The 129,767-nt window shown below is 44.6% G+C and overlaps 1 pseudogene; it reads left to right on the forward strand.

The window, feature by feature from the left end:
- Window positions 1-21,411: 21,411 nt before the first annotated feature.
- Window positions 21,412-114,018, forward strand: LOC141271412 (uncharacterized; annotated as a pseudogene).
- The last annotated feature ends 15,749 nt before the right edge of the window (window positions 114,019-129,767 follow it).

The raw sequence follows: 129,767 nt of genomic DNA on the forward strand, positions 1-129,767 counted from the left end.
TTCATCTTCGCTTTTCTTCATCCAGCACAGACCGCCATCACTTCTTCCAGCCAGGACTCGTCTTTGCAGAAAATAACACAGTTATCTACAGCACATTCCCCACTTTTTCCCCAACTTCTACACTACGCCAGATGAAGAAAAAAGTGATGTAGTGCACAGTAACAGGACCGGCATCCCCACTAAAAACAGTATTCTCAAAAACAAAATACATCACAGCAGTAATAATATCCGTTAATTAGCAATCCATTTAAAGAGAACCTGTCATCAGGGTTATACATATTAAACTAAAGGCATTGCCATAATAACACTGGTATGCTGATTTAATACATACTTTCAGTGAAGAAGTGAAGTCTATAGCCTGGTTTTTATAAAATCTTCATTATAAGTTTTGATCTCTGTGCAACAGGGCTGGACTGTGGGTAGGGTCTTCGGCTCTGCCATGGTCCATCTGCTGTCTATCTTCTACCTTATTTAAGTTCCGCAGCGGCGCTGTACCAGCCGCAGGCGACACTTGCACAGATTGATCTCTCGATGAGTTCCAATAAAATGGCGCCGGTGACGGCGCATGCGCAAATTGAGATCTCAGTTCGTCATTGATCAGTATACCAGCGCTATTATGGCAATGCCTTTAGTTTAATATTTATAACCCTGATGACAGGCTCTCTTTAATGGTAGCACAGCTACCAGGAGAAAATTGACATGTATCTTCCTAGGAGCCCCTCACTTTCTAGCGTGAATAAAGCAAATTGTCATAGTGCTGGGGAGTAATTACAACCACTGTTCACTGTATAGTGAGAAGTGACTGCAAATGCTCTATGCTCACCCCAATGACTGAAAGCCAGCAGCTACAATAAGGGCATTAGTCCATTTCCTTCCAGTTGATGAGGTTTCAGTACGGTGACCGGCAGCATTATAGCGCTATTTCTGGCAGATTAACCCCATAGCTGCATATAGGTAGCAATTTTTGAACATGACAGGTTCCCTTTAATGATCGTTCTTTGGACAAGAATGTTTGTTAGCCTCTGTAAACATGCCAGCAAACTTCTGCTGATTGGCTTGCAAGTAGCCAATAGGTGGTCTTTTAAAGGGGTATTCTCAAGTCGGAAAGTTATGACCTATCCAAAGGTCTCTATCTGCTGGTACCCATACTGATGCTGAGAAATTGGGCTCTTCACCCATGTGAATGGAGTGGTGGTCGATCATGCTCACTTCTGCTCCATTCATTCTTAATGGACCGCTGGAGTAGAGCTTGGCTAACCTTCAGCACTTCCTTAAGAAAGAATGGAGCAGAAGTGCGCATGATTGACCTCTCCTACATTCACAAGTAGCTTTTTACAGCCCCGGTTCTGGGAATCGGTGGGGGACACAGCGGATGGACCCCAATGATCAGAAAGGTGTGACCTATCCCACATATAAGGTATAACTTTCAAACTTGACAATACCCCTTTAAAGACCTGAATGAGCCTGTGTAAGGAAGTCATTACATGCTATTTGGGTGTCAGTATTTACTGTAGTTCTGTCATTGTACTCATAAACCAGCAAGCCCAGAATTAAAATAAATCCTTCAACATGGGAGTGTGTGTGGCAAAGCAGGGATTACATAGCACAAGAAAATGAATATACAGTATAGTAATTAATCATATGACAATTCCTATACTGCAGCTGGAGTTATAGTCTATGGAAGTCCTGACTATATTCCCTATAAACAAAGCCTTACATGTGCACTTGTGCTGTTCTCCAGCCTCTCTGCTTCCAGGTCACAAGCAACAGGGTGTAAATTAAAGGAGTTGTCCAGTAGTTTTTACTATGGCCCAAATGTCCCCCAATGTATTTACCCTGTTCAGATAAGGGTTTTTGTAAATACCTTTCGTTGTCCTTCTGGCCTGTGAGCGGCGCTATGCCTGGCATCACGTGACCCACGGCTACAGCCGGCTCTTCCTTCCGCTGATGTCACGTCAAGTGAGGCATGACATCAGTTACGCGGTCCCCGCGGTGGATGCTGGGCTGTGGGCGGGGTTACCCCGCGCGTCACACCCAGAATCCACCGCACACTTTCCCAATGAATGAGGAGAGGGAAAGCGAGCGGTGGAAGCTGGGTGTGACGCGCGGGGTAACCCCACCCACAGCCCATCACTCACTGTGGAACGCAGCACTGAGTCATGCCCGGCTGCAGCCGGAACTTGACGTGACATCAGCGGATGTCAGAGCCGGCTGCAGCCGGGGGTCACGTGATACCTGTGAGTAGCCAGCCATAGCGCCGCTCACAGGCCAGAAGGACAACGAAAGGTATTTACAAAAATTTACATTGGGGGACATTTGGACCATAGTAAAAAGTACTGGACATCTTCTTTAACCATCATCTCTGTGTGGGAGAAGCAGTAAGGTCACTGCTAGATGAGGCTAGATCACTCAGGAGGAGGCAGTGTATGCCATGTGGAAACAACAATGAGTCCTCTAGAGCCCGCACCTCGGTCTGCTCTTATCTTCTACACTCCACTCCACTCCAGTGTAAAGCGGCTGCTTCTTCTGCCACGACTTCTTGATCAGAAAGGTTAAGGACCAGCGAGAGGAGAGAAAGATCACAGGACACGGTACATTAACATGCCCCCTGCAGGTGGATGACCACACACCAGAGGAGTGCAGAGAAGGATAACTGCAGTGCGGTGGCAGAGAAAGCTGTACTGGGCCCAGTGAACAGAAGCAAAGGAGAAGGGCAGTGGACTGGGTAAGACATGCTGTGGGGCCCCCCCTGTTTTCTTCTGTTCACTGGGACCCATACAGCAGTAAGGGTAGTAATGCCCTGATGATGCCCTGATTGTAGGTTCGGCCACTCAACACTGTCAACTGCTTTGTGCAGCATCCAATGAGAATATGGCCCCTCTTCTGTAATTATCTGATGGGATCTGAAAGTTTAAGAGATACCTAATATTTGTAGAGGCGGCTTTTTTATTTTTCAGGCATAAATATATTTTTTACTGATGTATGATAGTGAATAATACTATATTTAATCTACTGGCCAGTACTTTTCCCATTATCTAGACATCAAAAGAAAGACAGGCCAGTATGAACCTGGTAAGAAGGCATTTTTCCCAGGCTTTGGCAAGATCACAACCATGGCGTCCTGCCATTGAGGATGGCAGAGAGTTATTAAACACTTCCGCTAGCTTGGGTGGCAAAATATCTTTTTATATTTTCTATATAATTTCCTTGGAAGGCCATCCACCCCATTGTTTTTTTTCAGTGGCTATAGACCCGATCGCAAGCTCAAATTATCGCAAGCTTAGAGGAGCATTAAAAAATCTCTTGAATATGTAGATAGTGTTGCCAGATTGGCCTACTGGAGAAATAAAATAATCTCATTCACTGTTTGCGATATTTTAGAATTATAAAATGTTTCAAGTATTTTCAGTATGAAAGGTGAATCATGTATTAATTGAGCATTATGAAATTTCAGTAGATAATATGTGCAACTCCTTTTTGAGGATTAGTTACATTTTTCTATTCTTCAAAATAATGTTTAAAGAAGAATCACTTTCTCTCTGCCATGACCATCAAGTGTTTGCTCTGTGTAAACTGTCATAGGTTCTCTCTAAAGGGTCTTGTACAAATCTGTCTTAAGCCTCTCTCAGTGCCTGGTGTAATCCATTATCTAAAGGCTCAGATTTAGACTTATTTATATCCTTTATAAGGGATCCCATAAAATCTGCTTTCATTGTTTCACATGCTCCATGCATCGAGGCCACCCCCTCGTTCATCCAAAAGTATTGTAGGGATCGTACTCACTTGGGTGCGAAGGAAGGCAAACAGGAGGCATGTTCCTTTAAATGTCCATAAAGGTTTATTTGCTCTTGCTCTCTATGACCGAATAATTCCTCTCAATGGAGGACAGCTTCCTACTCAGGTAGAGAACAGGGTGCTCCTCTCCATGAATCCCCTGGGAAAGGACTGCTCCCAAACCGACATCTGAGACATCTGTTTAAAGTACAAATTGTTTCTTGAAGTCAGAGGCTACTAGAACGGGTTGCCTACACAGAGCCACTTTCATTTCTTGAAAGGCCGTCTCTGCCTCTGCAGTCCACTTGACCATAGCTGATTTTGTCCCCTTAAGGAGGTCAGTCAGGGGTGCGGCCATCACAGCGAAGTTTGGGATGAACCTCCTGTAGTATCCCACGATCCCCAGGAAGGCTCTAACCTGCTTTTTTGACAGTGGTATCGGCCAGGATTGGATTGCTTCCACTTTACTGATTTGGAGTTTGATCTTGCCCCTACCCACTACATAACCCAGGTATTTGGCTTCTTCTTTCCCCATGGCACATTTCTTTGGGTTTATTGAAAACCCCACCTTCCTTAGAGCATCAAACACCGCCTGGACCTTTTCCAGATGACTCTCCCAGTCTGGGCTGAAGATATCGTCCAGGTACGCTGCGGCGTATTTCTTATGGGAAGCAAGGATTCAATCCATGGCTCTCTGGAGGGTTGCAGGGGTCCCCTTCAGTTCAAAGGAAATCCGGACATACTGGAAGCATCCGTCCGGTGTAGAAAACGCAGTCTTCTCCTTGGCTCCCTGTGCAATGGGGATCTGCCAATATCCCTTCAACAAATCCAAGGTGGTTAGGTACCTTGCTGCCCAAAGTCTCTCTATTAGCTCATCGACGCGTGGTTTGGGATATGCGTCGAATTTGGAGACCTCATTCAACTTACGATAGTCATTGCAGAATTTCCATTCACCATCGGGCTTTGGGACCAAGACAATCGGGCTTGACCAACCGCTCTTGGATTCTTCAATGACTCTGAGTTTCAGCATACGAGCCACCTCTTTGGAGATCAACTCTCGTCGAGCCTCAGGTATCCGATAGGGCTTCAAGTTCACCCGCAAATGTGGCTCCATCAGAACCTCGTGTTCTATGACCCTTGTGCAGCCCAGCAATTCCGAGAACAGATCCCTGTTCTTCTGCAGCAACTACCGACACTGCTGTTATTGGGCCTTTGTTAACGTCTCCACTATTGCGACTCCTCCAACCTCACCTGGTTTGACCACCAGCAAGCATGGAGCTTCAACCGCCTCTCTATCTTGCCACAGCTTGATGAGGTTGACTTGATATAACTGATATGGCTTACGTTGTCCTGGCTGATGAATCTTGTACTTCACTTCACCAACCTTTTCCACCACTTCATAGGGTCCTTGCCACTTGGCCTAAAAAATTTGCTTTCCACTGAAGGAATCAAGACGAGGACTCTGTCACCAGGATTGAACTGCTGCACTCTGGCTGACCGGTTGTAGACCCTGGCCTGCGCCTCCTGTGCCTGATGTTCTTTTACGATGGGCATCACCTTTGCAATCCTCTCCTGCATCAGGGCGAAGTGCTTGATAACAATCCTGGGGGGCGTGACCTCGGCTTATCAGGTTTTCTGCGCTACATCCAGGAGACCCCGCGGATGTCGGCCATACAGGAGTTCAAATGGCAAGAACCCAGTAGAGGCCTGTGGGACCTCTGGGACAGAGAACAATAGATACGGTAGGAGATAGAAAAGGACGGGAGAGACTTGGACTATGGCCTTCCTCAGCATACTCTTTAGGGTTTTGTTGAACCTCTCCACGAGGCCATCTGTCTGAGGATGGTATACTGACATTCTCAGTTGGGAGATTTGCAGGACCTTGCAGAGCTACCTCATCACCTTACTCATAAAAGGTGTTCCCTGGCTGGTCAGGATCTCCTTTGGCAACCCCATCACTTCAGTATAGCGGGTGGCATAGACCAAGATGACCGATATATATTAGTGTGTACGAGCAGATTTAACCAGGGGACCGACCAAGTCCATAGCAATTCTCTCGAATGGCACTTCAATAATGGGCAATGGCACAAGGAGACTTCGAAAGTGAGAGGTGGGGGCCCCAGGCTCCTGTGCGACCCCATTTATGACCGTGACATTATTAAAGGCTTCCCTCTGAGTTAGGTCCCTATGTTGTGAGGACTACAGGCCTGTGTGGTCACACTGGATGGCAGGCATACAGTACACGGCTCAGTCTGTAGACAACCACACACAGGAGGCCTTCTCCCTCCAGACCATGCGCCAAACAATGTTCTCCATTTTACAGGTTGTTAACCACACCCAGAGGTGAGGTATGTTGTTAGCTAGACTCGCCCAACTCTCTCAGCTACCCGTAACCCGGTTTCAGGTGCACCAAACAAATCTCTTAGTGCTTACATGCACTAGAGAAACACTCCAGGTTACATCACAGAGGACAGCCATCTCTGTGACACATACCTCCCATCGACTACACGACCATTAGCCACCTTACAGTATTCAGAAAGTTTTTTTCTCTATTGCTCCCACACTATCAATAAATGGTAACCAAAAAAGGTTAAGTTTACAAAGTTTAGGTTCCATAACCCTTACATCTGGAAAGCTTAGGACCATGAGGTGAAAAGAGTGGACTGACAATGTTTTGGGAAGATAGCCAATACTATGTATGGATATGGAAATTTGCAAAGATCCAGTGTTCTTATAAGTTATTATTTTGCGGCACTTATCAGGACATTAATCTATAGTTCTACAATTACATTGACCCATGATGTTAGAACATAACTCATCGCTACATTGATGACATCCTTGTCCTCTGGTTAGGGAATAAATCTTCCTTTAAAAACTTTGTCAAAGACTTGAATAAAAAAACACTGGGAATATATAAATACTGCCTACTTAGGTATACCAATCTTAAGGAAATTGTTGTGCCGTATTCTATTTTCTTGGCAAATTGTTTTGTTTGACACATGTTGGTGTCAGCTGTATCTATCTGTAAGTCATTAGTGGCAGTGCATGGACAAGGCTAGTCAGGCTCCAAGCATACTTGATAAAGTCCAAATGATAGTATAAATCCAGCACACAATATCTTTAAAAAGCAACAACATTTATTGTAAATTCATTAATAGAAAAGATACATAGAAATTCTCTGACGCCTATCAAGTCGATCCAACTGTTAGGCCTCTGCAGACGGCCATAGATTCTCTCATCTGAGAGATTATGCTAATGATACTCCAATCAAACTCTGATAAGAATGTCAGTATAGTGTGATCCAATTCTCTCGGATAAGAAGATGATTGAGAAAAAAAATGTATCCATTTTCTCCATTGGCTCAGTGCATGGAAATCGGACTGTACTCAGATGTCATGAGAGAGAGAATGAATTTTCCAGCTCAAAAGTTTGGGTCCCCATAGTTTTCAATGGGGTTTGGGTTCTGCTTCAAGTTCGGGTACAGTTCTGGTTTCAGAACCCAAATTTCCATGGAACAACTCTTCCCTATCTATAACCCATTAGGGTGCAATATAAATTGGAATATAAACCCAATAGGCAACAATATAAATTAAATGGTTACCTACCACATGAAAAAACGCAATTAACGTGCATATACTGGATTAATCTGCAGGTTTATAGCACTCTGAACCTGCCCTGCTCAGGCACTTAGACCCCCGTTGCCAGGAGGAAAATGAGCTTCACTCCACCAGGTAGTATTCCAGTTTCATTCATAGGGGTGCCTCTGAGTACAGAGAACGGTGGCTGTATCCCTGCCCCTGGCACTGACTGACAATCGACTCTAATGCTGAGCTGCTGCCAGTCAGTGCCGGGGGCGTTGTTACAGCAGTTGCTCTCTACAGACAGAGCGGTGACTGAAACTGTGTCGGTGCCGTCTCAGTGACTAAAAATGGAACGCTGCCAGGAGGAATAAAGTTCATTCCCTCCCGGCAGCAGGGATCTAAGTGCTGGCGCCAGACAGGTTTAGAACTCTATTAACCTGCAGATTAACCACATATCTGTAGGTTACTAGCATTTTTTTATGTGACAGGTTCCCTTTAAGTAGTATAGAATTGCAAGTAACAATTCACATTGCACAACATTATACAAATATAATTGAAAAACAAGTTGCATGTATTAAATATATATATTTTGTGCAGTTCATGTCAAAATGTTAGAGTACATAAAGAAATATAACTGTGCTCACTCCATATTGGTGAAAAACTCCATATTGGTGAAAAACTAAGTTTACTCGAATAAACCATGTGGTGTAAACAAGTACAAAGCGTATTCTGAATAATCTTTTAGGAAGTGTAAGGTGCACAGAGTGCTAGTCATGGGGCTGCGATGTTCCCACACCCTGGCACCCTACAAATAGATAATGTCCTGTTACCTTCAAGGTGTGTGTGTTCATGATAATGCTCACGGTTTGGCTTGAAGCATTCACTGACTCCTCCATTCTGGTTCCAGGATCAGCCACATGTTGAACAGGGGACACTTGTTTATTTTCCAACAAATGAACTTTACTGACCAGTCCAAACTCAATCTTATTCACAGCCAAGTACAATGTTACAGTCGCTTCTTTTTCAGCCTGAGTTATCCCTTTCTGGTCTGGTGCCCCTGGAAAACTCTATCCGGCTCCACAGCTCCCATGGGTTTCGACCCACTTTTCTGACACGGTTTCCCGTCCGGCTTCCCTTCTGGAAGGTGAATAAGGCACTCTCTTCTGTAACTAATTCGGGCTGTATTCCCTGGACGTCCCAGGAAAGACCGCTAAAGTTAGTTGCGGCCGTCTGCATGCTGCCTCAAAAGCTCGTACTTTCTCATGCTTTTGGGTCCTCTGTCCTTGAACTTATCTAATCGCTCTTTTCTATCTTATATCCTTTCTGCCTAAAGCAGGAAGTGTCCTCTCTTTTAACTAAGCCTGCCCCTTCCAAATTGGGGCAGCTCCCTAAGACTTTAACAGTTCCTATGCTAAACCTACAGTGGGGGAAATAAGTATTTAATCCCTTGCTGTTATTGTAAGTTTGCCCACTGACAAAGACATGAACAGTCTATAATTTTAAGTGTAGGTTAATTTTAACATTGAGAGATAGAATAAAAAAAATCAAGAAAAAGGAGATTTTTGTGTACTCACCGTAAAATCTCTCTTAGCCTCTAATTGGGGGACACAGGACCATGGGTGTTATGCTGCTGTCCACTAGGAGGCGACACTATGCAAAATCTGAAAAAGATTAACCGTGGCTCCTCCCCTACAATTGGGGTACAGCTGCCTGCAGAACACATCTACCCAGCCTCGCGTCTGCTGAGGACTGGGTATGAACCCTGTAGTGTTTGGTAAACGTGTGTAGGCTAGTCCAGGTGGCTGCCTTACACACTTGTTGTGCCGAAGCCTGGTGCCGAATGGCCCAGGAGGCCCCTACTGCCCGTGTAGAGTGTGCCGTAATACCTGCTGGAAGAGAATTTTTGAGGCGGTAGGCCTCTTGTATGGTGGATTTGATCCACCTGGCAAGGGTAGCTTTGGAAGCTGGCAGACCCTTGCGGCCGCCTTCCAAAAGAAGGAAAAGAGAATCAGACTTCCGGAAGGGCGCAGTCCTAGACACATAGATACGCAATGCTCTGACAAGGTCAAGCGTATGCAGAGCCTTCTCCACTCTATGAACCGGGACCGGACAGAGGGATGGAAGTGAAATTTCCTCATTGAGGTGGAAGTTGGACACAACCTTCGGAAGGAAGGATGGGACCGTACGGAGAACTACCTTGTCCTGGTAAAAAGCCAGAAAGGGCCGTCTGCAGGAGAGTGCTGTCAGTTCAGACACCCTGTGTAGCGAGGTGATTGCCACCAGGTAAACCACTTTCTGGGATAGAAGGCGGAGTGGGACTTCCCTAAGGGGTTCAAAGGGTGTTTCCTGCAATACTGTCAGCACCAGGTTGAGGTCCCATGTTTCTAGTGGTCATCTGTAGGGGGGAACCAATCGGGAAACCCCCTGAAGAAATGTCCTTACTTCCGGCTTGTTAGCAATGCACCTCTGAAAAAGCACTGAGAGAGCAGACACCTGGCTCTAAAGGGAGGCCAGGGACAGTCTGGCCTCCAGACCCGATTGGAGAAACCCAAGTACCCAGGGGAGGGAATAAGGGAATGGGGTCTGACCACGAGATTCGCACCAGGTAAAGAAGGCTTTCCAGGTGCAGTAATAAATCTTAGCAGAGGTTGGCTTCCGTGCCCTGATCATGGGTCCAATGACATCCGGCGAGAACCCTGACAGGTCTCAATGGCCACGCCATCAAATTGAGGGCACCTGAGTTCTGGTGGTAGAACGGGCCTTGTGACAGAAGCTGCAGGCGGTCGAGGAGACGCCAGGGGACGTCTGCTGTGACCTGTACAATGTCGGCGTACCATGTACATCTGGGCCAGTCCGGTGCGATTAGGATGGTTGGAACTCCCTCTTGCTTGATCTTCCTCACCACTCTGGATATCAGGGGGAGAGGTGAAAAAATGTACAGGAGCTGGAACTGGGTCCAGTCCTGAACCAGGGCGTCCGCTCCTAGCGCCCGCGGGTCGTGAGTTCTGGCCATGAAGTTGGAGACCTTGGCATTGAAGTGGGATGCCATTAGGTCCACATCCGGAGTCCCCCAGCGATGGCAGATCTGTCGAAAAACTTCGGGATGGAGAGACCACTCTCCCGAGTCCATTCCTTGCCAGCTGAGGAAGTTTGCTTCCCAGTTGTCCACACCTGGAATGTGGACCGCAGAGAGAACCGAACCTGTGTCTTCCGCCCAGTGGAGAATGTGTGTCACTTCTCGCATCGCCTGGGCACTGCGGGCCCCCCCTTGGTGATTCACATATGCCACAGCCGTGGCATTGTCCGACTGTACTCTCATGTGAGCGGCTGCTAGTAAGTGACGGAAGGCTCTCAATGCCAGGAGGATGGCACGAATTTCCAAGATGTTGATGGGCATGGTCGCTTCCGCTGGGGACCACTTGCCCTGTGCTCTGTGGTGTAGGTGCACCGCACCCCAACCCGTCAGGCTCGCGTCGGTGGTCAGAACCTTCCATTGATCCGTGAGAAAGGATTTCCCCTTTGTTAGTGAGGTTGGCTTGAGCCACCAGTGCAGGGAGCTCCTGGTTGACGACTTCAGCTGGAACTCCCTGTCGAGAGAAAAAGGGCTCCTGTCCCATGACTTGAGGATGGCTAGTTAGAGAGGCCTGAGGTGAAGCTGGGCAAATGGGACCGCTTCTATTGCCACCATCCTGCCGAGGACTCTCATGGCAAACCGGAGAGATCGAGGGGGTTTGCTGAGGAAAGTGCGAACTCCTAGACGGAGAGGCAGTGCCTTGTCCTTGGGAAGGAGCACTAGACCCCTGAAGGTGTTGAATAGCATTCCCAGGAAGGTCAGAGACTAAATCGGGGTTGGTGATGACTTTTGTAGGTAGTCAACCCAGGCGACTCAGAGTGTCGATTGTGATTGAGACGCTGAGCTCGCAGTCCTTGAAGGTGGGAGCCTTGATAAGGAGATCGTCCAGGTATGAAACGACTACTATGCCTCTGGAGTGCAGGACGTCCATGGTGGCTGCCATGACTTTGGTAAACACTCTGGGAGCCGTGGCAAGTCCGAACGGGAGAGCCACAAACTGGTAGTGGTCCTGGTCGATTGCGAACCTGAGAAATCTCTGATGGGCGGGTGAAATTGGTATATGCAGGTATGCGTCTTGTATGTCTATGGAGGTGAGAAATTCTCCCTTTTCCATGGACGCAATGATGGACCGAAGGGACTCCATGCGGAAGTGACATACCCGTACATATTTGTTGAGCTGTTTTAGGTCCAGTATGGGCCGTACGAAGCCTCCTTTCTTGGGGACTACGAATAAATTGACTCCTATGACTACTATGACTCCTGCTTGAAGAAGCGAGAAGACCGCTTGGCGGAAGGCACAAGCCTTGGGTGGCGGTTTTGGGGGAACAGAAAGAAAGAGTCTGTTTGGTGGGATGGAAGTGAACTCTATCTTGTATCCCGAAGACACTAGTTCCCTGACCCACCTGTCTTCTGTAAAAGGCAGCCAGACTTGATGAAAGAGCAAAAGTCGGCCGCCTACAGGTGGTGTGTCTCCCGGAGTCCGTGAGTCACGATGAGGAGGAAGTCTGAGATTTTCCTCCCTTGAACTTTGACTGGCCTGCTTTTGACTGCCAGGTCTTGTCCGACTTTTTCGTCGACCGCGAGTTGTCCCTGTAGGGAGCGGTTGCTATTTTGTGCTGGCCGCGAGACGGACCAGCCCGAAGGGTTCCGAAAGATCAGAATCGAGTTTGGTTACGCTTCTTGTAAGTGCGCTTGGGTTTCAGTTGGGGGAGAGAGGTACTCTTACCCCCGGTGGCGTTGGATATCATCGTGTCCAACTGTTCACCAAAAAGTCGACCACTGAGGTACGGGAAGTGCGTGAGGGACTTCTTTGAGGCTGCGCCTGCTTTCCATTTCCGCAGCCAGAGGATACACCGAATCGTGATGGCGTTTGATGTTATCCCCGCTGCACCCCTTGCAGAATCCAGAGCTGCATGAAGCATGTAATCTGCTACAACCGCTTGGTCCGACAGCTCAGGAGCAGATACTTGGAGGCCAGCTTGTAAATTTTGGGCCCAAGCCAGGATGGCCTTGGCAGCCCAAACTGAAGCGAACGCGGGAGCCAGGGAGGCCCCTGCGGCCTCGAAAATTGAACGAGCCATGCGTTCTACCTGCCGGTCTGCTGTGTCCCTGAGGGATGAGCTATCTGGCAGTGAAAGGAGTGACTGTGCTGCTAGCCTAGAGACTGGGAGATCCCCTTCGGGTGGATCTGTCCATTCCTTGGTGGTCTCCTGTGGGAACAGGTACCACGCCTTCAGATATTTGCAATTGGTAAACTTTTTCTCAGGCTGTGAGTACTGCTTTTAAGGATCGACTTAAACTCTGGGTGGTCAAAGAAGACCTTAGGCGGCTTCAGAAGTCCTTCAAAGGAAATCTTGTGTTGTGGTGCCTCCGAGGGGCGGATCAGAAATGTCCAGCGTCCTCAACTAGCGCTGTATTGCTAGGGGGGATTGGGATCAGAGACCCTTCAGTTTCCTTGTCTGAGTCGGAATCACAGATGCCTTCCGAATCCTGTGTATCGCCAAGGCGTCTCCTGCTGGGTGAACCAGGGTGGAGGCCTTCTGTGGTCGGGGATCGCTGCGGAGAACTGCATTGTCTGTCCCTTGTAGGGGACGGTCTAGATGATCTGGAACTACGGTGTCTCTCCCTAGAAGGGGAGACCGTGTGCTATGGGATGACGCAGATGAACGTGACCTGTGGGTCCGCTTGTGTCCTGAGTGACCCATTCCGGCGTGGCATTAGACACTGAAGCATTGGCAGGGGCTTCTTGGGGCTCTGGCACAGTAGTCTGGATGCAATCCTGGCAGTGCGGGTACGTGCTGCCACTTGGGAGAGTATTGCTGCAGGCTGTACAGAGTGCATAATAGCAGTCCTGCCTGGTTCTCTTGGACCTTGAGCCCGGCATAGTGCACTGGGGTGGTTATGTAGAGGGCCCTACAGGGGTGGCTATGCAGAGGAGCCTGGACTCACAGCCGAGGAAGAACTCCAGCTGTGATCTTATCCCACCGGTGAGCCCCTAGGTCCAGCGCCGAAGATCAACGGTCCTGTGCCCCCCGGAGACTGGCTGGTCTTCCCTTATCCTGCAGCAGATGGCCACTGGAGTAAAGTTAAGAAAGAAGGGGGGCGGAGAGCTGAAAAGGGCAGCAGAACTGTGTGAAATCACGCCCTTTCAGTCTCGATCTGCCTCCTCCATGACACTGTAGAGTGTCATATTTGTCAAACGGGGGGTGGAGAGGCGGTGGCGGCTTCGGTTAGGCCGAAGCCACGGTCTACATTAGATGCCTGATGCCCAAAGGAACTGCAGGCCGGCGCGGAAGTCCGGGAGGGGGCCGGATCTGAACCGGACCCCCCCGGATTTAAAGGCAGGATAGCGATGGGGTATAAGCGGAAGGGAGGGCCCTGTGAAGAGTCCCCCTGAGGCACCGTAGGGCTGGTGCTGCCGCAGAAACAGGGCTCAGGGAGGCCTGTGCCTCTGTTGTGTCTGCCTGCGCTCCCCTCGTCCCTGGATTCAGCTGTAGTGTGCAGGGGTCCCTGGATTCAGCTGTAGTGTGCTGGCTGCTGGGAGCTGCTGCCTGTACAGGCCCTACCTGAGGCCTTTCAACCTAATACCCCCAGTGGGATTAGGGAGGTGCTATTGTCACCATCAGGGGGCTATATCCTCGCCTCAACCTCAACCCAGAAACCAAAAAGGAATTGGGGAAGGAGGGGGGTCTCAACTTCGAACCAGCACCCGAGGGGCTGGGGAAGGAGCGACATGGGGAATAGCCATCTCAACTTCAACCGTGCACCCTATAATAAGGGGCCGAGGAAGGAGCCATGCCGGGAGTCTCGCAGTAGACTCACTTTTCTTCATCTGTAATCCCGTCTGTAAAAACGGAGTAAAAGTTTTAGGTGTGCCTCCTATGCGACACTAAGCAAAAACTGGAGAAGGCTGATGCCGTCCAGGGGTGTATACTGCAGAGGAGGTGCCACGGTTAATCTTTTTCAGATTATGCATAGTGTCGCCTCCTAGTGGACAGCAGCATAACACCCATGGTCCTGTGTCCACCAATGAGGCGACAGAGTAATCACATTTTATAAATTAGATACATTTTTTGCATTTTGCAGTGAGAAATAAGTATTTGATTCCTCTGGCAAACAACACTTAATACTTGGTGGCAAAACCCTTGTTGGCAAGCACAGCAGTCAGACGTTTTTTGTAATGATGATGAGGTTTGCGCACATGTCAGGAGGAATTTTGGTCCACTCCTCTTTGCAGATCATCTCTAAATCATTAAGATTTTGAGGCTGTCGCTTAGTAACTCGGAGCTTCAACTCCCTCCATAAGTTTTCTATGTGATTAAGGTCTGTAAACTGGCTAGGCCACTCCATGACCTTACTGTGCTTCTTTTTGAGCCACTCCTTTGTTGCCTTGGCTGTATGTTTTGGGTCATTGTCTTGCTGGAAGAGCCAGCCACGACCCATCTTCAATGCTCGTACTGAGGGAAGGAGGTTGTTGGCCAAAATCTCGCGATACATGACATCCATCTTCTCTTCAGTACATTGAAGTCGTCATGTCCCCTTTGCAGAAAAGCAACCATAAAATATAATGTTTCCCGCATCATGCTTCCCGGTTGGGACAAAGTTCTTAGGGTTGTACTCATCCTTCTTCTTCCTCCAAACACGGCGAGTTGAGTTAATGCCAAAGAGCTCAATTTTTGTCTCATCTGACCACAGCACCTTCTCCCAATAACTCACAGAATCATCCAGGTATTCATTGGCAAACTTCAGACGGGCCTGCACATGTGCCTTCTTGAGCAGGGGGACCTTGCGGGTACTGCAGGATTTTAAATCTTTAAGGCGTAATGTGTTACCAATAGTTTTCTTGGTAACTGTTGTTCAAGCTGCCTTGAGATCATTACCAAGTTCCCCCCGTGTAGTTTTAGGCTGATCTCTCACCTTCCTCATGATCAAGGTATACCCCACGAGGTGAGTTTTTGCATGGTGCCCCAGATCGATGTCGATTGACAGTCATTTTGTATTTCTTCCATTTTCTTACTATTGCACCAACAGTTGACTCCTTCTCACCCAGCGTCTTACTTATGGTTTTGTAGCCCATTCCAGCTTTGTGCAGGTCTATGATCTTGTCCCTGACATCCTTAGAAAGCTTTTTGTCTTGCCCATATTGTAGAGGTTAGAGCCTGACTGATTAATTGAGTCTGTGGACAGGAGTCTTTTATACAGGTGACTATGTAAGACAGCTGTCTTTAATGCAGGTAACGAGTTGATTAGGAGTGTCTAACTGGTCTGTAGGAGCCAGAACTCATAATTGTCACAGTCTCCACACTTTCCTTGTCTGCTATGATTACTATTGTGTGGAGGCTGTCAGTCTGTTTTGGTTTTGCTGGGTCGTTTCTGCAATCAACTGTGTTCACTTCCCTTGATTAGTCTTCTACTTAAGCATGCTAGCTCCTTCACCCAGTGTCAATTGTACACTCGCTGTTGCCTGTGTAGGACTGATCTCTCTCTGCCCTGTGCCTGACCAAGCCTGACTATTTTCCCTTACCTGAATTTTGACCATTTGCCTGTTATCTGACTACTCTTTTGTCTGCTCCCTTTGTACTGCGCCATTTTCCTGGACTTGACTTTGGATTGTTTGACCTCCTTCTATTTATCCAGTAAGTAGCACTTACATAATATTTCTTTCAGTAATATTAGGCTCTTCTCTCCTCTTCTGAGACTGTTATTTCTGCAGTGACTGGCGTCACAATAATGATTTGTAGGGGATCAAATACTTTTAAATAAAGAAAATGTATCTAATTTCTACAATGTGATTTTATTGATTTTTTTTGGATATTCTATTTCTCAATGTTAAAATTAACCTACCCTTAAAATTATAGACTATTCATGTCTTTGTCAGTGGGCAAACTTACAAAAACAGCAAGGGATCAAATACTTATTTCCCCCACTGTATCTATTTCCTAGTTCTATTGTGCCCTTCACTGCACTGTCTATTCCCATCTATATCTAACCCTCTATCCTATTCCTATACCTACGTACTAGTTTCCTATCCTTATACTGTTCCTATACTCAATATAATACACAATACATCATTATCAAAATACACTTGAAACGTCCACATATTAAATACCTATAAAATGGTACATACTATGTTAGTTACAATATAACACATAAACCATTTGCATTGGTGCTCGTAATACTCTATTCACTTGCAGCACCCCTTTTAGTAGAGAGGGAAGAAGAGCATGCTTGTCCCGCATACCCTTACAGAAGTGTTCCATCTAAGCATCGACACGTGTCATGTAAGGGTATGTGCGCACGATCAGGATTTGAAGCAGAAATTTCCTGATCGTTTTTGCATCTCCTGATGCTGTTTTTGATGCTTTTTTTTAAAGCATTTTGTACATCAATGATTGCTTTTTGGAGCTAAATAAAGTTATTTAGTGGGACATTGCTTAAACCCTTGGATTATCATCAGAACTGGGGTGAGTATATTGGTTAATTTGAATGATTAAAGAATGTGTCTGTTGTAATTCAAACACAGTGTTTCCTCTGTGTCTGTGTGTTTATTTAACGCTTTACTTTTCTTCAATTGGGTTTGGTCATGAAAAGGTCTGATTGACCCCTTGACATCACCAAACAAAAGAGCTGAGTTACAGCTGATCTCATTCACCCAATCTTCATTAGCATTTCAATTCACGTAATTTATGCGCCTGCTGTAAGCTGGTATTTTTAGTCTGGGAAAGTGCCATTTGCAAATATTGTCCCTGGACATAAGTAACATCTCACAGCTGTATGGTTAGCCGCTACATCCCCCCTACCAGCACTCAGCAGCGCTTTGGACCCAGCATATTTTTGTTGTGACCAAAACGCTGTGTTCTAATGCCGCACTTTTGTTGCCGGTGCATGTGAATCCACCGCATATAATGACACTTCAATCGGTCAAAATCTGCAGTGGAGACTAGCGTGTCCACTACAGAAATTGACATGCTGCGTGTGAGTTTGGGTACGCAGCGTCCAGATGTTACAGCATAGTGGATGAGATTTCTAGAAATCCCATGTCCGCTATGCGTGCATCAGAGGCTGCGAAACACCAACATGCAGCATGTCTTTCAGGACCACAGCATGTCAATTTCTCTTGCGGAGTCGCTAGTCTCCGCAACAGAAATTTGACCACTAGAAAGTATAGAATGCGATAAATCCGCATGGTTCAGTGAACACATATGGATTTACCTGCGTTCAATAAAATGCAACGTTTTGGACGCAGCAAAAAATATGCTTCCAAAGCGCTGCTATGTCCGGATCGTGGGCACAGAGCCTAAAATTTAAAAAAAAAAAAATGGCGTCATTTTTATAACCAGCAGAGGGAAAGCCGATCGCTGGGGGCTGATATTAGTAGCCGTGGAAGGGGCCATTAACCAACAATGTTCCCTGGCTATTAATATCAACCCACAGCTGTTTGTTTAGCATTTACTGTTTAGATTACAGGGGGACCCCAGAAAAAAATTGATGTGGGGCCACCCTATAAAATCTAACCAGCAAAGGCTAACCTAGACAGCTGTGGGTTGATATTAATAGCCAGGGAAGGGGCCACGGATACTAGCCCCCTCCACGCCTATTAATATTACCCCTCAGCAGTCCCAGAAATGGCGCATCCATAAGATGCGTGTCAAATCTGGCGCTTAGCCTCGCTCTTCCCACTGCCCTGTAGTGGTGGCAGTGGGGTAATGGGGTTGGGGTTCACGTCAGCCTTTCATTGGCGGCTGACGTGAAGCCCAGATTAGTAATGGAGGGCATCTGTAAGACGCCCCAAATTACTAACTGTGTAGTAAAATAGTCACCGCCTTTTCAATATAAGCATGGCCAGAATAAAGTATCCTAATGAAATAAAAAACACACGTGTTTTTTTTTAAAAAGTTATTGTCTCCATGAAGCCCTCGATCTCCTGAAAAAAACGTAAAACAACAAATAACCATATTCCTCATCTGTCCGCTGTCAATGACGCAGTCCACATACCGCCGAGTGTCCCACAATGATCTGGGTCACTTCTACAGCTGTGACATCAGCAATCACTGATGTCACAGCTGAAGAATACAACACTGTAAAATCACCCCTGTCAGTATACATGCTGCAGGAGGTCACTGGGGTTCATCGGCAAGCTCACCAGCATGGGAACCTTCTTTTGAAGGTTCCAACGGTGAGGTCAGGTGAGCATCAGCTGATCGGTCACATGACCATCAGCTGATCGCTGACGTCACCGATCAGCTGATGGTCTCGTGACCATCAGCTAAATGCTGACGTCAGCGCAGGTTCTGGAAGCACAGTATACTGTGCTTCGAGGACCCGCTCCCCGCAGTATACCGCTGGCTGCCGGGCTGAAGACATCGCCGTCGGGGACCAGGAGGACACCGGGGGCCGCCAGACAATTGAGTATAGAGGTTTATTTTTTTATTTTTACTTTTTTTTTCTTTTACAGCGGGCACGTGGGCTGGGAAGAGCAGACTACTGCTCCTCCCATCCACGCCGTTCTCGCTGTTATCAGTCATAGCGACTGTTGGATGAGAGGAATAATAGCCTCCTCTCCCGACCCGGGTACCACCCGCAGTGCGTTTCTGGCGCGAATTTGCGCCCATTGACTTTCATTGAAACGCAGCAAATCTGCAGTTATAGATATTATACCCGTGGGTTTGCTGCGATTCAATGCAAGTCACTGGGTGCGAATTTGCCGCAATGGTAATCCAGAGCGGAAATTTCCGCATCATGTGTACAGCACATCCGGATTACCATTGCTATACATGGCAGACCTATTAACAAGAGGTTTTAATGCGTTTCCGCGGCGGAAAATCAGCCGCGGAAACGCATTAAAACCGCATCGTGTGCACATAGCCTAAGGCTCATTTTGTTACACTATGACAAGTGTAGTTGTCTCAGCAGATGTGTGGGGTTGTACTGTTATTGGAGCCACTCACCTCTGCAGCTGGAGAGACATCTGACAACCCTTTCAACAATCTTCCTCAATGTGATGATGAATACTTCCAGTGGTGAAGCATTTAATACAGGATAATATTTGGGCCCCTCAAAATCTCAACAGAAATGAATTGGTCTCCAAGAAAAGAAAGATCCATTTTGGAAATTTCATGCTAAACTTCTAATCATTCTCACATCCTAAAATAATAACCGGACATTTAAAAATATAATTCCACCATATTGTAATGGGTAATAATTACCTCCTGTGTTGGGTCTATTCGTCTCCAGAGAAAATCACAGGTTACATTCCACACATAAAACTGTGTATAAAAGGGGCGCGGGGTAATTGTGCCCGTAGTGCGGAGCAAATAATGCTGTAAATGTGAACAAGAGACAGTATAAGGCTGTCTCTTGTTCACATTCCCTCGTGTGAGAATCAGATCGATTCTGCTAATGATACTCGGCCCAAACTCCGATCAGTTTACTGTGATCCGATTCTCTCACATGAGAGAATCGGATCACAGGTGAGGAGAAGTCGGAGAACTCAATTTCTCCATTGTCTCTGTATGCGTAAATTGGACTGTACTCGGATGACATCCAAGTACAGTCCAATGTTTTACACGCACCGATAGACTTGAATGGGTGTGCATGCTCCAATTTATAGAGACGCCCGCTGCATGCTGCAATTTTTTCTAATGCCGAATCGTAGATTATCCGTAGTATAAGAGAGCTATTCGATAAAACATTGCATAACACTCGGCCTGTTATACGGCAGTGTGAGCGAACCCTAAGTAGGAGAAGGGGAGAAACTTCTACCAAGATGCAGCAAATCTATACCCACACACTGCTCCGCTCCATCCACATCGTACACACAACAGCTCCGCTCGGTACTCATCATAAAAACATGGCTCCGCTCTGTGCATGTCGCACACATCACACATGCTACTCCGCTCCGTACACCTCATACACGCGCGGCTCCGCTCCGTACACCTCATACACGCGCGGCTCCGCTCCGTACACCTCGTACACGCGCGGCTCCGCTCCGTACACCTCGTACACGCGCGGCTCCGCTCCGTACACCTCGTACACGCGCGGCTCCGCTCCGTACACCTCGTACACGCGCGGCTCCGCTCCGTACACCTCGTACACACGCGGCTCCGCTCCGTACATCTCGTACACACGCAGTTCTGCTCCGTACACCTCGTACACACGGCTCCGCTCCGTACACCTCGTACACACGCGGCTCCGCTCCGTACACCTCGTACACTCGCGGCTCCGCTCCATACCCCTAGTACACGCGGCTCCGCTCCGTACACCTCGTACACGCGCGGCTCCGCTCCGTACACCTCGTACACACGCAGTTCTGCTCCGTACACCTCGTACACACGGCTCCGCTCCGTACACCTCGTACACACGCGGCTCGGCTCCGTACGCCTCGTACACGCGCGGCTCCGCTCCGTACGCCTCGTACACACGTGGCTCCGCTCCGTACACCTCGTACACACGTGGCTCCGCTCCGTACACCTCGTACACACGCGGCTCCGCTCCGTACACCTCGTACACACGCGGCTCCGCTCAGTACGCCTCGTACACACGCGGCTCCGCTCAGTACGCCTCGTACACACGCGGCTCCGCTCAGTACGCCTCGTACACACGCGGCTCCGCTCAGTACGCCTCGTACACACGCGGCTCCGCTCCGTACGCCTCGTACACACACGGCTCCGCTCCGTACACCTCGTACACACGCGGCTCCGCTCCGTACACCTCGTACACGCGCGGCTCCGCTCAGTACGCCTCGTACACACGCGGCTCCGCTCCGTACGCCTCGTACACACACGGCTCCGCTCCGTACACCTCGTACACGCGCGGCTCTGCTCCGTACACCTCGTACACACGCGGCTCTGCTACATCCACACTGTAAACCCCTCCTGACCCCACACATAAACTTCAGCTCATCCAGCACCATGACAACCAGCACAGCAGAGTCCTGCATCCACTGAGGCCCCTGATCATGTGACCCCTGACTCCTCCCCTCCTGTGACCTCATCACAGGTCCTGTGCGCACAGAGCAGCCATATATGTGGTGGCGGCTCTGAAGGTGGAGGTATGTGGAGAGACCCCATTACTGGGCGTGGGGGGCATTAACCCCTTTAGTATGGAGACTTTTTCGGTGCTTTTTGTGTTGTCACTTTCTAGGAATCATACATTTTTTGTTATTTCTCCTCCGATTGATACACAACACCCAGAGGCTGCAGTAACGCCTTAACAAGCGTGAATGGCGCCTGAAAACACCCTTTTACACTTTAAAATTGGTCTCGTGTATATGTGCGCATGAGACTGACTGCTGAGCATAATATGGCAGTCACACAGATGAGTGAGAAGTGGAGTATTAACCATGCTCTTCTCTTCGGGTCTACTATACACTTATAATGTTCTGGTCATTTTTGACCGGATCTATTAAAGTCTTGATTTTTAGCTAATTTAAATGTTTTATTTGAATACTTATTGCATTATTATACTGTATGTGAACATGGTTGTTCATAAACAAATGAAAAAAGAAATCAAAAACTTAATTTTTATTTTTGTATCAAAAAATGTTACATGGCCTTATTGCAATATTCATGTATATTGCACCTTTAAAAAAATGTTTATATATCTGTAAACTATAACTAATAACATCAAACTGTATGTAAATATATTTTTTACAAAAAATAAATAAATAAGTTCATTTTTTTCTATATAAAATGGTAAATAAGGTTCATGGTGCTAAATTTACTATTTGCATTCGTCACAAGTATAATTTACATGTCTCTTGCTTAAGTACTTTGCACAACTGCAACATATCACATTTGTTTTGTGATTACTTGATGTTGGACAGAAGGCGCATCGTTTCCGTTTTAGGCTGGTTGCGATGCTGGTGGAGGCCGTGGGTATCGTAGTAGTGCCGGTGGAAGCCGTTGCTTCACTTTCTTTAGCTGTTGGATCCTGTGGACAATGGCTGCCGCTCAATCATCTCTGGGTGTTACTTTTCTTTCTTCGATATATGGGCTAACCAGTGATTTTCCCAACTCCTCTATAAAAATTCTTCTTTTATATAGTTTATTTTTGTTCTAATTTGGGTGTATTTCACGCCATAACACGAATGCTTTGTATGCCGACACATCAAGAATGTTGTTAAAAACAACCATTGGCCACCGATTTGTTTTGCGTTTACAGGTGTAAAGCCCCCGTCACACTAAGTGAGATCACTGCTGAGTCACAAGTTTTGTGACGCAACAGCGATCTCGGCAGTGATCTCGCTATGTTTGACAGGTAGCAGTGATCAGGCCCCTGCTGTGAGATCGCTGGTTGTGTCGAAATGGCCTGGACCATTTTTTGATCGTTGAGGTCCTGCTGGGTAGCATTCATCGGTGTGTTTGACACCTTACCAACGACCTCGTTGGTGACTCAGAACTGAGACACATAGGATGCATTTGCATTGCATTGCATTGTTATACAGGTCGCTACGGGTTGCCGGATCGTTGCTGCGTCGTTGGGAAGATCTGACCGTTTGACATCTCACCAGCGACCACACAGCGACGCAGCAACGATCCCTGCCAGGTCGTATCGTTGTTGGGATCGCTGTAGCGTCGCTAAGTGTGACGGTACCTTTAGTGCCTATGAGTTGATCTAGAGTATTAACTGCCCCTTTTGTGGCATTGTAATGTATCATGTCCGGCTTTCTGTCATCTCGATTACTGATTGCACTATCATGGTACATTGTGCTCATCAGAATGACCTGTTTGTGTTTTTTGGGAATGTAAGAAACTACTGTTGTATCCTTAGTAAAATAAAACATAGAACTATAAACGCCTCTCTTACTGAGGATACCTTGCAGCAGTTCTGGCTTATTTTTTCTAACAGAACCCAGCATGGTTATTTTTCTTTTCAGCAACATCTGCCCCAGTTGATATGATGTGAAAAAATTGTCGTATATAACATTTTGTCCTTTGAGTCCGTGTGTATCAAATCCAAAACTACTCACATACCTTGATTTTTTTTCAGCTCTTTCGCCAGTGTTTTTTCCTATGTATACCTGAGCATTTACAGTGTATGAACTTTTGCTGTCGCACAGAGCCCATATTTTCCCCTCACCCATGACAGCACACCTTGAGAGAGGGATCCGCCCCAACAAGGACAGGAAACCGTCTGAAATAAAAGGGCGGTACCTCTCCCTCGCTTCAGTTGGTTTTCTGTCCTTGATGGGAACCTGTCTGAAGAAGATGTCCATATTTACCTGGGCCTGTTCCGGTGTGGAAGAGCGGGCACAGCCTGTGCACCGGGTTCTAGGTTCCAGAAGCGCCGTCCGCGGTTCCCTGGAGCCGTGTCCGAGCGTGCGCAGGCGGTGAGGAGGGCTCTGGCTCCCTGCAGACCGCTGCGCTGTCCTCTCCCTGCCGCAGGCTCCTGGCTGGCTGCACCCCGGAAGCGGCGTCTTCCGGGTGTGACGCGCCTGACGTCACGGCGCGGTGCACGCTGGGAGAGGCGTGCCCGATGACGTCAGGGGGCGGCACCCAGATCCATCATGGCGGTGCCCTGTAAGCGCTTGCCGGCCGGCTTTTCAAACCTCGGCCGGCGGGCGTCAGGAGGGGGGAGGACACCTGAACCGGAGGAGGTTCCGGATGTGCCCTATTTAAGGTGGGGGGGTTGTCCTGGTCAAACGCTGCCTATACTCATGCTTGTGGTTTAGCAGCTATGGCAGACCAGGACAGCCAGGAGCAGCAGCAGCTGACCCCTCCATCTCAACAACGCCAACGGAAGAAGCAGTCGGACGCCTCTCACACGGACAGCCGCTCCAGCAACGGTAGTGGCAGCAGGAGAAGTAAGGTGTCGGACGCTTCAGGGCCATCCAGAAGGGATTCATCTTATGTCCCGACTTCATGGGTGAGTGATCTTCGTGAATGTCTCTTAATAGTAATGGAAAGTTATTATGTGCTTCATTCCTTGGGAGGAGAAGGCAGCCAGGTCCCTGGAAGACATTATGTTCGCAGGCCTGGAGGAAAAAAAGAGATGCTCCTTTCCAGTGAAAACCTAAAATCCAGACCCTTATAGACCGTGAATGGAGGAAGCCTGAGAAATCGGGAGTGTTGCCCTCCTCCTCTAAAAGAAGGTACCCCTTCGAGGATAGTGCCTCTGGGTCCGGGTCCTGGGATAAAATTCCTAAAGTTGACGGGTCTGTTGCCCGATCTTCCAAAAAATCATCTCTATCCCTGGAAGATTCGGGCAGTGTAAAGGATGCTCTAGATAACAAGGAAGATTCCTTCCTGCGTCACACCTGGGAAGGGGCAGCAGGGGGCCTGAAACCAGCGGTAGCAAGCACTTGTGTTGCTAGATCACTCATGGTGTGGCTTCAACAATTAGAAGACCAGCTCAAGGATAAAAAGATATCCAGACATAAAATCCTCTCCAATCTACCTTTACTACAAGCAGAGTCCGCTTTCCTTGCCGACTCCTCAGCGGATTCGGTTAAACTCGCTGCCAGGTCTGCTAACTTATCTAACGCTGCCAGACGAGCCCTGTGGCTCCAGGGTTGCCCACGAGACCTGCAGTCTAAACATAAACTATGTTCCCTTCCTTGTGATGGTAAACTCTTGTTTGGCCAAAAACTGGATGAGCTTTTGGAGAAGGCTGGCGACAGGAAGAGAGGTTTCCCAGGGTTCACAGGGGACACAAAAAGGTCCTACTTTCGGAGGGAAAGATTTAACCGGGATCGCCCTCTGGGAGAAAGGAAAAGATGGGAGCCCAGATCTAAAAAAGACTCTGGTTACATGTTTGGGGGGCCATCCTCCAGTACCAAAAAATCTCCCCAATGACGCAAGGCTAGAGGTCGGGGGAAGGCTTTCCCATTTTATCCCAGCTTGGGAAGCCATTACTTCAAATCCCTGGGTGTTGAGTATCATAAAGAATGGCCTAAAGATACGCTTCAGTCAAGTCCCTCACCGAACCTTCATGAATCACCTCCAGGAGGAATTCCAGGGAGGAGCAGATAGCCCTAGAGTCGGAGGTGCTAGATTTAGTCAACAAGCAGGTCCTTCACGATGTTCCGAATTCACAATGGGGAAGGGGATTTTATTCCCCGCTATTTGTGATTAAAAAAAAACAAATGGGTCCTTAAGGACCATTATCAACCTCAAAAGCTTATATAAATCACCAGGGAGGAACAAGATCACGCTCCCTTATCGTAGTGGCAAACAGAATCCTGCAACTAGCATAGCAGCATCTCCCATCCCTCAGTGCTCTTTACATCCAGGGGGTAGAAAATTCAAAGGCAGATTTCCTCAGTCGCCACACTTTAAGACAAGGAGAGTGGGCTCTAAACCCGATAGTCTTCCAACAGATTATCCAACTATGGGGGTCACCGGACATAGATTTGTTCGCCACCAGGGCGAACAGGAAGGTGGAGAGATTCTGTTCACTAGATCCAACAGAGAATCTCTATGCTGTAGACGCTCTCCAGATACCCTGGAAGTTCAGGAGGGCCTACGCTTTTCACAGACAGTAATGGTCCCGGCAGTTGTGAGGAAAATTCGGGAGGAGGGGGCAAGGATAATTCTGATAGTCCCCTTTTGGCCAAAAAGACCCTGGTTCTCCCTGCTTTGCCTAATGTCGGTCTAGGATCCCTGGGTCCTGCCGGACAGGCCGGACCTTCTCATCCAGGGGCCGATGTTCCATGCACAAGACAAAGGTTTCCATAAGGCGGCTTGGAATTTCAGAGGTTGTTACTGAACAATAGGGGGTTTTCGCCAGGCCTAGTTTCCACCCTATTGGGTAGTAGGAAGCCCACAACAACTAATATTTATAGCAGAATCTGGGGAGAATTATTGGATTTTATAGACTCCGCATTGTCGGATAAACCTCCAATTAAAGATGTCCTAGAGTTTTTACAGAAAGGACGTGACCTGGGGTTAGCTACTGGAACACTTAAAGCCAGGTGCATGGATTTATACAGTGTGAACAAGTGTCAAGCACTTTCCAAGTGATGCTAAAATCGCTTGGAAAGCGCTTGATAACCCGCATGCAGAAATGCATGCAAAAACGCTTGACAAACGCTTCTACCTGGCGGGAAAAACGCATGTAAAAACCGCATGTGTTTTTCCTGCCAGGGAGAAGCGGAAAAAATATGCAGCATTTCTGCATCGTGGGCGCATAGCCTCAGAGATGCGTCCAGGCGTCTTCCCCATTACAGTTCCCATTCCATTTGAGCGCTGTTTCCATTCATTTCAGAGATTTTCCTGCCTTCACAGCCCTCCCATTAGGGTTTTCCGTTGACTTCCATTATACTCGGTATTTGAGTCAAGCCCGTCCAAGCATCCGACCTGCTTTATTCGAGTACCAAGCACTTGAGCATTTTAGTGCTCGATCATCACTACTTGTGATCACTGCAATGCAGCTTCTTGTTGCTTTGTTTTCCACAGCTGTGCATCCTGCTGCTTTTCCATGTTGTGCATACCCAGTACATGTCATATATCCAAGGCCTCATTCAGATGCCCAGTTTTCATGTACACGTTCTACTTATGTTTTTCACAGATATATAACACAAGCTATTCACATGTCCATGTTTTTGTATGGACTGTGCATCTGCAAAAAAAAAAAATCTTGGTGTGGTCCATTTTTTTTTTTTATATGTCTCATGGATCAAATTTACCCAAACTAGTCTATGACTCCATGAAGACAGAACACCATGACTAACATTGCAATGAATAGGAGAAGCTTTGCCATTAGTGATGAGTGAGTTTGAAATGTTAACCCTTTCGGTGAGCACGCTCAGATCAGGGCTGTGGAGTCGGTAAGCCAAACATCCTACTCCAACACCAACTCCTCAATTTCCATGACACCAACTCCGATTCCCTCATACATGGCTCATGTTTAAGTGATAAATTTACTGTAGCACAGATTCATCTCCGCTAAAAGTCCAGACCCTTAGATCAAGAATAGGACAGACATTTAGGGTATGTGCACACGATGCAGAAATGCTCAGGATTTTTTCCTGAGCGTTTCTGCATCTCTCTGGCAGAAAAAAACGCATGCGGATTGTACATGCGGTTTCCTGCCAGGGACATGCGGAAATGAAGCGGTCTTCACTTTCATTTCCGCATGCGGGTTGACAAGCGCTTCCCAAGCGATTTTAGCATCACTTGGAAAGTGCTTGTCAACTTCACACTATATAAATCCATGCAACCAGCATGGATTTATATAGTGTGTGATGTCAAAAAATAAAAAATAAATCTATACTTTACCCTCTGATGGCCCCCGGTGTCCTGCTTCATCGGTCCCGGCTGCCGGCAGTGAAGACTGTAGGACCTTCCGACGTCAGCGTCACGTGACCCGTCACATGACTCTGACGTCAGCGAAGGTCCTTCATTCAACCCCGAAGTGCGTGGGAAGCCGGCAGGACGCAGCGCGGGCCGTCAGAAGGTGAGAATATATATATTTTTTATTTTATTCTTTTTTTTTTAATGGTACCTGGGTCTGGATGAGAGTCCTCTCCTCCACACCCGGGTACCATCCGCACATTAGACCGCATGAAAAGCGCATCAACATATACAGTGATGCGGATTCCATGCGGTCTAATGCAAGTCAATGGCGGCAAAAGAGCAGCGTTTCCGCAAAATTAATTGACATGCTGCGGATTTTTGACCGCAGCGTTTACGCTGCGGAAAAATCCGCATCATGGGCACAGCACATGCGGATTTCCATTGGGGAACATTGCTGCCCTTCTACCATGCGTTTTTCATGCGTTTCCGCGGCGTTTCCGCAACTGCAAAAACGCCGCAAAAACGCCGCGAAAACGCATGAAAAACGCATCGTGTGAACTCAGCCTTATAGGACATTTCATAACTTTCCCAAATTCTTATGAAAAAAATATTCCCCACAAACTGCATTGAACTACTGTACCCAATTTATTATATATTTTAGGAGTTGGAGTCGGTCCATTTTATACTGACTTAGATTCCGACTCCGACTCCACCTCCACAGCCCTGGCTCGGATGCTCGCCGAGTATTTGTGGTGTGCTTGGCATCCATGTAAGTGTCGCTGCGGCTGCATGTGTCACATCTGTTAAAAACTTGTGACACATGCAGGGATTGTCTGTTTGTTAGACAATCCCTGCATGTGTCACAGGTGTTTAACAGATGTGACACATGCAGTCGCGGCAACACGTACATCAATGCCGAGCACGCTGCAAATACTCGGCGAGCACCTGAGCATGCTCGCCAAAAGGGTTAACAATACATACTCGCTCATCACTATTTGCCATTTCTTTTTTTCTTATCAGTGAAAATCATTGATGAAACACTGATGATAAAAACTGAGACGCTAAAAAAAACACTGATGAACAACAGTCCGTGTTTTTACCTCTGAATGAATCCTAATGGTCGATTTACATTTTGTTGTAACTAGCACTAATCAATTATTAAATAGGGGATCGGCGCTCATTTACTGGTCATTTTACAAGAGCAAGCGAGAAATTATGAGAAGAGAGCGATGGTAAATATGATGGTTCTGTCCCACTTTTACCATTGTATTGTCAACAGCACATTCCCTGTATATATCAGCAATGTTCTGCCGATAAAGATTATTATTTTCCTGGAATAAACGATCCAATCACCCGATGAACAAGCATTTTTCTCATTCATCGGGTGATCGCAGGCATGTTTTATACAAGCCAATAATTAGGAAAGAGCGCTCCCATGAATGCTTGTTCAACAATTTTTGACTCATTTAAAGGAAATCTGTCACCAGGATTTTGCTGCTCCATCTCAGAGTACCAAGCAATGTGAACTGAGGTCTGAGATGGTAGACATGCAAGAAATAGGAGCATGTTCACACTAGCAAAAAGAAGCAAAACCTACAAAAGACAAAAATATATCTCATACCCTACCATCATTATATATAAATGTAAAGCAAAGTTGCATAATAAATATAGGGTACTTAGTGAACTATTTTTGATCAAAAAAAGTATACAAGCCGTCCCACCAGCGGCAAGGTGACCCTAAATTGGGACGGTACCTATACTGTCTATATTAAAAACCTTACTGTATATCAAAGTTGAAGTAATGCATATAAAAGGGTAGACAAATAGGACCGGGTCCCAACTCCAGACCACCTAGACCCGTGGTAAGCTACATATATACTAATATATGGGGTATCTGTGTACTCAAAAGAAATTGCACAACAAATTTTTGTGTCCATTTTTCTTGCTACCCTTGTGAAAATAAAATAAAAATTGGGGTGAAACAATATTTTTGTGGAAAATGTGTTTTTTTTAATTTTCACAGCTCAACATTATACAATTTTTTGAAGCCCTTGGGGGGTTCACGGTGCTCACTACACATCTACATAAATTCCTTGAGGTGTCTATTTTCCAAAATGGGGTCAATTGGGGGGTGTTTTCACTGTTTGGGCACATCAGGTGCCTTCCAAATGCGACATGACGTCTGCTATCGATTTCAGCCAATTTTGCATTCCAAAAGTCAAATGGTGTTCCTTCCCTTCCAAGCCCTGCCGTGCGCCCCAGCAGTAGTTTTCCATCACATATGGGGTATCAGCGTACTCAGGAAAAATTGCACAACAAATTTGTATGGCGAATTTTCTCCTGTTACCCTTGTGAAAATGAAAAACTTTGGGTTAAAATTTTCATTTTTATTCCTTTCATATTGCTTTAAAGGGAACCTGTCACCAGTTTTGTCATATATGAACTATAATTATGAATTTATTCAGCACCTGTTCTGCATTCCATCAATATTCATACAACCACCTGACTCCCCCTGTATACACCCAAAAAACCTTTTAAAGTTGTCCTACGCTGTATGATAATCAGGTCAGTCTGGTCCATTGGGTGTGGTTTTGAGCCTCTCCATCCCTCCCCCCAGCTGCTGCTCGCCGTCCCCCTTCTTTAATTGACATGGACAACTCCTCACGTGTTCCAAACTGCCGGGCGAAATCTTGCGCATGCTCACAGAAATCGGGACTCGCGCCTGCACACTATGCTTTGCCCTACTGCGGGCACAGCCAAAAAATAAGTGTGCATGCGCCCGCAGTAGGTCAAGGCATAGTGCGCAGGCACGAGTTGCAATTTCTGTGCACCGGCTCAAGAATTCGCCCGGCAATGTGGATGACGCAAGGCGTCTTCCACGTCAACTAAAGAAGGACGGCCAGCAGCAGCCAGGGGGAGGGATGGAGAGGCCCGAAACCACACCCATCAGACTGCACCGACCCAAATACCATACATTGCAGGACAACTTAAAAAGGTTTTTGGGGGGTTTACAGGGGGAGTCAGGGGATTGTATGAGCATTCATGGAAAGCAGCACAGGCGCTGAATAAGATGATAGTTATAGTTCATATATTACAAAACTGGTGACCGGTTCCCTTTAATACCTGTGAAGCACCTGTAGAGTTAATAAACTTCTTGATTGTGGTTTTGAGTAGTTTGAGGGGTGCAGTTTGGGTATTTTCTGTCACCTAGGCCCCTTAAAGTCACTTCAAATGTGATATGGTCACTAAATAAATGGTTTTGTAAATTTTGTTGGAAAAATTAGAAATTGCTGATAAACATTTAGGGTATGTGCCCACGTTGCAGAAATGAAGCAGAAAATTTCTGCTTCATTTCCGCATGTCCTCTACTGGAAATTCCGCAGCATATACGCTTGTAAAACGCTACATGGGCCATAGCCTTAACCCTTCTAACTTCCTAACAAAAAAAGTTATGTTTCAAAAATAATGCTGATGTAAAGTAAACATGTGATAAATGTTATTTATTAACTATTTTATGTGACATAACTCTCTGGTTTTAGGGCATAAAAATTTTAAGTTTGAAAACTGCGAAATTTTCAACATTTTCTCCACATTTCTGATATTTTCATGAACGCAAGTCATATCGAAAAAATGTTACCACTATCATGAAGTACAATATTTCACGAAAAAAGATTCTCAGAATCAGTGGGATCCGTTGAAGTGTTCCAGAGTTATTACCTCGCAAAATGTGCAAATTGAAGTGGTCAGTGGGGCGCTGGAAAAGGATAAAACAAACCTCTTTATTGAAGTTCTAATGCCCACAACGCATTTCTGCAGCGGTCTGCTGCCTTCATCAGATAACTCCACCTGATGAAGGCAGCAGACCGCTGCAGAAACGCGTTGTGGGCATTAGAACTTCAATAAAGAGGTTTGTTTTATCCTTTTCCAGCGCCTTATCCAGTTTCTAGCGCCCCACTGACCACTTCAATTTGCACACTGTTCACTTTTCCCTTGGGAGTTGTGGCTGGAGGCTGCAGAGAACTGGATACAATTTCAGATGCAGGACCTGTAGGACCTGCGATGATGTCATCACCCATGTGACCCCACCCGGAATCACATGATTGGAAGCTCCATCTGCTAATCCAGTGGAGACACTGAAGGCATCGTGGCAGCGCTATCAGCGCCAGTAGCTGTTTAACCTGGGTTGTGCGGTCTGCACAACCCACTCAGGTGAGCAGACCACTGTATCTGCACGTACATTCTACTTCCATACAGGTTCACACAAGCACTGCGCTTTTCCACCCCACCCCCTTTATTACCTCGCAAAGTGACACTGGTCAAAATTTAAAAAATGTTCCTGATCACAACGGTGAAAACAGGCTCTGGCCAAAATTTACCCTCTTTCCAAAATGCCGGGAAAAGTCTTATGCCTGACCACAGCTCCATTTATTCTCTGATGGGCTTTATTATAAGATAAAGGAATATTCCCAGAATAAATAGCTAGGTCTTAGATTATGTATACCTTTGTACTATACATTTGGGTTATTGCAAACTACTCATAATTGCAAATCTGAGTATTTTTACCACTTTATGAAATATATAATTCGACCTCTGCATACTAACTATGAAAGACAACTTTATGGAAACACATATTGCTCACTTAGTACGGTGCCCCTCATGCAGTATGTATGATGCTCCCACACACAGTATAATGTTCCCACAGTACCGCCTTCACCCCACATACAGTATAATGTTCCCACAGTACCGCCACCCCCCCACACAGTATAATGTTCCCACAGTACCGCCACCCCCCCACACAGTATAATGTTCCCACAGTACCGCCACCCCCCACACAGTATAATGTTCCCACAGTACCGCCACCCCCCACACAGTATAATGTTCCCACAGTACCATCACCCCCCACACAGTATAATGTTCCCACAGTACCATCCCTCCACACACAGTATAATGTTCCCACAGTGCTGCCATCCCCCCACACACAGTATAATGTTCCCACAGTACCGCCATCCCCCCACACGCAGTATAATGTTCCCACAGTACCGCCATCCCCACCCGCACTGTATAATGTTCCCACAGTACAGCCTTCCCCCACACACAGTATAATGTTCCCACAGTATCGCCATCCCCCCACACACCGTATAATGTTCCCACAGGCCGCCACCCCCCCCCCCCCACAAAATATAATGTTCCCACAGTGCTCCATTCCCCCCACACAATATAATGTTCCCGCAGTAGCGCCACCCACCATGCACATAGTATAAGGTTCCCATATTACTGTCACGTCCACAATATCATGTTTCCAAAGTATCACCATCTACCCCACACACCTGTGTTTTTTTTTTTTTTACATTGCTTTACCGGCAATATAACACTATTGCTGCAGACTCATGCACTATTAAACAGTAGTAAATAGTAGCTGATGCAATATATACAATGAGCATTATTCCAACGGGCTCGATCTCTTTTTGTAGTCTACCTCAGATAGGCTCTTAGTGTACCTCGGATGAAATGGAGGAGGCTCTATCTCTCTCTTATAGCCTCCTCCATTTCATCCGAGGTACACTATCTCTCTCTTAGAGCCTCCTCCATGTTATCTGTGGTAGACTATCTCTCTCAGTGCTTCTCATAAAATGGATGAGGCTTACTTTATTTATGTACCTCGCATTAAATAAAGGTGATTCCATCTCTCTTGGTGTACCTCTGATAAAATGAAGGCGGCTCGATTTCTCTCGGTATAGATCAGTTCTAATGGAGGAGGTGGTATGTCTCACTGTTTTCTCTCTGTCTTCATCAAGAATGGAGAATGTTCTTTCTCTAACTTCCAAAGAGATAGCAGCAGATATCAGTCAGAATACTATGACATGTCTTCTCTTCTATTATCACCCTGACAGGACTGACGGTCATGCACTTCCACTCTTACCTCACACCTCCTGTTTCATTCCCTGTGGTTAATGAGATACGTAATTTTTCCCCATGCTGATTATTTAACCTCTTACGGAGCTAGACTTTTTTTCATTTTTTGCTTTTTGCGAGAGCCTCAACTTTTGTATTTTTCCATCGCCATTTGAAGGTTTGTTTTTTGGGGGACAAATTGTTGTTTTGAATGCCCAATTCAGTTTACCACATGATGTACAGGAAGATTGGGAAAAAAATCAAAGTTGAGTGACATGGGGGTAAAAAAACAATTCCGCCATTTTTTGATGGAGGGAAATGTGAAGGGGAGGTTATTTTTACGACGTTCATTTTGTGGTAGACGTGACCTGGCAATATCATTCTCCACGTCAGTATAATTATGGTGATACCAAAATGTTGAGTTTTATTTTATAAAGTGTACATATACTAGTAGTTAAAAACAATTCCAAAAACCTGTAAAAAATTAAATAAATTGTGTGTTACCATTTTTTGAGACCTGTCATTTTTTCAATTTTTTAATCCATGGAGCTCTGTGACTACTTGAGGTTTGCTCACTTAGCTGATATCAATAAAAATATCATTTGGGGGCACATATGACATTTTGATTGCATTTTATTGTATTTTTTTCAGATGATGTCAAGCAATTGAAGAATATCAATTTTGTCTTAGAGTTTTTTTCTTTTCAACATATAACATAATTTTATTTTTTGATAAATTGGACTTTTTCAGCCACGATACAAATTACCTTATCTTTTTTTCAATGCATTAATTACTTTATTTTGGAAGGGGTGATTTAAACTTGCATCAATTTTTATTTTTTTATTATTTACTTCTCCTAGGTAATTTGAACCTGCAATATTTTTATCGCTTATGCTATGTACAACAATAACATCATTGTCGCATGTAATGTAATTGAGGTTCTCCTTTGAAGCTCAGAATGAATATGGCAGTTACGGGGGCCTTCACTTTGTGCTAACAAACTACTTTTAATTTCTGGAGTTGAGAAGTAAATATTTAAAGGGGTTGTCACACAGGCAACATTTATCAAAGCCCACTTTCCAGTTGGTTTATATTCTTTGATTATTGTAATTGGAAGGGAGGATTCGCCATTTTCCTTTTTTGCCAAGGGCACCAAAATACCTTTCTCTGACCTTGATGGGATGAGTTGTATTTTGTTACCAGTTTGTGTGCAAACTTTCTGAGCATCAGTTTACATTGGCTCATCTTCTACCCATTCAGGTCCCTACAATATCGGAAACTCTCAGTGGAGATCTTCTATTTGAGAAATTTTTTGATTGACCCCTCAAAGATGGATAGGGACACGATTGAGGAGAGGATATTACACCTCACCCTAGAAATCCTCTTCTGGCTTACTGGAGAGGTGAGAGATTCTGATGATGTCCCATTACATCATTCTTATCTATGGGAATAACAGATGAACAGAACTGGAGAGGTGAGGACTCTGGAAATGTCTGTAGTGAGATTTATTAATGTGTCTCTCCATAACCAGGATTACACAGTAGTGAAGAAGACCTCTAGTGAGCGCTGTCAGGCCCCTGTGTCTGAGGGATGGGGAAGACCCCTGAGCCCAATCACGGAGCCTCCACCTCACCCCCTGATACATGAAGACATCAATGAGCAGAAGATTCTAGAACTCACCTACAAGATGATTGAGCTGCTGACTGGAGAGGTGACACTGCTGGGAATGCTGGGACATTATACAGTAATGCAACAAGTAGAAAAATGAATAGCATCACTCAAGTCCTTTGGCTAAAATGTCCTTTATTTTATAGTATTCTGGACAATCAGATGCAGCAGTCTATCTGAGGTGCAGGGGAGACGTGAGGACGACGGCCATTTCGCGTCTTACAAACGCTTCTATGGGTCCAAACTATAAGACGCGTTTGTAAGACGCGAAACGGCCATCTTCCTCTCGTCTCCCCGCATGTCTCCCCTGCACCTCAGATAGACCGCTTCATCTGATTGTCCAGAGTACTATGAAATAAATTACTTTTTAGCCAAAGGACTTGGTGCTGCTATTCTTTTTTCTACTTGTTGCATAGATGCCATACTTTAGCCTTTGCACCATCATTATTGTTCGTTACCACTGCTGGTATTCAACAATATAAACATCACACAGTGGTGCCTGAAGATTTTTTCCATTCTCCTGTTGCATTATACAGTAACGCTATGAAGGGTTTGGGGGGGAATGACCGTATCATTGTATGTGTCAGGTTCCTATAAGATGTCAGGATGTCGCCATCTATTTCTCCATGAAGGAGTGGGAGTATTTAGAAGGACACAAAGATCTGTACAAGGACGCCATGATGGAGGTTCCCAAGCCCCTCACATCACCAGGTAATAGACCGGACTAAAAACACACGGCCTATAATTACCTGTATGTAAAGAATGAGTTCAGTCCCTGTATGTGTTTCCTCCAGTTCTATCCAGTAAGAGGACAACACCAGAGAGATGTCCCCATCCTCTTCTTCCACGGGACTGTGAGCAAGAAGATCCCAATGTTCCTGCTAATCATCAGGTAGATGGAAAGACGGTGTCATGAGATCTCCGCTATAATGTGTAGACGGCTGTGAAGGTCTTGTGCTCAGTCTTGTTTTATCCACCAGTATTATATGTTTTATACTTGTGTAATGAGAACGGTGGAGATGGCAGGATTAGAGCTGATCATAGATGTGACTTCTCCATCAGTCTGTGACTTTTACAATATTTGTTTCAGGATGAAAATCTGATCCATATTAATACTACAGAGACATATGTGAGGGGTGATGAGCGGTGTAAAGAGGAGATTCCTACAAATGAATACCCAGGTGAGTAGTAACCACTAAATGCAGAGAAGTCACAGATTCTTCTCAGTCAATAGCTGCTACAATTTTATGTTGATTTTTTTTTTTTCTCTCGTTATCTTAGTTGTACATTTCACCTCCTTCAACCAAAATACTACTTAAATGTGGATGTAATTATGATACTATTTATAGTGATAACACAATTTGTGCATTTACAATATGGACTTCACTACTGCAGCCTCTGGCCCCTCCCTGAAGCGAAGCGTCATCAGTGATCTTTATTTCAGGTGCTGGGCTAGTCCCTGTTCTACTGAGCATGCGTCGGCTGTCAATTTTGACGGATGCTCAGTAGATTCTTGTCACTGTGCAATGTGCACAATGACAATGCGCTCTTTTGCTGGCTCTGATCAGAAGTAATGAGCTGGCAACAGAGCGCACTGTCAGTGTGAGTTGTAAGAGTACTCTCTGTGCAGAGGCCAGCTCCGTCCTCGCCCAGTCCTCCAATCAGATCCGGCAAAAGTGTGCATTGTCATTGTGCATATCGATGTGAAGAAGAATCTATTGAGTATACATTGGTATTGACAACCGATGAATGCTCAGTAGAGCAGGGAGTAGCCCGGTCACTGATGACGCTTGGTTCCAGGGAGGGGGCAGAGGCTACAGTCACTGGCACAGCCTCTGCCCCCTCCATGGAACAAAGCGTCATCATCACGCTTTGTTTGAATATCCCAGCTGGCACCGGGATTCTCAAACGAAGCGTCATCAAAAAGGAAGTATTAAAAAAAAAAACATAAAAGCAATTAGATACTGTAGATAGGGACTTTTTAATCACATTATATTAGAAAATAGATCAGACTATGGCATTAAATAGATAAGCCTTTAGAATGATAATTAATTTGTGTTTCAGACCACCCCTTTCAGGATTGCAACAATTCATAATGACTTGGACTCCACTAGGTGTTGAAATCATTCTGTAAAACTATCGTCCTATGCAGGCAGGATCATTAAATACTTTCTTATTTGTAAGGTTAAAATTTTATCAATTTCAACCTATAACCTAACATGTTGATCCAGTGGAAGGCTAAAACCCCAATTCCACATTCGGCAATCACACCAGTTCCTGCATCAACAACCCATCAATGAATTTGGTGCCCATAACCCGTAATATTATATTTCTCAAGAAAAGGCATCCAAGCCCTCCTTGTACTTTTTTTACTGAATCGACCATTACGACTTGTTGTGGCAGTTAGTCTCACTGTTCTTACCTTAAAGAATCGCCGTCTGTGATGATTAAACCTTCTTTCCTCTAGATCTCCATCTGGCTTATTTCCCGGTGGTGTACAATCTCTTTTAGGCATACACAAAAGCATGATTGACCTTGTTTTTGTGCACTTCTGAAAAAAAAAAAGGGCACCGTCAGAACAGAGGCCAGTCAGTGTCTAAAGTGACACCATTTGCTTCATTACAGTGACTGGTCCTTTCAGAAGTTCTGTCTGAATAGCTTTTTTCTCAGATTTACATAGAAGCCTTCACATAATTGCTCAATGTAGAGCACTGCAAAAAATGTGAATCCTGCCAAATACAAAATGCACAAGATTTTGTAATCCCACCTGAAGAAGGAGCCTCTGTTTTCTGAAAGCTTGCAAATATATTTTTTTCTGGTTAGCCAATAAAGGTATCACTTTGAGAATACTATTGTCATTTTTGGGCATCTTAATTTTTGCCAAATTTTCATTATTTTCTGAAATAGATGCAAATTTTATCAATCTAAATTAACCACGGAAATAAAATACAATGTGTTCTGAAAAAAATCTCAGAATCACTGGGATATGTAGAAACATTCCTGAGTTATTACCACTTTAAGTTGTATTTTCAAAAATTTGTCCTGTTCAGGAAAGTGAAAACTATTCGGCGGGAGAGGGTTTAAGAAAATTTTCTAATTCAGTCTTGCACTTTCTCAAAAGTCATTGCATCTTCGGGAACGGTCATACTGCTCTATTCAGCACTGAAGGACTTGTAACTGTCATTGACTGTGTGAGACAGACACCACATAGTAGTACTGATGGGTGCCTTTTAAGATTCTCCAATGAGCATTTCACTACAATATAGTGGTGATGGGCCCACTGAAACATGAACTTATAAGATGCTGCCTTCAACACAAAATTGGAAAATTGCTAGAGAGCTGATAGTGGCCTAACATCAGGATCTAGTGGTTCTTGATCTGAGGTCTACTGTCAGATTGAAAATGTTAATTTTGTTACATAACTCCCAATTCCTATATACAGTGTATACAGAAATTTTGTAAATTATATATTTTTAAGGTTGTTTTTTTTATTTGAAAATAATAATTGGTTTTACTCTTGGTAGATGATGGTGACAGGAGATCAGAGGGACAGCTGATACCAAGGTCATTTGATTTAAAAATTGAAGATATCACACAAGATACAAAAGTGTACTCTATTTTTCCAGATATTCCATCATCCCTTCACAGCAAAGATCTATCATCTGATCCTATTAAACAGGTCCAAACTTCTGATTCATCACAGACTAGTAAGAAAACAAAGCGTCACCAAATGGGTGTTAAAAGCCAATGTGATCTTCCAGTAAATAAGCCATTTTCATCCAGAATATGTCCAGAATATGAAAAAAGTTTTTCTCTCAAAAAGCATGAAAAAATTCACACAGCGCGGAAAAGACATTCATGCTCAGATTGTGGGAAATATTTTAATCAGAAATCAGAGCTTGTAAAACATGACAGAATTCACACTGGGGAGAAGCCATTTTCATGTTCAGAATGTGGAAAATGTTTTAGAAATAAATCGCATCTTGTTAGACATCAGAGCAGTCATAAAGGGGAGAAGCCATATTTATGTTCAGAATGTGGGAAATATTTTCTCCTCAAAACAATTCTTGTGAAACATCAAAGAACTCATACAGGGGAAAAGCCATTTTCATGTTCAGAATGTGGGAAATGTTTTACAGCTAAATCAGCTCTAATTACACATCAAAGAACTCACACAGGGGAAAAGCCATATTCATGTTCAGAATGTGGGAAATGTTTTAAACAGAATTCAAATCTTGTTATACATAAGAGAAGTCACACAGGGGAGAAGCCATATTCATGTTCACAATGTGGGAAATGTTTTACAAATAAATCAAATCTTATTACACATCGCAGAAGTCACACAGAGGAGAAGCCATATTCATGTTCAGATTGTGGAAAATGTTTTAAGCTAAAATACAGTCTTCTTAGACATCATAGAACTCACACAGGATAAGTCATTATCATGCCTAGAAGGTGAGAAATGTTTTATTTGAACATCATATTTTGTAGCTCATCAAAAAAAATACATACAAGCAGAAATAAATTGTACAAAAAAACCATGTAAAAGACAGTCAATGTAAAGTCAAATAAGTAAAAGAGAATGGAAAAATATTTTAGAGCTTAAATTTGAATGAAAAAAATGTATATATGATATTTTTAAGTACAAAAGCCTTGAGACACATTTCTTAGTCACTGAAGTTAGATTTTTCATTCCGTCTCAGCTGTTTAAAATTCTACCTGTAGCCATGCTGTTTTCCGCTACTAAAATTCATGACCGAATGATTATTCTAAAGGTTCCACAGTCCCTCTCCACAGTCATATGTGGAGAGGGATCCAACTCACCATTTTTAAGACTGATTCACTCGACGTGTTGTTCTTTCTACAAGGACTAATATGTGGATGTTAAGATGTTTTTAATATTACCAATGAAGATGAAGATTTTACACCAGTGAAGCTGGACTTTCCTTTACTTCACAATAAGATGCCATCACTTCTGCAGGCCATTTTGTTAAATGTTCACCCTCCTAAATCTTCCACGAACAACTGTGAGTGGTACTGTTCAAAAGTTTAAGCATTTAGGAGCCATAGCAAGTCAAGTCAGGAGATCATATTAAGTTAGAGAGCTGGGTCATGTGTGCTGAGACGCGGAGTGCATTAAAGTCACCAATTCTTTTTTGACTCTCATTATCCTCAGCACAAAAACTGTGCACCTGCCAGGAGCTTCATGGCTGATCAGCTGCCTGCAAGCCTTACATCACCAAGCACAATGCCAAGGGTCAGATAGAGTGGTGTACGGCACATGCCACTGCACTTTGGGGAATTGGGACTTTGTTCTCAAGACTGACTAATTAGGCTTTTCTGGCAGTTTCATATAGTCTGGGCTTGGCAAATGTTAGAACGTTATCTGCCTCACAGCTCTGTGCCAATTGTAAAGTTTTGTGAAGGATGGATAGTACTATGAGCTTGATTTTTAGAGGTTGGTGTAGGCTCTTTTATTCAAGTTATGGGAAGTCTTCATACTTCATCATACCAAGACATTTCAGACAATTGTAAGCTTCCAATGCTCTGGGAGCTATTTGGGAAAGATGCCTTACTGTTAAAGCATAAGTGTGTCCCAGTTCACCAAGAAAGATCCATAAAGACATTGTTGGATGAGTTTGTTGTGGAAGAACTTTGCGTGGAAGTATATGCTTTACAAATGGAGCTATAATGGAGCTGCAGTCGCAAATTCGTTTTTTCACCTTTTCCCACACTATGATGCACTATTGGCAAATTGAAGTTTAATGTGAATGGCTGTACTAATATATTAATCGCATTGTGTGTGCTTAGGAGCTGAGCGAACACTTGAAGAAGGTTTCGGCTGTTACATGCTGTTACACTGCTGCAACTGCCAGTTCAGTGCTAGCTCCGATCCAGAGAATTTAACCCTTTAGTTGGCACAGTCAATAGCGACCTCCACATCTAGATAATTGGGTTGACAGAATGATTGTGCTATCTCTGTAGCTCCATCGACCACTTGCCCTGATGGTTACTATGGCAATTTGAGGCCTGTCAATGGCCACTGTGTCTGGCAGCCATGGACGCCTATTGGCCCTGAGAGCTTTAATAGTTTGAATGTGACAGCTATAATGCATCAGTCCAGTGAGTAATTCTCAATCACCATTGGTAGCTCCATGCTAACTTGTCTTGGACCTTATGGGAGGGGGTCCTACCAATAGAAAATCCCAAAATTCCAAGGCACCAGAGAATAGGGATAAACTGTAGCCTTTATTCCATCCTTTAAAATCACATGGTAAAATGAAAAAACGAGGTAGACGATGCAAAAATTATCTCTTAAAAAAAATCCTCCATAGGACGGCAATGGGGGGAATCTTATTGCTTTAATGGTATAACAGGGGGGCTTGTCTTGCAAATGCTAGAGTCATTTGGGTGCCATGGTATTGTGCAGCTATATGCCATGTGATGTCGTGATCACTTGACCTATTGACGTAGCCTTATGTTACCACGTGACTAAGACCCGTTGTATCATGACACGCCGCTCCCTCTTTCCCTGCATATGATGGGTTGCTGACATAGCCCCATACCGCCACGTGACTTTAGTCACATGGCACAGTGACGCATTGTGTCTTGTTCCCTTATAGGCGATAACCTTTCACTATGTCCCTCCCCTCTTGTTTCCTGTAACTCTATTGGATCCTGATACTTAGCATGTTGCAGTGCCACCCCCTGTCCTGTTCCATTGGACAACACTATACTTTGTCCCTCCTCCTCAGGCTTTGTAATTTGACTGGATCGCGATGGCATCTCCCTGCACAATGTGGGAATCTGGGATCCATATACTTGCAAGTCCTGAGAACTGGATCATGTGTTTGTTCTGGGGATGCGATCGGATAATCTTCAACAGTAAGGCCTTCCCAGATGTGTTTGAATGTGATCTATACCATGGGTTTGCTACGTATATAACTGTGAGCTTTTTTGATTTAAAGTACTGGTACCTTGGTATGGCTATAGCTCCACTTCATTTAAGCCCAGTATATATATCTATGTAGTTACACTGATTTTTAGTATGTTTTAACATTTTTTTTTAGAAGTTTGTCATGACAACAGGGATGGGCTCGGAGTAGGAGGAAGAATTGGAGCCCACTTTCCCTGGTTTATAAAAAGCCTCAACCAAGTTCTCTCCATTTAATGGCTGTAATTTCTATTGTATTTCTGGCTTGAAATGGCCCGTCAGAGCCAAAACGTTGCATCGTCTACCTTGTTTTTTGTATTTCACCATACGATTTTAAGGATGGAATAAAGGCTACGTTTTATCCCTATTCCCTGCTGCCTTGGAATTTTAGGATTGGCTATAATGCACTGCAATGCATAAGTATTCCAGTGAATTGTACAAGGTGTTTCACTTACTACTTTAACCGAAAAGATTGCTTTAACTTCTAAAAGAGACAACTATCGTACTGAAATTTGGACTGTACATACCTTGGTTCATGAGAAACTGATGTTTTAAAGCAGGTGTTGAAAATGTCCACATCCAAGCGTGCCTGCACGCGCGGTTCCTTATTGTTGACAGTATTCCGCAGGACATCCAGGGGCATAGCCTGAATTTTTCACTGTATGTTCTCTCGGAGTGCCTGTAATGTTCATGGCTTGTTACTGTACACCCGATCTTTCAAACAGCCCCAAAGAAATTTGACAGTGTTAAATCAGTACAGTGACTTTGTGACTTTATTTGGCTGCTCATTGACGTGTGTAATATGATAATAGGCACCTCTTTAACCCCTTTACCCCCAAGGGTGGTTTGCACGTTAATGACCAGGCCAATTTTTACAATTCTAACCACTGTCACTTTATGAGGTAATTACTCTGGAATGCTTTAACGGATCCTCCTGATTCTGAGAATGTTTTTTCGTGACATATTGTAATTCATGATAGTGGTAAAATTTCTTCGATATGACTTGCGTTTATCTCTGAAAAAAATGGAAATTTGGCGAAAATTTTGAAAATTTCTCAATTTTCAAACTTTGAATGCTCTTATATCAGAGAGATATATCATACAAAATAGTTAATAAATAACATTTCCCACATGTCTACTTTACATCAGCACAATTTTGGAACCAAAATTTTTTTTTGTTAGGGAGTTATAAGGGTTAAAATTTGACCAGTGATTTCTCATTTTTACAACGAAATTTATAAAACCATTTATTTAGGGACCACATCACATTTGAAGTGAATTTGAGGGGCATTTATGATAGAAATAACTAAAAGTGACACCATTCTAAAAACTACACCCCTCAAGGTGCTCAAAACTACATTCAAGAAGTTTATTAACCCTTCAGGTGCTTCACAGGAATTTTTGGAATGTGGAAGAGAAAAATGAACATTTATTTTTTTTCACAAAAATGTTACTTTAGACCCCATTTTTTATTATTTTCGCAAGGGTATCAGGAAAAAGTGGACCCCAAAATTTGTTGTGCAATTCCTCCTGAGCATGCAGATAACCCATATGTGGGGTAAAACCACTGTTTGGGCGCATGGCAGGGTTCAAAAGGGAAAGCGCACCATTCGGCTTTTTGTTTGTAAAATTGTCTTAAATAAATAATTAGCGGACGCCATGTTGCGTTTGGGGAGCCCATGATGTGCCTAAACAGTGGAAACCCCCCACAAGTCACCCTATTTTGTATTATGGAAACTAGACCCCTCAGGGAACTTATCTAGATGTGTGGTGAGTATCCTGAACCCCTCAGGTGCTTCACAGAAGTTAATAATATTGAGCCATAAAAATAAAATTTTCACATTTTTCCCACAGAAATATTTTTCAGCCTCCAATTTTGCATTGTCATAAGGGTAACAGGAGAAATTGCACCATGAAGTTTGTTGTGCAATTTCTCCTGAGTAAGCCGATACCCCATATATGGGGGAAAACCACTATTTGGGCGCACTGCAGGGCTCGGAAGAGAAGGAGCACCATTTGACTTTTTGAATGTAAAATTAGCTTGAATAATTAGTTGTCATTACTCTTGAGTGCAAGTGATCGCTACTTGAGTTTGCATCAGGTACTCGGGTATGCACCAAGTATCGCGGGTGCTCAAGTGACATGCTCGAGTCCCAGCCCGCATGTTTCACGGTTGTTAGACACCCAAAAACATGCAGGGATCGCTCGTGCATTGCAGGCAATCCTCATGAGTTTTTTTGTGCTGTATAACAGCTGCAAAACATATGGGGTGGAGACTCGAGCATGTTACTCGAACACCTGCGATACTTGGTGCATACCCGAGCACCTGATGCAAACTCAAGTAGCGAGCACTTGCGCTCAACACTAGTCGCCATATCGTCATCATTTTTTTTCTTTACTTTTGAAAAAATCCCTAGCCCAACCCTTAACCCTAGCCCAACCCTTAACCCTAGCCCAACCCTTAACCCTAGCCCAACCCTAACCCTAGCACAACCCTAACCCTAGCACAACCCTAACCCTAGAGTTTATTTTTTACGCCGTTCCTTGCACAGTATAAGTGATTAGATGACTTTATTCTTCGGGTGACATTTTTTGATCACTTCCTATTCCGATTTGTGGGAAGCAGAATAAACAAAAACCAACAATTCAGGAATTATTTTTTTTTTTTATGCCGTTCCGCGTGTGGTAAAATTAATAAGGCTGCTTTATTCTCCGGGTCAGTACGTGTACAACGGTACCACATTTATATATTTTTTTTATGTTTTGATGCTTTTACACAATAAAAACTATTTTATAGAAAAGGAATTGTTTTTGCATCGCTTTATTCTGAGAGCTATAACTTTTTTATTTTTCGGCCGTTGGAGCTGTATGGCAGCTTGTTTTTTGCGGAACAAGATGACGTTTTCAGCTGTATCATTTTTATTTACATTCGTCTTTTTGATCATATTTTATTCCATTTTTTGTTTGGCGGTATGATGATAAAGCATAGTTTTTTTTTGTTTTTTTTACCGTGTTCACTAAAGGGGTTAACTAGTGGGAAAGTTTTATAGGTCAGGTCGTTCCGGACGCGGCGATACCAAATATGTGTACTTTTATTAGTCCATTTTTTTTTCAGAAGGATATTTATTTATGGGTACAATATTTTTATTTTTCTGGAATTATTTTTTTACATTTTTTTATATTTATTTTTACAATTTTTTTTTTCCCCTTTCCGACACTTTTTGATTTTTTACACTTTGTCCCACTATGGGACTTTCACTTTTTGCAGTCTGATCGGCTGTATAGCACAGGAATGCAACAGCATCCTTGTGCTATACAGCCTGTCAGCGCTGAACAGGGAGAAGTTGCTTTGGTCGTGCACTGCGCATGACCAAAGTAACTTCTTGCCTCTTGGTGACCCGGATGTTGTCATGACGACATCGAGTCACCATGACAACATCCGGGACCGGACTCAGACGCCGGAGAGGAGGTAAGTAACGGCGCTTACCTCCCCCCTTGTTCCCGCAATGCTGTGATCGACTTAGATCGCAGAATTTCAGGGTTTAATGTGCAGGGAGCGGTGCGGGACCGCTCCATGCACATAGCATCGGGTGTCAGCTGTGACAATCAGCTGACACCCGGCGGCGATCGCGCCCGCACTGCTTGTGTGCGGGCGATATAACTAGGACGTACTATTCCATATCTGGCCCAAAAGGCCCACTGTATTTGTACATTGTTAACAAATGAAGAAAGAATTCGGAAGGAGTAAAATACAAGCACCACACAAACTACCGACGCACAGAAAGGCGTGCGGCAAGTCTATCTTATAGTGGAGGCAACCGACAGGGCGACAAGTCGACGAGACCTCTCATTGCTAGGACGTTTCTCTGTGTCACTGAGGCTCATTGCACTCTCACTTCTCATTAACCAAAGTATGTGCATTCCAAATTTTAGTGCGTGCCTCTTTTAGAAGTTACAGCAATTTTTCCGGGTGAAGTAGCAGCAAGTGAGTCACCCTGCTCTAGTGATCAAACTGTTAAATGCTAAAGACAAACAGCAAAATTTACCCCAAAATGGCTCCATATACAAAAAAAAGTTATGGTTCATAAAATATGAAACCAAATAAAACAATTATTTTGAAAAATTGGAACTTATTGCAAAAAAAGAAATGAGAAATAAAGAAAATTCTACATATATGGTGTCACCATGTCCATAGCGACTCCAACTGTAAGATGAGCATTTACTTATCTCGCCCAGTGAACACCAAAATAAAAAAAACACAGGGCAGAATTGGTATTTTTTGTTTACCTTGCCTAAAAGAAATTAATAAAAATTGGTCAAAAGGTCACTTAAACTGCCAAATCAAAAAAAAATAAAAACTACAAACCTCCACACAAAAAACACAGCTTGTTTGATAAATAAATTATACATATTTGGTATCGCCCTATCTGTAAAATTAGTATACAATTTATTCCGCCAAGTAAATACTATAAAAAATTGCTGTTTTTTAGCATCTGTAAAAATCATGTAGTCCAAAATAGCAACAAATAAAAATTCAACTCATCCTGCAATTAATAGAACTTTTTTAAGTACCGCAATTTTATTGTGCAAATATAGTAAAACATAAATTAAATATATAAATTTAGTATTACATTAATCATTCTGACCCGCAGGATAAAGTTAATATGTCACTTATACCTCACAGTCAATGATGTAAAAAAAGTATACCATATTTTTTGGACCATAAGACGCACTTTTTTTCCCCAAATTTGGGAGGAAAATGGGGGGATGCGTGTTATGGGCAAATGTAACTTACCCGGGGAGTTGCGGTGGTGGTGGAGCAGGATCGCAAGAAGCAGGGTCCTTCCCTCAGAAACCCGGTGGTGGCAGAAGTGGTGTGATGCTGCTGGCCCGGTATCGGAAGTCAGGCAGAGCTTTCCCGGTGGCTATTTTCCTGAAGCCGTGGGCAGCATGCACAGACTAGGATCTCGGCCCAGCCGAGATCTCAACAGAGCATGCACTGCCTCTGGCGGCCAGCTTTCTGAAGCCATGGGCCTCAGGGAAATGGCCCCTGAGATTCAAGCCTGCGCATGCGCTGGCTCGGGCGGCCATCTCCCTGTAGACGAATGCTTCTTGAAGATGACCGTCAGAAAAGCAGTGCACTGCGCCCTGCCCACAGCATCTCACTACTCCTGCTTTTCCTGAGGAAAGGACCCTGCTTCCTGCTATTCTGCTCCACCAACGCCGCAACCCCCCGCTGCTGGGGCACCCCCTTCTCCCACCCAGAGCCCCCAGTATCACTCCACTTCTGCCGGCTTCCTGAGGGACCATGCCTTCTGTGACTACCGCTCCACCTCCGCAGTCCCCCAGGTAAGATACCTATTTGGACTATAAGACTGACCCCCATCTTATAAAAAAAATATATATATTTTTTCCATTTTCCACCCCAAAATTTGTGGTGCGTCTTTTAGTCCGGTGCATCTTTATAGTCCGAAAAATATGGTATATAATAAAAAAAAATACCTGTAATTGGGGAAAAATGTTCCTTTTTTTTTTGCCATTTGCACATATTAATTTCTTGAAGACACTTTTGGGGTCAACATATTTCCCCACCATCATTGATTTGTGTATAGACAGTGAACTTGCATTGTTACCTTTTACTGATGCCTTTTCAATAACGCACATTTATCTTGGTAGATAATTCATGTCCTTTTGTGTTGTCTAACTACGAGCTAGTCTCTTTGTTACCTGTTTATTTGTCTGACAAATGCTTAATAAAGTGTGATTTGACAAAAAAATTGAATTCTTATTTTTTTTCATTTCACTTTGTGTTCATTCATTTTGAAGTACCTAAAAGTTTACTAAAATTTCCTAAATAACATGTTATATAGTTTAAAGGGTTATTCTCCCTTTGTCTCCCGAGCAGCGCCGGTTTTAGACAAAAGTTTAAAGTGGGGCCTCAAATGCTAACATATTGCACCATCACACAAAAACATTTTGGTTGCATTTACATGGGTTGACTTCAGCCCATTAAACGAGCGTGGTCGACAATATTGAAGTCGTTTGGTGCTTATTTCCCGGCCTCTTTACACTGGCTGAGGAAGAATGATGGAGACGAATGATAACTAATAGATCAATCTGTCCCCATACAGTATCATGTTATCAGCAGCACATCTGCTGAGAACAATGATTTTTGTTCTGGCATAAACAATCCAATCACTCGGTGAATAGGCAGCATTTTGCTCGTTGAGTATAATGTGCCCGATAGTCCTCCACATAGTATAATGCACCCCATAGTCGTCCATATTGTATAATGTACTCCACATAGTCCTCCATACAATATAATGCACTCCTCATAGTCCTCCAAACAGTATAATGCACTCCCCATAGTCCTCCATACAGTATAATGCACTCCCCATAGTCCTCCATACAGTATCATGCATCTCAGTCCTCCATGCAGTACAATGCAGTCTCCATAATCCTCCATACAGCATAATGTAGCCCCCATAGTCCTCTGTACAGTATAATGTGTCCCATCGTCTTTCATAAGCGTACAATGCAGCTCCCATAGTCCTCCATATAGTACATAAAGTATATTGCAGGCCCCGTAGTCCATCAGTAGTATGGCCACCACAATGTACTCACTGATTTAAAAAATTAAATAAATACATGCACTCACCCTCTCCCCGTTCCCCCGCTGCTACGGTCTCAGCAGTGCATCTCTTTAGCAGCTCCACTGCTGTGACCTCATCGAACATCAGACGCCTAGGGAGTATGATATACCTTGAGTCTTTTTTTGCACTTGCTAATGTGATCAAGCAAGCGCAGTGCGCCTTTTCATTTAGTGGGGCTGAAACTATGCTCTGCACAGTCTGCAGAGCTTATTATTATTATTATTATTATTATTAATTTATATAGTGCCATTGATTCCATGGCGCTGTACATAATATTACATTACAATACAATACATTCTTATTGCAGAGCACAAAATCTGTTTTTTTATCGGTCGACCATGACAGCACCACGAGAGAGGAGATCCGCCCACCAAGGACAGGAAACCTACAGACTTAAAAGGGGTGGCCCTCTCCCTCACCTCAGTTTGGTTTCCTGTCCTTGATGGAGGGAACCTATAGCAGGCTCGTGGAAGATCTTCGTATGAAGCTGGATATGGTGACAGCCGTCGAACAGCACCCCTATCTGGGATCGGCAGCTTCAGCGTCAGCTATGCAGGTGCACCCCTATCTGGGGAATGCACAGCATCCTTGCACCGGATAGCAGTGGGAGCTGCGCCCCTATCTGGGGTGGCAACCCTTACATCACCTGCTACAGCCAGGTCTGCGCCCCTATCTGAGGGGAGCTGCCCCTGGATTGGTCCGGACTGCAGTGGGACTGCGCCCCTATCTGGGGTGGCAAGCCCACCAACGCCCTGAAGATGATGACTGGTTGCGTGGGGTGCCATTTCCATCGACACCCAGCGGAGGATGCCGCTCCGGATATTCTGGGGGGCTGCGTCCCAGTCTGGGATGGCAGCCCCGTCGATTCAGCAGTGGCTGCGACCTGGGAAGACAGGCCGATCATCCCCCTGGAGACTACTTGGAGCGGCGGCGGCTGGAGCATCTCGGCGTCCTCGGGGCTCGCGTAGGCGCGCGCTTCCGGCCTCCTCCTGTGAGGAAGGGCGGTCACGTGACCGGGACCCGGACGTCCGGTCACGTGCATCTCAATCGCAAGTGCGGTACTAACCGTGGCGGCGTCCTTGTCTATAAAAATATATATATATATATATATATATACAGTACAGACCAAAAGTTTGGACACACCTTCTCATTTAAAGATTTTTCTGTATTTTCATGACTATGAAAATTGTACATTCACACTGAAGGCATCAAAACTATGAATTAACACATGTGGAATTATATACTTAACAAAAAAGTGTGAAACAACTGAAAAAATGTCTGATATTCTAGGTTCTTCAAAGTAGCCACCTTTTGCTTTGATGACTGCTTTGCACATTCTTGACATTCTCTTGATGAGCTTCAAGAGGTTGTCACCGGAAATGGTTTTCACTTCACAGGTGTGCCCTGTCAGGTTTAATATTTGTATTATACCGTGTCGAGGGGGTAAAGCTAGTGACAAAAAGAAAGGGTTCCCTAGCTTGCCTGTTCCCGCTTATAAATGTCCTTTCCATAGAAGAAGATTTCTACGAAAAAGACCGCAGAAGGGTCAGGAGAAGTGGGAAGACCGCAGGCTGTAAGATAGAGGGCTCCTATTCGGCTCTTCTTCTAATCGAGGGCCCCGGAAACCGAGTCAATGACTCGCAGCCCAGGTAGTGGGAATGCTGTTGGGCTTCTTACCTGCCTGGACAAGAATTTCTGCCAGATCAAGGACCCAGTAGGTTCGGGTCTGAGGTTCGAGTTTCAGCAGATTCCTCGTGGGAGATTCATCTTGACCCCAGTCCTCAGTATTAGAGCAGATGGCCCTACAAGTGGAAGTCCTGGACTTGGTTCGTAAAGCGGTCCTGGTGGAAGTCCCGGCAGCAGAAAAGGGCCTAGGATTCTACTCGCCTCTCTTTCTGGTTTCTAAGCCTGATGGTTCATTTAGGTGTATCATTAATTTAAAATCCGTTAATAAGTTTTTGATAGTTCCCACCTTTAAGATGGAATCCGTAAAATCAACAATAAAGTTGTTTTTTTCAGGCTGTTACATGGTAATGTTAGATTTAAAAGACAACTATTACCATGTCCCTATACATAAGGATTTCCAGAAATACCTAAGGGTAGCTGTGATCATAGATGGAGAAATTAAACATTTCCAGTTTAGAGCCCTGCCGTTCGGTCTCGCCTTAGCCCCTATGTTCGGTCTCGCCATAGCCCCTACTAAAGTTATAGCAGAGGTCATGGCTCATGTTAGGGAACATGATATTTTAATTATCCCTTACTGGATGATTTCCTGATAGTTGGAGACTCTGCCTCCCAATGTGATAAACACCTAAAATTAGTAACCTCCATTTTAGAAAGTCTGGGCTGGATCCTGAATCTAGAAAAATCTAGGGTAGTACCTTCAAAAATACAGCAGTTTTTGGGTATTATGCTACATTCAGACCTTCAAGTATGTTACCTCCCGGAAGCCAAAAAACAAAAGGTTAAAATTCTGGTAGGGAAAGCGTTATCAAACCCGGTCATATCCCTTAGAGCTGCAATGTCCTTATTGGGTACCCTGTCATCTTGCTTTACCGGGGTTCTGTGGGCACAATACCACTCCAGGGTTCTACAGTGGGACGTTCTACACAATGAAGTTTTGTTGAATGGGCACTTAGAAGGACGAATATTCTTGTCACCCCGATCAGTTGAGTCCTTACAGTGGTGGGTGAACGAGGCAAACCTATCTCGAGGGGTTCCCTGGATGTTTAGAGTCACTAAGATAATTACCACTGATGCAAGCTCCCGTGGGTGGGGGGCCCATCTGGGAGATATGGTAGCCCAGGGGTCTTGGTCAGACACTAAAAAGGGTCTTTCCTCTAACACTAAATAACTGCTAGCAGTGGACAAAGCAATTAATCATTTCTTGCCTTTCCTTAATGATAAAAACGTTAAGATCCTTTCAGATAATAGGCTTGCGGTAGCTTACGTGAACCATCAAGGGGGTACACGTTCAAGATGACTGATGAGAGTGACGGATCATCTTTTTCAGATTTCGGGATGCCATCTTCTTTCCTTAATGGCCCACATGAAAGGAAAAGAAAACATAAAAGCAGACTACTTAAGCCGCTATTCTCTGAGGCAGGGAGAATGGGAACTAAAGCAAGACATCTTTTCCCAAATAGTCCGAAGATGGGGGCTTCCGGTAGTAGATCTCTTTGCCACGAGACTAAATCGAAAGACAGAGCTCTTTTGTTCCCTAAATCCCAGAGAAAACCCCCTGGCAGTGGACGCCCTCCAAGTAACTTGGGATTTCAGCCTGGCCTATGCCTTTCCCCCATTGAATCTTCTACCCATGGTCCTAAGAAAGATCAGAGAGGACAAGGCGAGGTTCTTCTGGTTGCACCCTTTTGGCCCAGGAGGCCCTGGTTCTCATGCCTGAGGATCATGTCCATCTCCGATCCTTGGGTCCTGCTCGAGATTCCGGATCTCCTCGCCCAGGTTCCAATAGTCCATCCTCAAGCTCCTGGCCTCCACTTGACGGTTTGGACTTGAGAGGTCTCTGTTAGAATGCAAAGGGTTCTCTCGGGACCTAGTGGCTACACTAATGCGTAGTAGAAAACCTATCACTACTAGAATTTACGCTAGAACTTGGAAGAAATTGTTATCTTTTTCTGGTTCTTCAGTTGGTGATTGGGCGCCAATTGGTAAAATTTTAGAGTTTTTACAGAAGGGCCTCGAGTTGGGGTTGGCAACAAGTACCCTAGAAGTCGAAGTCTCTGCCTTGGGTGCCCTATATAACTGTGACTTGGCAGGCAATTATTGGGTTTCTCGCTTTATCAAAGCCATGTTTAGATCCAGGCCTGTTATCAAAAGCAATCTCAATTTAGTTCTAAAAGCACTAACTAGTTCACCCTTTGAACCAATAGATTCAGCAACCCTTAAGTCCATCTCCCTTAAAACAGCGCTTCAAATAGCTCTAATCAGCTAGGAGGATCAGCGACATCCAGGCTCTGTCTTCAGCTTCACCTTTCACTCAGATCCTGGACGATAGAATAATTCTTAGAACTGACCCAGCGTATCTCCCTAAAGTAGCTTCCCTTTTCCCTAGGCTCCAAGAAATAATCCTACCCTCGTTCTGTCCTAATCCAAGTAACCAAAAAGAGGCAGAATTCCATACTTTAGATGTAAGAAGATGTGTGATTAGGTACCTTTGGGTCTCCCAGCCTTTCAGGAAAGATAGTTCTTTGTTTATCTCCTACCAAAGGGTTAGAAAGGGACTTAAGGTTGCTAAGTCCACCATAGCTAGGTGGATCAAAGAGGCTATTACTCTAGCTTATGCTTCCAGCGGTGAGGAAGCGCCACAGGGGTTGAAGGCTCACTCTACCCGGGCAGTAGCGACCTCGTGGGCGGAGAAGACGGGTGTCTCGATGGAAGACATATGTAAGGCTGCTACCTGGTCTTCTCCATCTACCTTCTATAGGCACTATAGACTGGATTTGGGTGTTTCATCTGACCACATTTCGGAGAAGGGTGCTCCCAGCTTTGGTCCCTCCCTAGACTTCTTCATCTCTGCAATTCTCTCATGGTGTTGTCATGGTCGACCGATAAAGTCATAAGTTACTTACCGGTAACGGGATTTTTCGGAGACCATGACAGCATCCTTATATTCCCTCCCTTCACATTATGGGAGCACTCCTTATTTATTAATTAAAGATTTCACACTTAGTTAATGTTGTGTAAAAATATTATTTTTATGGTTGTTTGCTATGTCTACTAACCTGGTGGTCCTCTCAATGCTCTGTAATCCAAACTGAGGCGAGGGAGAGGGCCGCCCCTTTTAAGCCTGTAGGTTTCCTGTCCTTGGGTGGGCGGATCCCCTCTCTCGTGGTGCTGTCATGGTCTCCGAAAAATCCCGTTACCGGTAAGTAACTTATGACTTTTTCTGTTATTGTGATATTGAAAGCTGTGTGCACTAAAGTTTTTTTTGTGTCCGATACTATTTTAGTGGAGTTGAACTTCAGGTGGTTTCAGAGTAAAAAAATAAATTTTTTCTCTTACAAGGCCCAGTCCAAAAAAATTTTTTTCCTGTGCCAAAAGTCATGCAGTGCTATAAGCCAGCTACTAGGTCAGTGGCGGTCAAAGTCAGCTGGATGCAGAGCTTATGCAGAGTAACCCAAAAATATTTTTTGCTCTGAGTAAAATGATACTGCTGGCTAGATCTGAGTTTGAAATATTTTGGAGCATATATTCTATATCATACTGGCCTCATCCACATTAAAAAAAAACAATTTCTTCTGTTCCTAAAGTAATACAGAAGGGGACATCTGTTTGAAATTGTTTGGAGAATATCTTGTAGGTTTTATCGGCCCATTGCACACTAACAAATTTCTTTAGTCTGTTAGTAACATTATACGGCAGGCCATATCTTACCTTGTCATTTAGTGTCACTGAAATTCAGGTGTGTGCTGAGCTTTTGCACAGGGAAAAAAAACGTATTTTTCTTTAGTTAATTGCGTGCTCCTACCACTGTATCTGACCAACATGAGTGGGAAAAGAGGGTGTGGTGCAAGGGGGAATAGGCTCGGTGTTCAACGGGTACGTGGTAATGTTAGTGAAAGCACTAGTGAACCAACACAAACAGGTCCTATCCAAAGACAACTGACAACTTATGTTAATGGATGGCCTACTGCACTCCCTTCCTTTGGCAGTCGCACAGCGATACGCCTTGTTGATAAGGCCGAGAAAGAGCAGGTTCTCCAGTGGATGGCAAGCTCTGCTTCCAGTGGCCTCTCCTCTTCTTCCTCCACCTCAACATCACACGCAGTACAGTCCACCGAGGTGGCACCCCAATTACCCATGCTTCCCCCCGCGTCACAACTGGCCCACTGACTGTAGCGAACCACAGATGGGTGAGTCTGTAGAACTCTTCACCCATTCTACACCATGGGCATCAGAAGTGTACTGCAAACAGTCAGAGTCAAGGGGAGAAAAGCATCTGCTTTTCTGCAGATGCCCAAAAATTTTTTTAGCTTGGATTCGGGGCAGGACGAAGTAGGGTTCGAGCAGGTTCCTGACCCTCATCACCAGACGTTAACCGCAGGGAAGGGAGGTGATCGAGATGAGACTCAGATACCTGAGGATTATGCGGACTGTACTGTACTGTCAGGGCAACAAGAGGAGAGGGGTCACTCTGAGGGCGAGGAATGGGATAACACATTGGATGATGACGAGGTTGAAGATCCTACTTGGTGTGAACCCAGAGTCATGCAGCCGAGTAGCTCATCTGAGGAGGAAGACGAGGAGGTTACATTTCGCCCTATGGATCAGACACGGAGTTATGCAAGGACGAGGAGCACTGCATCCTTAGCCACAACCGTGGCTGTGGCCAGTCTCAGTCAAGGGTCTGCAGCTCGCTGGGGCAGCAAGTGTTGCCTAGCATGGGTCTTTTTTGTCACTGCAAAGGATGAGCCAACTCACGTTATCTGCAAACTTTGCGATAAAAAACTCAGGAGAGGGAAAAACTGCAATAATTTGACTACTACATGCATGAACGTTCACATGCTCAAGCAAGATTCTTTACGTTTGGAATCTTACTGCACTGAAATGCAGACCAGCGCACCTCAACAACCAACAGCTGCCCCATCAAATGCATCCGCTGCTTCTTCCTCCTCCTCTGTTACCGTGCCAAGTATTGTCACACTGGTCTCCCACCGCAGAAACGCCGGTTCATTACCCGCTCCTGTCAGGCTGAGTGACAGCCCGTCAGCTGTAACGGAAGCGGACACGCCTTCTGTGTTTGTTTCACCGAGCACACCGCATGTTTCTCAATCCACCGTAACATCTGCACCTCGCTCACGCTCCACCAGTTTTTCCGGTTCACCATACTCCGCCCTCTCTCAGCACCTTACCCAGCCCTCAGTTGTGGTCACGTAAAAGATTGTTTCATCCAACGCATGACAAAGCTAAGAGGTGAACTCCACCATCTCCAATCTATTGGCCACGGAAATGCTGCCTTTCCGCCTAGTAGATAGACGGTTTCCGAAAACTGATGGCCATCACAGTCCCCCAGTACCAGTTGCCCAGTCGCCATTACTTCTCTAAGAAAGCTGTGTCTGCGCTACACCAGCATTTCGCAGACATCACCCGTTCCTTGTCTAAATCTACGTGTGCCAGAGTACATTTCACCACAGACACCTGGACGAGTAAGCATGGCCAAGGGTGTTACATCTCGCTGACTGGGCACTGGGTGACTCTGTTGACAGTGGGGGCAGGCGGAGAAGGGGCTGCTCCACAAATCTTGGAATCCCCAAGGCTTGCAGAAGAAACCTCTGTATTTCCCACTTCCTCCTTCTGCTTCTGCGTCCTCCATCTCTAGGGACTCCACCTCACCTGCGCACTCAACCTCTGCCTTAACGAGACACGCGTTCCAAGGGTGCGGACGAACACACACCACCTCCGCACTGCGCAGTCAGGGCTCACCGTAATCAGGCATTCTTCAAATTAATATGCCTTGGAGATCGCAGTCATACAGGTGAAGAGTTGTGGGAAGCTCTCCAGGCTGTTTGAGCAATGGCTTTCTCCGCTGAACCTAGAGCCAGGGAAGGCTGTGTGCAATAATGGCGCAAACCTGTTAGCGGCCCTAGGCTGAGGCAAGCTCGCACACATGCCTTGCATGGCTCAGGTCCTCAACCTGGTGGTACAGCAATTTCTCCGCCACTATCCTGGCCTGGATGAGCTGCTTCATAAAGTACAGAAGCTGTGTGCTCACTTCCACCGTTCGCATCCCTCATGTCATCGACTTGCATCGATACAGAGGTCTTTGTCTGTGCCAGTTAACAGGTTGATCTGCGATGTGCTGACGCTGTGGAATTCCACTCTGCACATGTTGCAGCGACTGTGCCAGCAGCAACGAGCTCTGACGCAGTATGTCATGACATATAGCTTGGGGCATATCATTTTTGCGGAGTGGAAACAGATTAAGGACCTCTGCACCCTTCTGCACAGTTTTGAAATGGCTACTAAACTGGTTAGCGCTGACGATGCCATCATCAGCATCACTATTCCGGTCATATACATGCTTGAGCAAACTTTGAATAACCTGCGGCAGGAGGTGGTGGACCCAGAAGAAGAGGAGGATGCGGAAGGGATACCAATGTCTCAAATTTCCAGACTGTCGTCACACAGGCGGATGCCAAGCGACGGTGGATTACAGCGGTCGAAGGGGTTTGGTGATACCAGGCAAACTGTTAGTGAAGGTGCAAGAGCCGACGAACTAATGGAGGAGGAAGAGGTGGTGATGGGCGAGCAGCTGTCAGAGGATGAAGAGGATAATAATCCCCTCTCGTTTGAACGTGGTTGGCAGGAAGGGACGGAGGAAACAAGCATCAGTGTTACGCAGCCCACAATACAGCCTGGCTTTTGACCACCTGGAAGAGCCCGACATATAAGTGCCTTTTTGATGTTAGTTAAGATTCGAAATAATGCTGACTACTGGGTTGCCACTCTGTTAGATCCACGTTACAAGAGTCAATTTTGCCAGATGCTTCTCGTCCTGGAAAGGGACCCGCTTATGTTGGAGTATCGAAACAAGTTTTTAAGCAACCTTAATAGAGGTTTTCCCCAAGATAACAGTGAGGCACACAGTGTGCATCGCAGCTGTAGTCTTTCAACCTCCGCCACGTCAGTTCGTCAACGCCAAAACATTAGCAGCAGAGTAAGTGGCAGAAGCAATTTCTGGGAGTCCTTTCACACATTTTTTGCACCAGCTCGTGCACCAGCACAACAGAGTACAAGTCTGACACGTGGTGAACGACTGGAGAGGATGGTGGAGGAGCATCTAGAGCTTAATATAAATACCTTCAGGGAGGATTTTGACCCTTTTACATTTTACGCAACCTTACACAACTTAGACAGCAGAACAGGAAGGTTCCACTACAGCCAACCCAATAGATGGAGACCCAATCAGGATTCTCCACATTTAAACAAATTAGTGGCAGACATGAGCAAAGTGGCATCAATTTCACTACTGTAGAAATAGTGTAAATAAGACCCACCCCTCTTCCAGTACAGCCAACCCAGGAGATAGTGACCTAACCAGGAGTGTTCACATTGCCCTAAATGAGGGCCTAACACCACCGAAGTGGCAGTAATGTCATCAGACTACAAGTAGTTTAACGCAGACCCATACCTGTCCCACTACAGCCAACCCAGGAGATGCAGACTCAATCAGAAGTGTTTACATTTAAAAAAAATAGGTCCTAAGACCACCATTTCCATGGCCAACAGATTGGAGATGGTGGAGTTCAACCTCTTAGCTTTGTCATGTGTAAGATGAAACAATCTTTTACGTGACTACAACAGTGGGATTGAGGGCTGGCTGCAGTGCTGAGAGAGGGCAGAGTACGGTGAAACGGACAAACCGATAGACCATGAGTGTGGTGCAGGCGGAGATGTTACGGTGGATTGAGAAACGTGTGGTGTGCTTAGAGAAACAAACACAGCAGGCATGTCCACTTCACTTACAGCTGACGGGCTGTCACTCAACCTAACTGCAGCGGGTATACAGCTGGTTCTGTCGGACACCTGCATGACACAACTTGGCATGGTAACATCAGAAGCAGAAATAGTTTTATTACCCCGGAAACTAACTACAGGAGTGTTTTCCGCTCCATACACATCGTACACTCACGGCTCCGCTCCGTACACCTCGTACGCGCGTGGCTCCTCTCCGTACACCTCGTACGCGCGCGGCTCCGCTCCGTACACCTCGTACGCGCGCGGCTCCGCTCCGTACACCTCGTACGCACGCGGCTCCGCTCCGTACACCTCGTACGCACGCGGCTCCGCTCCGTACACCTCGTACGCACGCGGCTCCGCTCCGTACGCCTCGTACGCACGCGGCTCCGCTCCGTACGCCTCGTACGCACGCGGCTCCGCTCCGTACGCCTCGTACGCACGCGGCTCCGCTCCGTACGCCTCGTACGCACGCGGCTCTGCTCCGTACGCCTCGTACACCCGCGGCTCCGCTCCGTACACCTCGCACACGCGCGGCTCCGCTCCGTACACCTCGTACGCACACGGCTCCGCTCCGTACACCTCGTACACCCGCGGCTCCGCTCCGTACACCTCGCACGCGCGCGGCTCCGCTCCGTACACCTCGCACGCGCGCGGCTCCGCTCCGTACACCTCGTACGCACGCGGCTCCGCTCCGTACACCTCGTACGCACGCGGCTCCGCTCCGTACACCTCGTACACGCGCGGCTCCGCTCCGTACACCTCGTACACACGCGGCTCTGCTCCGTACACCTCGTACACACGCGGCTCTGCTCCGTACACCTCGAACACACGCGGCTCTGCTACATCCACACTGTAAACCCCTCCTGACCCCACACATAACCTTCCCCTCATCCAGCACCATGACAACCCGCACAGCAGAGTCCTGCATCCACTGAGGCCCCTGATCATGTGACCCCTGACTCCTCCCCTCCTGTGACCTCATCACAGGTCCTGTGCGCACAGAACAGCCATATATGTGGTGGCGGCTCTGCAGGTGGAGGTATGTGGAGAGACCCCATTACTGGGCACAGGGGGGGCAGTGCTGAGACTGTTTTAGTTGATATTTACAAATTTATTGTTCTTTCTCCTCTGATAGATACATACGACCCAACTATGGGAAACAGGAAGTATGGAAACATGTATTGCTCTCATAGTACAGGGCTCTTTTATTGGACCCCACACACAGAATAATGTTCCCCCAGTCAGTGCCGCCATCCCACCACACACAGTATGATACTACATGGTGCCCCCCACAGTCTGGTACCACCCACCCCACTGACTAATAAATACTCGCTTAGCCCCATTCTTAATGTCTGTACAGTTGAACCCGGTGTAACAGGCCAGATTAACCCCCCCCACCCAGAATATACCCAGGTATAAATTGGCCTAGGCCAGATTATACCCCTCCGGGTCAGAATATACCCCAGCTGCTGTAGATCAGATTTTTCACGCTTTTCAGAACCATTGAGTAATATACTTAATAACAGGGTCCCAGACAGCGCACAGCGGCTGTCTTTGCCCCCCTGTGCGATGTCTGGGGCCCCGTTCTTGAGTAAATCACTCAATCCTGTGCGATGTCTGGGTTCCCTGTGCAACGTATGGGGCCCCGTTCTTGAGTATATCACTCAATGTTTCTCATAAGCGTGAAAAATATGATCTATGGCAGCAGGGGTATATTCTGGCCTGGAGGAGTATAATCTGGCCTAGCCAGTTTAGCCTAGGCTATAATATACCCATGGTCTATACTCCTCTAGGGCAGAATATTAGTGTGTTTTTGCTACTGTAGTGCTACAGTGTATATAGATGTACATACACAAACCATATACCATTTCATGCGGCTTTTGTCAGATTTTGGTGCAGTCTGCAGCAGATTTCCCTCTTCCACGTGACACGGAGAAATCTGCTGTGATTCTGCACAAAAAATCCACATCATTGGGATGCAGATTTTGATGCAGATTGGCTGCTGATTTTTTTTCCCTGTGCATGGGAATGGGTGGACTAGACTTACAGCATGTGTTGGAGGCATTACATTGAACTGTCAGTAGATGGTGCAGTTCCATCAGTGCATAGTTAATATTATGTGTTGTAACTTGTTATGTATGTTTCTCCCTGCTCTCTATGATATGCACTTTAAGTTCTCCAGTGTGAGTTCCTATTCTATCCTGATAAGGTATATAAAGTGAACTTGGAACACCTCCAACAAAAAAATAAGATTTCCAATTTTGACAACAATGGAAGACCAACTGTATGATCAGCTTTTGAGATTCTACACTGCAACCGAACAAAAGTACCCCCAGTGGATCTACGCTCTACCTCCAGAGAAACGTTCAAATGCCAAGTCCCAGTTTAGACAAACATCTAAGCCATATCGAGCAGATAAAGTGATTATTTACTATGGAAAAAAGGAGGTTCTCACTAAAATCCGACTGCCAAATATCCTGAAGGCCTGTCACGACAACCCAACTTCTGGTGGCCATTTTGGCAGAGATAAAACATTTGCCAAAATTTCTGACCGTTATTACTAGAAGGGAATGAAGAACGAACGATGTTCACCAACATGTCAAAGCCTGTCAAAAATCTTTTGTCACAAGTCCTAAAATCAGCAAAGAAGCTCCACCACTCAACAGTATACCAGTGCCTGGAAAAGTATAGAGCTTAGTTGGGATTGATATGATCGGTCCTCTTCAGGAAACATCAAACGCAACAAATATATAGTTGCTATCACTGATCACTTCTCCAAGTGGACTGAAGCAACAGCTGTTCCAGACAAGAGTGCCATGTCAGTAGCAAAATTTTTGTACACCATTATTTGCCGCTTGGCTGTATGGACACTTTGATTAGCGACCAGGGAAGAGAGTTTGTGAACTCGATCATCGACAACCTGATGGATCATTTTCAAACAGATCACCGCATTTCATCTGCCTACCACCCACAAACAAATGGCCAGCAGGAACGTGACAATCGAACACTCAAAGAATCTCTTAGCAAGCTTGTCAATCACCAATGAACCATCTGGGACCAATTAATCCCTGGTGTTTTGTTTGCCTATCACACATACAGTTAGGTCCATATATATTTGGACAGAGTCAACATTTTTCTAATTTTGGTTCTAGACATTACCACAATGAATTTTAAACAAAACAATTCAGATGCAGTTGAAGTTCAGACTTTCAGCTTTCATTTGAGGGTATCCACATTAAAATGGGATGAATGGTTTCGGAGTTTCAGCTCCTTAACATGTGCCACCCTGTTTTTAAAGGGACCAAAAGTAATTGGACAGATTACATAATTGTAAATAAAATGTTCATTTCTAGTACTTGGTTGAAAACCCTTTGTTGGCAATGACTGCCTGAAGTCTTGAACTCCTGGACATCACCAGACGCTGTGTTTCCTCCTTTTTGATGCTCTGCCAAGCCTTCACTGCGGTGGTTTTCAGTTGCTGTTTGTTTGTGGGCCTTTCTGTCTGAAGTTTAGTCTTTAACAAGTGAAATGCATGCTCAATTGGGTTGAGATCAGGTGACTGACTTGCCCATACAAGAATATTCCACTTTGCTTTAACAAACTCCTGGTTGCTTTGGTTTTATGTTTTGGGTCATTGTCCATCTGTAGTATGAAACGATGACCAATCAGTTTGGCTGCATTTGGCTGGATCTGAGCACACAGTATGGCTCTGAATACATCAGAATTCATTCGGCTGCTTCTGTCCTGTGTCACATCATCAATAAACCCTAGTGACCCAGTGCCACTGGCAGCCATGCATGCCCAAGCCATCACACTGCCTCCGCTGTGGTTTACAGATGATGTGGTATGCTTTGGATCATGAGCTGTACCACGCCTTCACCATACTTTTCTCTTTCCATCATTCTGGTAGATGTTGATCTTGGTTTCATCTGTCCAAAGAATGTTCTTCCAGAACTGTGCTGGCTTTTTTAGATGTTTTTTAGCAAAGTCCAGTCTAGCCTTTTTATTCTTGATGCTTATGAGTGGCTTGCACTGTGCAGTGAACCCTCTGTATTTACTTCCATGCAGTCTTCTCTTTATGGTAGATTTGGATATTGATACGCCTACCTCCTGGAGAGTGTTGTTCACTTGGTTGGCTGTTGTGAAGGGGTTTCTCTTCACCATGGAGATTATTCTGGGATCATCCACCACTGTTGTCTTCCGTGGGTGCCAAGGTCTTTTTGCATTGATGAGTTCACCAGTGCTTTCTTTCTTTCTCAGGATGTACCAAACTGTAGATTTTGCCACTCCTAATATTGTAGCAATTTCTCGAATGGGTTTTTTCTGTTTTTGCAGCTTAAGGATGGCTTGTTTCACCTGCATGGAGAGCTCCTTTGACCGCATGTTTACTTCACACCAAAACCTTCCAAATGCAAGCACCACACCTCAAATCAACTCCAGGCCTTTTATCTGCTTAATTGAGAATGACACAACGAAGGGATTGCCCACACCTCTCCATGAAATAGCCTTGGAGTCAATTGTCCAATTACTTTTGGTCCCTTTAAAAACAGGGTGGCCCATGTTAAGGAGCTGAAACTCCTAAACCCTTCATCCAATTTTAATGTGGATACCCTCAAATGAAAGCTGAAAGTCTGAACTTCAACTGCATCTGAATTGTTTTGTTTAAAATTCATTGTGGTAATGTCTAGAACCAAAATTAGAAAAATGTATCTGTCCAAATATATATGGACCTAACTGTATGTGCATGCCTCAACCAAGTGCACTCCATTTGAGGTCATGTAGGGACGAAAGGCTAAGCTTCCTATTGACCTCAATCCATCAGCAAATGACACTGTGGATGTCATGTCTCTTTCAGATGATGCCAACCCTGATATGCTAAATACACTCACAACCATTCATAACAGGATCCACTCAACTGTAAGTACCAACATCCATTCTGCTCAGGAACACGGAAAGTGTGCCTTTGATCGCTGACACCGCAACAAAGAATTCACTGCTGGCACCATTGTTTATATCAAGAATCAATGTCGTATTCATCGCATGGGTTCAAAGATGGAACCACACTGGGTTAGACCCTACTTAGTTGTGGAATCCTTAACCAAGGGACGAGTAAAACTTAAGAACAATAAGACTGGCAAGATACTAAGCAACACCTACCATACCAGCAACCTTAAGATTTACCAGGATGAAGAGACTTCTCTACCACCCCAGTCCCCTGATGACTGTCCCAGCCACACAGAAACACAAGCAAAGCAAGACTTTCAACCCACTACCAAGTTCAGGAAGGAAGTATCTTACCACCACTCTTGACCTTACGTTTAGTAGAGTTGTGTACTTTGGATGCCCAAGAGATCTTGGACAACCACGGAGTACATATAAAACCAAAGGTGATGGGAACTGCTACTTTCGGGCCATCAGCTATATCCTGACAGGAACAGAGGACATCTACTCCCTTCTCAGAGCTAAAGTCATCCACCTCTTGAAAACTGACTTGTACAAAAAAATACAGGGCTACTTTAATCAAGATATGAATGAATATGTGATCACCTCTGGCATCTCGTGATGGAGTCTGGGCAACTGATGCAGAAATCATGGCCACAGCAAATCTGTTGAATTGTGACATTGTCATCCACACAAAAGTCGGTGACACCATGGATTGGTTGACCTATCCCGCAAGCTTCAATCTGCAGTCAACAACAGAACATGCACTTTATCTTGAAAACAAGCATGATCATTTTAATGTTGTTATCAGTGTTTACCTTTAACGTTTATATTGTAGTGTCCTGTCGCCAGCCATGTGTACGATTATCGGCCGAAAGCCTCTCTGGAACCAATAATCGCCCCATGTAAAGGTACCTTTATAAGTTGAAGTTTCAGAATGTTCTGACTTTTTTATTATATCCTGAACAGTCAAGTTTTTTATGAACCATCAAGGTTTTCTGGGTGAGGTAACAAAAGTCTGTGTGTTTAGCGTTTGAAACAATAAAATGTTGAAAAATTATGTAATTCTTGAGTATATCACTCAATGGTGCTCATAAATGTGAAAAATCTGATCTTTAATATACTTTAATCTTTAATATACTCAAGAACGGGGCCCCAGACATCACACAGGGGCCCCAGACATCACACATGATTGAGTGATATACTTAAGAACGGGGCCCCAGACAGCACACAGGGGGTCCCAGACAGCGCACAGGGGGGCAGAGACAGCACACAGGGGTCCTGCACGCTGTCTCCCCCCCCCCCATGCGTGCTGTCTCTTCTCCCCCCACCCTCTTTGCACGCTGTCTCTGCCCCCCTGTGCGCTGTCTGGGGCCCCGTGCGCTGCCTGGTGCTCCGTTATTGAGTATATCACTCAATGGTTCTCAAAAGCCTGAAAAATCTGATGTACAGCAGCTGGGATATATTCTGACCTGGAGGGGTATAATCTGGCCTAGGCCAATTTATACCCCTGGGTATAGTTTGGCCTAGGCCATAATATACCCGGGGTATATTCTGACCTGGAGGGGTATAATCTGGCCTAGGCCAATTTATACCCCGTGGTATAGTTTGGCCTAGGCCAGAATATACCCGGGGTATAATCTGGCCTAGGCCACTTTAACCCCGGGTATATTCTGGGCGAGGGGTTAATCTGGCCTGTTACACCGGGACAGTTGAGATAATCACCACCTGATAGTTGTATAGGATAATAGAGTATAATAAAGTCGTTGTGGCCGTGATTTCACCAACATTGTGCATGGATATTGTTTCCCTACAGTAATTTATATTTCTTAGTGATAAAACTGTGATATTTGTGTTTTCTATTCCCTTACAACCTATTTTTAAGCCTTTTTCCACAACCCTCATTAGTGCGATCATACAACATACAAGCCTCTGATTGCTCTGGTGATGCACTGTACTGCTGTAGTGCGGTGTATTATCCCTTCTGTCAGTGTAATACTAATGGCCCCATACACATCAGATAGCTGTCGGCCAAACAATCATGCAGCTGACTGCTATCTCTCCTGACTCCCCCATATACATGAACACACTGGTTGCCCAAACCTTCCTGTGGTCTGTATGAGAGAGCTGCTGGCAGATTCCTGTGGCAGAGAATTAAATCTAGGGAGAACAAAAGGATCGGCCTCTGACATTTAACATAACTGATCCTTCACACACATATGATCTGTCAGGAGGCCTCCATATACATTGGGCAGCAGCTGATCCTGCTCAGATCAGCAGTTTTACCTGAATTTAGTCTGTGCACGCTCCCTAAACACTATTTGTAACAGTTATTGCTGTAGGTTACAAAAACTCCTGTCCTGTGTTTTTGGAAAGAAACCTGCCTCAAGCTTCTGTGTGTGAATCAGACTTAACATTTTCTTCCCTTTCAGGTTGTTACAACGTCGGATCCTCACTGTGGAGATCTTCTATATAAGAGAATTTTCCTATAAAGGATGGATAGGGACAAGGACAAGATAATGGAGAGGATATTACACCTCACCCTAGAGATCCTCTTTCATCTTACCAGAGAGGTGAGAGATTCTGATGACGTCACATTACATCATTCTTATCTATGGGAACAACAGATGGACAGAACTGGAGAGGTGAGGACTCTGGAAATGTCTGTAGTGAGATTTATTAATGTGTCTCTCCATAACCAGGATTACACAGTAGTGAAGAAGACATCTAGTGAGCGCTGTCAAGCCCCTGTTTCTGAGGGATGGGGAAGACCCCTGAACCAAATCATGGGGCCTCCACCTCACCCCCTGATACATGAGGACATCCATGACCAGAAGATCCTAGAACTCACCTACAAGATGATTGAGCTGCTGACTGGAGAGGTGACACTCCTGGGAATGCTGGGACATTGTACAGTAATGCTCTGAAGGGATGGCGGGATGACTGTATCATTGTATGTGTCAGGTTCCTATAAGGTGTCAGGATCTCACTATCTATTTCTCCATGGAGGAGTGGGAGTATTTGGAAGGACACAAAAATCTGTACAAGGACATCATGATGGAGGTTCCCCAACCCCTCACATCACCAGGTAATAGGACTAAATATACACGGCCTATAATTATCTGTATGTGAAGAATGAATTCAGTCCCTGTATGTGTTTCCTCCAGTTCTATCCAGTAAGAGGACAACACCCGAGAGATGTCCCCGTCCTCTTCTTCCTCAGGACTGTAAACAAGAAAATCCCAATGTTCCTCAGGATCATCAGGTAGGTGGACACAAGTGTCATGAGATCTCCACTATGATGTGTAGACTGCTGTGAAGGTATTGTTTTACCCACCAGTATTATATTATTATTATTTATTAATGTAGCACCATTGATTCCATTGTGCTGTACATGAGAAGGGGTTACATACAAAATACAGATATCACTTACAGTACTAAATAAACAATGATAGATTGGTACAGAAAGAAGAGGACCATGCCCTTGCGGGCTTACATTCTGCAGGATGGTGGGGAAGGAGAAAGTAGGTGGGAGGAGGGGGGGTTGCAGCAGCTCCGGTGTTGGTGAGGCACAGGTCCGGTGTTGGTAAGGCAGCAGATCCAGTGGTTGTCAGGAGGTAGCGGGGTCATGGCAGGCTCTAAGCTTTCTTGAAGAGATGGATTTTCAGGTTCTGTCTGAAGGATCCGAGTGTGGTGGATAGTCTTGGGGCACAGAATTCCAGAGGATGCGGGATATTCGGGAGAAGTCTTGGAGGCGATTGGGTGAGGAACGAATAAGTGTGGAGGAGAGAAGGAGGTCTTGGGAGGACTGGAGATCACGTGAGGGAAAATATTGGGAGATTAGTTCAGAGATGTACATAGGAGAAAGGTTATGGATGGCTTTGTAGGTCAGTGTTAGTAGCTTGAATTGGACACACTGGGGAAATGGGAACCAGTAAAGGGAATTGCAGAGAGGGAAAGCGGAGGAGTAAAGAGGAGAGAGATGAATTAGTCAGGCGTCAGAGTTGAGAATGGACTGGAGAGGTGCAACAGTGTTAACAGGTAGGCCACAGAGGAGGATGTTGCAGTAGTCCAGATGGGAGATAATGAGGGCATGCACGAGCATTTTAGTAGATTGAGAGTTGAGGAAAGGACAGATTCTGGAAATATTTTTGAGCTGGAGACGACTGGAGGTGGGAAGAGCTTGGATGTGCGGTTTGAAGGACAGGGGGGCAGAGTCAAGGGTTACTCCGAGGCAGCGGATGTCCGGTACAGGGAAAAGTGTGATGTTGTTTATTGTGATAGATAGATCAGGTAGGGAAGATACGCGAGATGGAGGAAAGATGATGAGTTCAGTTTTGTCCACATTGAGTTTGAGGAAGCGAGTGGAGAAGAAGGAGGATATGGCTGATAGACACTCTGGGATTCTGGACAGCAGAGATGTGACGTCTGGACCAGAGAGGTAAATCTGAGTGTCATCAGCATATAGGTGATACAAGAAGCCATGTGAATTTATGAATTGTCCAAGGCCAAGGGTATAGATGGAGAAGAGTAGGGGTCCTAGGACAGAGCCTTGAGAGATTCCAACAAAGAGAGGGCGGGATGAGGACGTAGTGTGAGAGTGGGAGACGGTAAATGTGCAGTTGGAAAGGTATGAGGAGATCCAGGATAGGGCAAGGTCTTTGACGCCAAAGGAAGAGATTATCTGTAGTAGGAGGCAGTGGTCAACTGTGTCAAAGTCAGAGGACCGGTCTAGAAGGAGGAGTATAGAGAATTGTCTGTTAGCTTTGGCTGTAAGTAGATCGTTAGTAATTTTGGTCAGGACAGTTTCAGTGGAATGATGGGGACGGAAACCAGATTGTAGGTTGTTGAACTGTAAGTTAGATGAGCGATGGGAAGAAAGTTTAACATGAACAATGTTGCTCAAGGAGTTTGGAAGCAAATGGGAGCAGCGATATGGGGCGACAGCTTGACATAGCGGTCGGGTCGAGGGATGGCTTTTTGTGGATAGGTGTGATCGTGGCATGTTTGAAAGCAGAAGGGAAGGTACCAGAGGTTAGTGATACGTTGAAGAGGTTAATTAGGGCTGGGATAAGTGGGGTAGTGAGGTTGGGGAGGAGGTGGGATGTAGTATATGTTTGTATATATGTTTTATACTTGTATAATGAGAACGGTGGAGGATTAGAGCTGATCATAGATGTGACTTCTACATCTATCTGTGACTTGTAAAATATTTGTTTCAGGGAGAAGATCTGACCCATATTAATACTATAGAGACATGTGTGAGAGGCAATGAGTGGTGTAAAGAGGAGATTCCTACAGATAATCGCCCAGGTGAGTAGTAACCACTAACTGCAGAGAAGTCACAGATTCTTTTGGCTGTTGCTGCTTTATCGGTGGTGCAGTCTGGCAATATCACAATCAAGCAATCACCATTCTCCTGTTGAACCACTACATGCTCCTCCACCCAAAACTATCCCCATTACTTTGGACATTGAAAGTCCTTCTATTGGAGTGAAAATGGTTTAGGGCCCAGAGGATCCATTCTAACCCCTGGAATTAGAATATGCTGACATCTACCCAGATCTCTAATTGCAAAGCCATATCACACCGTAAGTAGAACATGCTGACAACTTAGAAAATCAATATATAATCCATATGGTAGGCCTTGCTCTTATGACAAATCAATATTCCATGTGCAGTGAGAGCCAAGTGTAATTTTTTTTCTAATTCTTCAACCTTATCATTTTTCCCTTTTTTTATTTAATCTAGTTATTATCAATATAATTACCCTTGTAAATAATAAGTGAAGTAATTAGATCCTCAGTAGGAAAATTCATCTTGTCACCTATAGAGTAAAGAAATGAACAAAAATAAAAATGAAATGAGAAAACAATATTCAGCCTCTCAGCAAAAAATGTGATAACTGGTTCCCAAAATTCCCTAATTTCCCAGCATTCCCAATACATATGAGATAGATCTGCCGTCTCTGAGTTACACTTGAGACATTTAGAATACCATATTTTTTGGATTATCAGACTCTCTTTTTTTCCCCCAAATTAGGGAGTAAAAGGGGGGTGCTTCTTATAATGCAAAGGTACGTTATTTTACCCGGGGGGGGGCGACATCGGTGGAGTGAGGACACGGATACAGGAGGTTGGTGGTGGTAGCGGCTGCGGCAGGAGTCGGGCGATGCTGTGGGCCCCATCCTCTCAGCCTGGTCGCTTATTCAGGAGGACTTGGATGGTGGTGGCGGTGAGTGGAGGTTCCCTCTCCCGTACATAGCCCTGTGGTGGGTTTCGGGAAAATGATCGTCGGAGTATGCGCAGATTGAGATCGCGGGAGGTCCACTTCACAATATTTTTTTTTCACAATATTTAGAAAAAATAATAGTTTTTTACTTTGTGTGTCTTATTTCCGAGACCCCTTTACCGATCGGGTTAATTAATTCCATATTTAAATAAATCAGATTTTTTTATGAATGCAGCAATACAAACATATATTTTTCTGTTAAATGTTATTCCTTCCTTTATTTTTAATGACGTTAAAGGGGGTGATTAGAATTTTTATATATTTAAAAAAAAATTCTTTATTTTTTACATTTTTTCTTAGTTCATTTGAATCTTTGAATTTTTGCTTGCACTAAATGTAAACAGCACTAAATATAAAGGCACATAACTTATTTGTTGGATCTTCTTTAACTCCTTCACACCCCAAGCCCATTTTCACCCTTATGACCAGGCCAATTTTACAATTCTGACCAGTGTCACTTTATGTTGTAATAATGATTGAACGCTTCAATGGATCACACTGATTGAGGTTTTTTTTTCGTGACATATTGTACTTCATGATAGTGGTAAAAATTTGTTTGATATAACTTGCGTTTATTTGTGAAAATATCGGAAATTTGGTGAAAATTTCGCAATTTTCAAACTTTTAATTTTTATGCCCTTAAACCAGAGAGTTATGTCACACAAAATAGTTAATAAATAACATTTCCCATATGTCTACTTTACATTAAAAAATTGTGCTAAACATATTTTTTTTTTAGGCAGTTAAAAGGGTTGAAAGTTGACCAGCGATTTTAATTTTTCCAACAAAATTTACAAAACCATTTTTTAGGGACCTGTTAGAACCCTCCTGTTTGTTTTTTCCATCCTGTGTTTTGCGGTCATGTGACCATCTGCCTATATATTCCAGCTCCGCCATTTTGGCTGTGCTGGACTTCAGTGTTGTTTGACTGTTTTGCTAGCCAGGTGCTTCTGTGCCTATCTCTGTCAGTTTGCTTGGTCCTTCTGGGACCTCTAGTACCTTTTTGTCAGTTTATCTTTTTGTGTTCTGCAACAACCTTCTCTGTTCAGGAGGTGTCCCAATTTTGTTCCAGTCCTTAGTTCTTTTAGGGACCCCTTCCTTTATGCTTTAGGTCTTCGTTCAGACTAGCCGAGAACTAAGGCGAGTCTGTTCGCAAGGAACAGGCAGCCCGCTACATTGTAGGGATTCAGCTTAGTCTTACTGTAGGGATAGCTTTCCCCTTTCTTTCCTTAGTACTTGTTGCAGATAATAACAGGACCACATCAGATTTGAACTGACTTTGAGGGATCTATATAACAGGAAATACCCAAAAGTTACATCATTCTAAAAACTACAGCCCTTAAAGTGCTCAAAACCACATTCAAGAAGCTTATTAACCCTTTAGGTGCTTCACAAGAACTGAAGCAATGTGGAAAGAAAAAAAAATGAACATTTAAATTTTTTTAATAATAATTTTACTTTAGTCCTAATTTTTTTATTTTCACAAGGGTAACAGGAGAAACTGGACCCCAAAATTTGTTGTGCAATTTCTTCTGAGTATGCTGATACCCAATATGTGGGAGAAAACTACTGTTTGGGTGCACAGCAGGGCTCGGAAGGGAGGCAGTGCCATTTGACTTATTGAACCCCAAATTCCCTGGAATCAAGAGCGGACCCCATATCGCATTTGGAGGGCCCCTGATGTGCATTAACAATGGAAACTCCCTACAAGTGACCCCATTTTGGAAACTAGATACCCTCAAGGAACTTATCTAGATGTGTGGTGAACAACTTGAATCCCCAGGTGCTGCACAGAAATTTATAATGTTGAGCCGTGAAAATAAAAAAAAATATTTTTACAATTGTAAGAGGAGAAAATGGACCCAAAAATTTGTTGTGCAATTTCTCCTGAGTACGCTGATACCTTATATGTGGAGGAAAACTACTGTTTGAGTGCACGGCAGACCTCGGAAACAAAGGAGTGACTTTTGGATCACAGACTTTAATGGAATGGTCTATGGGCCATTATTGGAATTGATCTAGTGTTTCCTGGTATGTGAATTTTGTAATGTAATGGCATATGTTAGTAGTGTAGAGTGCATCAGGTTGGCATATGTTAGTAGTGTGGAGTGGATCAGGTTGGCATACGTGAGTTGTATAGTGTGCATCAGGTTGGCATATGTGAGTTGTATAGTGTGCATCAGAATGGCATACATGAGTTGTATAGTGTGCATCAGGTTGGCATACGTGAGTTGTGTAAGTCAGAAATAAATTTCTTAGTTCATGTGTGGTACAGTTTGAAACCTTTTTTAGACACAGGCCAGGATTGTAGGGGCAGGTGTCACATTGATAAGTGGTGTCCATGCGTATCCCCCTTCTGTAACACACTCTGCACCTCTTTTGCGACCTTCTTTTCTTTGTGGTTTAAGGGACCTCACCGGGGAAATGTTGTACTGGTACGATACAGTTACCTTCAGTTACAGAAGTACTGGGGCCCACTCCTTCCTTATTTCCAAAGATTAGGGCCTTGATCACTACTTCCTGGAACTGAAGGTATGACGTACCGGTCTGGCTTGCACATCGCCATAGCATGAAAGTGTTTTATACATTGCCATCTATACGATGTCCACAGCCAGCTTCTTGTACCACATCTTAGATTTTGCATGGCACTGTATGGCTGGAGGACTTCATCAGAGAGATTAAGTACCCCCATGTACTTGTTATGCCCGATGGCACAGTCTGGTTTGATGACTTGTGCAGAGGAACTTCGTACAGCGGAGGGAGTGCTGCCATCAACAGGTGTGGTGGTCAAGAAAAGGACATCTCTTTTGTCCTTGTACTTGACCACCAGCAGGTAGTCACTACATCGGGCTCTGCTCTCACCCTTTCTGGGCAGCTGCCCAATTAGCGTCTTAGGGAGGCCTTTCTGATTTATGTGGACAGTACCGCATGCTGTGGTAGCTCGCGCTGACAAAGACTGGAAGAGTTGAATGCTGGTATAAAAAATTATCAGCTTAGAGGTGATAATCTTGATCCAGCAGTGGGTGCTCCAATTCCTACACCATTTTCCCCCAGTACAGGGGGACATTCAGGGGGTTGAATCCGGGTGTCCTTTTCCTCCATAAACTCTCACACAGTTTGTAGAGCTTAATTCTGTACCTGGCCCTCTTACTGGGCAGGTATTGCCAGAATTTTGAGCCTCCCCTTGAAATGTATTCAACCGCGCAGATGTCCCTTTAGGAAACGTACACCTCGGCAAACTTGTTCAAATTTGTCTCGGCCAGCATGAGGTTTACAAAATCCTCAGAGAGAAAGACTTTGAAAAAGACAACTTCTGTGCGGCTGGTAATGTCAAATTGGATTCCTGATTGCACCACAAAATCAGGAATATGTGGCTTATAATATTTGGTGGATGAGGTCCATACGGAGTCAGTAACCTTGGGCACTTGTTCATTTTCTGTCCTGGGGCGTCTGCGTGGCGGTTCAGTATCACTTGAAGAGGAGGAGGTTGAAAAATAAAGGAAGGTGACAACTTCTCCCTCCGCTGAATACCGTGATTGAGATTTACATATGCAGTGTTTGTGCATGTACAAAATTTTATTCAGGTGTGTGTGTTTGGTGTAAACTTTTTTATTTTGAAGAGGAAAAAAAAGAAAATCCTCTTGAATGAAAAAGATTAGAATAAAAAGATTAAAAATTTGGTAAAATAAAAAATAAACTTACTAAACGGACGTCAGTAAAAAAAAATGAGTGTCCGCAACTGTCTGACACTAACCTTGACTATATTCAGTAAAAAATACTGTAGTGGTCAACAATTATTACAATATATTCTAATCCTGTCCTCTAATCTAAATTTTTTTTTTCACTCCCAAAAAAACCACAACAGCCAGATGCAGATCAGCGATGGGTTTAAGTGGAAGAGGCGTTGGAGGAGGAAGTAGCCAGCAGTGTTTTTGTTATTTTTATTGATTTATAGGGGCGTACTCTGAAAAAAAGGCAGTTTAATTATCTGCTGCCCACTCTCTCTCTCTGTATACCAACTGTATAATACTCAACACTTTTTTTTGGGTGAAAACAATGAGGAGAGCATCAAATAGGGGATGTAGCTTTGTTGCTGCTGGTGGGAAGGAGAGGATGTGGTCGATCTGTGCCTGCTGCACACCCAAATGAAACACTTTCCTCTGGTGCACGCAGGCGACAGGGCGTTCTGTGTAATTCCATAGGCCCGAGTAACGATGGATGAATAGTGAGACCAGAACAAGTTGGGGTGGTTTTAGATTGGTTGGCTGAGAGTGCCTCCAGTTCACTTGCTTTGTCTTCCACCCGGTCCCCTACTGAAAGTGCAAATTTTGTACCTGTGGCACATGGGCATCTGTCTTCCACTTCACCCCCTTCCAAATTAGGCAAGCAGTCTGAGCCCCAAGTCATGCAGCAGTAAATGTTAAAAAGATGGCTGCAGAGTAGAATTACTTTTTATATACACTACTCACCAAAAGACGGCTGAAGAGTAGAATAATTTTTGTGGACAAAAAATGGCAAAGACACAGCTGCTGAGTAGAATTATTTTTTGCCACACTACTTGCAAAAAGACAGCTGCATGGTACAAGTATTTTTTATCAGTTGACCATAACAGCACCACCCACCAAGGACAGGAAACCTACAGGCTTAAAAAGGGCGACACCCCTCTCTGCCTCAGTTTTTTTTTCCTGTCCTTGATGGGGAACCTGTGGCAGGCTTACCTGTCGTAGATTGAAGATTCCTGCTGGACGTCCGAGCTGGTTGTGGTTCCTGGCTGTGGTGCGCCCAAGGGGGTTGGCACCATAGTTAGTGGACAAGTTGTTGAGTGGCGCCCCTGTCTGTGGTTTGCAGCTCCGGCGTCATGACTTGATGCTTCCGGTATATCCCCTCTGTGGTTTGGCTGCCGCGCTCCTCAGGATTCTGCAGAGAGTAGAGGGCGCAGCATTTTTTTGCCTTATACCACATCAGGTGGTGAGCCCGATGGGCAGCGCACCTGTTATCAAAAGGTTGGGGAGAAAATCGCCGGAGTTATTAATAAAAAAAATTAAAAAGGGAGGTGGCTGGTGCACCTATAAATTACATCTGGCACCATAGCTCCTTCTGACCCATATTCCAAATGCAGACTGAGAGTGAGCAGCAGCCGCCATCACCGTCACAGCGGCTGCTTGGGAAGTCCCAGTAGAAACGGCACCTTTGGGTGAGCGGAGGTAATCTGACCTCAGAAAAGCGAGGATCTGCAAGCAGGTCCAGTCATCGTAGCTCCTGCAGGATGGACGAATCTGCAGAAACCAGGGACGATCCCCGGCTGAGAAAGGTCCTTCCTCCAAACCGGTACAGTATCAGCCCGTTGAGTCATATGGGTAAGTGATCTTCGTGAAAGTTCACTTGGTAATGGGGTGTCCCTTTTTCTCGTCTATCATTTTACTAGACACAAGGAATGTGCATTGTGTTAAACCCTGTTAGGGGACTCATACCCAAAAAGGCTGTGTCAGTCCTGTATCAACCAGACTTTGGCAGATGAAACCCCTAGTTTTTCATCAGAATTAAAAACGTTGGTCAAGTTAGAGATCAGCAAAGCCCTCTCTAAAAAAGGAAAGAGGAAGGAAGTTACAGATTGGGAGAGTTCCCCAGTTTCTGATGATTCCCTCCCGTCGGACTTTGAGGAAGAGTCTGACTGCTTTTTTTCCTCATCCTCGTCCTCAGATAGTGGGGCTGGGCGACATTGTTTCCTATTAAATTAAATCGATGGTCTTGTCAAAGCAGTACGCACAACTATGGGTATTACGGACACTAGACCAGAGAAATCTGTCCAAGACGTCATGTTTAGGGGCCTAGAACAAAGGAAAAGAAAATGCTTTCCGGTTCATGATAAGGTAAGAGCCAGGTGGAGAAAGCCATAGCCAATCTGGTCATGTCCCTGCTAAGTACCCTAACATTGTGTTTCCAAGGGGTTCTGTGGGCTAAATACCATTCCAGGGTTCTGCAGTGGGATATGTTGCATAATGAATTTCTCTTAAAAGGCACTTAGAAGGAATGTTTTCTTTGTCACCTCGGTCAGTGAATGCCTTACAATGGTGACAGGATGAGGCAAACCTATCCCGTGGGGTTCCCTGGGCACCTAAAGTTACTAGAATAGTTACCACAGATGCTAGTCGCAGAGGGTGGGGAGGCCACCGGGGCATATGGTAGTTCAGGGAACCTGGTCAGACAATGAAAAGAATCTTTCCTCCAATGCAAATGAGCTTCTGGCAATGGATCAGGCGGTGAACAATTTCTTAGTCCCCCCCTCCAGGGTCAAGCTGATCAGATCCTCTCGGATAACAGAGTTACGGTAGCCTATGTGAGCCTATGTACACGGTCAAGATTTCAGATGAAAGTGACAGATCATCTCTTTCAGATTTCTGAAAGTCATCTCCTTTCCTTGACGGCCCTCCGTATAAGGGGAAGAGAAAACTCCAGAGCGGATTACCTAAGCCGCTATCCTCTGAGGCATTCAGTTTGGGAACTAAATCAGGAGATGTTTATCTAAATAGGCCGAAAGTGGGGGTCTCCAGTGGTAGACCTATTTGCCAGAAAATAAAATTGTAAGACAAGTATCTTCTGTTCTCTAAATTCCAGAGAAAATCCCTTAGCGGTGGAGGCTCTCCTGCTACCTTGGAACTTCCGCCTGGCTTATGCCTTCCCCCGTTGTCACTGCTTCCCAGGGTCAAAAGAAAGATCAGAGAAGACAAGGCGAGGGTTCTGTTGATCGCACCCTTCTGGCCCAAGAGACCCTGGTTCTCATACCTGAGGAGCATGTCTGTCCCCAATCCTTGGGTCCTTCCCCAGATTCCAGATCTCCTTTTCCAGGGTCCGATATCCCATCCTCAAGCAGCAGGCCTCCACTTGACGGCATGGAACTTGAAAGGACGTTGCTAAAACAAAAAGATTTTTCCCAAAATCTAGTAACCACCCAGATGCATAGCAGAAAACTGGTTGCGACCCAGATTTATGCCAGAACCTGCAAAAAATTCTTATCCTTCTCAGGGTCTAGAGTTGGTTATGGGGCACCAGTAGGGAAAATCCTGGAATTTCTAGAGAAGGGTCTTGAGCTAGTATTTCCCACCAGCACTCTAAAAGTTCAGGTTTCTGTTTTGGGCGCCTTGTATAGCTACGATCTAGCAGGTGACTCATTGTTAAAAACAGCTTGGTCCCTTGGGATTTAAATCTAGTTCTAACGGCCTTGACTATCTCGCCGTTTGAGCCAATAGAGTCAGCAACTCTTAAAAACCTCTCCCTTAAGACAGCTTTATTGATAGCGTTAACCTCGGCCAGCAGGATTTGTTACATTCAGGCCCTGTCTATAGCCTCACCATTTACACAAATCCTGGACGACAGAGTGAATTTTAGGCCAGATCCTGCCTATCTCCCTGAAGTAGCTACTCGCTTCCACAGACTTCAAGAAGTCATCCTAATCTCCTTTTGTCCCAATCCGAGTAATCAGAAGGAGGCGCAATTGCATACGTTAGATGTGAGAAGATGTGTGGTTAGGTACCTTTCAGTTACCAAAGACTTTAGCAAAGATAGCTCCTTGTTAATATCTTACCAAGGGTCTAGGAAGGGGTCTAAAGTCACAAAGTCCACCATAGCTAGATGGACTAGGGAGGCCATTTCTCTAGTGTATACATCTAGCGGTGAGGAAGTGGCAGAAAGGTTGAAGGCACATTCCACTCAAGGCTGTGGCAACCTCCTGGGCTGAGAAGACAGGTGTCTTCATAGAAGACATATGTAAGGCTGCTACCTGGTCCTCTCCCTCTACATTCTATGGACACTATAGGTTAGATATGAGTGTGTTGGCTGACCTCACCTTTGGGAGAAGAGTGCTCCATGCTGTGCTCAATCCCTAGAATGCTTTTATCTCTGTAATTCTCTCGTGGTACTGTCATGGACGACCGATAAAGTCCTAAGTTACTTACCGGTAACGGGATTTTTCAGAGACCATGACAGCACCTTTACATTCCTTCCCTTCACGTTGTGGGAGCACTCCTTTTTCATTAAATTATAGTTTCACGCTTAAATAGGTGTTGTGTGGTATGGTAGAGATGTGGTTGTTTGTTGTGTTTATTAACCTGGCGGTCCTCTCTCGCTCTGTAATCCAATTGAGGCAGACAGGGGTGCGCCCTTTTTATGCCTGTAAATTTCCTGTCCTTGGTGGCCAGACCCTCTCTCGTGGTGCTGTCATGGTCTCCAAAAAATCCCGTTACTGCTAAGTAACTTAGGACTTTTTGGCACACTACTCACACAGGCCGGGTTGCACAGTACACACAGCGACTTTTTATCGCAGTACTCCCACAGATATGGGTGTAGAGTATACACTGTGGCTTTTTAGCACATTACTCCCACTGAGACATGTGCAGAGTACACAAACAGGCTTTTGTTGCATTGTGCGCAGTATAATTCTGTCACTCACTCCAGCTGTGTCCTCTCCCTACACTAAGCAGAGCAGAATGACAGAGGCACTCGTGATCCGGCATTTATACAGACCAGGTCACCTGGTGCGGTGGCCAATCACAGCCATGCCAACGCTTGGCATGGCTGGGATGGCTCAGGATGAGCCAAAAGCTTATTGATTGGCTTTTCTGCAGGCTTTCAACACAATTTATTAGGTATCCGAACCCGAACAGTAAACCGGACATTCTGTTAGAAGTCCATGTTACGGGTTCGGTACCAGACACTAGGTGTCCGGTACGAACACCAAACTTTACAGTGTGGGTTTGCTCATCCCTAGTCTAGTCCTATAAACTAATCTAAATTATTTATTTTTTACTCTTTACTATCTGACAGTAACCCTGACTAAATTCAGTAAATATTGTAGTAGACACAGATTACTACGGTATATTTTTACTGACCCTAATCTAGTCCTATCTGTGCTGTCCCCCAGATGTAATTAGTATTCGTCAGTTTGTATAATTGATAGTATAAGTTTGCATTGCTTGTCTATAGTTAGTTGTATATTATTGTTAGTTAAATTGCTATGCTGCCACCTGCTAGCCAATGTGTTACTTATTGTATCTGTAATTTTAATTATTCATAATGGATGTGTTCGCACTGCAGTTCATGAGTCACTTCCTCTCAGCTGCCATCTTTTTTCCTTCCTCATGCTGTGAGAAAGACACACATTTACCGGCTTATGAAAGCATCAGTTTCTGACCACCAATCACATATCAACCTGTGTCAGCAACTTCAGAGAAAGTTACTACATTGTACCCACAAGTATAGTGCTGTATCCGGGTTCTAATAAACCAAGATTTGGATTGAAACAACGCTGTGGTTTACATTCAAGTTTATGGATGCTGAGCATAGATGTAATGGTCCTGTCTGCTTCACTTCAAGGATACGAAGGTAGGAACTCTCACAGCCCGTTATCACCCAGGCTCACCTTCATTCGCCTTATGTGGAGACAGAACACTATCAACTAATCTAAATTAGTTTTTTGGATTCTTTTTTTCACACAAAAAAAAAACCAAGCAGGTGCTAATCAGTGATGTTCATCACTGACCAGCGCTCAACGACTGTAGGACGCATGCACGAATGTGATGCAAAATGGGGATGGAAAAAAAATAGGGAAAAAAGGTCTTTGACAAAAGCGAGCACAGGTGTCGATCAGTGACATGCCTTACTGATCAGCAGCTGCTGGATGCACGCATGGAGATGGAGCAAAGGAGGGGAGAATCGGGAAAATAAAAGTCCTGTAAAACATCGAGCACATGTGCCGATTAGTGATTTGTGTACTGACCAACGCTCACTAGCTGCAGGAAACACGCACGGAGGTGGTGCAAATGGGGAATGGAAGAAATGAACAGGGTCAAAAAAAGTCCAGGAAAACATCGAGCACTTGTGCCAATCAGTGATTTGCGTCACTGATCTGTGGCAGCAGGACGTGCAAACAAAAAAAAAACTGCTAAAAATCAAGCGAGCAAGTACTCAGCATGCAAGGATTGGGGTGGATTAGGAAAAAGCTGGGGACAGGAACAGATTAGGAAAGTATCAGGAGGTCTTCTTTCTTCTTACAAGAACAGGTACAGTAGCAGCAGTGATGGCACAGGCAAAATTTGTCTGTGTCACCCCAAAATCCCGGCAGCAGAACAGCTAAGTAACCACTTTTGCACAAGTTTCGAAGCTAGAATGAGGAAGTGTAGCATGGTCACTTAGAGTTCAGACTGCGTTCTGTACACTGATTGGTGCGATCGGCGTCATCGTCCGATTGCACCTATCAGTGCTGGGGCTGGTGATGCTGGATATCAGTGTTTCAGGCTATTTATTGAAATCGCTGTGATTGGCTCTTCAGAATTGGACAGCCAATCGCAGCAATCGTAGACGACTCCCGGTGCCCTTCTGCAAGATTCAGCAGGCACCTTAATGCGATCACCACAGTGCCGAATTAAAACTAGGATGTATCCATACATCCAATGTCAGTAAATCCTTACCAACCCGGATTTATAGATATTTTTGCACTTTCATTTTTTCCTCCTCTTATTCCAAGAGCCATAACTTTTTTATTTTTCCGCTGTCATAGCCGTGTGAGGGCTTGTTTTTTCCAGGACAAGTTGTACTTTTGAAACGCACACCATCCATTTTATCATATGATGTACTGAAAAGCGGGCAAAAATCTTAAGCGTAGTGAAATAGCAAAAAATTAAAAAGCGCCATTCCGCAATTGTTGTTTAGGGGTTTTATTTACAGCGTTCATTTTACGATAAAAATGACTAATATGGAAATATGATTCTCCAGGTCAGTATTATTATGCAGATACCGAACATGCAAAGTTTTTGTTTTATTTAAGTGGGGGAAAAAAAATTCTGAAATTTGTAAAATAATAAATAAATAAAACGCTTGTGATCTCATATTCCGAGAGCCATAATGTTTAAATTTTTGGGGTATGGAGTTGTGTGAGGGCTTGTTTTTTGTGCTCGGACCTGATGTTTTTATTGATATCACATTGGGGTATTTACATTGTTTTGATCGCCTCTTATTACACTTTTTTGTGCTATACTAAAAAATGTTTTTCTCATTATTCCACTTAACGTTCATATTAATTTTTTCCAATACTTTGATAGATTGGATACTTACGAACACAGTGATATTAAATGTGTTAATGTATTTCTTATTTTGTAATGGGGAGAAGTGGTGTGATTTGAAAGAGATAGATTGATTTTTTTTCATATTTTTTATAACATTTTATTTTTACTTTTCATTGTAATTGTTACCTGTGATCATCTGATTGCTTTTACTATACACAGTATTGCTGTAAATAACAAAAATTACAGTCTCCTATGAACACTAGCCATGGATTGACTTTCATAGGAGTACCATAATGAGAGGCATAGGGGTCTTCAACAACGCTTCGACAGCTCGCATTCACTTCACAGCAGCACTGATGAGCAGTTGGAGCGGTGCGTCCCCCTTTGCTGGAGCATTGTAGATGCCACTGTCACAGATTGACAGTGGCATTTAACAGGTTAACAGCCAGCATATGATGTACCCAGCACATCATGTGTTATTAAGGGGTTAAACTGATCCCAGTGTATCTGAGATTTTTTTTTTGTTTTGCCGCAACACATTGAGCTTTGTTAATGGTAAAATTAAGTTGATTTTTTTTGTAATTCTTTAGGAAAAAAATATGAAATTTGCAAAAATGTAGATTAGAAATGTTCAAACACTGAATTTGTGACAGATAGTAATACCACACAAAATAGTTGCTAACATTTACTGTATTCTTGCAAGATGCTAGAAGGCTTCATAGTTTAGCATTATCATTCATATGTTCAAGGAAATTTACAAACCTATATTTTGGGGGATCAAATCACTTTTGAAATTATTTGAAGGGGCCTAAATTTTAGAAAATTGCATTCCTCATAGTATCAAAAACGCATTCAGGAAGCTTACTAACCCTTCAAATTGTATATCACAATAATTACCAAAAATGTTAAAAAAAAAAATCACTAAAATGTTCATGTTGCCCCAATTATTTTCATTTTCACGCAGGTTAATAGGAAAAAATGGACCCCACAATTTATTTTGTAGCATTTCCTGCATCCGACAATATTCGCATGGCATGGCACATGGCAGGGCTCAGAAGAGAAGGAGCGACAATATGGCTGTTAGAACTCAGATTTTGCTGGAATAGTTTGCGAGCTCCATTATTATTTTTTACTATTGTTTATTTGCAGACCATTTATTATACCAGAACTTCCGAAACCAGTACAGTAGAAAACCCCACAAAGTGACTCCATTTCTCCTCTATAGGTGTAGTGACTATTTTGACCCCACAGGCACTTTCTGGAAAATAGCACACAGAGGATGTTGCAGAGAGAAAACTACAAATATGTCATTATAGTGCCCAACTTGTGCTTCTGGAGACACATACACAGTAAATTTTTAAGTGACTTCTTCCTGCTGCAGCAATGCTAAACATGTGGATGCTAATAGTGTTTGGGCACATGGTAAGACTCAGAAGTGAGGTGGGCATTTAGCTGTGGGAGCAGAGATTTTGCTGGAATGGTTTCTGAAGCCATGTTGCTTTTCTAGAATCTTTCATCAGCTAGTAATGTGGAAACCTCAGATTTTCCATTGAGAAATGACGGACATAATTGGGGTCTTGTGTTTTGCAGACGGATTAGAAGTATTTGTTTATACCATTTTGGCCTCCATAACATTGTTTGGTGGTGTATTATTCCATTGTTTTGGAGGCAGAACGAACAAAGAGGGTCGAACATCACGCTCTACAAATTCGTGCTCTGAGGTCTAATATTTGACTGTCAACTGGTTTTATCTTGGGAAATAATTGAATTTTGCTACATAATTTATAGTGTCTATGGATATATTAAAAATGTTATAAGAATATAATTTTTAAAGATATTTCATAAACAATAATAATCTTTATTCTTGGCAGATGACTGTACCAAGAGATCAGAGGGAAAACTGACATCTCAAGTTTTTCAGTCAGATGACCTTGAGATAAGACCAGATATAACTGAAGTGAATACCATTATCTCAGATATACCATCATCCCTTCACAGCAAAGATCTATCGTGTAATCCTTTTAAACAGGTCCAGTCTTCTGATTCATCACAGACTATTAAGAAAAATAGAACTTACAAAAGAAGCATTAAAGATCAAACTGCTCTTACAGCAAAGAAGGTATTATCAAGTGCAGAATATGGAACAAGTTTTTCACTCAAAACATCTTTTGTTACAGATCAAAAAATTCACACAGAGGAGAAAAGATTTTCTTGTTCAGAGTGTGGGAAATATTTTGGCCAGAAATCACATCTGGTTAGACATGAGAGAATTCACTCAGGAAATAATCCATGTTCATGTTCAGAATGTGGAAAATGTTTTTCAAGTAAGTCAAATCTTGTTAGACATGAGAAGGTTCACTCAGGGAAGAAGCCTTTTTCATGTTCAGAATGTGGAAAATGGTTTACAGAGAAATCAAGTCTTGTTAGCCATCAGAGAATTCACACAGGGGTGAAGCCATATTCATGTTCAGAATGTGGAAAATGTTTTTCAAAGAAGTCAAATCTTGTTACACATCAGAAAATTCACACAGGGGAGAAGCCATTTTCATGTTCAGAATGTGGGAAATGTTTTAGTCAGAATTGTAGTTTAGTAGTCCATCTGAGAACTCACACAGGGGAGAAGCCCTTTTCATGTTCAGAATGTGGGAAATGTTTTAGTCAGAATTCTAGTTTTGTTGTCCATCAGAGAACTCACACAGGGGAGAAAATCTTTTCATGTTCAGAATGTGGGAAATATTTTACCCGCAAATGGCGCCTTTTTGAGCATAAAAAAATCTCACACGGGGAAATTTATTAAGTAGAAGGTGAGAAATGTTTTACTTGTAAAATTGGATTGGATAGGTTGTTACCAACATCTGGTGAGAACTTCATGTCAGTAGTAGCTTTAGAAATATATTTACTTCAAAATTGGTGACCTGTTAAATACTTTTTTCACCCACTAACTATTTGGACAACGGTATTTCAAACCCTCTCCTATCCCTCAAAAAATACCCAACATTTCCTCTTCCCTCTTCTTCCTAACACCCAATCAAAGTGATCTGCCATTCATTACCGTCTCTTTCCACCCATAATCTCCATTTCTGAACAAACGTCTCCCACTTTTCTATATTACAATAATAAATAGGTTCATATTGCAAATTACTATTTACATCTATGATCCATTGCTACTTTTTAGGAGATCCGGACTAAAAGAATTATAGTAAATAAAAGATGGAATCAGACTCTCTTACCCATGTTGTTGAGTGTGTTCTTACTTACCCCCAGGGTATTATTCTTTGAGTCTATTCCATTCTTTGTGTTCCTAACCATTACTTTACATAGCATTATGGGGAAGTTTGCACTAGCATACATGAATACTTAATCCCCTGTCACATGATTGCACACTGCACTTTACTAAACCACTTTACTTTACAAAATTTGGGGGGAAAATGGGGGTGCGCCTTTATAATGCGAACACTTACCGGCGTTGGTGGAGCGGGGTCCCAGGATCGCTGCTGCCGGAAGCTTCTGCCTCTGAGTGCACACTAGCATGCGCTGCTGCAGCACTGAGGGAGCAGTGGCAGCTGTACCTGACTTGCGGAAATGGGCACTGAAGCGGCATACCTTGAACAGAAGCTCTGACAAATCAGGGGTAGGTTTTCAGAAACTGCTGATCTACCAAGTTGAGCACGTGCCAAGCATGGTACGTGTGTGAGCTTTCCAAGCTTCACAGCTGTCCCCAGATTACAGCCAATATCACACACGACCATGCCTGGTTGGAGGTTCAGCGGTGAGAGTCACAGATTTGTCTGGTCAGTTATTCCTTTCAATAGCTCTGCCGCGGTGTGCAGTTGGTCTCCTAACAAATTAGCTTCAGCAATGCCTGTTGTCGCTTTGCTAAGGCAGTGCTGCAGAGTTTCCAGCTTCGGGCTGATGTGGACGACGTTGTTAGAACTCTCCTGTTAGGTTTTTTCTATTATGCTGGTCACATGACCGTTTTTGCCTATTTAATCCTGCTCCGCCCCTCTGGCCTTGCTGGTCTTCATTGTAATTTCTACTCTTAAGCTAGCCAGGTGCTTTGTTACCTTTCTCAGTCAGTTTAGCTAGGTCCCTTGACCTCTATGTTCTATGTTGTTTGTTTGTCTTTTACTGCTACAATTTCTGCTAGGAGGTGTCCATCTTTCTCCCAGTCCCTAGTTCTTGTAGGGATCCCTCCCTCACATCTATAGGTCTTCGTTCAGACTAGCTGAGGACTTTAGCGGGTCTGATCGCAGGATCAGGTTCCCCGTTACATCGTAGGGATCTAGTTTAGTTCTATTGTAGGGACAGATCTCCTGTCTTTCCTTAGTGCTTGTAGCAGATCATAACAGACGTGCTCTGAGATAGCTCATCGGAGATGGAGGATGAGGAGGAGCAGGAGGGGGCTCAGGAATCTGTGTAGAAGGTGGAGGAAACCCTGATAGAAGTAGGGCCAGCAATCCTCGGCTTAAGTAGCACATGTGAAGTGCCAGGTTGGGACTCCGGCGTGGCCTCCACAATGTTCACCCAGTATGCCATCGGAAATTTAGCGTCCCTGGCCATAAGCGCTTGTCCACGTGTCGGTCGTTAAGGGGACATACCCAGTAACTGCATCGTGCAGTCCCACATTTCCAATAATGCTTTTGTTAGGACTTTGGCTAGGATAGTGGTGCTGTATGATGAGCGGGGGTGTGTGTTTCATTAGAGGAGAAGGTTGGGGGGAGGTCAGAGGAGTGGCAGACTGTGTTTTTTTTTTTTTTAATTCTTTATTTTCCATCTAATGTACACTATGGGTGCTGACTACAACTCCCATCATTGTCGTCTGGTCGTGCTGATCTCAGAGGGACCAGGCGACAATGATTTGATGATTTTAGCTGCACTCATTACCCGACACTCAGCACTCCAGCATTCAACAGTGCAGGAACTAGAGCTACCATGAGACTCAGTAGCTTGAACTCGGGTAACCTTTCAGGTTACCAGAGTTCAAAACCACCTGGTATCCTGGCAGCTTCAAGGCGCAGAAACTGATGGGAAACTTTGAGCAATATTTAAAGTTGACTGGACTTTCCAGCTGCTGGAACACCTGGAAGCTATGAATCAAGGTTACCTTGTGTGAAGACACGGGGGTCAGTGGGTGCTCTTGTCCACTGGCCCGGATGTCTTTAGAAAGATCGCATGGACCACAGCTCATACCACACTGGCCCTCATTTATTGTGGGCAGAAAACTACTCAGACAATACAGGGTGATGGTAAACAGTGTGGCAATAATTTATTGAACCACCAGCAATCACTAACATATAGAACAGTCCCAGCAAATACCCAAGATGGTGCAAGTTACAGAGTCTCACCCTTCTGCTGGCCCTCCGGGATTAGAGCACTGAGATATGTGGCCATGTGACCTGATTCTCCCAACTTGGATTCTTCAAATCGTCTGTGGAGAGTTCAGCAATGTACACATTGTCCACACGCGGCTCCGTTCCGTACACCTCGTACACGCGCAGCTCTGCTCCGTACACCTCGTACACGCGCAGCTCTGCTCCGTACACCTCGTACACACGCGGCTCCGCTCCGTACACCTCGTACACGCGCAGCTCTGCTCCGTACACCTCGTACACGCGCAGCTCTGCTCCGTACACCTCGTACACGCGCGGCTCCGCTCCGTACACCTCGTACACGCGCAGCTCTGCTCCGTACACCTCGTACACGCGCAGCTCTGCTCCGTACGCCTCGTACACGCGCGGCTCCGCTCCGTACACCTCGTACACGCGCAGCTCTGCTCCGTACACCTCGTACACACGCGGCTCCGCTCCGTACACCTCGTACACGCGCAGCTCTGCTCCGTACACCTCGTACACACACGGCTCCGCTCCGTACACCTCGTACACGCGCAGCTCCGCTCCGCTCCGTACACCTCGTACACGCGCAGCTCTGCTCCGTACACCTCGTACACACGCGGCTCTGCTCCGTACACCTTGTACACACACGGCTCTGCTCCGTACACCTCGTACACACACGGCTCCGCTCCGTACACCTCGTACACACGCGGCTCGGCTCCGTACACCTCGTACACGCGCGGCTCGGCTACATCCACACTGTAAACCCCTCCTGACCCCACACATAACCTTCCCCTCATCCAGCACCATGACAACCAGCACAGCAGAGTCCTGCATCCACTGAGGCCCCTGATCATGTGACCCCTGACTCCTCCCCTCCTGTGACCTCATCACAGGTCCTGTAAGCACAGAGCAGCCATATATGTGGTGGTGGCTCTGCAGGTGGAGGTATGTGGAGATTCCCCATTACTGGGCACAGGGAGGCAGTAACCCCTTCAGTGCTGAGACTATTTTCTACTTTGTGCATTCTGCATTACATGTGTTTTACCTGTTTTTTTCCCTTCAGAGACTATTTTGGCACCTTTCTGTTGTCTAAGAATTACAACTTTATTGTTCTTTCTCCTATGATAGATACATATGATCCAAATATGGAAACACATATTGCTCTCATAGTACAGGGCTCTTTTATTGGACCCCACACAGTATAATGTTCCCACAGTACCGCCATCCCCCCCACACACAGTATAATGTTCCCACAGTACCGCCATCCCCCACACACAGTATAATGTTCCCACAGTACCGCCACCCCCCCACACAGTATAATGTTCCCACAGTACCGCCATCCCCCACACACAGTATAATGTTCCCACAGTACAGCCATCCCCCCCACACACAGTATAATGTTCCCCCAGTACAGCCACCCCCCCACACACAGTATAATGTTCCCCCAGTACAGCCATCCCCCCCACACACAGTATAATGTTCCCCCAGTACCGCCATCCCCCCCACACACAGTATAATGTTCCCACAGTACAGCCATCCCCCCACACAGTATAATGTTCCCACAGTGCCACCATCCCCCCACACAGTATAATGTTCCCACAGTACCGCCATCCCCCCACACAGTATAATGTTCCCACAGTACTCCCATCCCCCCCACACAGTATAATGTTCCCCCAGTACCGCCGTCCCCCCCACACAGTATAATGTTCCCACAGTACCGCCATCCCCTCACACAGTATAATGTTCCCACAGAACCGCCATCCCCCCACACACAGTATAATGTTCCCACAGTACTGCCATCTCCCCACACACAGTATAATGTTCCCCCAGTACCGCCATCCCCCCACACACAGTATAATGTTCCCCCAGTACCGCCATCCCCCCACACACAGTATAATGTTCCCACAGTACCACCATCCCCCCACACACACAGTATAATGTTCCCACAGTACCACCATCCCCTCACACAGTATAATGTTCCCACAGTGCCACCATCCCCCCACACACAGTATGATACTACATGGCGCCCCCACAGTCTGGTACCACCCACCCCACTGACTAATAAATACTCACTTAGCCCCATTCTTAATGTCTGTACAGTTGAACCCGGGACAGATGAGATAATCACCACCTGATAGTTATAGGATAATAGAATATAATAAAGTCATTGTGGACGTGATTTCACTAACATTGTGCAGGGAGATTGTTTCCCTACAGTGATTTATATTTCTTAGTGATAAAACTGTGATATTTGTGTTTTTTTATTCACTTACAATCTATTTTGAATCTTTTTTCCACAACCTTCATTAGAGCGATCATACAACATACAAGCCTCTGATTGCTCGGGTAATGCACTGTACTACTGTAGTGCGGTGTATTATCTCTCCTGTCAGTGTAATACTAATGGCCCCATACACATTAGATAACTGTCGGCCAAACGATCATGCAGCTGACGGCTATTTCTCCTGACTCCCCCATACACATGAACACTCTAACCTTCCTGTGGTCTGTATGAGAGAGCTGCTGGCAGATTCCTGTGGCAAAGGATTATCTCCAGGGGAAACATAGGGATCGGCCTCAGACATTTAACATAACTGATCCTTCACTCACCCATCATCTGTCAGGAGGCCTCCATATACATTAGGCTGCAGCCGATTCTCCTCAAATCAGCGGATTTACCTGAATTTAGTCTAATGTGTATGGGGCCTAAGAGGTATCTTATTACACTCTGCCTCTGGCAGGGCCTCATAGACTTTCATATGTTGCAGGTCCAGAGGCCATTTTTAAGCCTCCTGGTACCTTAGTAACCCAGCAGCACTCCACGATCAAGTAGTGACGGGGGCATTGGGCTGAACGAGGAGCCACGTAACTCTTCTTAAATGCTACAGTTGCTTTTGGCAGAGGAGAACAAACAGCGGGGATTATCGATCCAGTCGTGCCCATACCATCCATGTGACAAACATGAACGTTATTTTGCCAAAGAGAGCAAATTATTTTTTTTAATCTAATATTTAACATTTAAATAAAAGCGGCACCATGTGTCTTTTTCCATGGTTTTTACAAAATTATTCCTGCTAATTGTATTTTGTAACATTTTAACACAATTTTAATACCCAGAGGAAAACAAAACATTTAAAAAAAGCCACAACACTGTCCATATAGACTTTGTAACAGTTATTGCTGCAGGTTACAAATAACTCCTGTTCGGGTGTTTTTGGAAAGAAAAATTCCTCACGCATCTGTGTGTGAATCAGACTTATAATTTTCTTACTTTCTTTCCTTTCAGGTTCTTACAACATCGGATCCTCAGAGTGGAGATCTTCTATATAAGAGAATTTTCCTGATTGACCCATCAAGGATGGATAGGGACAAGATGGCCGAGAAGATATTACACCTTACCCTAGAGATCCTCTTCCGGCTTACTGGAGAGGTGAGAGATTCTGATGATGTCACATTACATCATTCTTATCAATGGAAATAACAGATGGACAGAACTGGAGAGGTGAGGACTCTGGAAACACCTGTAGTGAGATTTATTAATGTGTCTCTCCATAACCAGGATTACACAGTAGTGAAGAAGACCTCTGGTGAGCACTGTCAGGACCCTGTGTCTGATGGATGCGGAAGACCCCTGAATGCAATCACAGGGCCTCCACTTCACCCCCTGATACATGAGAACATCAATGACCAGAAGATCCTAGAACTCACCTACAAGATGATTGAGCTGCTGACTGGAGAGGTGACACTGCTGGGAATGCTGGGACATTATACAGTAACACTATGAAGGGATCAGAGGGGATGACTGTATCATTCTATGTATCAGGTTCCTATAAGGTGTCAGGATGTCACCGTCTATTTCTCCATGGAGGAGTGGGAGTATTTAGAAGGAAACAAAGATCTGTACAAGGACGTCATGATGGAGGTTCCCCAGCCCCTCACATCACCAGGTAATAGACAGGACTAAATACACTCAGCCTCTAATTATCTGTATATAAAGAATGAAGAATGAATTCAGTCCCTTTATGTGTTTCCTCCAGTTCCTTCCAGTAAGAGGACAACACCAGAGAGATGTCCCCGTCCTCTTCTTCCACAGGACTGTAAACAAGAAAATCCCAATGTTCCTCAGGATCATCAGGTAGATGGAGAGAAGGTGTCATGAGATCTCCCCTATAATGTGTAGACGGCTGTGAAGGTCTTGTGTTCAATCTTGTTTTATCCACCAGTATTATATGTTGCATGGCACCCTTCACCCCCAATCCTGCTATGCATGGCACCCCTCATCCCCAATCCTGGTATGTCTGGTACTCCTCATCCCTATCCTGATATGGATGGTACCCCATCCCTCATCCCTATCCTGGTATGCATGGCTCCCCTCATCCCCAAACCTGGTATGCATGGCCCCCTCACCCCCCAATCCTGGTATGCAGGGTCCCCTCACCCCCCAATCCTGGTATGCAGGGTCCCCTCACCCCCCAATCCTGGTATGCAGGGTCCCCTCACCCCCCAATCCTGGTATGCAGGGTTCCCTCACCTCCCAATCCTGGTATGCAGGGTCCCCTCACGCCCCAATCCTGGTATGCAGGGTCCCCTCACGCCCCAATCCTGGTATTTGTGGTACCCCTCATCCTGGTATGCATGGCACCCCATTCCTCATCCTGGTATGTATGGTACCCCTCATCCTGGTATGCATGGCACCCCTCATCCCAATTCTGGTATGTATGGCCTCCTCATCCTAGTATGCATGGCACCCCTCATACTTATCCTGGTATGCATGGCTCCCCATCCCTCACCCTGGTATGCATGGTACCCCTCACCCTGGTATGCATGGTACCCCTCACCCTGGTATGCATGGTTCCCCTCACCCTGGTATGCATGGTTCCCCTCACCCTGGTATGCATGGCACCCCTCACCCTGGTATGCATGGCACCCCATCCCTCATCCTGGTATGCATGGTACCCCTCATCCCCATCCTGGTATGCATGGCACCCCGCATTCCTATCCTGATATGTGTGGTATCCCTCATCCTGGTATGCATGGTCCCCTCACCCCCCAATCCTGGTATGTGTGGTACCCCTCCATCCTGGTATGCATGGTCCCCTCACCCCCCCCAATCCTGGTATATATGGTCCCCTCATTCCCCCAATCCTGGTATGTGTGGACCCCTCACCTCCCAATCCTGGTATGTGTGGCCCCCTCAACCCCCAATCCTGGTTTGTATGGCACCCCTCATTTCTTTCACGCTGTACACACATACAAAAAATAAACACTTATACTCACCTTTTGTCCCTGTGCTCCAGCGCTGCTGTGTCCTGTTCTGCCAGAAGCCGGGGGAGGAGTGCGGCGCCGGAGTACGCACGTGCCCATACCGCGCTGTCAGGCGCCATTTTGCTGATGGCACACTGCAAATGTGTCTTCAGTAAAATGGCACTGGATAGCGCTTGCGCATGCGCCGATCCAACACCTCACTCCTGCCCCGGTCTCTGGCGAAGAGAGGCGTAGTGGCAATGCTCCTCCCGGTCAAGTAAGTATGGCGCCAGAATTGGCGGTATGCATTCAGTGTCTACGCATACCGTGATCTCCGGCGCCATACACACTCCTCTTACCTGTAACGGCTGGATGCGGTCTTCTGTCTGGAGCCAGACTGCGCAGGAGTATCGCGCTTGCGCAGAATATAAAGGCTTCAGACAGAGACACGCATCTCCTATTATATTATAGATACTTGTGTAATGAGAATGGCAGGATTAAAGCTGATCATAGATGTTACTTCTCCATCTGTCTGTGACTTTTACAATATTTGTTTCAGGGTAAAGATCTGACCCACATTAATACTACAGAGACATATGTGAGGGGTGATGAGTGGTGTAAAGAGGAGATTCCTACAGATAACCGCCCAGGTGAGTAGTAACCACTAAATACAGAGAAGTCACAGATTCTTTTGGCTGTGGCTGCTCTATCGGTTGTGCAGTCTGGCCATATCACAATCAAGCAGTTATCATTCTCCTGCTAAACCACTACATGCTCCTCCACCCAAAACTGGCCCCATTACTTTGGGCATTGAAAGTCCTTCTGTTGGCGTGAGAATGGTTTTGGCCAGATTTTAGGGTCCAGAGGATCCATTTTAAACCCTGGAATTAGAATATGCTGACACTTACCTACCCAGATCTCTAATTGCAAAGCCATATTACACCGTAAGTAGAACATGCTGACAACTTAGAAAATCAATATATAATCCATATGGTAGTGAAGCAGCGTGCCGGTCAGGTTCTGTACTCTGGTTAGAGGTCACAGATTGTAAGGCTGAAGAAGAGACCTGGTGCCGCTTAACTCCCTTGCGAGAATCCATATGGTTGGCTTTGCATTTATGACAAATCAATATTCCATGTGCAGTGAGAGCGAAGTGTAATTTTTTTTTAATTCTTCAATCTTTTCTTTATTTTTATGGACTCAAATAAAAGCAATAGACAAATATGCATAAGAAAATGCAATTATCATTTTTCCCTTTTTTTATTTCATCTAGTTATCAATATAATTACCCTTGTAAATAATAAGTGAAGTAATTAGATCCTTAGTAGGAAAATTAATTTGGTCTCCTATAGAGTAAAGAATAAACAAAAACAAGAATGAAGTGACAAAACAATATTCAGCCTCTCAGCAACAAATGTGATATCTGGTTCCCAAAATCGCCTAATTTCCCAGCAGTCGCAATACATATGAGATAGATCTACCGATTCTGAGTTACACTTGAGACATTTAGAATGACATATTTTTCTTATTATAAGACGCACTTTCCCCCCCAAATTAGGGAGGAAAAGGGGGGTGCGTCTTATAATGCAAAGGTACGTTATTTTACCTGGGGGGGCTGCGTTGGTGGAGCGGGGTCACAGATACAGGAGGTTGTGGCGGCTGCGGCATCACTCGGGCATCCTCTCAGAAGGGTCGCTGATTCAGGATGACTTGGGCAGTGGTAGCGGCAGGAGTGGGGCGATGCTGCGCGCCCCGTCCTCTGAAAAGAATTCGGTGAGTGGAGTTTCTCTCTCCCGTACATAGCCCTGCGGTGTGCTTCGGGAAAATGGCTGCAAGAGCATGCAAAGATTGAAATCCGCTTAACAATATTTTTTTTTTTTCACAATAATTCACAATATTTAAAAAAAATAGTTTTTTACTTTGTGTCGCTTATTTCCGAGAACCCTTTACCGATCGGGTTAATTAATTCCATATTTTAATAAATCTTGACTTTTACAAATGCAGAAATGCAAAAATATTTTTGTTTTTTTAAATGTTATTCATTTTTTATTTTTAATAAGGTTAAAAGGGGGTGATTAGAATTTTTATATTTTTTTTTTATATTTCAAAAAACTTATTTTATTTATTTTTTGAAACTTTTTCTTAGTTTCTTTAAATCTTTGAATGTTCGATTGCACTAAATGTAAACAGCACTAAATATAAAGGCTAATAATTTCTTTGTTGGATTTTCTTTTACCCCTTCACACCCCAAGCCCATTTTCACCTTTATGATGAGGCCAAATTTTACAATTCTGACCAATGTCATTTATGTGGTAATAACTCTTGAACGCTTCAACGGATCCCACCAATTGTGAGTTTTTGTTCGTGACATATTGTATTTCATGATAATGGTAATATTTGTTTCATATGACTTGAGTTTATTTGTGAAAATATCAGAAATTTGGTGAAAATGTCGCAATTTTTATGCCCTTAAACCAGAGAGTTATGTCACACAAAATGGTTAATAAATAACATTTCTCACATGTCTACTTTACATAAGCACAATTTTTAAAACCTTTTTTTTCATAGGCATTCAGAAGGGTTAAAAGTGGACCAGCAATTTAAAATTTACAAAACCATTTTTTTAGGAACCACATCGCATTTGAACTGACTTTAAGGGGTCTATATGACAAAAATACCCAAAAGTTACACCATTCTAAAAACTGCACCCCTTAAGGTGCTCAAAACCACATTCAAGAAGTTTATTAACCTTTCAGGTGCTTCACAGGAACTGAAGTAATGTGGAAGGAAAAAATGAACATTTAACTTTTTTTCACAAAAATTTTAATTTAGACCAAATTTTTTCTATTTTCATAATGGTAACAGGAGAAACTGGACTCCAAAATTTGTTGTGCAATTTTTCCTGAGTATGCCGATACTCTATATGTGGGGGAAAACTACTGTTTGGGTGCACTGCAGGTCTCGGAAGGGAAGGAGCACCATTTGACTTTTTTGAACACAAAATTCCCTGGAATCAAGAACTGACCCCATATCGCTTTTGGAGAGCCCCTAATGTGCATAAACAGTGGAAACATCCCACAAGAGACCTCATTTTTAATACAGAATACCTTCAAGGAACTCATCTAGGTGTGTGGTGAACACTTTGAACCCCCAGGTGCTTCACAGAAATATATAATTTTGAGCTGTGAAAATAAAACAAAAATATTTTCACAATTGTAACAGGAGAAAATGGACCCAAAAAATTATTGTGCAATTTCTCCTGAGTACGCTGATACCCCATATGTGGGGGAAAACTACTGTTTGGGTGCACGGCAGGGCTTGGACACAAAGGAGTGATGTTTGGAGCTCAGACTTTGATGGAATGGCGTCATGTAGTGTTTGAAGAGCCCCAGATGTACCTAAACAGTGGAAACCCCCCACAAGTAACCCTATAGTTACTCCCAGCCAGGTTATGTTCAAAGAACTATAACTAAGCCTCATTCACTATAGCATCCTTTGTCCTAAAGTTTTGCAAGGGGTCCCACTAATCCACAGTCACTGACCAGTAAGTAATGGCATGTCATCACTGTGATTGCTCACATTGCCACCAGTTCTACCAACTTTATTCCTCCAATTCTAGATGCCAAACAAAATCAACATAGTGCATACATGTATTATGTGTATTTTATATATATAATATAAATAAATAAATATTCCTGCTTGGGCGATCTGTTATAAGTCTGGGGTGGTCCATATGTGGAAATTCCTAATAAGATGGGGCAAACACAGAGTATTGCTCCTTTAACACAGCACCTTTAAGGGTGCTGTGTTAAATTGATCTAGTGTTTCCTGGTATGTGAATTTTGTAATGTAGTGGCATATGTAAGTTGTGTAGCGTGCATCAGGTTGGCATACATGAATTGTGTAAGTCAGAAATTTCATAGTTCATGGATGTGTGGTACAGTTTGAAGCATTCTTTTGTACATAGGCCAGGATTGTCGGGCAGCTGTCACATTTATAAGTGGTGACCTTGCATGCCCCCCTTCTGTAACACACTCTGCGACCTTCCTTTCTTTGTGGTTTAAGGGACCTCACCGAGGAAGAGTTGCCCTGGTACGATGCGGGCACCTTCAATTGCAGAAGTACTGGGGCCCGCTCCTTCTTTACTTCCAAAGATTAGGGCCTTGATCACTACCTCCTGGACTTGAAGGTACGACGTACCGGTCTGACCTGCACATCGCGATAGCACAAAAGTGTTTTATACATTGCCATCCGTATGATGGGCACAGCCTGCTTCTTGTACCACATCTTAGCTTTTCGCATGGCACTGTAATGCGGGAGGACTTGATCAGAGAGATTAAGTACCCCCATGTTCTTGTTCTAGCCCAGAGCACAGTCTGGTTTGGTGACCTGTGTAGAAGAACCTCGTACAGTGGTGGAGGTGCTGTACCATCAACATGTATGGTGGTCAAGAAAAGGACATCCCTCTTATTTTTGTACTTGACCACCAGCATGTTGTCGCTACATCGGGCTCTGCTCTCACCCTTTCTGAGCAGCTGCCCAATTTGCGTCTTCTGATTTATGTGGACAGTACCGCATGCTGTGGTAGTTTGTGCAGAGAGGGACTTGAAGAGTTGGATGCTGGTATGAAAATTATCTATGTAAAGGTGATAAACTTGATCCAGCAGTGGGTGCACCAAATCCCACAGAATTTTCCCCCAGTACAGGGGGACATTCAGGGGGTTGAATCCAGGTGTCCTTCCCTTCATAAACTCTAAACCTGTGGGTGTACCCTGTCTTGTAGCGCTTAATTCTGTACCTGGCCATCTTTCTGGGCAGGTATTGCCAGATTTTGAGCCTCCCCTTGAAATGTATTAGGGACAAAACCACACAGATGTCCCTTTGGGGAATGTACACCTCAGCAAACTTGTTGACCAGCCGAACTATGAAAAGTCTGTCAAAATTGGGGTAATCTCGGGGAGGACACCGTTCATTATCATTGTAATGCAAAACTCTTTGGATGGCCCCAAAGCTTTCACTGGTCATAGTCATGCGGAACAATGTAGTGTTCTATAAAGCATCAACACTCCAATAGTGCTGAAGTTCTGGCTTCTTCACTAGCCCCATTTGAAGGACAAGGCCCCAAAATGTCATCATTTCTACTGTGTGTACAGGGGTCCAGTTAGAAAATAATGAAGGGCTATTTTGGGCCAAAAATTACTGGGCGTTCAAATTTGTCTCGGCCAGCATGAGGTTTACAAAATCCTCAGAGAGAAAGACTTTGAAAAAGACAACTTCTGTGAGGCTGGTAATGTCAAATTGGATTCCTGATTGCACCACAAAATCAGGAATCTGTGGCTCATAATCTTCGGGGGGTGAGGTCCTTACGGGGTTAGTAACGGTGGGTACTGGTTCATTTTCTGTCCTGGGGCATCTGCGTGACTGTTCAGTATCACTTGAAGAGGAGGAGGATGAAAAATAAAGGAAGGTGGCATCTTCTCCCTAACTATCAGTGTCTGAGGCAAGGAAGATGTATGCCTCCTCCGCTGAATACCATTATTGAGATTCACATATGCAGTGTTTGTGTGTGTGTGTACCAAATTTTATTCAGGGGTGTGTGTATGTGTGTTTGTGTTTGGTGTAAACTTTTTATTTTTAAGAAAAAAAATAATCTTGAAAGAAAAAGGTAAAACTAAAATAAAAAGAATATAACAATTTTGTAAAATAAAAAACAAACTTAATAAATGGATGTCAGTAAAAAAAAAATTTTTATTGAGCATCCGCAGCTATCTGACACTAGCCCTGACTATGTTCAGTAAAAAATACCGTAGTAGGCGTCAATGACTACAATATATTTTTACTGTCCCTAATCTATCCCTATCATCTAATCTAATTTTTTTTTTCACTCAAAAAAAACAAAACAAACAACAACCAGATACTGATCAGTGATGTGTATCGCAGATCAACGATCGACGGCTGTAGGACGCACATATGAATGTGATTCTTTTTTTCAGCTTCGCTATCTGACACTAACCCTGACTTTATGCAGTAAAAATACTGTAGTAGACGCCGATTAGTACATTATATATTATTACTGTACCTAATTGGGATGTACGAACCCATAGATGTTCAGGTTCTCTGTGTTTGGCCGAACTAACATTGAAAGTTCAGTTCGGTATCCAAACTTGACCCCAAACCCAATATAAGTCAATGGGGACCCGAATGTCGGTGCTTTTAAAATGGCTGTAAAGTGGTCATAGTAAGGGCTAGGGGCTGCAAAATGGGGGTAAGAGCAGGATGATTGTCCTGCAAACAAATATGGATAGGGAAATGACTTAAAATATCAGAATAAAAAAAAAAAAATAGGAGACAGAGGTCTATGTGGTGGAAGAGGAAGAGGCATAGGAGAAGGAGGTAGCCAACAGTGTTTGTTTTTTTTATTGACTTATTGGTGGGTATTCTGAAAAAAGGCATGCCATTATCTGCTGGCCACTCTCTCTCTATATTCAAACTGTGTAATACTCTGCACTTTTTTTGGGTGAAAACAATGAGGAGACCATGAAATAGGGGACGTGGCCATGTTGCTGGTGGTGGTGGTGGTGTAGCTTCTGCAGGGAGAGAGAGGCCGTGGTTGATCTGTGACTGCTATCGCCCAAATGAAACACCTTCCTCTAGTGCACGCAGGCGACAGGACGTTCTGCATAATTTCGTAGGCCCGAGTCCCGCTGGATGAATGGTGAGGCCAGAACAAGTAGAGGTGGTTTTAGATTGGTTGGCTTAGAGTGCCTTCAGTTCCTTCACTTTGTCTTCCACCCGGTCCCCTGCTGAAAGTGCAAATTTTGCATATGTGGCCCATGGGCATCTATCTTCCACTTCACGCCCTTGCAAATTAGGCAAGAAGTCTGAGCCCCAAGTCATGCAGCAGTCACTTCTGCTTTTTGATGACTCTGCTGGTTGTGGTTCCATGAGACATCCACCTGACTCTGCCCTACAAGTGGAAGAGATTGAGTGTGCTGATACCCACATGTGGGAGGGGTAGTGCAAACGGTCATGGGACCACTGCAGCGCATCGATGATGATGATGATGATGAAACAGAGGTGCCAACTGCTGCAGTTTTCTGCTGTGTATAGACAGGCAATGAGGGCAGGAGTGAGGACTAGGTGGAACATCATGCGGAGGATTATTATTTACTTTTAGAGTATCATTGATTCCATGATGCCGTTCTGTACATGAGTTGGGGTTACATACAAAACACAAATAGAAATTAAAATGAACAAACTAATAGTGACAGACAGGTACAGGAGTATGAGAAAGGAGACAGTAGGTTCGGGGGTTGCAGCAGCTCTTGTGTTGGTAAGGTTGTAGCGGGGTCATTGCAGGCTGTAAGCTGTTCTGAAGACATGGGTGGCAGATTAAACACAGAGGCTTTTTGGTATAGTACTCCCAGAGGCAGGGTTGCAGAGCACACACACAGGCTTAAGGGCACAGTTATTTTTTTAGGCACAGCCACAATTCTTATAGATAAAGTGGTAGAGTAAAATTACTTTTTGGACAAACTGCACATATAGACACAGCAGTAGTGTAAAATTATTTTTGGCCCACAAATGGTAAAGAGACGGCTGTAGAGTAGAATTATTTTTTAGACACACTACTCACAAAAAGACGGCTGCAGAGTAGAATTATTTTTTAGACACACTACTCACAAAAAGACGGCTGCAGAGTAGAATTATTTTTTGGACCAAAATGGCAAAGATGCGGCTGCAGAATAGAATTATATTTTTGGCACACTGCCCCTACAGACACAGCTGCACAGTACTCCCACAGATATGGGTGTAGAATATACACATCGGCTTTTTGGCACAGTACTCCCACTGAGACACGTGCAGAGTACACAAAGAGGCTTTTGTTGCAGAGTGCGCAGTATTCTGTCCCTCACTCCAGCTGCGTCCTCTCCCTACACTAAGCAGAGCAGAATGGCAGCAGCACTCGTGAACCAGCATTTATGAAAAACCGGGTCACCTGGTGTGCCGGCCAATCACAGCCATGCCAATGCTTAGCATGGCTGAGAAGGCACAGGAAGAGCCAACAGCCTAAAAGCTTGTTGATTGGCTGTTCTGCTGCCTTTCAACAAACTTTATTAGGCATCTGAATCCAAACAGTAAACCAGACATTCTGTTATAAGTCCATGTTCGGGGTTCGGTACCAGACACTAGGCGCCTGATACGAACACCAAACTTTACAGTTTGAGTTTGCTCATCACTATTCCCTAATGTAGTCCTATAAACTAATCTAAATTATTTTTTTGGATTCTTTTTTCACTCAAAAAAAACAAGTGGGTGCTAATCAGTAATTTGTATCACCAACCAGCTCTGTAGGATGCACGCATGAATGTGATGCAAAAAGGGGATTAAAAAAAAGGAAAAAAATGTCCTCGCCACAAGCGAGCACAGGTGTCGATCAGTGGCATGCGTTACTGATCAGCAGCTGCAGGACGCACGCATGTATGTGGTGCCAAGGAGGGGGTAATCGTAAAAATAAAAGTCCTGTAAAACAATGAGTAGGAGTACCGATCAGTGATTTGTGTTACTGACCACCGCTCATCAACTGTAGGCCACCGCACGGAGGTGGTGCAAATAGGAGGTGGAAGAAATGAACAGGGCCAAAAAAAATCCAGGAGAACAATGAGCACTTGTGCCTATCAGTGATTTGCGTCACTGATCAGTGCTTGGCGACTGCAGGACACGCAAACAAAAAAAAAAATGCTAAAAATCAAGTGATCAAGTACTCAGCGTGCAACGGCAGAAGGGAGGGTGGGGAAGTGGGGAGAGGGGGATTTGGATGAATTAGGTTAAAGCTAGGGACAGGAACAGGTCAGGAAAGTATCAAGAGGTCTTCTTACAGGAACAGGTACAGTAGCAGCAGTGATGACACAGATAAAATTTGTCTGTGGCACCATAAATCTCAGCAGATCTGGCAGCAGAACAGCTGAGTAACTGCTTTGCACACGTTTCAAAGCTAAAATGAGGAAGTGCAGAGCGGTCACTTAGAGTTCAGACTGCGTTCTGTACACTGTTTGGTGCGATCGGCGTCATTGTCTAATCGCACCAATCAGTGCTGTGGCTGATGATTCTGGACATCAGTGGTTGCTGGACTTCTGTGTTTCAGGCAATTGCATTGCCTGAAACACTGAAATCGCTGTGATTGGCTGAGCAGAATTGAGCAGCAAATCACAGCAATCGTAGTTGCAAGGGTGGCAGAACCACCTCGTGAAGAAATGGCACTGAGAGATCCCGCAGAATCCCACCGCTGCCACCAGTGTGATGAAATGGCAGCAGAGAGACCCCGCAGAATCCCACCGCTGCTGCCACTTGTGATGGATCCACACCCTGCCACCCGCCTGGTGTCACTTTTACGTCAGACGGATTACGTGATATGGATCTGCCATTTGCACCAACGTGATGTTCCGCACCCCCTCGAGGACACGTAAGGTCAGATTGGTACAGTTCTACACAGACACCACTTGTCCACACGGGTACAGGAAGGCACCAGGGAGTGAGAGGAGGTAGGAGGTGGCCCACTCAGTCACTGACGTGGCACCACACTCGCTCACACCCCTAACAGGCGAGAGGCGTTTGGGGCCTGGGTGCCACAACTGCGCATGACAGCGGCCACTGCTGTGACTGCAGGTAGCGCCTGCGTGGCGCCCCGGCGGGTTCAGTCACCACAGAGGTACTGCATCTCACCCAGAGGTGTGGTATCTCACGCTCAGGTAAGGAAGGAGTACTGCCCGGGACCCTAACACCTGTATCCGACACTACACTACTCCAGACCAGCAGGAGGGGCAAGATGCATTGCTTCCCTACTGAACCCTGTCCCTGGCTGGAGTGGGGGGAACCAAAGTGAGGGGGAACCATGTAGTGGGTGTGGGTGGAGGAAGAAGTTCAGGGGAGCACTTGTTAGGGATAGTATATAGAGAGAAGCCATCTTGAAAGGACAGATCAGTCTGAGAGGAGAAATAGAGGGAGCAGGAGCTCTGTAGGAGCTCTGCTCAGGAGGAGGGCCTAGCTAGAGAGGCCCAAGACTGAAGAGAGAGAGAGGAGCAGGAAAGGTTTCAGGAACGTGGAAGGGACCCCAGGGGTACGGGTACTGCTGGAGGCCACCCATACGCCCGAATCTGCCATGCGGTGGAGGGGTCAGGTCGCACAGAGGGGACCGGTCCCTAAACTAGCAGAGTTCTTTAACCCTCAACTAGGAAACCGGAGGCTGTAGTATTTCAGGTACTGCAGCCAAAAAGCCACATCTATTCACCAGAAAGGTGGCCATAGAGGACCCAGGGGACAGAGAAGACGTCGCCCGGCAAGGTCCGCGGCCACTGGCCTGAGACACTGGGTGTGAGGTGCAGGGAGACGACCAGAGGGAATACACAGAAGGTGGTCCCGTTACGTACTCCGGAGAGACCTGGGAGTTTGCTGAATCCCTCCCTGAGTAAGCACAGGACGCTGTGGGAAGTTACTCTAGTACCGGTAACTGGAAGTCTAAGAAACCGTGAGTAAACCCTGAGGACTGCACCTTACTGTCTCTGTGATCATTATCTGTGCCATACTCTGCACTACACCATAACAGCAACATCTACACTGCCCTGGAGCTAAGCTCTACCTGTGGAGAGCTAAACCAACTCTGCTGCATTCACACCAGCTCCAGAGGACCTGCTCCGCAGCGGCGGCTCCTTTTAGCTGCATACCACAGGTGGCGTCACGAACTGTATATAAAAACTATAAATCCCCTGTATATAACCCTTTTTGATAGACCGCCCTGGGTCACGGACAGGGTCACCGCCACTGTGACATCTCCTCTAGCAACGACTGGCCCGGCACCGAGTACCCCACGGCCCAGGGGGCGCGTCACCTGCTTCTTCTCTGCTTCTGTCCAAGCCTCCGGTCTAAACCGACTACCCTGGCCCTCTGACATCCCGGTTGTGGAGGAACCCTACCATGCGGCCTTACCCGAGATCCCTACCTCTCCTGGGACTGCCCCGCATTCCATGGCATGCTCCCCCTCCGCAGCTGTTTGCCCCGTCTGTCTATCACAGGACAAATTGAGCTAGCCTGCCAGCTGGCCACATTCTAAGGCCTCATCACAGCTGATTTGATTTAATCTCCTCCCCCCGAGGTAAGAGGGACACAGTACATCACTCACCTCCACATCCTCATCAGTAGGCATGTTAATAACATTGGCATCAATAGGGGTGGACATAACATTGTCTGGAGAGTTAAGCCTTGGGGATTCAGTTGCCACATAGTGGGACCCTAGCCACCCCAAGTCTCTCCCAAGTAAAACACTCTCGAGAATGTTCGTCGTTACCCCCACACCCGCACTCCCCTCCTGGTGCCCCAGTCCAAATACACCTTGGCAATGAGCAGCACCGCCCCGACCCCTCCAATCCCGGACACGGCGAGAGTTTTCCCAGGTATCAAATCCTGGGGTGACACCAGTTCGGGTCACACAAGGGTCATCTCAGTGCCGGTGTCTCGCAGTCCCATGGCCCTAGCGTGGCCTATGGTGGTGGTCTGAAGGTTGTCAAGGGACCTCCCACGACCCCCACTCACACACAAAACAGTGGACGGTTTCTGGGACTGGGATGGGCCCTTCTGGCGCTGGGAATATATGGCTTTGAAGTGGCCCGGCTGTCTGCAAAGGTGACACAGTCGGGGCTCCCCTACCAGCGTGGAGAGGGAAGCATGGGTAGGTGGCAGGGACAGCAGGCACCGCATTCGTCTTACTCCCTCTCCAGACGGCAAGCTTCTTTGCCTCTGGAGTCCTGTTGTTGGAGTACTCGTCAGCAAGTGTCGCTGTTGCAGAAGCCCCCTTTGGCTTCCGGTCACGGAGGTGCTGTTGGAGGTCCTCCGGGCAGTTCCACAGAAACTGCTCAGTCACGACAAGCTCCTTCGGCTGCTGCACAGTCGTGAGCTCCAGTCCCGTGGTCCATTGATCAACGGCTCTCAGTAGGGCCCGCATGTGATCGATCCAGCTGTCCGCAGGACCCCGCTGTATACTCCGGAGCTTCTTCCGGTACGTCTCAGGGGTCAAGTTGTACTGCTGGACCAGAGTCAGCTTGATGTCCTCATAGCTAAGGGTGGTCTCACTGGACAGGTACCCAAAAATTTCCAGGGCCTTACCCCTAAGGTGAGAGGTTAAAAAACGGACCCACTGATCCTCAGGTAGATGGTACTGATGGCAGTTTTTTTCAAATACCAGCAAGAAAGTGTCCCAAGTCCCCTCCTTTGTCCAGCAGGGGGAAGTTCTCTGCCCATAGCTTCGGGACTCGGATCTTAGGGGACTTGCGATTGGCTGGGGTCTGCAGCTGGAGCTGAAGCATATCTTTCTGGTGCTCCCGCTCCCGCTGACGTTCCACCATGAGGGTCTCGTAGGTGGCCCTGTCAACAGCCTGGAGACTCGCAAGGGCAACTTGCATGAGGACATCCGAGCCTGCCCGGCTGGGGGGATGGTCAGATGCTGGGTGGCCCACTGCGGGACCGACCGTCGGCGACTCTCTCTCTCTGGGGATCCTAGGCGGGACTCCCCTTCTTCTGGAGCGACATCATCTTCCACCACCTCCCTACCATCCAGAGCATTGGACATCTCCTTGGTTCTGCCCCTGTTGCCACTTGCTATCCTTGCACTCTACAGTCACTGACACGGAACTGCAACCTGATGCACCCACACACCTTATAGTATTTGCACTCTGACTGTCTAGTGCTGAGCTGATCTTAAGACCCCAGCAGCAAAAGTTTCTACTGGCAGGCAGTCCTTAGTGTCTGTGAGTTGTTCCATACTCACACACACTATTATCTCGATCCCACACCGCTTGCCAGTGGCAGAACCACCCCCCTGTGAAGAAATGGCTCCAAGAGACCCCGCAGAATCCCACCGCTTCCACCAATGTGATGAAATGGTAGCAGAGAGACCCCGCAGAATCCCACCACTGCCACCACTTGTGATGGATACAAACCCCGCCACCCGCCTGGCATCACTATTACTTCAGACAGCTCATGTGATACAGATCTGCCCTTTGTACCAACGTGGCGTTCCACACCCCCTCAAGGACACGTAAGGTCAGATTGGTACAGTTCTACACAGACACCCCCTGTCCACACGGGTACAGGAAGGTACCAGGGAGTGAGAAGAGGTGGCACACTCAGTCACTGACGTGGCACTACACTCGCTCACACCCCTGAGAGGCTCCTGCACTAGCTCCAGTGAATCAGAGCCTGGTCGGCCTGGGAGAGCTGCCACCAGTTTCTATTAGATATAACGGGCTTCTATCGGGCTAGAAACCAGCCTGGTAGGGTGTTCATGGACCGAACAACGGACATGAGCGTTCATGGATCGAGATAAAAGAGCAGCCCAAGGTTAAATTATATATTTAATCGCCGTAAGGGCACACTAGACATTGCACTATATACATTAGGGTTATACATACACAATGGTCAGAGTTGCAAACACAATAGTAGGGGTATAAAAGATATAAAGCAGTTATTAAGAGTCAGTTACTAGACAGATGGACGACCTGGCTTTCGGAAGGGCTGCCACATGGGAGGCTTGTGGGCCCTCTCTTTGCTGCCGGACTTCTCCCCCAAGACTTGACATCACGACCTCCCAAGGAAAAAGACACTGGGCTCTAGCTGCAGGGACTCTTAACCTCTCTGGGTCACTCCGACTACTGCCCCCTGGTTGAGTCCCAGTCTCCACCTCTGGTCTCTCCCAGCTAATACAACCAAAAACTACGATGGGCTATATCTTCTTAATGGACTGTCCTAGAGAGCTGGCTCTGGGGTCATCTGACTCAGCTGGGCCCCTGATACCAAGCATCGGGGCCCTCGCAAGCCGATGCCGGGTATCTCCCTTTCCCTACACGCTGGACTGTGCTGAAAGCCAGGGTGACATTCCCCATTCTCTTGGATTTCCAAAAATCTAGTTGGTTGGTTTATCACTGAGATGTATCCTATTCCCATAACTCGATGTTGAATTATAGTGTCTTACACAAAGGATTGCATGATTTGAAGGCCACAGGGGGCCGTCCTGTTCAGCTGCTTGCGGCTGCGGTGGGGTTTGTCACTCCCTGCCTCTCAGCCCCCTCCCTTGCAGCTGAAGTATCGAATTACACTGTACATTGGAGTTCACTATAATAACCGCCAAACAGTGATTGACATGCACTTAACTTGAATATTCTTCACACCCCCGTGACGAAGACTCCCGGTGCCCTGCTGCAAGATTCAGTAGGCACCTTAAGGCGATCACCGCAACTGCGGTCACAGTGCCGCATTCAAATTAGGACGTATCCATACATCCAAGGTCGGTAACTCCTTACCAACCTGGACCTATAGATATTTTTGCACTTTTGTTTTTTCCTCCTCTTCCTCCAAGAGCTATAACTTTTTTTATTTTTCTGTTGTCATAGCCATGTGAGGGCTTCTTTTTATCAGGACAAGTTGTACTTTTGAAACACACACCATCCATTTTATCATATAATGTATTGAAAAGCGAGAAAATATTTTACATGTAGCGAAATAGCAACAAAAAAAGCACAATTCTGCAATTGTGTTTTGGGGTTTTTATTTACAGCGTTCATTTTACGATAAAAATCACCAATATGGAAATATGATTCTCCAGGTCAGCACTATTAGGCTGTGTGCCCACGATGCAGAAATGCTCCGGATTTTTCCTGAGCGTTTCTGCATCTCCCCTGGCAGAAAAAAACGCATGCGGATTGTACATGCATTTTTCCTGCCAGGGACAAGCGGATGTGAAGCGTTCTTCACATGCATTTCCACATGCTGGTTGACAAGCGCTTTCCAAGCGATTTTAGCATCACTTGGAAAGTGCTTGTCAACTTGGTCACACTTTATAAATCCATGCAAACGGCATGGATTTATATAGTGGGACCGTAGAGAATGTTTAAAAATAAAAAATCTATACTTACCTTCTGATGGCCCCCGCAGTCTTGCTTCACTCTCGTCCTCTCATGCCGGCAGATCGCGGTACACTGAAGAACCTGCCGACGTCAGTGTCGCGTGACCCGTCACATGACTATGACGTCAGCGCAGGTCCTCCAGTCCATCGCGAGAGGACGAGCGCACCAGGGGGCGCCAGAATAACATTTTTTTTTAAATTTTATTCTTTTTTTTACAGTTTTCTATGATACCCGGGTCCGGAGGAGAGTCTCCTCTCCTCTAGACCTGGGTACCATCCTCACATTGAACGCATGTATTCCGCATGTGCTTATCTAGTGAAGCGGAATACATGCATTCTAATGCAAGTCAATGGCGGCGAAAACGCAGCACTTCCGCAAAATAATTGGTAGTGCTGCGTTTTTTTTCCGCAATGATAATCCGCAGCGGAAATTTCCGCAGCATGTGCACAGCACATGCGGATTATCATTGGGGAACATTGCAGGCCTTCTACCATCCGTTTTTTAAGCGTTTCTGCAGCGTTTTTGCCGCTGCGGAAACTCTTAAAAAACGCATCGTGGGCACACAGCCTTACACAGATATTGAACATGTGATTGTGTTTTTTTTTATATATTTCTTATTTTGTAATGGGGAGATTGGGTGTGATTTGAACATATATCTCTCTCTCACTCTCTATTTCTATATCTATATACTGTGGGTACGGAAAATATTCAGACCCCTTTACAACCCAAGGTAGTTTGCACGTTAATGACGAGGCCAATTTTTACAACTCTGACCACTGTCACTTTATGAGGTAATTACTCTGAAACGCTTCAACGGATCCCCCTGATTCTGAGATTGTTTTTTCGTGACATATTGTACTTCATGATTGTGGTAAAATTTCTTCGATATCACTTGCGTTTATTTGTGAAAAAACTGGAAATTTGGCGAAAATTTTGCAATTTTCAAAATTTGAATTTTTATGTAATCAGAGAGATATGTCACACAAAAGAGTTAATAAATAACATTTCCCACATGTCTACTTTACATCAGCACAATTTTGGACCCAAATTTTTTTTTTATTAGGGAGCTATAAGGGTTAAAAGTTGACCAGCTTTTTCTCATTTTTCCAACAAAATTTACAAAACCATTTTTTAGGGACCACATCACATTTGAAGTCACTTTGAGGGGTCTTTATGACAGAAAACACCCAAAAGTGACACCATTCTAAAAAGTGCACCCCTCAAGGTGCTCAAAACCACATTCAAGAACTTTATTAACCCTTCAGGTGCTTCACAGGAATTTTTGGAATGTGGAAGAAAAAAATTAACAATTAACTTTTTTCACAAAAATTTTATTTTAAACCCAATTTTTTTTTATTTTCGCAGGGGTAACAGGAAAAAATGGACCCCAAAATTTGTTGTGCAATTTCCCCTGAGCACGCAGATACCCCATATGTGGAGAAAAAACACTGTTTGGGCGCACGGCAGGGTTCGGAAGGGAAGGAGCTCCATTTGACTTTTTGATTGAAAAATTTACTGGAATAATTAGCTTACGCCATGTTGCCTTTGGAGAGACCCTGATGTGCCTAAACAGTGGAAACCACCACAAGTGACACCATTTTGGAAACTAGACCCCTCAGGGAACTTATCTAGATGTGTGGTGAGCACCTTGAACCCCCAAGTGCTTCACAGAAGTTTATAACATGGAGCCGTGAAAATAAAAAAATCAAACTTTTTCCACAAAAATGATGTTTTAGCCCCAATTTTTTTATTTTCACAAGGATAAGAGGAGAAAATAGACCCCCAAAACTTTTGTGCAATGTCTCCTGAGTATGCCAATACCCCATATGTGGGGAAAATACAGTGTTTGGGCGCACGGCAGGGTTCAGGAGTGAAGGAGCACTGTGTGACTTTTTGAATGCAAAATTGGCTGGAATCGAGGGCGAACGCCATGTTGCATTTGGAGAGCCCCTGATGTGCCTAAATATTGGAAACCCCCACAAGTGACACCATTTTGGAAACTAGACCCCTCAGGGAACTTATCTAGATGTGTGGTGAGCACCTTGAACCCCCAGGTGCTTCACAGAAGTTTATAACATTGAGCCATAAAAATAAAATTTTCACATTTTTCCCACAAAAATGTTTTTCAGCCCCCAATTTTGCATTTTCATAAGGGTAACAGAATAAATTGCACCATGCAGTTTGTTGTGCAATTTCTCGTGAGTAAGAAGATACCTCATATGTGGGGGAAAACCACTGTTTGGGCGCACAGCAGGGTTCGGAAGGGAAGGAACGCCATTTGACTTTTTGAATGTAAAATTTGCTTGAATAATTAGCGGATGTGCCCCTGATGTGCCTAAACAGTGGAAAACCCCCACAAGTGATACCATTTTGGAAACTAGACCCCTCAGGCAACTTATCTACAGTAGATGTGTGGTGAGCACCCTGAACCCCCAAGTCCTTTACAGAAGTTTATAACATGGAGCCGTGAAAATAAAAAAATCAAACTTTTTCCACAAAAATGATGTCTTAGCCCCAATTTTTTTATTTTCACAAGGATAAGAGGAGAAAATAGACCCCCAAAACTTTTGTGCAATGTCTCCTGAGTACGCCAATACCCCATATGTGGGGAAAATACAGTGTTTGGGCGCACGGCAGGGTTCAGGAGTGAAGGAGCACTGTGTGACTTTTTGAATGCAAAATTGGCTGGAATCGAGAGCGGACGCCATGTTGCTTTTGGAGAGCCCCTGATGTGCCTAAATATTGGAAACCCCCCACAAGTGACCCCATTTTGGAAACTACACCCCTCAAAGATTTTATCAAGGGGTATAGTGAACATTTTGAACCCATAGGTACGACACAGAATTTGATAACATTAGTTCATCATATTGAATAAGTTGTCATTAGTCTTGAGCGCGGGTATGCACCATGTATCGCGGGTGCTCGAGTGACATGCTTGAGTCCCCACCCACATGTTTCACGATTATTAGACACCCAAAAAAAAACATGCGGGGATCGCTCGTGCATGGCAGGATTTTTTGGCCGCGAAGCATATGTGACGGAGACTCGAGCACCCGCGATACTTAGTGCATACCCAAGTACCTGATGCAAACTCAAGTAGCGAGCACTTGCGCTCAACACTAGTCGCCATATCGTCGTCTTTTTTTTTTTTTTTTTACTTTTCAAAAAAATTCCAACCCTAACCCGAGAGTTTATTTTTTATGCTATTAATTGTGCGGTATAAGTGATTAGACGTCTTTATTCTTCGGGTCGGTGCGATTACAGCGATACCAGAATCCTATCGGGTTTTTATGATTGACAGCTGTCAGCCACTAAAAGACGCATTTTTTGTAAAATCTAGTTTTTGCATCGCCATATTTTGAGAGCTATAATTTTTCCATATTTTGGCCGACCGAGTCATGTGATGGCTTGTTTTTTGCGGGATGAGTTGACGTTTTTATTGGTTTTATTGGTTTTCAGGCACGTGACTTTTGGGAGGCAGAATAAACAAAAACCAACAATTCATTAATTGTTTTTTTTAATTTTTTTATGCTGTTCCGCGTGTGGTAAAATTGATAAGGTAGATTTATTCTTTGGGTCAGTACGTTTACAGCGGTACCACATTTATATAATTTTTCTGTGTTTTGGCGCTTTTACACAATAAAAGCTATTTTATAGAAAAAAAATATTTTTTTGCATCGCTTTATTCTGAGAGCTATAACTTTTTTTATTTTTCGGCTGATGGAGCTGTATGGCAGCTTGTATTTTGCGGGACAACATGACGTTTTCAGCGGTACCATTTTTATTTGTCTTTTTGATCGAGTGTTATTCCATTTTTTGTTTGGCGGTATGGTGATAAAGCATTGTTTTTGGCTTCGTTTTTTTTTTTTTTTTTACCGTGTTCACTGAAGGGGTTAACTAGTGGAACAGTTTTATAGGTCAGGTCGTTCCGGACGCAGCAATACCACATATGTGTACTTTTTATTGTTTTGTTTTGTTTTTTTTCATAATAACATTTATTGATGGGTACATTATATTTTTGATGGATTATTTATTTATTTTTTTTTATATATTTTTTAAAAAAAAAATTTTTTTCACTTTCTGAGGCTTTTTTTGAACTTTTACACTTTGTCCCACTATGGGACTTTCACTTTTTTTATTCTGATCCCTGCATAGCACAGGAATGGAGCACCATCCCTGTGCTATGCCGGCTGTCAGCGCTGCACAGGGAGAAGATCGTTTGGTCATGCACTGCGCATGACCAAACTATCTTCCTGCAGTCTGGTGACCCGAATGTTGTCATGATGACATCGGGTCATCATGGCAACATCTGGGAAGCCGCGGCAGACAGCGCTGGAGGCCGGAAGAGGAGGTGAGTATTGCGATCACCTCCCCTTGCCACCGCAATGCTGCAATCGACTTCGATCGCAGCATTGTGGGGGTTAATGTGCCGGGAGCGGTGCGGGACCGCTCCCAGCACATAGCACCGGGTGTCAGCTGTGACAATCAGCTGACACCCGGCGGCGATCGCGCCCGCACAGCCTGTGTGTGGGCGCGATCGCCATGACGTATTAATACGGGTCAGGCTCTTGAAGCCAAGGGCACAGACGCATATTAATACGTCATGGGCTTTAAAGGGGTTAATAGGAAATAATGAACCACTACAATTTATTTTGTAGCATTTCCTGCATCCGACAATATTCGCATCGCATGGCAGATGGCAGGGCTCAGAAGGGAAGGAGCGACATTTGGCTGTTGGAACGCAGATTTTGCTTTAATAGTTTGCAAGCTCAATTATTACTTTTTATTATTGTTTATTTGCAGACCACATATTATACCAGAACTTCAGAAACCAGTACAGTAGAAAACCCCATAAAGTGACTCCATTTCTCCTCTATAGGAGTAGTGACTATTTTGACCGCACAGGAACTTTCTGGAAAATAGCACACAGAGGATGTTGCAGAGAGAAAACTACAAATTTGTCATTTTAGTGCCCAACTTGTGCTTCTGGAGACACATACACAGTAAATTTTTAAGTGACTTCTTCCTGCTGCAGCAATGCTAAACATGTGGATGCTAATAGTGTTTGGGCACATGGTAAGGCTCAGACGTAAGTGGGGACATTTAGCTGTGGGAGCGCAGATTTTGCTGGAATGGTTTCTGAAGCTATGTTGCTTTTCTAGTATCTTTCATCAGCTAGTAACGTGGAAACCTCTGATTTTCCATTGACAAATGACGGTCATAATTGGGGTCTTGTTTTTTGCGGGCAGATTAGAAGTATTTATTTATACCATTTTGGCCTCCATAACATTGTTTGGTGGTGTATTATTCCATTGTTTTGGAGGCAGAACGAACAAAGAGGGTCGAACATCACGCTCTACAAGTTCGTGCTCTGAGGTCTAATGTTTGACTGTCAACTGGTTTTGTCTTGGTAAATAATTGAATTTTGCTACATAATTGTAGTGTCTATGGATATATTAAAATGTTATAATATAATTTTTAAAGATATTTAATAAAAAAATAATAATCTTTATTCTTGGCAGATGACTGCACCAAGATATCAGAAGGAAAACTGAAATCTCAAATTTTTCAGTCAGATGACCTTGCGATAAGACAAGATATAACTGAAGTGAATGCCATTGTCTCAGATATACCATCATCCCTTCACAGCAAAGATCTACTGTCTGATCCTTTTAAACAGGTCCTATCTTCTGATTCATCACAGGCTATTAAGAAAAATAGAAGTCAGAAAAGAGGCATTAAAGATCAAACTGCTCTTACAGCAAAGAAGGTTTTATCAAGTGCAGAATATGGAACAAGGTTTTCACTCAAAACATCTTTTGTTACACATGAAAACATTCTCACAGAGGAGAAAAGATTTTCTTGTTCAGAGTGTGGGAAATATTTTGGCCAGAAATCACATCTGGTTAGACATGAGATAATTCACTCAGGAAATAATCCATATTCATGTTCAGAATGTGGAAAATGTTTTTCAAATAAGTCAAATCTTGTTAGACATCAGAAAAATCATTCAGGGAAGAAGCCTTTTTTATGTTCAGAATGTGGAAAATGTTTTAATCGGAAATCGCTTTTAGTTTTTCATCAGCGAATTCACACGGGGGAGAAACCTTTTCTATGTTCAGAATGTGGGAAATGTTTTGCAGAGAAATCACATCTTGTTAGACACCAGAGAACTCACACAGGGGAGAAGCCATATTCATGTTCAGAATGTGGAAAATGTTTTTCAAAGAAGTCAAATTTTGTTAGACATCTGAAAGTTCACTCAGGGAAGAAGCCTTTTTCATGTTCAGAATGTGGAAAATGTTTTGCAGAGAAATTAAGTCTTGTTGAACATCAGAGAATTCACACAGGGGAGAAGCCATATTCATGTTCAGAATGTGGAAAATGGTTTTCGAAGAAGTCAAATCTTGTTAAGCATCAGAGAATTCACTCAGGGAAAAAGCCTTTTTCTTGTTCAGAATGTGGAAAATGTTTTACAGAGAAATCAAGTCTTGTTAAGCATCAGAGAATTCACACAGGGGAAAAGCCATATTCATGTTCAGATTGTGGGAAAAAAATTTCAAAGAAGGCAAATCTTGTTATACATCAGAGAATTCACTCAGGGAAGAAGCCTTTTTCATGTTCAGAATGTGGAAAATGTTTTGCAGACAAACCAAGACTTGTTAACCATCAGAGAATTCACACAGGGGAGAAGCCATATTCATGTTCAGAATGTGGGAAATGTTTTTCAAAGAAGGCAAATCTTGTTATACATCAGAGAATTCACTCAGGGAAGAAGCCTTTTTCATGTTCAGAATGTGGAAAATGTTTTGCAGAGAAATCAAGACTTGTTACGCATCAGAAAATTCACACAGGGGAGAAGCCCTTTTCATGTTCAGAATGTGGGAAATGTTTTATTCAGAATTCTAGTTTAGTTGTCCATCTGAGAACTCACACCGGGGAGAAGCCATATTCATGTTCAGAATGTGGGAAATGTTTTAATCAGAGTTCACTTTTAGTTTTCCATCAGAAAATTCACACAGGGGAGAAGCTCTTTTCATGTTCAGAATGCAGGAAACATTTTACCCGCAAATGTCATCTTTTTGAGCATCAAAAATCTCACACGGAGAGACTTATTATCTAGAAGGTGAGAAATGTTTTACTTGTAAATCATATTTTGTTGACTACTAAGAAATAATCACATGTGGAGAATCTATATTTTTTGGCAATAAAAATTGCATTGGATGTGTGGTTACCAACATCTGGTGAGAATTTCATGTCAATAGCACCTTTAGAAATATATTTACTTGAAAATTGGTGACCTGTTAAATACTTATTTCACCCATTGTATTAACTATTTGAACAACAGTATTTCAAACCCTCTCCTATCCCTCAAAAAATACCCAACATTTCCTCCTCCCTCTTCCTCCTAACACCCAATCAAAGTGATCTGCCATTCATTACCGTCTCTTTCCACCAATTACCTCCATTTCTGAACAAACATCTTTCACTTTTCTATATTACAATAATAAATAGGCTCATATTGCAAATTACTATTTACATCTATGATCCATTGCTACTTTTTAGGAGATCCGAACTAAAAGAATTATAGTAAGTAAAAGATGGAATCAGAGTCTCTTACCATGTTGCTGAGTGTGTTCTGGCTTACAACCAGGGTATAATTCTTTGAGTCTATACCCTTCTTTGTTGTCCTAAGCATTGCTTTACATAGCATTATGGGGAAGTTTGCACTAGCATATATGAATACTTAATCCCCTGTCACATGATTGCACATTGTACTTTACGATCTATATATGTGGTTCTATGTGACCTTGTTTTACATCTGCAGCTTTTTGCCAGATATCATATTTTTATTTACATTAATGGACAGATGAAATTTCCATGGTTTCACCATTAATTTGACATGTGCTTATTACTCTGCATAGACAACATATGACCCCTGGGGTCTGGAAATTACTAAATTTCTAGAGTACTATTGGTTTGTTGTATTGTTGGGTGTTGTTCTTCCTTTTTGAGCTTTAATGAGAACTTCATTGATTCTTGTACCTGAACTTTGTCATCTATATGTGGATATTTTTTACTCTTTTGTGATTTGGAAAAATTAATAAATATTTTTAGTTTTAATTAGTTTTGAAGTTTTGTTGACTTCCTCCTTGATAAGAGATATATGTATTCTTTGGAGTCCCCTCCATAACTTTTTCTCATACCAATGGTCCTGAATACTCTAGATTAATGTGTAATGGCTGTGTCTGATTGTGCAGGAACATGGTCTGAACGTACCACTTCTCCTGGACAGGGAAGGATGCAAAAGAGTGTAGAGACATAACAGCAGGGAATCGCAGCTGATTCTTTTTTTGAGTTAAAACATTGCTTAAAAACACTCAGTGAAAAATTTTGCTCATAAAAAAGAATCATTTGCGCCTCTGTTCAGCCAGCTCCTGTTATTCCTCCACCTCTCCATTGTTACCTAATCTGTGCTAAGCAGATGAGATGAGGCTGGGCTTGGTAGTATCTCCCTGTCTAATGTCTTCCTCCATCTCCACCTGGTCCGTATGCAAAGCTTTATGTTTAATTGTCAGCTACAACTGTTTAAGTAGGCACAGAAGCGGGATCGTTGCGCTAATGATGGCATCATCGCCGCTCACCATCTTTGTTGAGTCCTCAAAGTCTTGGAGAACGCGCAAGTGTCAGACATCCATGCCCACTCTTCAGCTGTATTGTGCGGAGGCTGACCAGAATACCAACGGGCGTGTTGGAGCTGGTATTCCACAACTGGCCTCTGCTGCTCACAAAGTCTTGCCAGCATGTGCAGTGCAGATTTCCAAAGTGGACAGTAGCATGCGCTGCTACAGCACTGCCAGAGCAGTGGCAGCTCTAGCTGATTTGAGGAAATGGGCGCTGAAGCGGCATACCTTGACCAGAAGCTCTGGCAAATCAGGGTAGGTTTTCAGAAGCCGCTGATCTACCAAGTTGATCACATGTGCCAAGCTTGGTACGTGTGAGCTTTCCAAGCTTCATAGCTGTCCCCAGATTACAGCCAATATCACACACTACCATGCCTGCTTGGAGGTTCAGCAGTGAGAGCCACAGATGTCTCTGGTCGGTTATTCCTTTCAATAGCTCTGCCGCGGTGTGCAGGTTGTCTCCTAACAAATTAGCTTCAGCAGAGCCTATTGCCACTTTGCTAAGGCAGTGCTGCAGAGCTTCCAGCTTCTGGCTGATGTGGACGACATGCTCCGAGATAGCTCATCAGAGATGGAGGAACAGGAGGGGGCGCAGGAATTGGTGCGGAAGGTGGAGGAAACCCTGATAGAATAGGGCCAGCAATCCTCGGCATCAGTAGGATATGTGCTGTGCCAGGTTGGGACTCAGCCCTGGCCTCCACAATGTTCACTCAGTATGCCGTCGGAAATTTAGCGTCCCTGGCCATAAGCGCTTGTCCATGTGTCGGTCGTTAAGTGGACAATCCCAGTATCCGTGTTGGTAAGGGCACGGATGATGTTCCTGGACATATGCTGGTCCAAGGCAGGACGGCACAATGGGAGAAATAGTGGCGGCTGGGGACCGAGTACTGAGGGACCAAATTTGTACACCTGTTAGGACAATTTTTGTTTATTTCAAACAAACAAAATTTCACACAAACCAAGTTCTACAGTATATATGACAACTAGAGAGGAACGATCTTTTTCGGAAAACGTTCGCCAATCTCAAAGTCTGCACAAACATTGCACATTCGGATTCGTGTTCGGACCCCCAAGCAAATTTTTTCAAAATCTGCAAAATTCGGCCAAAGTTCGGTAAATGATCGCATTTCCAATAATGCTTTTGTTAGGACTTTGGCTAGGATAGTGGTGCTGTATGATGAGTGCGGGACGTGTTTGATGAGAGCAGTGGGTTGGGGGAGGTCTGAGGAGCAGCAGACTGTTTTTTTTTCCTTAACTTAATAGGTGGAGATTCCGGCAGCCAATCAGGGCACAGAAACCATCCACATCTATACACAAGGGCTTGTGTCATTGGCTGCCAAAGCCACATGTCCCTCTCTATATAAAGAGCAGTCATGTTGTTTTGATGCCGTTTTGTCATTGTAACAGTTAAGAGAAGCTGCTCCTGCTGCTACTACTGGATTCTGAGATAGTCAGCTAGTTCAGATCGATAAGATCCTGTTTGGCTGTGAAATCAACCCTCCAGCAGATCAATCCTTTTTGCTAATAGTGTGGTCCACAGATACCAGGTCACATTTTAGCATATAACTCTATTGTGCTCCAGGCATGAAACTCTAAATTCTTTGTGCTAATAGCGTGGTCCTGAAACAAGGCCACATTTGTGCATAGAAATATTTTGTGCTGGTAATATTTTTGGCCAGGCAGGAGTTCACATTTCTGAATCTACATTTTTGTGCTACTAGTGTGCTGCAGAAAGCAGACCACATTCTTGCATATAAATATTTTGTGCTACAAGTTTTGCTTCATCCAGGAGTCCACATTTAATCCTTTGTGCTAATAGCGTGCTACAGAAAGCAGGTCATATTTCAGCTTTTAATTATTTTGTGCTATTATTGTGCTCCATCCAGAAGTCCACATTTCAGAATCTAAATTGTTTTTGCTAATAGCATGGTCCTGAAACCATGCCACATTTCAACTTTAATTATTTTGTGCTAATATTGTGCCCCATCCAGGAGTCCACATTTCAGAATCTAAATTCTTTCAGCTACTATTGTGCTACAGAAAGCAGGCCACATTCCTGCTTCAACCAGGAGTCCACATTTCTAAATCTAAATTTTTGGTGGTAAATAGTGTGCTCCAGCCACACTATCTCAGCAAACAAATACTGATTGGTAATTTAGTAACAGGTGACTGACAGGTCTGGGCCTAGGGTTGTGAAATAGCTGGTTAAAAGAGAAGGGTACATCCAACATGAGTGGGAAAAAGCGAAGTTGTGGTGGAAGGGGAAATAGGCTTGGTGTTCAAGGTATACGTGGGTTAGGTGGTAATGTTAGTGAAAGCACTAGGGAACCAACACAGTCTCGCCCTATCCAAACACAACTGACAACTTCTGTTACTGGGTGGGCTACTCCACTCCCTTTCTTTGGCAGCCGCATAGTGGTATGCTTTGTAGATGAGGGCCAGAAAGAGCATGTGCTCCAGTGGATGGCAAGTGCTGCATCAAGTGTCCTCTTCTCCTCTTCCTCCACCTCAACATCACACAGTATAGTCCTCAGAGGTGGCACCCCAATTACCCTTGTTTCCCCTGGCATCACAACTCTCCAACCGCCCAGCTGACTGTGGGGAACCACAGATGGGCGAGTCTGCAGAGCTGTTCACACATTCTATTCCATGGGCACCAGAGGTATGCTCCAAAGATTTGCAGAATGAAGAGGAGGAAAGCATCTGTACCGATGCCTAAATTTTTTTTTTCCCATTCCCCACGACAGCACCCATGGAGGGAGGGATCCGCCCCAAGGACAGGAAACCCACAGGTTTAAAAAGGTGGAGCCCTCTGCTATGCCTCAGTGGTTTCCTGTTTTTGAGGAAGCCCTATAGCTCCCCAATTGCCGCCGGGGGAGTGAAGATTACCTTGAGCTTTGCGGCTTCCTGTTGGGTCCGGGTGTCCGGATCCTTCTCTGGGAGATCCGCGACGCTGCTCCGGATTCCGGCTGGCGAGCGGTGAATCTCGTGTGCAGGGAGCGCAAAGCATCTCTGGGCTGACATGACAGTGAGGGCACTGCCTATCGGAGCAGAGTGCTTCCCCGGAACCCCTGCCGGTGTCTTGCGTTACATCCGGTGGCGCGGGACATCGCTGGGAGCCAGACAACGATGGCTCCTGGGGGGCACAGCCTAGGAGGTCGGTGCGTCCCCAGGGGGCAGCGGGGGCGTCATCTGGGGGCACGGCCCGAGGGGCAGAGTGCTTCCCCTGCGAAGACCAATGGGATTCCAGGGGAAGGGAGGAGCAGGAAGAGGATAAAAGCCGCCCCCCTTCCTCCATTTACTGCTGCAGGGTTCCAAGAATGGAGGACACAGCTCAGCCCGGAGAACCCATAGAAGCAGCCCCTCCGACCTCAGTAGTCTTGAGTCAGGTGGGGTAAGTCAGGGGTGAATCCCTGGAAAATCCTTATTAAATGTGTCCACCTTCTTTTACACTTTGCCCTTAGGGAAGGCCTAGAAAAACTCAAGCAAAATCTAAGCACAAGGAATGTGCACTATGCAAAAGTAGATTAGATGCCACATACACTAAAAAGCTAAGCAAAGATTGTATTGAGAGAACCTTGTCAGAAGAGTCCCCCTCGTTGATGGATAACATGCGGTCCGTGATTAGAAGCGAAATTAAAAAGTCATTTAAAGGGTTAAAAGCAGGCGCAGCCTCAAAAGAGGCTAGCGACAACTCTAATTCAGAAGACGTCGGGGAGGAAGGCCAGCTAGGGAGATTTGATACAAGCTCCACAGCATCGTCACCCTCTTCTGATGGCGATGAAGACCTGCTTGACGAAATTAGTAGGTTGGTGAAAGTGGTTAGGGCTACCATGAAGGTGGAAGACACAAAGGAGCCCAGATCCGTACAAGATCAAATGTTTGGAGGTCTAGAAAGTAGGAAACATAAGTGTTTTCCAGTTCACAAAACCATTTCCCAGCTGATTAAAAAGGAATGGGGAAAACTGGACAGAAAGGCTTACATCCCCAAGCTGATGAAAAGAAAATACTCTTTCGGGGCAAAGGACTCTGAAGTTTGGGATAAGGCACCCAAGATAGATGTGGCAGTCTGCAAAGTCTCCAGAAGTTTCTCCCTCCCATTTGATGATGTGGGGCTCCTGAAGGACCCTCTTGATAGGAAAGTAGAGAGTTTTCTAAAAAGAACGTGGGAAACAGGAGCCACAGCATTCAAGCCGAATATAGCAGAAACATGCACGGCAAGATCTTTAAGTGTATGACTTGCTCAGTTGCAAGACCAGATCCGGAACAAATGCCCTAGGGATGAGCTGCTAGCATTCTTGCCAAATATAGTTAAAACCTCAGACTTTCTTGCTGACGCCTCAGCAGATGCCGTTTGTCTGACAGCCCGAACCTGTGCCCTGTCAAATTCAGCCAGAAGAGCCCTCTGGTTAAAAAACTGGAGAGGAGACTTCAATTCAAAGTCCAGGCTATTCCCTTCGAAGGAAATTACCTCTTCGGGCCCACTCTCGACGAGATCCTGGATAAGGCGAGAGACTCAAAAAAAGGGTTTCCCCAGGTGAGCGCACCAAAATTCAAAAGGCCTTTCCACCCGTTCAGGAAGGGGGGGCCGAAGCCAAAAGACTCAAAGTGGAAAGAAGCAAGGAGAAAATCTCCCAGGGGCATCATTTTTTGTCGGGGTGCCCAAAAAAATCAGAAAAAGACAATGACGCAAGGTCTCAGGTAGGTGGAAGTTTGAAGCACGTCCTCCCTGCCTGGGAAAATATTTCCCGATGCCCCAGGGTTCTAGACACAGTATGGGAGGGGCTGAAACTAATTCCTTTCCACTCCTCCAGATACCTATATCGTCACCAGACACCAACCTTCTGGGTTGGTTCAATATTCCCTAGAGCTAGAGGTTATGTCCCTAATCCAAAAGGGAGGACTGGCCTATGTCCCAGAAGGGAAAGAGGGGAAGGGGTTTTACAGCCCCTTATTCCTAAGAAAAAAAAATGGATCAATCATACAGAACCATCGTAAACCTAAAAAACCTCAACAAGTTTCTGGCTCTAAAACGGTTCAAGATGGAAATAATCAGTAATAAAACTCCTGTTCCCAGAATGTTAATGGCCACTATAGATCTCAAAGACGCCTATTACCATGTCCCCATCTTTCAAGGTCATCAAAGATTCATAAGAGTGGCGGTCTACATCAAAGGGCGGTTAGCACATACAGTTTCAAGTCCTCCCCTTTGGACTGTCCATGGCCCCAAGGGTCTTTACCAAAATAGTAGCAGAAATGTCAGCACACATAAGGGAATCAGACATAATTTTTATCCCGTATCTGGACGACTTTCTTGTGGTAGGAAAATCGGAGTCCGAATGCAATCAAGCGGTATCAAAAGTCCAAGTTAGAGCCAAGACAAAAACCTTTTTTGGAATCTGGATGGATTCAGGGAAGCAAATGTCCTTTCTTCCGGAAGAAAAAAGGGGAAAATAAAGGCCCTAGCTTCAGAACTGATAAACAACCCACAAACTACATTAAGAGCCATGTCCATTCTGGGGTCTCTAACTGCATGTATCCCAGCAGTGACTTGGTTGAGGTTCCACTTCAGATCTCTCCAGTGGGATATTCTGAGAGTAGAAGAAAGATTAGGGGCAAACTTAGACCTGAAGATAGTGGTATCAAGGGATACTCAGCTGTCTTTAACATGGTGGAGAAACAAGGCAAATCAAACCTAGGGGGTTCCATGGGAAACGAAAGACCCCGTAATACTCACCAAGCCCCTGGGGGTGGGGGTACATGTAGACGGAAGTATTCTGCAGGGGAGATGGCCGCAAGACTTAATAAAGGCTTCTTCCAACAGGAAAGAATTAGTAGCCGTAGGATTGGCCTTACGAAAAATCCTGCCAGTTGTCAAAAATCGACACCTAAAAATACTCTCAGACAACAGAACAGCAGTAGCTTATATAAACAAGCAGGGAGGGTGCAAGGTTTTATGCACACACACTGATTACAAGCAAACAGGTCACAGGTGAGGGTGTTACCTTTAGTAGCCATTCAAACCCATTTGTGTCAAATTCTGTGTATGTTACCAGGCCAAAATCACCACGGGGTATGTGAACTTTTGATCAGGGTCATTTGGATGTTTTTTGTTGTCATTAAGATTTAAAAAGAGAAAACACAGTAGTTTGACAATAATTAGCTTCACCCAACCAATAACTATGAGTGGAGAAAAAGTTTTTTGTTTATCATTCATATTCTCTGAAACAAGGCCAAGAAAGCAAAAATTCTGCCGGGGTGTGTAAACTTTTGAGCACAACTATATATGGATAGATATGTTACAGATATATGGATGGATAGATAGATGATATATATGTGATAGATAGATAGTTGGATTGATAGATGGATAGCTAAATCCTGTAGAACGTCCCCTAGTTCGTTGGGGATTATGTCAGTCACCTGCCTGCTACAATCTGTAAAGGAACAAGGCTGTCAGGCTTACAATTATATTGTGAAAGCCCTCTATGGCGTGAATGGGACTGGAACCACTCAATCCTAATAGTCTATAATCATTACTGATACTTCATGTGAGTAGACTTTAATTGCCAATGTATGGTATTAATATATGTCCTCTATTCACAATGTACAGGATTTGTCTCTCTGTTTCCTAGGCCTAAACAGTGCTGTCAGTTTGTACAGCCTGTTATTGGTCACCTCCAGCTGACAATGTGCAGGAGATAAGCCTTATACGTTTCATCAACTTTAATAACTACCATGATCATCAAGGGCTAGCAGTGTAGATAGATATACAGATAAATAGATAGATATGGATATAAGGATAGATAGATATGTGATTGATTGATAGATAGATATATGAATAGATAGATATGTGATTGATAGATACAGTTGTGCTCAAAAGTTTACATACCCCGGCAGAATTTTTCCTTTCTTGGCCTTGTTTCAGAGAATAGGAATGATAAAAAAATGTTTTCTCCACTCATGGTTATTGGTTGGGTGAAGCCATTTGTTGTCAAACTACTGTGTTTTCTCTTTTTAAATCTTACTGACAACCAAAAACATGTGATAGCTTGGTTGCTGGCAGCGTTCGGCGGCCAAAGTGGCATATTTTTAAAAGCTGAGGAGTTCCACCCCCTTACTTCCTCATTTGGGCGTCTATCCAGTCGAATGGCGGAGAATTTCACTGTTCGCCCTTCAGATAGGGGCTCGTCTGTTTCCACCAATCTAGTTCCCTGGTTGTTGTGACACCGGCAGCCTCCTCACTCCTTTGTTATTGGCTGGTGTACGACCTCCTGTGATGATCCTCCAATCAGGATCTCTCACCTCTGTCATACACGGTTATTCCACTCACCGCGTAGATTGCAATAGGCTTCGCTGCATTTTATCTCGATCCTCCAATCAGGGTCATTCTCCTATCCTACCTAGCTATGCTAATAGACGTCCATGATAGTAGCGCCGTTATTGGCACTAGTCCTTGCATTAGCATCCCCGCTAGCATCCCTTCCCCAGTCATTTGGGTGCCAACATCTAGATGGTACAGTAATCCTGCTGGAATGTATCGCAGGAGGGGGAAATATATGTCAAAGCTTGCCATGGCACCACCATCCCAATATGAAGTTGTAATCTCAACTGATACTGCTGGAATATATCCCAGACAGGGGAAAACAAATGTCTAAGCACGTCCCTCTAGATGTAGGGTGGACTAAATTTCATGTTATTTCTTGTTATTTCTCTCCCTGGAAACTGTGGCGCCCCTGAGGGTTCAGTCGTCGCAGGGGTACTGCACCTCCGATCGAGGTGTGGTATCTCCTCTCCGAGGTAAGGAAGGAGCACCTCTCAGAACCCCACCACATCACCCAATACTACACCTCTCCCACCTGAGGGGGGCTTATATGCACCAGGGTGCTGCCCCAGCCGGGATAAGAGGAGATGGGGGGGAACCAAAAGATAGGAGGAACCATGAAGTGGGTGAGGGTGGAGCATGCACTTTAGGTTACACCACAAAATTCATATTTAATAAACGGCCATCTTGGGCTTAGGGTCCTTTGGTTGTGATCTTCATCACTGAACGTGGCTTTCTGTGTGAACCTGCAGCTGATTGAAGATACACAGTCCTCGTTCTCTGGCCTTGAGGCGAGGAGCGGGCTAGAGTTAATGGCTCTCTCTACCCGGTCATGGTCCCTACCTAAGAAGGCCTGGAGGGGAGCAGAGGAGACAAGCTCCACAGGCAAAAGAATCCCAGGGGGATGCTGATGGAGCGGCATACGCCACCTGTCCTCACTATTCTGGCCTAGTCAGAGGGATTCCTGCTGCAAAAGGGGTTCCGGCCCCCGATATCTGAATCTGTCACTTCAAGTCTTAGTCAGAGAAGCCCGGAGGCTCAGTGAATCCCACCGGGTAACGGACGGAGCGGAGTCGCCACCCGTACCCTTGTTCTGTGCATAGACCAGAGGGAGACCCAGCCTTAGTACACGTACCACAAACGGACAGGAGAGGACCTAGTGGGAAAGTCTAGGAACACTCTGGTGCAGGGGGTCCTGATTGATGCACCCGAACTACCCGGAGTGTGCTGAACCCCTTCCTGGTGGCCGCAGCGCGCCGTGAGGAGCAAGGAGAAGCCTTGCAGCTGACACCTAACAACGTGAGTAAAGTTTGGAAGACTGCATCCATTGCCTCTGGTTCCTAATTTCAGCGCGACACCGCACCACCCACTACGACCCCCCCTGATCCGTCTTCTCTGCCCTGAGGCCCTGCTCCACCTGTGGGGAGTAGCACCATCTTCTGCTGCCACTACATCCCGCCTCAGAGGACTGCCACAGCGCTGGTGGCGAATCACCAGACTCCACAGGTGGCGTAGTCAATACATCCACTCGATTACCACCGTCCCTCCTAGCCCTTATTTTGATGTGACGGCCCTGGGCTCGGAACGGGTCCAGGCCATGACTGCTACCCCCAACATCTGACCCGGCTCCAAGTACCCCCATCTCTCAGGGTGGGCTAGCGATTAGCGAAGTAGGCGTCACAAAACCATTCAATGAAAGTACCAACATCATTTCTTTATATTATTTTATGACCAGATCATATACTATGGAAATGGTACCTGTTCACTTATTTCATATTTTATCGATAAAAATAATCCAATTTCACAATATACCAGTTTGATACGCAAATAGTATTGATAACTCTTATGTGAGACATGGAAAGTTCTAAGCAAAGCTTGCAAAGGAAAGTGACTCATTAATTCCCATAGGACTACAAGATCTCAATCTATGGATCCAACTACATTCTTTTTGAAGTAGCAACTGATCCCAGTTGCCACCTCTCCGTGGGGTGCATACTACCTCCACTACTTGGAATGTTAGGGCGAAGGGATTGGCGGGTTGAACTTCCAGCATATGCCTAGAGAGTGTGGTCTCTTCTTCTAATATAACTTACGTGGTCTATAATACGTCTTCCCAGGTCCCTTTTCGTCTTCCCTACGTAATTTTTAGGGCATTGGCAAGAGGCCATGTAGATGACTTCTTGGGTTTTGCAGTTCTCGATTCAGAAATGTTTTATTTGTGGAGGCGCTAGTGAATGACTTACTTTTATAGATAAAGTTACAGGTTTTACACCCACCGCATTTGAAGGTACTATGGATATTCTTATCCAGCCATGTGCCTTTAGCTTTTTCCACAAAATGGCTATGGATGAGGTGATCTTTAAGGTTTTTTCCCCTTCTATATGTGATCATTGGTCTTTCAAGTATCACATCCTGTAAATCTCTGTCCGCTTTTAGGATTCCCCATAAATCTTGCAGAATGTTACAAACTTCACTGTTACAGTTGTCAAAGGTGCCTATTAGGTGAATTGCCCTATCCAACTCTACTCTGTTTTTTGGAGACAAGAGAGATTCACGATTTTGTGATAGGGTATACCTGGGAGCTTCACTTAAGATTTTTTGGGGGTATCCTTTCTGCAAAAAGCATTGTTACAGCTGTCAGTTGGATGTTTTGGGATTTTTCTATATGTATCATTGTCATCAAGTATATTATATGTCAGTCTTTTATAAAGACCAGCATCCATTACAACGATAGCCTCTCCCTTATCCGATTTTTTATGACGATATTTTTATTCCTTTTTAGTTTGGAAAATGCTTCATTTTCAGATCTTGATAAATTGTAATTATTTATGGAATGCGTTGCCATGTTAGTTGAAAGTTGTTTTAAATCCCTTTCCACCAGTGATTGAAATGTGTTTAACGCTGGTATCCCTGATTTCAAAGGATAATATGTGGGATCTGGAAAGTAGTTATCTACCTGTGAGGCCACAATTATGTGTGTATCATGACTTTCATTAGCAAGTGATTCTAGAATAGCAAGCACATTATATTCTACAAACGACAACGTCGAGGGATTATCGCGTTCATTATCAGATGTGGACGTAGGCTGATTCCTACTTGGGTCAAAATTTTGTTCATAAAAATGTTTTTTTCACTCTGAGGGATCTCGCAAATGTATTCACATCAAGTAGAGTGTGGACCAAGTCAAAATTTTGATTGGGAACAAAGTTGAGACCTTTGACGAGCAGGCAAAATTCTTTCTGTGATAGAATAAAGGGAGAAAGAACAATACCGCTTTCCATATAGTCCGGTTCCTTCAGTAGTGCTTGTTCCCTCTCCGTGCTGACTACCTTTGAGGGGTGTAATCCTCTCTGTTGTATTTTGGCCCTCCTCCTCTCACGGCGTTTTTTGAGTTACTTGGAGTGTCAGAGTGATTAGAGGAAGCTACTCCTTGGTCTGAACATGCCCGAAAGAATCTGAGGTGTTTGCTTCTCATGAAGAAAAACTAACATTTTTAGAAGAGTACAGATTCTTTTTGTTTTTAGTCTTTTTGAATAGATCTCAGAGTATTATTAGATGTAGATTTCCTCCACTGGTAAACCTGATCATATTTGTAGTCCATGCTGTCTCTTGCAAATTTCTTTTTCTTCATGGCCATAATGTTGTCTTCTAATATATAGCTATATTTTCTTTCAATTTCCCCAAAAAAATATTTCCTCGCAAGGCTTTTTTGATTATTCAGTTGGATACCAAATATCCCAAAGGGCTTAATTTTCAGAAAGATACTGTGCTCATTTATTGAATAATAACATTTCACTGAACGTCTATAGCACATTAATGACGGAAACAAAACATCTAGAAAAAATATTATATAATATCTGTCTTTTAAATAATGCACATAGGGCTACAAATGATTAACTAGTAAACATTTGGTTTTCTCTTACTGTTTCTTTTCTGGTTTTTTTGGAGGTACAGTACAGACCAAAAGTTTGGACACACCTTCTCATTTAAAGATTTGTCAGGATTTTCATGACATTGAAAATTGTACATTCACACTGAAGGCATCAAAACTATGAATTAACACATGTGGAATTATATACTTAACAAAAAAGTGTGAAACAACTGAAAATATGTCTTATATTCTAGGTTCTTCAAAGTAGCCACCTTTTGCTTTGATGACTGCTTTGCACTCTCTTGGTATTCTCTTGATGAGCTTCAAGAGGTAGTCACCGGAAATGGTTTTCACTTCACAGGTGTGCCCTGTCAGGTTTAATAAGTGGGATTTCTTGCCTTGTAAATGGGGTTGGGACCATCAGTTGTGTTGTGCAGAAGTCAGGTGGATACACAGCTGATAGTCCTACTGATTAGACTGTTAGAATTTGTATTATGGCAAGAAAAAAGCAGCTAAGTAAAGAAAAATGAGTGGCCATCATTACTTTAAGAAATGAAGGTCAGTCAGTCTGAAAAATTGGGCAAACTTTGAAAGTGTCCCCAAGTACAGTTGCAAAAACCATCAAGCGCTACAAAGAAACTGGCTCACATGAGGACCGCCCCAGGAAAGGAAGACCAAGAGTCACCTCTGCTTCTGAGGATAAGTTTATCTGAGTCACCAGCCTCAGAAATCGCAGGTTAACAGCAGTTCAGATTAGAGACCAGGTCAATGCCACACAGAGTTCTAGCAGCAGACACATCTCTACAACAACTGTTAAGAGGAGACTTTGTGCAGCAGGCCTTCATGGTAAAATAGCTGCTAGGAAACCACTGCTAAGGACAGGCAACAAGCAGAAGAGACTTGTTTGGGCTAAAGAACACAAGGAATGGACATTAGACCAGTAGAAATCTGTGCTTTGGTCTGATGAGTCCAAATTTGAGATCTTTAGTTACAACCACCGTGTCTTTGTGCGACGCCGAAAAGGTGAACGGATGGACTCTACATGCCTGGCTCCCACCGTGAAGCATGGAGGAGGAGGTGTGATGGTGTGGGGGTGCTTTGCTGGTGACACTGTTGGGGATTTATTCAAAATTGAAGGCATACCGAACCAGCATGGCTACCACAGCATCTTGCAGTGGCATGCTATTCCATCCGGTTTGCGTTTAGTTGGACCATCATTTATTTTTCAACAGGACAATGACCCCAAACACACCTCCAGGCTGTGTAAGGGCTCTTTGACCAAGAAGACTAGTGATGGGGTGCTACACTAGATGACCTGGCCTCCACAGTCACCAGACCTGAACCCGATCGAGATGGTTTGAGGTGAGCTGGACCGCAGAGTGAAGGCAAAAGGACCAACAAGTGCTAATTTTCTCTGGGAACTCCTTCAAGATTGTTGGAAGACCATTTCCGGTGACTACCTCTTGAAGCTCATCAAGAGAATGCCAAGAGTGTGCAAAGCAGTCATCAAAGCAAAAGGTGGCTACTTTGAAGAACCTAGAATATAAGACATATTTTCAGTTGTTTCACACTTTTTTGTTAAGTATATAATTCCACATGTGTTAATTCATAGTTTTGATGCCTTCAGTGTGAATGTACAATTTTCATAGTCATGAAAATCCTGAAAAATGTTTCAATGAGAAGGTGTGTCCAAACTTTTGGTCTGTACTGTATATCATTCAACCATTCCTTTATTCATTGGAACAATAGTAATGTATTTTTATAATTGTTATAATTAAGTATGACCCTTCAGGTCTTATAGAAACAAATGTAATTAAATACTAATAATTAAATTAATGAATTTAAATACGGATTGAGTACGGTCAAAGAAATAGACATAATACTGATTAAAATCTAGAAATATATGGTTCATATAATCAATAATGGATTGAGCATGGAGGTAAAACATTGTCAGGACTCTGAATATTTTGATCACCTTTTGGGCATTCCTGCCCGTTTCCAAGATGGCGTCTTTTGTCTTGTGTGCCTTTTTGTCTTCCTGCCTTTATAATTCCACTCCAGCCTCTAGTCAGTGCTAGAGTATTCTGCCTGTTTCCTGGTCCTGGTTGCTTTCTGGTTTTCTGCCTGCTCCTGCAAACCGGTGTGAATCTCCTGATTGCTGCTCTTGGAGATTCTGTTGTATACACCTGTATCCAGCATTCCTTCTGCTTCTGGCGGCTCGTGCTGCTCCCTCTGACCCCACCAGCATTTGCTTAACACGTAAGCTGTTGCTGCTCTGTCGCTTCCTACGATTAAATAGATTCAGAGCACGAGACTGTTCTGGACTTCTGGACTTTGGTAACTGCTCTGTATCTTGTTCTGGACTTCTGACTCAAACTCTGGTAAATGTTCTGTATCTTGTTCTGGACTTTGAGATTTCCTACCTAGGCCTCCCTGGATGATTTAATATTTCTTATTACCATGGAAAAAGTGGATGGGTCACCTTTAATCTCCGGGCCTGTAGATCAGGAGACTGTACCCCTTGCGATTTTGTTGGAGCCTAATCCTCAGGAGCAACTTTATTTCTTGTTAATTTCATCTCCTCATTTCCCTGTGATTCTAGGCATCCCTTGGTTGCGTTTTCCGCAGTGATAACTGAAGCCATCCCTGAGTCCACGGATACGGAATCTCCTGTACAGGTATTTACTTTACCTTCAGTGTATAAAGAATTCTCTGACATCTGTGACAAGAAGAAAGCAGATCAGCTTCCTCCACATAGGCATTATGACTGTCCTATTGAGCTGCTTCCTGGGGCAGCTATTCATTTTAGTAATTTATATCCTTTGGTGGCACCTGAGCTTCAAGCCTTGAAGGAGTATATTGATGCAAACCTGGCCAAAGGCTTTATATGCCCTTCTTCCTCACCAGCAGGGGCGCCTATATTTTTTGTAAAAAAGAAGGATGGGACCCTAAGACTCTGTATTGACTATCGGGAACTTAATAAGGTAACCATACGGAATCCTTTGCCTTTGATTCCCAAATTATTGGAAAGAGTCCGCCATGCCAAGGTATTCTGTAAACGGAATCTTTGTGGGGCTTATAATTTGGTGCGTATTCGTCCCGGTGATGAATGGAAGACAACATTCAGATGTCAGTATGGACACTTTGAATATCTCGTGATGCCCTTCGGGCTTTGTAATGCCCCTGTGACATTTCAACATCTTGCTAATGACATTTTTAGAGATTTATTGAACCAGTTTGTGGTGATCTATTTGAACGATATTGTAATTTTTTCTGACTCTCTAACAGGAACATTAAGAACATGTCAAATCTGTTTTGAAACGTCTGAAAGAGAACCATCTGTATATTAAGCCGGAGAAGTGTGAGTTCCATCGTTTTGAGATACAGTTTTTAGGTTATGTCATCTCTCCTCAGGGGCTGAACATGGAATCTAGTAAGATTCAGGCAATCCTTGACTGAACAGTACCCAAGAACGTTAAAGAGGTTCAACGTTTTATCGGTTTTGCAAATTTCTATAGACGTTTTATTCAAAATTTTTCTGAGATTGTCCGTCCCATTACTTCCTTAACAAAGAAGGAAAAGCCCTTTAAGTGGTCATCACAGGCTCAAGAAGCTTTTGATCGGCTTAAGGCCTAATTCACCTCAGCACCGCTGTTGATCCACCCAGACCCAGCACATCCTTTCATTGTGGAGGTGGACGCTTCTGATAATGATTTGGGGGCCATTCTCTCCCAAAGAACTGGAGAGAAGGATCTGCTACATCCTTGTGCTTTCTTTTCCTG

The sequence above is a fragment of the Phyllobates terribilis genome, unplaced genomic scaffold (assembly GCF_046119375.1).
Source record: "Phyllobates terribilis strain yellow unplaced genomic scaffold, ASM4611937v1 Scaffold_5__5_contigs__length_657084704, whole genome shotgun sequence".
Lineage (NCBI taxonomy): Eukaryota > Metazoa > Chordata > Amphibia > Anura > Dendrobatidae > Phyllobates > Phyllobates terribilis.